The sequence below is a fragment of the Miniopterus natalensis genome, chromosome 12 (genome assembly GCF_054644295.1).
Source record: "Miniopterus natalensis isolate mMinNat1 chromosome 12, mMinNat1.hap1, whole genome shotgun sequence".
In the NCBI taxonomy this organism is placed as follows: domain Eukaryota; kingdom Metazoa; phylum Chordata; class Mammalia; order Chiroptera; family Miniopteridae; genus Miniopterus; species Miniopterus natalensis.
This window is the reverse complement of record NC_142092.1, coordinates 37,318,214-37,462,392: the sequence shown is the minus strand read 5'-3', so window position 1 is coordinate 37,462,392 and position 144,179 is coordinate 37,318,214. Positions and strand designations below refer to the sequence as shown.

The following is a 144,179-nucleotide window of genomic DNA, read 5'->3' as shown; positions in this document are numbered from 1 at the left end:
GAAACATAGATATTTACATATAAATATGTAAAAAATAAAATTAAAATAATGAAAAAACAAAGTCCCATTTTATTCCCACCTTAAACCCAAATCTCCTTCCCTCTTTTCAAAGAATTCTTATTATGTAATTTAAACCCTTCCAATCCATTTTAAGTGTTATATACATATATACTTTACATGTATGTTATATATGTGTAATCATAAATCATTTTAATGTTGCTTTATATATTTACATGTTCTTATTACCTAAATAGCTTAAATCATCTATCATGTCATATTTTATTTAACTCAATATTACATTTTGAGATCTCTTATTTACATAGATTGAATTACTTGTATTTGCTGCATACTATTTCATTTTACATGTACTAAATTTTATTTATCTAATGATGAGAATTTCACTTGTTATTACTAAAGATTATTATATTCCAGGTAACATACAATTCAAGTCTTTGTTCACATGTGAGAGAGTTTTTCAATGATATAAAGCCAGAAATAAAATTGGTAGGTCATTCAAAAATCTATGAAATCTATGTAATTATTTCATTGTCCTTGAAAGTTTATTGCAAATAAATTTAAATTATACTTTTTTATAATATGTAAAAGTTAAACTTCTACTTTACTGAATTTAATAAAATGTCCCCTAAAGAATTCTGTGTATACTAGCATGTACTTCAAACATAACGGAAATCATCTTGAATCTTCACTAAGTTTTCTAGTTCCATTCACAGGTCAAATAAAATTTCTTGACTTTTTTTTCTAACAATGATAGTGTATCTTTCTACCTTGACTTTCTAAAGTAATACACATAACTATGTTTCAAGTTCAAGTGTATGAGACTTTTCAGTCTATTTCAAACTAGAGATGGAAATATATCAGATTAATGCTTCTGAACATGCACATAAACCTAGAACATTCAAGGAAATTTGGTTTCTATTGTTTTTAAAAAATATGTTTTTACTGACTTCAGAGAGAGGAAGGGAGAGGGAGGGAGATAGAAACATCAATGATGAGAGAGTCATTGATCGGCTGCCTCCTGCACGCCCCCTGCTGGGGACTGAACCCGAAACTCAGCCACGTTCCCTGACCAGGAATCAAACAGTGACCTCTTGGTTCCTCAACCACTGAGCCATGGCAGGCAAGCTTCTATCTTAATTCATTTTAGAAATTATTAGCTTTACATCTCAGTTATAATATTAAAATAAAAATATTCTGAGCCCCAGTTTGCTCGTGGTTCTTAATATTTGATATTTTATAGTGCCTTTATTCCATTTGGACTTCAAGCCACTGGAGACATACTGCATTCAACTCCCATGCCCAGGCCTAAGTAAGCAATACAAATATTCCTAGGACTTGGTCACAGGTCATAATAATGTTTATTTTTAAAAGTAAAAGAAGATGTACTTATAAATAAAGCCAGGAAGCAAATAAGAATAAGTGAAGAAGAAGAAGAAGAAGAAGAAGAAGAAGAAGAAGAAGAAGAAGAAGAAGAAGAAGGAGGAGGAGGAGGAGGAGGAGGAGGAGGAGGAGGAGGAGGAGGAGGAGGAGGAGGAGGAGGAGGAGGAAGAGAGGAGGAGGAGGAGGAGGAGGAGGAGGAGGAGGAGTGAGAGAAGAAGAAAGAAAAAGCACTTATTGTGGGAGGAAGGTGAAAGTATCCTGAACAATCAGAGGCCATGGAGACCCTGCAATGATTAATCCCATACTCTCATTTTTCCAGGCGAGGCCCTTAATTTCTTGCAGATGCAAACACAGCTATACAAGTCTCCTATCATGTGGTGGCCATCAATTTGTTCTCTGCATCTATGAGTTTGTATCTGTTTGCTTTGTTCATTAATTTGGTTTTTAGATTCCAGATAGAAATGAGATCTATGGTTTTGACATTCTCCATCTGACTTATTTCACATAGCATAATACTGTCTAGGTCTATCCATGTCACAAATGGCAAGATTTCATTTTTTTATGGTTGAGTAATTTTTCATTTTATGTGTATATATGTGTGTGTATATATATATATATCTTTTTTGTTTCATATATATATATCATATCTCCTTTTGTTTCCATATCTAGGCTATTGTAAATAATGCTGCAATGAACATAGGAGTGCACATATCTTTTCGCATTAGTATTTTGGATTTCTTCAGATAAATACCCAAAGGTGGAATTGCTGTGTCATATGGTAGTTTTATTTTTAATTTTTTGAGCAAACTTTATACTGTTTTCCATAGTAGCTGCATCAATTTGCAATTCCATCAGCAGTGAATGAAGGTTCCCTTTTCTCCATGTCCTTGCCAACACTTGTTGTTTGTTGATTTATTGATGATAGCCATTCTGACAGATGCGAGGTGATAACACAATGTGGCTTTAATTTGAATTTCCCTGATGATTAGTGATGTTGAGCATCTTTTTTTTATGTCTATTGACCATCTGTATGTCCTCTTTGGAGAAATTTTTATTCAGGTGCTCTGCCAATTTTTTGATAACCTGGGTTATTGTGCTGTAATTAAATTACTTTGGGGGAACTACTGAATTTCTTTGGGCATTGGTGACTTCATATGAAATATTAACATGTTATTCTGAAAAGGATGAATAACTACCAACCAACTTGATCATGTCCATTCATATATTCATTTTTGCTTATTTTTTAGAACTCACGTTTAACTTTTTATTAATTGCCAATTTTTAAAATGTAAATTATTTCACACAGAATAAAAATTCCTTGTTTCTATCAAAAAATTGGATAAGCTGACTACACTGAACAGGCACTTGTTTAAGGCAACAATTAATTAGAAGTTGCCCCTTAAAAAGGAGCATGAACTCTCCTGTGTGCTCCAGTCCTTAGCTTACCATTAGCAGGGCCTATTGTCTGCACTTGTCTGCTATTTACATCTGAGCTCTGTCCTGCTTAATTGTGCTTCTTTTGGTCTAACGATGTCTGAAGTTTCTATGAAGCTATAAGTCTATGCCTAATAACCATGCATTCAAATGCTACTTCAAATATTGATTATTGAGGTCCATGAAAAATATTAAATGCTCTATTTTTTAACAGCTTTATTTTTGCTGTTAAAGCAAAATTTTTTAAAATTACTATAGTAAAGTTGGTAATAGATGCCATGACAAATAATTAACTGAAACATTTAAACTACCTTGAGTCTGAAATTTACTAGAATATTAAGAGAATGATTATTGTCAAGTTATTTTCCTATTTGCATCATAGGCAATGACATAATATTGTTTAATACTACCAGAGTATCTACAATTGGTAAAATGGACTTTCTACCTAGATCTTAAAAGCCAAAAACAGTTCTGCCCAAGCAAGTAATTCAAAAACAAATTTATCATTTGCAGACATTAGCAGCATCCAGCGACCACGAAGACATAAGATTTGCCAAAGAGTTCAGAGAATATAAAAATATATGCTAAATTTGTTTGGCTAGTGTGCTATTTGCAAGGAAAAACACTTAGATAACGAAGTTTCATCTTTGTAAATCTCACTCTAAGACAATCTCATTATAATGTTACCTCTAAGGATTCTTTGTCATGGCATATAAATAAGAAAATTGCCATCAAGTATTAGGTTTTGGTAATAGAAGGAAAAAGACAAATGATTAAATTATTAAATACACAAACAAAAACATTTATTTAACACTAAAATATCAGGTCATAGAATTTTGGTGTCTTGATTTGGATAAAACAGTGTATTTTACAATAATGACTTTTGAGTTTATGTACTTTTTACCAAAAAATAATTATACACATACACGGTAAAATGTATACACACTTTAACAGCTGATAGCTCAATTGATGTTTCTGTCTTTTCAGATTTAACCCATTGGTATTAATAATTATTCAAAGTGTATACATTTTTGGGTACACCCTGTATATATATATATATGTGTGTGTGTGTGTGTGTGCGTGTGTGTGTATATATAATTTTATGTAGAATGGAGGTAAACAACCTCTGAGGAGTTATAATCATATTTGTTTATATCAGTACATGAAATTAGAACACTAAAAGAGACTAATATATACACAAGAGGTATTGCTCCGCATATATCCATGAGGATATTGTTGATTTTGTTTTAAAATAGTGTTTTATGGTCTTTATTCAACCAGGTAAAAGACAGTTGAATCAACTATCCTGCTGAGTCAGGGACACAGTGAAAATCAAGGTCATTTTTCAGCCTGTGTTTACTAGCATGTCAATTACTCTTTTGCTTTGACACAAAGCAGCCAGGGAGTTAGTGCACAGCCTGGCATCATGACACCCACTCAGAAATAGCCTCCGGGCTGCTGTCTGGGAAGCACTCTTTCTTTTACTTGCTTGCAGTTGATATAACCCATGAGTGATTTTTAATTAAAAAATAAAATAGTTAAATTTAAATCACTCTTAACTCTTTTTATTATACCAAGAATGCTATCTTTAAAAGTCTGGACATAGAAAAGACACATTTTCATTCTCTCCAAAAGTTAAAATTCATTGATAAATAAATAACTTCCTGGGTTCTTATTTGTAGATACTAATCCACAATCTATTACTTTAAGGTCAGATGATAATAGTAATTGTGAACATCTCTTGAACATTTATTATGTGTGAGCCTCTCTTTAGAGATTGAGATGCAGGTATACAAAATATTGATTTAAATATAATCTAATATATCCTAATTTAGATAGATATTAACAAATTAAATGTATATGATTTAATTTTCAAAACAATCCTTGGATGTTACAGTTACAATTAAAATCTCCCTTTTGCACATGACACTAGCAAAGAATAAAGTTACCATAACTGCTCAAGTCATCCAGCTGCTAAGCGGTGGAACTGAGCTGCCGCCTTGTCTTAGGCTAGAAGCAAGGCCGCCCCCCCTTCTACCACATCGCATCCCCATTTCCCCAGGAACAACAAAAAATACTGAAATGCTAATTAATGAGCTCAGGTGAGCAGTGTACAGAACAGCCCAAAGCCACCTTTGGGAATTATGTTACATTTAGGATTCCACATGAATTTGCATTTTTTTTTCTTTTTTTTCCCCAGGAGAAAAGTCATTTGTAAATTCTTCCTCGCAGCATGCTTTTGCGATTCAGGCCACAGTGCATAGTGTACCACAAAGATAAAAAGTCAAACTCTAAATTTTCAATTATTGCATTTATGTACGTCTGTTCTGAATTCCACTAGAATCCCTGCCTAGTAATGAATTTATAGAGGAGCTTTTAACTAGAGGGCGGAAAATCCACTTCAAGCTAGCATTGATAGTAGTTTTCTGTTTTTTGGTGTGTTTTCTCCAGTTTTCACAGTGGGATACATCTGGGAAAGGAATGTTTTTGTCCCTCTTCTCATTTCCATTAAAACTTGTAACACACAGAAACACCGGAGGAGGTTAGTGATTCTGAAATAAAGTTATCATCAAGAGGGATTATAGTGGGTCAAATCACAGACTGAAGTTAAATTACTTACGTTTAAGGCCATGCTTACCTACACTAGCTGTCTCACCACAGCAAACTGCTTAATGGCTCTGTGCCTCAGTTTCCTCATCTGTAAAATGGGAATAATAGTAACTGCTTCTAAGGGTACTTAGGGAGATTAATAAGCTAATCCATGTGCAGCATTCTGGAATTCAGTAAGGTCCCTATAAATGTTTATTATTATCAACATCAATATCATCATTATCATCACCCAGTTCTTTCCCCTCATTTTTATTCATATTATCCATTCTTCTTCCAAAATCAGGAAATCGTCTCAAATAATTATTAAACTCAGGCTCTTTAACTTAAGAGAGAGTTGATATCAAAATTTCAATTGTTTTTCAAAAAATTTTTAAAAAATATGATATCCACTTACAAAAGCTTTAACATTGATTATATATAGGGTGCCCCCAAAAATGTATACACACTTTGAATAATTTATTAATTCCAATGGGTTAAATCTGAAAAGAAAGAAACATCAATTGAGCTATCAGCTGTTAAAGTGTGTATACATTTTAGGGGGACACCCTGTATATGATCATAGAGTTTCAAAAATGGCAGAGTAGGAACTCATTTGTTAAAATTCATTTCATGCTTAACACAAATACAGGTTTCCTAGAAGCAAAACATATCTTCTGAAACCACCATAATTTGAGAGGTTTGAACTGCTTTAATAAGAGTTGACATGTTAATTAATTCAACCTTCAGTTCTTTCTTTTATTGACTGGCTTAAAAAGCTCAAGATATAATTTCTCTTTAAATTGTCAGTCCTATTTAAGAAGCCTGTGCCTAACAGTCAAAGCCCTGACATCCTTTTCTGGACATTTTACATTTGGATCCTATCTATGAAACCAGTGAACTGCTGATGGGATTGTGGGCTTGCCCAACACCAACCCATGATAGGCTTCTTACCTGTTATCCTTTCATGAAATTGTGTTGTGGTAAGGGCTTCCTGATGCTTTAAAGTTGATGAAATTAATTTCTTACAAGAAAAATTAGAGGAATAAAATTAGATTAATATTGAGATTAATCTTAGCAAATTCAGATTTGACCCTATATGGCATATGACATAAAAAACAACAATAACAAAAACAAAACAAGACGAGTCTTGCAGACAGATAATTAAGTAGGTTTTATTACATGTTCTGTTCCCTGTCTCAGGGAATGGTAATGCCACTTGTCCATGTTACCAAATCAGAAAACAACACATCAACTTTTTCCTCAGTATCTGTAACTAATCCACCAATTCTAACAATTTTACATCCTAATTATCTTCATTACACCTTTTCATTTGCACTAGTACCATGTTATTATCATCTCAAACCTGAACCCTTGTGGTTTTTGTGTGGTTTTTTTTTTACTCTGCATTCTTTCTTTCTTTAAGCCAAGTTTGTTGGGATGACATTTGTTAATAAGACCATATAGGTTTCAAGTGTACAATTCTATGATACAGCATCTACATATTGCATTGTATGCCTACCGTCCAAAGTCAAATCTTTCATCACCATAAGTACCTGGACCTTTGTAAATCTTCCTAAAGCCTTCCCATTGTGACTATTGTCCCTTCCAATCAGCTCTCCACATGGTAGCCACTTATCTTTACAAAACACATCTGTTTGTAGTACTTCCACCTCTGTTCTGTTCTGTTGAGACCCCCTCCCCATGCTGCTCCTATGCCTGTTAAACCCTTCAGCGGTTCCTCAAAACCTGCTCCACCCCTACGTTTCCCTTGTCTTCTCTACTCTGACTAGATTACCCTCTCAGGGCCTTACACCTCTTGACTTGTCTCCTTCCATGGGGCTCTTGTGTAAGCTGTTCCCTCTGCCAGGAGCACATCCTTCCCTTTCTCTGTCTGGTAAACCCCTAACCACTCTTTGGATCTAAACTTTATCATTACTTCCATAAGGATGCCTTCCCTGGTCAATCCTGATGAGGTAAAATCCCATTGTTAAATGTTCCGACAGTATTATGAGTTTCCTCATTAAAATGTTTAAGGTAGTTACACCTTTTCACAGAATTGACTGTTTCAATGACATCATCATCATCCATTAAACTGCTAGTTCTTTGAAAGCAAGAACCAGGGTATTATTTTTGCTTTTTGCTCACCTCTTTTCCCATAGTTCATCTGTAGTACCTGGAACAAAGTACAAATTCAATGAATTTTTAAATTAAATGAAAAAATAAATTTTTTCTTTTCACCTACTGTATATCTCAGCTTATAAATGTTAGCATAAGAAATAATTTATCCACATTATTGGAAAACAATAAGCAGTAGTTATTTTTGCATTTCTTCCACTTCCCATTTAGGGTGGGCTTATGGTTTATTTACTTTGAATCTCACCTCTCAGAGTAATGCCTCTCATGTGGTAGGAATTAAAGATGTATAAGATCAATGAATAAATGGACATTGTATGAACTTCACAGTTTTTTAAGAGTAACATTAAAGTAAAACTTCATAATTGTTTGTAACATATTATTAATTATTCTGCTATGAGGGCTATTTCTAAGAGGAGCCCTGAGCACTCTCTGCAAATATCTGTCCTCCAGGAGCTGATAGCCTGTTTCCAGGGAAGGGAGCCATGTGAAACAAAGGCTCAAGTCCAAGTTGATGATAGCTCTAAATGGACCACATTATCAGTTGATTACATAACTATGGAGGCATGCCATGCTTCTAAATCAGCAATTGCAGTGTAGCCACTGCAATAGGATCCAGAGGAAATTGAAAGTGTACTGTTATTTTTTAAGAGGCAGAAATTATGAGAAAAACTACTTGGAACATTCTTTAAAGAACATGCTTACTATATGAATGTTCCAAAGTTTAATTCTCAATAAGACTATAATTAATCACAACAGAGAAAAGGTACAGGTATAAGCATGATCAGGAATGAGGTATATCTTCATCCTGCAAGCACTGGGGAGTCGTGGGCAGATAAATTGGGAGTGAGGCATGCCCAGAGTTACCTTTTAGAGAGGCAATCCTGGTGCCACAGTGAAAGATGTATCAGAAGCTAAGATGCACGGTTTGTTGGACACAGTAGGCATTCAGTAAATATTTTTTGACAGATTAAAAGAATGCCACTCTTTGACAAGTGATATGGCATGCAGAAATGAAATTATGAAGCTTAAAGAGAGAGATTAGAACTGGAAATAGCTTGTTGTGTTTGTTTTTCTAAATCATTAGCAGACAAATGTTTCATTAGAGGCAATTATGAAAGTTCAGAGAATTTTTCAGAAATGGTAATGAATGTAGTTGAGTTGGAGAAACAAACCAAAAAATAATAAATGGGGAACCTTGGGTTGAGAATGTTAATTGGAAAAGTCAGCCGAAAGGGAAAATCATAAATAAGTACATAGCCATTCGAAACTATGTATCCTAATTTAAAAAAATTTGTATATTATTTGCCAACCTTTTGAATGGGAGTAAGGCCTTTTTTACCCAATCATTCTTTTTTTCACTTATAAAGGCAATGTTTATCATTGCCAAATTTGATTTCTTTAAAATAAAGTAAAATTTTTAAATGTCTGGAGCAATCTAAGTGGAAAATCCAAAATTTTTTATATTATCCCTCAAAGTTTCATTCCTTTCCTCACTTAATTTGACGTATTGCTCTTTTTTGTTCTCATTTCTACCTTATTTTTCGAAGTAGGTACATTGATACACACACACACACACACACACACACACACACACACACGTGCACACCATGTGTTTTTTGAAGTAATATTTAATTAAATTACATAATTACTAGGACAAATGCCACTCACTTAAACAAGTTGGGTACAAACAATACTGAAGTTTCATAAGCATACAACCCAACTCCTAGGAGCAGAAATGTGCAGGTGCATCTGGAACTTGCTTACTTGCCTGCTAACACTCTATTTCGGCTTTTGTTTCACAAAAGTATGCCCTGGCACCTTATGAGAAAATACTGCTCTAACAATCACTACCCATCTTTGACCCTGATTTATTTATTTTTATTATATCTGACGTTATATTGTTATGTGTTTGTTTCCCTTCTAAAATGTTAACTTCTTGAGTCAGAGACCTCTTCTATCTTGATCCCTGCTGGTTCCTCAATGCCTAAAAATATGTCTGGTATATGAAGGAATCTCAGTAAATATGTTTTACCAAGTGATCAAATCTAAAGGGTATGAGAGTGCTTGTTTACCACATTAGATATCATTAAACATCATCACCTTTTGACAATTTCATAACAAGGGGATCTTGTTTAAATTAGCTTGTCTTTAGTCATGAGCAAGTTGTACAATTTAGTATATTAGCAATTTTTAATTTTTTAAAAATATATCTTTATTGATTTCAGAGAGAGGAAAGGAGAGGGAGAAAGAGAGGTAGAAACATCAATGATGAGAGAATTATGGATCAGGCCCACAACCCGGGCATGTGCCCTGACAGGGAATTGAACCCCGATCGCCTGGATCCTAGGTCTACGCTCAACCGCTGAGCCACGCCAGGCCAGGCTAATTTATTTTGTTCTGTGAATTTTCTCTGCATGTCTTTTGTTAGCCACCTACTTGAGTTACTGACCAAAATTTAAAGCAAGACCAGTAAGCAAGGCTGTGTGTTTTCTTCACTGTGTTCAGTTGTCTGGGTGCAGACATGCAGTAGACAAGAGCTGATTTAACCTGGTAGACAAATACAATGCAAGGATACTGGGAAGTGCATGCAATGCAGTTGGCTATAATGCTGTATATAAAGTATTTGCTAAGAAAGAAAGAAACTGAGGGATTTGGAGGAAAGGAGTTTAGACACAGAAAAGGTTGTAAGATCAATCAATTTTACACCCCAATAAGAATCAAATAATTGTTTTCCTAATTTTTTTCAGAGGTTCTGCTGAGAGATCAAATAAAACCTTCAAAATACATCCATAAAAAGGATGCTAATATGAATATTCAACTTTATGAATGGGTAATGTGATTTTTAGAGTGGTTTGTACAATTTGAAGATTAATCTGGAACTACTCAATAAAATAAATATTCACGACCCCTATGATCTAGTAGTTAGCTCTATATTAGTGTAGCATTTTCAACAAAGTTGTGATGGCAGGTAGGTGGGTGCAATCTATGAGAGTGGGTGGATAGGTAAACTCATAGGTAAAAAAATATATGGTAAGAGCACATGGGAATGTATATTATGAACTAGTTAACAGTAGCGGTTTACAAGTATTGTGCTGTTCTGTAGCTCTTACTCCTCAGCTCCATGCCCAATTTTTCAATAATCTTCTCTGTGATGCTGCAGTTGGGAAGCTACAAATTACTTTAGAGTCTGCCAGGGACGAAAAGAAGATGAGAAATTATCCCCAATCCTGCTTTCTTGATTTTCCTGTATTTGTCAGAGTCGCTACAACAGCAGCAGTTGGATCAGCCTCCAGCTTCGTGTAGCACCCTCAGTATCTGAGCCCTTCCAGAAGTCTCAGCAGTGACTACATGGCACCCCCTCCTGAGAGGTCTGAGCACCAGCCCCATGAGATCATTTCCTCTAAGATCCTCGTTTCCTCTCACCTTCTGTTGCCCCAGCCCTAAATTTCATAGTTTATTGCTATAGTTCTTATTTTATGGGTTACCTCCATTTTTTTCCTCTGTGTTTTTAGCTCTCCAGAAGTGTAACTAATTCCATTTATTATATCCTCACTTCATGAAATGACTCCTCTAGTATTGCCTGAAATAAATGGATATTCAAAACACTGCTGACTCTGAACTTGACTTCTCAGGGAACCTCGTGTAAATAGAATCATACAATAGCAACGTGAATGTACATAATGCCTCTGAACTCTACACTTAATGGCAAAAGTGGTAAGTTTTATGTTATACATATTTTGCCACAATAAAGAAAACAACAACGCTGAGTGGGATAAAATAAACAAATTGAAATCTCAACATAATACCTTTGTATAAGTTAAAAATAGAATTGTGCAAATTAACTCTACATAATTTTCCCTAAACATTTTTTTTAGGGCAAAGTTTTTCAGTCATGGCACAACTGACACTTTGAACAAGATATCATATTTTTGGTTGTGGGGAGGCGACTATTCTCTGCTTTATTGGATGTTTAGTAGCTTCCCTGGCCTCCACCAACCAGTAGCGCCTCTACCTGTCTGTGAACCAAAAATGTTTCCAAACATTGTGATGTATTCTGGTGGTCAAAATCACCCCTAGTGGTTTGCAACCACTTCACTGGAGAGTGACAAAAAATTTTCAGATTTATGAGTTTTGGGAGAACTTGGCTGCCCTGCCTGTTCTTTGGGATCTGTTTGCGTTCAGAGAGTAAATGCACTGGCCTGATCTTAATCTTGCAGTGAGTTTAATGGTGAAGACTTTGCTTCCAAATCCTGTGGATTTTTGGTGCTATGGATTGGTATTACGTAGTCCATCACTTGTATATGCTTGAGCAATATTCCCAACTCTCTCAGATATTTTTATTTCAGTATGTCAAGTTCCTTTGTCTTCCAGTGTGATTTGTTAGCTCTATCAAGCCTCAGCTGGTTCTTTGGGCTGGAAAACATGAACTATGAACCAGGCGTGGAACTGAGGTACTCCTTCTCAGTGTTCATTGCTGGATTCTCCTTTTCAATTTACCCTTTTAAACATAGTGTCCCATGGCTCTTTGTGGTCCTATTATTCCTCCGTTTTTATTTATTGCTTATATGACCTCATCTAGGCTCATACCTTTTATTGTCACCTTTTTGGTGAGTCCACTATATCTCCACTGAGCTCCAGTCTTATATATCTAATTACTACCTACTCAAAATATTTACTTGGCTATCTAATAAGGATATCAAATACTATATATCTGAAAATGATTTTCTGATTTGCACTTTACTGGCTCCCTTACCCAATCTTTTTTTCTTAAGGTACACCCCATCAGAGTAAATGGAAGCTCCATTTCCATCATTGCTTAGGCCAAAACTTTTAATTCTTCTTTTTCTTTCACTCCCTATTGAAATTCATTAGAATGTATGTATGTATTACTTATTTTGAAAATATATCCAGAGATTTCACCACTTCTCATGACCTTTTCTATGACTACTTTGATCTAAACAACTAAACCTAATAGCTCTGACTGTTCCTATACTTGCCTCATCCTATTCTGTTTTCCACACCAAATCTGGGATGGTTTATTTGAAATGTCTTACTATGCCATTTATATGCTCAAATATTTCAACTGCTTCTTACTGCACCTTCACTTCAAGTAACAGCCGAAGTCCTCATGGTGGCCCACAAGGCTCTGTGTGATCTGCCATCTCTCCACCTTTACAGTCTCATCTCCATTTTGTTATGCATCCAGCATTCACTGTGGTCCTTTGTATTTTCTGTTTCCTGTACTTTGAATGAACTTGTCCCAGACACCCACGAGGTGCTCTCCCTTCCCTCCTTTAAGTCTCTACTCAAATGTTGCTTCCTCAAAGAAATCTTTCCTGACCACCTTAAGTAACTTTTTCACCTTCACCCTCTCGCTTCCCTTTTGTTCCACTAATCATAACCTGACATATTATATATTTATGTCTTCATAGGTATATTTTATTTTTCTCCTACAACATATACATTTCATGAAAGCAGGGATGGTGTTTTATTTATTCTCTGATGCTTTGTGCCTTAACAGTGCCTGCCATGGGCTCCCAGCTCATATTTGGTGAAATAGTCAATAAATAAGCCCCTCAAAATGTGTTGAGCAGCATAGATAGATTTAATTTGAGATGGGAAATAGATTAGGGAATGAAAGTTCAGCCTAGGGTACAGGGACCTTGTAGTTAATTTAATAAAAATGTTCTTTTGACCTATTTCCAAGCTTTCTAGCAGCAACATCAAACGTCTTCAATAGTGGGCCCACTAGAGTATACACACAGAAACAGTGGTTGGTATTATAAGCAAGGTCTGATGAAATTGTCACAGGACTGTGGTAATAAACTGCTGATTTCCTCCCCAAGTAGTAATGGTAGACCTTTGGGTTAACCATAAGCTTAAAACCTAAAGGAATATAAAGCGGAAGAATTGGGGATGGGGAGCCCACTTTCCTCTTGCTTCTCATTTGTTTTGGAGGAATTAACTCTCTGTGTTGCTCTCTGCTTCCTTGCTTGTACCTCTCCAGGGGAGAATGATCTCATTGGTGTGGCTTAGCCTATTTCCTGCTGCTTTCTCTTCGGGAGCTCAGAAAACCTGAGCTTTGACCTGCTCTAGACCTTTTGGTAAGCTTAGCGGTTAAAGCTCCATGCTTACAAGAAAAAGATTGTGTTTTTCGAGGGCATATATGTTTATTTCAGGCTTGTTCTATTAGCAAATCCATATAGATAACAATCCTTATGCCATGTGTTCAGCTTAGCCATAATAAGTAATAAAAGTGCTCCTTAGATCTCTATTTGCCCGCCTTAACATTTGTCTTTCTTAGTAGATGCAGAAATTAAGCAAGAGGGAAAGCTTTATAATTCATTAGCTCCTTCATTCCAGCTACTTTATGTTTTTGCCTATTTAAAAATGGATTAGCTATATCTTGCAGGTTTGTTAAGAAAATTTAAGATGACATATGTAGAAGTACTCAAAAATGGGTGAGCAGTTGAAAACATTTTTTTTTCCAAAGGAGGTTAGGGATATTCCCTTTCAGTCCAGGTGCGCCACATCAGCCTGGGCATACTGTAGCAAAGTTGCAATGCCCGGTCCTAACCTTTGAGAACCTTCCTGAATCCCACAAGTTTTTGATTCCTACAAACTTATATAATGCCTTAGTCCTATCATACATTTAAAAAAAATTGAATGAATGTAAACGAATCACTAAAAACAAACACATAGCTTTGTATGCTAAGGTAACTTAACCCCAATAATAAATCCTAAACAGCTAAAACACTTCATCAGAATAAATGTGGTATTACAATCACAGCAGTAAGAAGCTACTCTACTGTGTCAGTAAGTTAAGTAATTCTTATCCTTCAAAAAGCTTGAAAAATATAAACATACAAAATATTTCCTCAAGACAAGTAAGGGGGTAATTTTGTGTAATTATTTGTTTATGTTTCCAGAAGTAGATGATTTCTACAAGGCAGTAAAAACAGTAGTATAAGAGTTCATTAAACATGATATAACAGTTCATTATAAACACAAAAATAAGAATATACACTAACAACCTGATCCAGCAATCCCACGTGACCACTCAGACCAGCTTTATTTTTAGTAATCCAATCATGGAAAGAACCCAAGTGTCCATTAATTGGGGAATGGATAAACAAATTGTAATATATTTATACTCAATAAAAAATTGAAAGATACTGATACATGCAACAACATAAATGAATCTGAAAAATAGTTTGCTAAATGAAAGAAGTCAAATGTAAAACACTACATACTTTATAATTCCACATATATGGCCTCCTAGAAAAGACAACAGGAAGCAGATGATATTATGTGGAGATGGGGTCAGGTGAGACCCTAAACTGCAAAGAAGCACAAGGAAAATGTTTAGGGTGTTGGAAATATCCTACAGCTTGTTTATGGTGATGGTTGCATGATTGTATACAATTGCCAAAATTCATCCGAAATGAGAAATTTCTTATGTGTAAATTTTACCTCAATAGACAATGACAAATACATAAATTGGGAGTTATGAAGAAGAAAGGAAGTGAAGTATTTGAAAGAACAAGAGTATCTATTTTTGTGGTGTGGACATAAAAGGAATATTGAAGGCATGGAATACAGTGGGGAGTAAATAAGAACTGTATTTTTTTTCAAGGACCGCCTTCAAATATGCTTTCTAAGTTATCCCTCACTCTCTCTTTAATTAACTTCATGAGCGTATTCCATTGTTTCAGGCTTCTTTCAGTACAAGAACACTTTCATTGTAATAATTTGGATGCAGTTTAAATATCAAAGACCCTTTATTTTTAAATTTAAGTTCAAATTTTACATTCAGTTCAACTCCTTCACCATCACCACCACCCCAGCTTAGGTCTGACATGTGGCTAAGAGACCCACAATGGGGATGGGGTTAAGGTTTATATTGAACTCTACTTCTCTTCATCACTCTGCTTCTCCTTCTGCCTCTCTGCATTTCCTTTCTTTCATTGATATAGTGAGGCCAAGGAGAAGAATGGGAAGAAAAGGGCAAAATGATGTATCATTTGACCACTGGTCCTCTGTTGGGGAGCAGTCTTAAATGATCACCTGAGATTTCCTCATGGGTCACATACCCTTGATGTGTGCAATGCATTCTCTGCCCGACATATCTGAACTCAGTGTCTATTCCCAGGGGTCTATCCATTGCTTTGTACTACGGCATCCCCTTACCTACAGGCTAATCTCCAATGCAAAGTCCTGTCATGATGGCTCACAGCCTGGCTACGTTCTACAATCCCCACTGAAACCCATGGGAAATGTGCTCAACTCTGTCGCATCACAGTGGGTGTACAGCTTTTCTCATTACAGTTCTTCTCAGACTCTCTTCTGTTGGTCACTGTTCCAACCAAAATTCTGCTTTCAAAATTCTTGTGGGAAGCAGGCACATGTCTCTCAAAGTCCAGGGTTACAGAGGAAGGCCAAACATATTTTAAAAAATAACTTTCCAACTTCACTTTCTTCAGCTCAAATGACAGAACCAGCATAAGCTGACTGATTCGGCTGCTTGGCAAGCATTGAAGGAGGGTGTGAGGTGTTTATGCAGTTACGTCCACCTCTGCAAGCACCTCTTCAGGTGAACATGGTGGGGTGGGGGATTGGGGAGCAATCGAGGAAGAAGCACTTACCTTTCTCCTCTACTAGAGAGGAAAGAGAATAGTCATTTTCCCTCTAAACATATAATTAGCTTTTCTAAAGGCTCAAGACCACTGATGAGGAGATCTCAGGAACATCTTATCTACCCTGAGAAGCCCTGTAAGACTCATTAAGCTCTGAAGTCTGGAAGTTCCTTAGCTGCTGTGTAGGATTGTTTGTTGTTAATTCAATAACTTTCTATCTCCTTTTACATTCTCCCTCAGGTTTTAAGGAAGAAATCTGGGAACCATATATCCCAGAATCCTTTGCTAGCACAATGTAGGTTCTACTCTAACCAAAACAGGTATTCATAGGGCATCAGGAAAACTGTTCTATGGTGAAAACTTGGGGCAGACATGTGGGTCTTGGCAGGTGGCAGATACAGAGGTTTCCCAGCACCTCTGGATGTCTTCTTCCTTTTGGTGCTGTAGGCAGATGAAGTCTTTAGTGGCATTTTCCCAGCAGTCCGTGCCCTTCCAAATTTACTGAAAATCAATAGTAACCTTTTTCAATATTATTCTTCCAGTCATTCTGATTGTTGTGAAGTCTGTGAAAACTCTTAAAATTCTTTCTGCTCCAAATTCCTAGAGCTCTGGCTGATGCAGCAACCCTCTTTAAATGTAGAGACACTTCTACTCTTCTTTTTTCTTTTTAATTTACCTTTAGTGTTGAAAGTATTACAGATTTTTCCCCGCCCCCATTGATCCCCTCCCCCAGGCATCCATCCCCCGTCCCTCCCCCAGGCCTTCTCCACACTCTTTTCTATGTCTATGGGTTATGCATATTATTCTTCTTTGTTTAGTAACTCAACCTGAGATTCTCAGACAATGGCATCTAGTTACATAGAATGGGAGTGCGGTAGGATCAAAACTTTATTATCATCAGTTACAGGCAACAAAGAAATAGGTAAAATTAGTTGATGGAGTCAGGCCAGTGTCCTGTTGTGAGCAAGAATAAAATATGAGAATATGTCACGAGAACGAACCCTTTGTTTAGGGGTTCGGCGATTAAACAAAAACTCTTGGGCACACATTGGTATTTCCCACCTTAGCACAATTGAATTATGTATGTTAATAATACTATTTACTCAACCTTTTCTTCTTCTAGAGTCATAACTAGAGAGTTCAGGTAATAGGACCTTAGCTTAGGGATAAATAATAAGTGAAGGAAGATTTGTTTTTTGAGGGCTTCATAAGAGACAAGAACATCATTCAGAATATTTGCAAAATCACCTAGTTAGGAATCACAGAGAAATGGAATGTCATTCAGGACACATGTCACTCTGGTCTTCCAACAGCAGACTAATGACCCAGCATTCACATCAGCAGCACCTCCTCTGAAGCAGGCTTCTGTTGTTCTAACTGGCAGGCTCAGGTTGTTTCTGGCTCTGTTTTAACTTCTCTGTCTCATTTCTCTCTCCACTCTCTTCTTTACATCATGTGGGTTTTTTTGCTTGTTGTATTTTCTTTCCATGCATGCTCAGTGTTTCCACAGAGTTCTCCCTTCAACTGGGAGGTGGCTGTGGCCTTAGGATTGGGCCTCTGGGTTCTGCCCCAGAAATGTGTATCATGGCCCCAGGCCCTTAGGCCTTTCTGGAAGGCTATACATTTGCGGCATCAGGATGCATGGCTCGCTTTCCTGTTCTGGCCTAAGCGGCCTCTCCCCTGCCCAGCTTTTGGGCCAGAGCCCCATTCCCACGCACGGGACAGGCCTCTGGAGGGAGGTGCCTCTGCGCTGTGACTGTGAAGGGAGCGAGACAAGGCATCCAGGAGAAATGGGGTTTGTGTGGTAGGTACAGTGAGACGGACTCCTATGGGCCAGTATGGGATGAAGGGACTCCAGCAGGAGAGGCACTCTCATTCCAGGCCTCCCCTGCGGGCCCCCGTGGAACTCCTGAGACTCCACAAGATTAGGCTTCTTCTGGAAAAAGGTGGTTGCAGCTGCAGAGCCTCCAACCTGAATCTGCCAGTCTCTGAGCCGCCCCTGGTGCTCCACACATCCCTGCCCATCAGGACCTACAGGCCTTACAGATAGGTAAGGAGTGGGGGGAGGCAGGGACATTGTGAGGTCTCACCATTAGGTCTCACTCTTTTAGTGAGTCTGAGTCTCTGGATTATTAACCTCACAAGTGCTTTCATTTTTCTTCCCTTAGGTGGGACAAGATGAGTGGAGATGAGTATTTATTTCCCTTCTCCCAGGTAGAATGCCAGAGGGGCCTGGGCTGGGTATTGCACTTCCCCCAGGTCAATTAGGTTCTGCTAAATAAAACCCCAGCAGGCCAGGCTCCGGTTAAGTAGTTTCTCCAGAGGGCTGTCCTTGTTACGAAGAACAGAATGCTGAGGTGCATTTCAAAATGGCCTTTTCCTTCCCCCTGCTGGAAGCAAGAGTTGTTTTTTTCTTTCTGATATTCCCTGTAAGAAACAGGTCGAGCTCCGGGAGTAAACCTGCTAAAGTATGGGGCCCCCTTACGACCGGGTTCCTCTGAAGTTTTTACTCTCAGACTTAATTCATCAATTACAGGCATGCGTCGCTTTATTGTGCCTCAGTTTATTGTGCTTCACAGATGTGGCTTTTTTTTTCTTTTCTTCTTTTTGACAAACTGGAGGCAAGACTCTCCACTAGAAAAAAAATTAAATTAGAACTTGCTTTATTGTGGTGGTCTGGAACCAAACCTGCAATACCCCTGCGGTATTACTGTAAAGTTAATTTTCCCTATCTGTGTAATTCTCCTGTTGTTATTTCCAATTTTGCGGGACACTGGTTTGCCCAGTAATCTCAGTTCTCAGATAGATCCAAGAAGAAGTGTTGATGTTTTACTTTGCTCAGATTTTTATTTGTTGTTAGGATGGAATGGCAACTCCAAGCTTCTTATATCCCAGACTAGAGATCAGAAGTCTGGAGACTGCATTTTAATAGAAGCAGGGAAATAACAAACAGGGAAACAAACTAAACTTATTTATAATAGGTCTGATGATAAGTGCTATGGAGAAAATAAATCAAGGTAAGGAAAACAGGTGGTTTTACTGATAGGGACAAATTGCTATTTTATATTGGATAGTCAGGGAAGGCCTTAATGAAAAGGTGGCATTTGAGCAGTGAGAGAGAGCCTGGTGGCTTTCTGGAGGAGAGAGCAAGCGCAAAGACCCTCAGGTGTAGAATGTTCTTGGTGGTTTTGAGCAACAGCAAGGAGGGCTGTGGCCACACAGGGTGAACAAGAGAAAAGTAGGAGGTAAGCCACAGAGGAAGTCCTCAGAGGCCCCTGTAAGTTCCTTTGTTTCAGTCTCTGTGAGATGGGATGCTAACAGAAAGTTTTGCATTGAAGGCTGAGGGGATCTGATTTAAGTTTTAAAAGTATTATTCTAGTAATTGTGCTGAACATAGATTGTAAAGGACACTTGAAAACAGAAAAGATTAGTGAGCTAGTCCAATAGCTCATGCTTCTCTATGTCATTTATAGGGTGGTAGTTGTTAGCAATTAAAAATAATGTCATAGTAGATAATTGTGCATATGTTGGTTCATATTTGGAGAGATGTATCTTCAGGATAAATTTATAAAGTGGAATTGCAAAATAAAATGACAAATACATATGTAAATTTGTTATATAATGTTAAATTTCTCTCTGTAGAAGTTGAAGCATTTTGAACTCTCACCAGCATATATGAAAAGTTCATTTTCCCACAACTTCAAACTTTAGATTTTTGCCAAACTGGGATGAGAGGCTTATATTTGCAATTCTTTCAGTATTCATTCATCTTTTTTTTTTTTTTCAGGTCTATGCAAGTAAGTTTTTGATTTCTTAAGGTCCTTTATTTTTTCTTTAAAAAATAGATTAAATATTTTTGTGAGAACAGTATAGTACTATTTGCACAAAAGTTTTTAGAAGGCTCTTTACAAGATTCTAACACAAAAGGAAACATCTTTCCTAACATGTTGTGAATTGACTAATAGCATTAAAAAATGATAAATCTATAAATGATAACTGAAATCAAATACTATCATTATTCACTTGGACTTGAAATGCTTAGCATTTCTTGCCAATAACAAATAATTTCACATACAATATTAAATGTGCCCTTCCATTAAGCAGTAGTCTTTAAAAGCAAATTTATACTTACCACATCGCCTCTCACTCTCTGCTCTAATTTAATTCAGATTACTTATGATTATTGTGAGCAATTATTTTTAACAATTTCTTATTAAATCCCATATGGTAATGATTAAAACTTGAAAGCTTTATAAAATGCAAAAAGAAATATTCTAAATAAGTTTAATAAGTCTGCTTCGGGCTCTGGCTGTCTCTTTACCCACCATCAAGCCCCCATCAAAGTTCCCCAATGGACTCATTTCCTTCTCAAAAGACTGAAAAATTCTGTTTATTTCCTTCCATCTCTTTCTAAAAGAAAGGCTTTATTTAAAATAATTTATTTATTTTGAGACTACAAAATGCTGACGTTTAAACACTCATTCAATAGAAGTAATGTATTGTCCCAAACTTATTTTTCATTTGCTTATAAACTAAGTTTTGAATAATTCCAATGGTCATTTCATGTTTACTCTGTTACCTCATATTCTAATATAACATTTTTAAGATGTGAAGCCTGAAGCTGCAAGGAACATTGATCATAAAATTTTAGTAATCACAACATACATCTTATTGATTCAGTTGAATTTCAGAAATTATGCCCTTTATGAAACTGCCTCAGGGTACAAGCTTAGAGTTAAAATATCAGTTATAAAATCCCCAACCCCAGTAAAACAAAACCAGCCTAGTTGAAAATATGGAAACAAATAATTTCTCCCACAAAAGCATCGAAAGTGAAAAAAAATAAGTAAAAATAACTTTATTTTTAAAAATAATTTTTCAGCATGAAAGCAACTAGTTACCTTTTTAATGCATGTATCTCTCACCAAACAGAAAGGCAGGAAATTGGTGAAAGACAAAATGGATGGAAACCTTGCTATAGAAACTGATGGTTGCCAGAGTAGCTGCAATCTTCCCACAAGAATTTGGATTTTCTCACTTCACTGTTGAAAAGAATGACCATGATCTTAAAAAACCATCTCCAGCTTTTCCATTTTAAAGCTTACCTGGAAAAGTAGGCAAAGTCCTAGCTGTGCTAAATGAGCACATATTACTATGCCCTGTCTTACGTGTTGGGTGTAAATATTTCAGGATCCAGTGATTGGTAATCACTTTGATTGGATTCTATATTTGTAAATGGGAAGTTCTGATGTGTCTAAAATGTAGGAATTATTTTAATTAAAATGTTTAAAAGTGGTGTTTGTTTAAAAATTAAAATAACAGTGACATAATTTTGCTAGCCATCTATTACTCTAATGAATATTGAACAAGCTCTTTCATGTCATATTAATTGTGAGCAGGAAAATAATAAGTATAGCAAGTCAAGTTAAAGGGAAAATCCAAAGGAAAATAAGAGAAATCAAAAGGAATTTTGTTGTCTAATAGATAAGGGTATCCTGAGAAAATAAGAGGTAATTAGACCTAGCTTTGACACAAGAAAAAGAGGAGAACTGGTTAACATTCTTTATCACTTTAATATAAACAACACAGTGACAGTCTGCTGTAAAACTTATCAGCACAGTATTTTGGGCCAGTGATTATCTTCTCATCATTTAAGACTTAAAATATATCATCATATGAAAAAAGAGCAGGCCATGGACAGATTCAACAGGAATTTCCTCTTCTCTCCATCTTTAACTACCTCTCTAAAGCCGTTTAGAGGAAAAGCTCCATACAATCAGCCTCAGGATATGTGTGTATATAACATATGCAGTATACAACACATACATTTCCACAGTGTGATATACCTATCATCCCAGACATAGATTTTGTTAGTGTGTACATGAAACTCTTTATGTAGAAATTGAAGAAATAGTGGGGAAAGGAGAAAAAAGTTTAGTGTTTTCATGTCCACCATCCCTGCAATCATTAACCATAATGGAGAATCACGCTTCCAATTATTTTGATAAATCTACTTTACCTTTATAACCATAGCAACATTATCTCCCATAACCGAAGAATTTCCATTTTCATGCCTGTAAGGGTAAGGATGATGAAGTGGTGAGAAAGGAGAGTGTTTCCTCAGCTTTGATCTTGACAGTGCTGAGCAGAATCTGTTGGAAAGTGGATGTAAATAAAGCTATGCTATCATTACTGCTGATCTGGGAATAAAAGTGCAATTGTTGCTCCCCAAGTCTCCCTTTAGAATAATAGATTTGGCCTTTTCAAAGCCAAAGGAAATCTTGCTGTAAATACTATAGGACATTTTCCTGTAGAAATCTGCTAAGGTTAAGGCACAGTATTCTATTTCTATATGAGCCATTGGCTATCTTCAATTTTTTTAAAAAATTTAAATTACCTTATGGAATGTTAATAGGAAATCTATGTTATTTTTCATCAATTGTTTTGTTGGTTCGACTGTAGTCAGGTAATTGCACTGTAAAAGTTATGAGAGCATGATGCTGTGGAATGTAGAGAAATAGAAACACTGTAATGCTTGCACCCTGATATGCATACTCATACCCCCGCTCAGTATGAGGTAACAACACATGGAATTCTTAATACAGAAAATTGTACTTACAAAGAGATTCATTGCAAAGGGTGGGTAAAAGGGAAACTACAAGTTCTGATCATTGTGCTGTGACCGGAGTCTTTTGCCCTAAGCCTGTGGAAAGAATAGCCTTGAACAGAGTCAGCAGCCTCTTTCTCTTAAATTACCTGTTAGTGGCACTGAGCTCTGGTGTAGTAAGAATGTGAATTTGGATGTCACCAAATTTCTCTCTCTAGTTTCCACAGCCATACATTGAAATAATCACATCCAATTCACAGAAATGTTGATACCTTAGTGACAAATATCTATATATGAGATGTACCTAGAATATAAATTGTAGCAGAGTTCCCATTTAAACATTTCTAACGAATGAGAAGTAACTGTGGAAGAAATATCCCAGTGAGGTATTTCATATTCCACTGTGCTCCCTAGATCAACTGATGCGGTGTGTAGCCATAGTAGTCCCTTCATAGCTGCTGAATGAGTTCATTCTTCATTACATTTTAAACTTAGAACACCTGCACTGCTTTTCTCTTCTACTCCCCAATATTTTTGATGGCTAGTTCTAAACTGACTCTGATTTCCTGCATTTGGCAAGTTATTTTCATTATATTGTGGCTGTGTGTTGAACAATCTGAGAATGCAGAGATCCAAGCAATGCATTGAGAACTTGGAGATAAAGACTGTGACACTGACTTCAAGGAATTCAGAGACTATTGAAGGAGACAAACAAGTAATACACTTTTACAACTCAGTAACTAGACTTCTGGGGTAGGGGTGCTGAATAGGTTTATTGAAGAATAGAACACTGGAGTTCTGAAATTTGACTGCTTGGTTTTGATTCCTGACCCAAACTGAAGCTATAATATTTTGGGGTAAATTACTGGACCATTTGATGCTTTAGATTTTTGTATCTTTAAAATGGGAATATTAAGTGTCCAGTGTATGGTTCCTATTATTATTACTATTACTACTACTACTATTACTACTACTACTTTTACTATTACATGATGGTGATGGTAATGATAATAATGAAATTGGCGAAATATGGTATGGGGAACAGGATGTTTTGGCAAGACTCTAAGGAAGACAGAGGCATGATTAGTGCTGTATTTTAGAGAGACCCCTTAAACAAATGTGATGTGGTTGAAGAAATCTAACAATAAAGGAGTAGAAAGCACAGGGCACAGTTGATAAGTCAAATCATGAGAAGAGAGAGAAATTCAGGACCTCCGGTTTATGTTTTGCACAACAGTGTGACTGGTGGTTTTAACAGGAAGGAGATCGTTGGACGGGTGTTTAAAGTCCAATTAGCATCAGTTTAATAGAGTTTGAGGTGCCTGATATAATGAGATATTGAGTAGTTCCTTGGTTTCACACAGGTGGAGCTCTATAAAAGGACCAGGGTAAAGTTGAACTATGCTGAAACTTTGAACTTTGCTGAACACCTACATTTAAAAGGTAAGGTGTGATCCTGAGAAGGAATTTTTAGATGTATAAGAGAGATATAACAAGGGAAGGCTTTAAGACTTTCCAAAAGAAGTGGATGGATAGGAATACCAAAAGAGTTAGGTAAGATACAGAGAGAAATGCATTCCTGAGTAAAGAGTATGTCAACTCTGAGCCAGATATTGAGTTTTCCCATTGCCATGGAGAAAGATATCAGTGAGGACTATCCCATTCTTGCGAAGATGTCTCCTAGACCTCCAAATGCACTGCAGAGTGTTTCAGGATTGGTAATCACACATTGCTTTTATTTTATGATATTCTATCTCAAGAAAACCAATTTTTGATCTCACCCTTGAAGTAGTAACAATGTAATGTTATAACAACTTGTGTCATTTTACTGATATGATTAAAGAAAAAAACAAAACAAAAACCATTCATTTATAATACACTCTCTTGACATGGTTATTATGTCATTACCAATAAGGAAGCCTAAGCACAGAAAACTTAAATTACACATCAAACATCACAAGTAAGGGATGAGACCAGCATATATACCCACATGTATCTAACTACAGTTATCTAAGTTATGTTATGTTAAAAAATTAGATAAGCTATTATTGCTATTATTTATATTATTATTGTTTTTAACAATATGATGCCTGATATAGGTATAACAATATCTAAATAGTCGACTGTTAATTTAAAAATTACAGTTACACAAAGTGAAATAAGTTAAAGAAAGACAAATACCAAATGATTTCACTTATATATAAAATCTAAAAACAAAATAAACCAACAAACAAAACACAAAGTCATGGTTGATCAAATGTACAAATTGTCAGATATAAAACAGTCACAGGGATGTAAAGTACAGTATAGGGATATGGTAAAATATATTATAACATTGTAAATATTGAATATAGTCAACAACATTGAATGTATGGTGTCAGATGGGTAATAAAATCCTGAAATAATCACTTTATAAGTTATATAAATGTCTAATCATTATGTTGTACACCTGAAACTAATATGATGTATGTCAATTGTAATTGAAAAAATAGTTAAAAATGCATTGTATTAATGTTGTTTTATACACTTTAGAGAAATGGTTTTCATGTAATTTGTGAAAAGATTACCAAGAAGATTCAACTAGAATTATTCATAAATATAGGATTTTATAATTATATAGTGATATCAGGTAATGATCCCCATATTGCATATTTATGAAGAAATGCTTATTGCTGTGAGTGTGAAGGGAAGTTGTATATAACACATGTTCTGCCCTGGGGTCTCAGCCTAGCAGAGGGTGAAGGTTTGAGTCTACTGGGATAGACATGCACTCAGACATTGTTAATTCAGTCTAGTTTAAGTTTAAATTTCAGATCTCATCAAGTTCTAAAATTTTAATTTCATGATTTTCTAAGGAGAAAATGTCTAATTAAGACTATTTGATACATAAGAAAACAGATATTTTGGTAAAGGGGTGGCAAATTTAACAAGCAATTGAGAATATGCTATTATGTCTTTTGCCAGAGTCTTTATGTTTACTGAAGTATATGAAAGCCATTTGCTGATGTAGCCTACTAGGACCCTCTTTCCTTATCTGTCCATCCTATTTGCATCCTAATATATGCTTATTCCATACATATATTCTAAAACACAAAATCCAGTATTTTTATTAATTCATTTATTTGTTCATTTGTTGACTGCTCACTTCATGCCAGATAATAGGAGTTACTACATACAGATAACAGCAGTTACTAGACCCACAAATGAGTTTTGTAACACTAGAGATAAACCCCTGTTAATTATTTTTAGCAGGGAATGCAAGAATGACTGATACCTTTCACTTAGTAACTCAGTGTTCTGTACCATGCCCTTGGATGCTGTAAAGAACTTTTTGTCCTGTTGAGTCCAGACATAGCCTTAGAACTATTCACAAAACAATGCCCTAAGCAGTCATTATCAATTGATTAGAGTTGTCACATGAGAGATGAAATCTATTTGTCATTATTAGGCAGATGAATGGTACAACCCTGTTGGAGAGAAAAAAATAGGCAGAATGCGGCAATAGCTCATCCTGAAAGCAATATTAAACAGATATGACAGTAAACAGAATATAGTACAGCACTTGAGGTGTAAGTTTTATTTGATCTTTAACTTTCAAGTGATTGATTAGATTTCCAATAACCTTGTTAAATACTCTGTGAAATGCTTAACTGCTTTAGGTACAGTTACCCCCCCCCCCCCCATGCTTAACTCAGAGGTGTTGTTGCTATTTTTTTTTTAAGGATTCTATTGCTGTTTGTTTGGGGTATTTTTGTTTGTTTGCTTTTTTTGTTTCATTGTTATTGTTCTCGTTCACATTTCAGGAATTAACGACCAAGTTTTCAATAGATTTAAATAAATTTAAATCTGTAAGGGAAGACTGTATGATCAACATACACTTTTTAATGGTTGCAAAAGTAAGATAAACATGTCCAGTGTTGTTTCCTGCAAATAGAGAGTTTTAAGTAAATTCAGATTATATTCAGGGTGTAAAATCCTATGAATGCTCATCTTCCAAAGTGTGTATCCATAACTAGATAACACAAAAAGGGGTTTATATGTGTCTGACCATCACTGTGGTTGTGGATATTCCATTACTTTACTCTAAAGCTCCAATATAATAAGACCTTCAATATGAATTGAATTAATTAGCATATTTTAATTCTTGAACATATTAGATGTACACATGTGACTTTCTTTGTTTTCCTGAGAGACATATGAGCTACTTTAATCCATATGGTGTTAAGTAAAACAGGGTGAAACAGACACAATGTTTATAGAATAAATTGACCATGAGAATGTTAGTCTTTGAGAGTTTAAACTGATCATTTGAATTGTTTTAGACTACCTTAGCCCATGGAAATTGGGGAAATGAGTCAAGGAAATTTTATTTGGAATGCAAAAGCTAAGAAACAGATTAAAAATCATCTGAGTTTCATAGGAGACACACTGGGAAGTAAGTTCCTGTGGGTTGTAAGCCATTTTAAGAGTAGGGGGATATGAGGGTAATACTAACACACACAATGCTATTTATGGACAAACTTTCTTGAATCGCATTGACCCAGATTGACTTGATCTGTGACAGGGGTAAATTGCCATGAATCATTTAGATTAACTATGAGACAGAGTCAGCCGCAATGTCCACCGCCTTGCAAAATGAAACACTCAGACTCTATGCTATTGAGAGGGTTGAATCTAGGTCATAATTTTTATGAAGACACAATATTTTATTAGAGGGAGACCATGGCTAGGTAATATTTTGAGGTATTGTACTAATTTTTAAACATTCTTTTTCTACTGGTGAGATTCTACTATACTGTGCTTAATTGATTACCACTCTGCAAATTGTAAACTAGAGTTCTTTTTTAAATTTAACATCTTAGTGATATTCACAAACCATTTTGGCAGTTTAATTAAATGAGACTCATCAAATATGTTAATAATGAAAGTGTGGCAGATTAAAGATGGCCACAGATTTTTGATTGTTGCACTCATGCAGGAGGGAGGACTATGCCCTGCTCTCTTGTCTTGATGCTGAGCGGTCTCTGTGGCTGTTCTGAGCAATCCCACTCAGCAGAAATGGTGCAGTGCCAGTTCTCAGGTCCAGGCCCTCAGAGACTGGCAGCTTCCTCTCTCTTGGAAGGCTCATGTTTAGGAAACTCCCTGTCAGAACACAGCTGCTCTGCTGGAAGACGCCTTGGCCACATGGAAAGACCACATACTGATGCTCCAGTAATCAGCCCCAGATAAGAACCTAGCCAAAGCCAGTGTCAACTGCCAATCATATAACAGAGATCTTTTGCACCTCTAGCTCAGTCTTAAATTGCCTTCAAATGACTGCAGGACCAGCCTACCTCCTTCTTCAACTGCATGACAGAGCCTAAGTAAGAACTGCCCAGTTGAGCTGAGTCAACTCACAGAATCATGTGAGATAATTATTATTATAAGCCGCTATGTTCTGTGTTCCTTTTTTACTACACAGCAATAGAAGGGTAGAACTTCAGCTAAAAATTAAACATTAGAGTGATCAAAGTTTCATTAAATCAATTTTTTTTCTTTCCTTGACTTTAGATAAGCAGAATGATAGCTTTCTTCAATAATATTGTGGTAACTGTCACAATTTTGATATTCCAATAGTTAGAACTGCAAAATGATGGTGAAATGGGAGCATATTCTTATTTAGATTCTAAAAAGGACATTGCAGAGATGAAGAGAAATGACTGCCAGATTCTGCCTCCCTCTTGCCTTTTCCCCTCCCCCAAACACACAGATATACTCAGCCAGGAAACTAAAGGCAATGCAATGTAACTGGCACTGGTAATGCTGATATATTCTTTCTTGTGCCAAAACAGTCTCTTGGCTATATCCACAGCACTGTTGCCCAAACAGAGGATCTTCTGTTTTAGGGCTGAGCATGGCAAGGATTCCAGTCTTTTGCCTTCTTTTACCATTTTAATTAGTAGAAAACATTTCCACATTTTGATTTGTAAAGAATTTAGCATGAATGGAAATGATACCTGTATTTACAACTTTTAAGAGAGGATTGATCCTTGAAATGCTTGCTGCAATTGGCAAAGTTATATATCATTCTGGGACACTGGATTTAAATGCTCCGGGCTTCTTACTAAAATGCTCATTGTTTTCATGAATGCCTTCACCCTTTGGGGCCTTGTTTTCTTCTCAATGGTGTTTAGAACTCTAATGTACCATGTGCTAAAATCATAGCCCTTGGTGCTCAGAAGCATAAAGCAGAAATAACAGGCTGAATCAGGACTGGTTTTTGGAAAACACAGTCTGCTTAGACAGAAGTCTAGGAGAGAAAACTGGCGAGGATGAAGAAATCAGAGCTTCATGGAAAGTGTCTCAGTGGGAAAACCACCGAGGAAACACGTAAGAGTTGAAAGCAGATGACGGCAGGGTCTATTTTTCCATGGAGATATTTGAGAGGAAGTTTGATGCCCGCCCGTGTGGGATAAGCAAAATGAAGGCTACCTAGATATGGAAGGATACGCTTCATCTTTGGAGATCCCTTGCAGCTCTATTATTCTTTGAATTAGGAACCAAATAATTTCTTTTTTCCCTTTATCACTTCCAGCAGGAATCACAAATACATTCTATTCACACAGGCTAATGAAAAATAGACTCGTATCTGGTTCATATTTGTTGAAGCTTCATCTATATTTACTAATAGAAGTTATTCAATGCATGTCACATCTAATTTTAATTTTACTTCAATTCAAATCCTCTGAACAGGGATTTCAGTCAACTTTAAATAAATTGACATAAGCACAAAGGAGGAAAAAGGAAATCCAATAGCATTTATAATATTAACATGTTCTATTACTAGCTTCAAATTTGGCTAAGTATGTCCAGATAGGATAGGCAACAGGGAAATTTAGTAGATAGCATAACTCAGATCTTATGGAACACACATACTTTTGACAGTGCAGATACACTTTTATTTGGTGTAAAATGTTCAATGTTGTCAATTACATGGGACTTTGAGTGACATAATAGGTAATATATTTACATAAGTTTATATTAAATGAAGAAACAATCTTTATACTTTTGTAGAACTGGATAAAAGAAATTCTGGTGTGAGAGAAATGCATGAATTAGGCTTCAGATAAAATGATATTCAAATTTTAGCCGTCTCTCTACTTGTCTGAACTTGGTCGGGTGACATCCCTTAGTGTGTGGAAATTATTATTTTTACTATCATCTTGTTCCTCTTCATTATCAATACTATAACTTGTATTTTGCACTTAGTGCAAAGCCTATTACTATGAATAAAGATTTAGGGATTTTTCAAAAATAAGTATTGTGAATTTTTGATGGGCAGAGATTAAAAATATCTCTGAATTTTGAACAGAATCGAGTTGTTATATTCATTACTCTTAATTATTCACAGTAACTCCTTTAGGGTCATTGATTAGTGTAACATAATCAATTTTATGTCACTTGTGTTTTAGTTCATCCCAATACAGATTTATCAGCCTAAAATTCCAGTAAGTATCTTAAGTGATAAGTACATATTTGTCACTAATTTTCTAGTCTGGATTAAAATTTAATCTATCATTTTGACAGATAACCCCTCTGTAGATGGTTTAAATTACTAAAGGTCTTTACCAAAACTTTATCTTTTCAATTGAATTATCTCCTTATAACAGGAACCATGTCTGATATTGTCTCATTACTTTTCAGGCTGCCTAAGAAAGGATTAAGCACAAGATTACTGATGAATAAATACTTGATGATTTATTGTAACAAGGATATAAGACTAATAATTTTTACTCTTCACTGAAACTCAGACTTTATTACTCTAGAAAAGATTGATCTTTGATCCTTGAATTGATTGTAATGTTAGCACTGTTTAGAAATAGATATAAAATATAATAGTCATGACAGTTAAAGGTAGGAAAAAGCAAAGTTTTCACTCTGGGGAAATATATATATATAATTTAATGCTTTATGAAACAATAAGTTTAATTTGAAGAGGCAACATTCTTGGGCCAGATCATTTCAGTTGGAGTAAATTTGACACTGAGAAAATATCTTCGTTTAATTTTGTTAGACTAAAACTAGCTATAAGGAAAAACTGGCTCAATAAGAATTCTCTCACCTAAATATGAATCAGAATTCCTGACATTACTCTATGAGTGAATTATATTTGTTTTTAATCACACAAATGAAAATTATACAAATATAAATATGTTATATTGTTTAATATTTTGTTGAGATGAGTTGGTTATATGAATGAGTTTATACTACAGATATTGTTTTGCAATTTACTTTTTTACTTTATAATATCTTGTAAATATTGCTATGTAGATATATGTGTGTGTATATATCATATATACACACACAGATATGTATCTTTGTTCTCTTTTCCTAATTATAAAGTTTATATTGTAAGATTTAACAATCTTACAAGTATGATAATGTAACTTTACAAACGAAAATGCATGTGAAACCAACCCAACAAGTGGATCAATATTAAAATATTACCAACACCTCAGATAACCCTATCATACCCCTCTATTAATGTACTTCACAAGTAACTCCTGTTCTGACTTTGATCGTTACCGTTTATTTTGCCTGCTTTGAAAATGGATTCGTAACTTATGTACAATTTGTGTCTGAATGTTTTTTTCAGCATTATTTTGAGATTTATCCATATTATTTTTTTTGTTCAGCATTATTTTGTGAGATTTATCAGTATTATTGTGAGTAGCAGTTTTTTCATTTTACTATAATATTTCTCCATATGAACATGTAACCACATATTATACATTTTATTGTTGATGGGTATTTATGTTGCTTACACTTTTTAGCTATTATACGAAAGGCTACTCTGAATATTCCTGTACAGTTGTCCTGCTGTATCCACAGGAGATTGGATCCAGGGGATGCTCAGGTCCAGCATATAAAATGGTATAGTATTTGCATTTAACTTTTGTTTGCATATAGACCACAGCAGGGTATACCTACACATCACTTCATTCAAGTGGATTCAGCGTAGTGCTCAGTGCATGGCAAATTCCAGTTTTGCTTTTTTGAACTTTCTGGGACTTCTTTTTCAAATATTTTGGTCTGCAGTTAGTTGAATGTGTGGATGCAAAACCTGCAGATAGAAGGGGCTGACTATATGTGTTTTCAGTGGAAAGGAGTACTCATTTCATTTGATGTTTACTTAGCAGTAGAATTAGTAGGTCATTGGGTAGGCATATTTTTAGCTTTTGGAGAGACTGATAAAATGTTTTCCAAGGCATTTGTACTAATTTATACTCTGTCAGTAGTGGAAGCAAGTTCCAGTGGCTCATTAAACTCAGTGTTTTTCATTTTTTTTGTTTTTTTTCAAAATATGGTCATTCTAGTGAGAATGTAGTAATATTTTACATGGTTTTGATTTTACTTTCCCTGAAATTTTATGATATTGGTTACTTTTCTTTTTTATATTACCTACTTAGAAATCCTCTTTTGTAAAGTTCTTTTTCCCAATCTTTTGTACTTTTGTTAAATAGTTGTCTGATATTTTCTTAATGATTCCTGGGAGATCAACAAACATTCTATATGAGTCCTTTTTAGGTATATATGCAAATATATTCTTCCATTTTTCAATTTGCTTTATAATCATTTATTGTGCTTTAATGATTAGAAAATTTCTTTTTACTATTTTAATAATAATGATACTGTTTGTTAAAGATATCTTTGCCTATTTCAAGGTCACAAAGATATTTTCTGATGTTATCTTCTAGAAACGTCACTGTTTAAACTTTTACCATGAAGCCTCTGCCCCATCTGGGATAGATATCTGAGTATTTGAGTATGGCTCATTTTTCCCCATATGGACATCCAAACAATCACCCCATTTTTTGTAAACTTCTGCATGGTATTCCATAGTCAGAATTTACTCCATTTTATATATTTCCTCCTTACTTAATTACAACCCAGCTTCTGAAAAACCAAAGAAACTTCAATGAGCAAACAAAATAATCAATAATAAAAAACTACAGACTATCTAGGAAAACAGAGAATATAATACATTTTGATGTACATTTAAAGGTGAAAGAAACTATCATCATTCACAACACTGAAGCTTATCTTATAGGTGGATAGTCATGAAAAGACTATGTGGAAAAGAGGAGAGGGCAGTCAAGGCCAGCAATGGTGGAAAACAAATAAAATCATCTCCAGAAACTGTCCTCTCTGAAATGGGGACATACCTGAAGAAACAGAGCATTGGTTTCGAGGGAATCTAAAAGGAAGAGGCTTGAAAGTGCAAAAAAGGTAGCTTTTTAAAAATGTTTTGGATTTTAATTTATTGATGATAGCATTACAGATATCCCCATTCCCCTCCCCCTTCCCCTTCCTCCCCTGAGCCCCCACCCCAGGCCTTCCCCATACTATGGTCTGTGTCCAAAGGTAGCTTTTGGAAAACACTACCACTAAGGTTAGAAAACACTACCCATGAAGGCTAGATGGTAAAGGAAACAATAAAAATAAACAAGGGAGATAAAGGGTCTGACAAAACTGAAACAAGATTAAGGGGGCACTGCCACACTCTAAAAAAGTGGCACCTGTCCTAAGAGTACACTTTGCTGCTCCAACAAAATGGCACAGTTGAAGCTAGAAACCCTGTAAGTCACTCAAACCTTCCCCTGCTTTCAAGGAATCACTTGTTCTCACTAGTGCAGGAGAATTCAAACAATGTTTAATGGAAAGAAAATATAGGGCAATATTCATAAAAAGCAAGTATAAAATGAAAATAAATCATGTGAATTTAAAAAATTGATGAAGAAAATTTCCCCAAAATAATCACAAAGACAGTAAAACTGTAACACAACACTGCACCTTGCATTAAATATCTACAAGAATTTGCAGATACAAAAGAGTAATTAAAATCAGAAATTTATAAACTCTCAATAGAAATGGGAAAGTAGGAAACAAGTTGACTCAGCTAAGGAAAAAAATTTAAAAAAATGTCAAAACCACCTAATAAATGATGGTTAAAATAACAGGTGTCAACAGAGAAAAGTTCTGACTGAAGAACAGTGGGAGAGGTAGAAGTGAATGTGTAGATAGGTAAGAGAACATCGGCCATGAGGTGGCAATTGTTGAAATTGGATGACGGGTATGGGGATTTTTTACAATATTCTATTTTTTTAAAAATGAAACACTTCATTTTGTAAAAAGAAAATTACATAGTGATGTTCATACTTTTCATTATATTGGTTTCTCCTATTGTGGGTGATGTTAAATTTGGTTACTTGTAAGATATTCCCTGATGTTTGGCCATTGTGGAAGTGGGCGCTGGGTAGAGCACAGAGAGGGCTCAAGGAAAAATCCTCAATGAGAAGGAGCACCCATAACACTCAGAGTGACGAGTCTCTTCTCCTTTCTCTCCTCTTTTCCCTCCACTGCCTCATGTCCCAGGCAGTCCTTTTATAGCTTTGGCAGCAGCAGGAACCTGGAGGAGCTGAAATGCTAAGAGAAGAGTATCTTCTCCAATTGCTGGATCTGTGGTCTAAGCATAAAAATATGTGACATATACCATATGTTTCTATGTATACAAAGTTCAAAAGAGGCAAGTGTTGAGGGAAGCATTTTGGGGTTATAAAACTATAAAGAAAGTCAAGGAACTAATTACCATACAAGTTATGATAGAGCTTAGAGGGAAGGGAAAGGGTCATCATGGGTCATCATGAGCTCCATCAAAGGTGGAAATGAGTGAGTAGCTCGAGGGGCATGGAGCAACTCCCTAACCATGTATCTAATAAAATACTCAAAAGCTGGAAATACACATGGCACTACAACACATTGTATAGCAGAAACCTGATATTGGATATATAATATTATGTATATGGTGAGAATAAAACTCCTTCCTCCACATTGTACATATTCATATTAAAGATTTTTATTCCCATCAGGTAATTTATCTTCATCCTATGATCTTGGAATTTAAAATGTCATCCTTGTTCTAGTTTCCGTGTAAAACTGTTAGCTTTGTAAATACTGAAATCACCATCCTGTATATTGACTTTCAGGTTATAATACATTCTCAACAAGGCATTTCAAATTGAATTATGCTTTAACTTTCCAGCACATATGTTACATTCTTCTCAGCACCAACTTTTCAGCACCGCCTTCCTCAGTTTCACCTCTGGGTGAGACACTGAGCATTCTTTGAGAGCCCTTAAGTGTTCTCACTGTCCCTCTTTACCTTCTCCTAATTCTTTAGTGTCCCTTGGAGATGTCAAAATTTTAATAGAAATCTAAGGACAGCTATCACTTATCAAGTGCTTACTATAATATCTCATGTAATGCTTAAAAATAATACTAATGAGGTCAATATTTCACAGATTAAGAAAATGAGATTCAAAGAAGTCGAATAATTCAGCAGAGGTTGGACAGACAATGCAGCATAACTTGTATGTTGTCCCTTTGGATCCTTCACTCATTACTTATCATTGGCTGGCGCTCATGCCAGATGATTGTGACACACTGGCAAGGGGAGACAGCAGAGTCCCTTCCCTCATGGGGCTGGCAACTGTATAAAGACTAATGAATAAACAAACAGAACCCAAATAAATGCATAATCGCAGCTTCATCTGTATGCTACAGAAATGCGCAGTGAATGAAATACCTGTGGTGGAGGCTGCTAAGTGACTTGTGCTGAGACTAACGCCTCTAGAATAACCCTTTGCATTGTACAGTGCAGCCCTTCAGATGGGCAATGATGTGGCATCTGTTGACGTGGGACAGACCTTTCTGTAAAATTAGCTTCCGAACGATAATCTTACCAGAGCTCTACTTCTCAGGATGAGGTATTAATTAGTACTCAGCAACATCAGTCAGAACTTCAGTCATCACAGACATAACCCTGGTCCTCAGTGTACTGAGTAGGCTCCAAGGGGACTTTGGAAGCTGAGTTCTGAAAGGCTGTTCATGAAAAATTGATTTAATTGATTTTTCATGTTTATGATCTAAGAGAGTGTTCCAGCCTTTTCCAATATGAGCACCCCTTTCAGTTTTACAGACATGCAGATAATAAAAAATATATTTCTGACAATTTTGGATTGAGATAACTCAAGTCTAAAAGCTTTCATGGCATCAAAAACAATAAAATTAGCTTTCATTTTATGAATTAGTAAAGAATTTTGATATACTTGAAAACTGATAGTATATGCATTTGGCATCCAAGCACTATTGTAATAACTTTCCTAGAGGACTATGTCCCCAAACTGTGGGTTCAAAATGCCTTGGCTGCATTACTTGCTAGTTGTGTGACCTGAGGGAGATTACTTAATCTCCGTGTGCCTCAGTACCCTCATCGGTAAAAACAGTTGTTATACAGCATGTCTCAGGAAGACTAAGGAGGCGGCATTGGTAATTCCTAAATCATCTAGCCTTGCCCATCAAAAGATGATTTTGCCTCATGTTAACAATCATGTAGGAAATAGGTAAGAAAGGGTTAGGAAGTAACTTTTAGTTAAAATGTCTCATCCTTACAAACCAGTTTACTACATACGAAATATAATACACATGATCATCAATTTTTCTTATCTCATAATTTTTTTGAGAAATACATTTTTTAAAAAGTCATCAGATCTCTCATAACTATATTCAAAAAATTATTTGAAAGATAAATTTAAATTAAAACAAAAAAAAAACCTTTTAGTCAGTAGTGCAAATTCCTGGGTGCTCTCTAGAGAAATCACACCTAGGTCATCACATATGCAGCAACTATTCTTTCTGAGTTTTTGCCACTAATTACATGTTTAACTCTGTATTCCTGTTTCCTGCTTAAAAGAGAGAAATTAATCATGCCTACAAAAATTTAAGGTACATGCAAGTGTCAAGTTTATAGTTTAAGTAAAATGTTTTATATTCTCCTTTTTATAAAGAAAGTAAAAGCTATGGTTTTAAACTAGCTTGGAGGAAAAAGAAGAGATTCAAGAAAAAAAACAGAATAATAACAAAAAGGTCAACTAAGTAAGAATATAAGTAAAGCAAAAACAATGTAGCTTTGTCAACTAAGTTGTATAGGGATGAGATCTATACATTCAGAATAAAGAAAGTATAAGGCTTGGGTAATTATGGAAAGCTTCAAAAAATTTACGTAAAATGGCCCTTGATATTGTAGATGACCAAAGTGAATGAAATGAATTGAAATGAAATAAAAGAAGTAAAATACACAAAGAGAGAGGACTGGGGAAAGTTCACGTAGGTCTGTCTGGGAGAGGGTTGTCCGGCTGGCTGGCTGGATGTGGTTAAGTGGAGACTAAGGCTGGCTCACAGGGAAGACGCTCCTGTGAATTTCTTCAAGTGGCTTAAGGAGTTCTGACTTATCCTATAGTATGTTCCATGTAAGAGAACCTAGTAAAGGTTAAAAAAACCCTAGCATTTGCCTCCTATTAGTAGGCAATTTATTTAACTTTGTTTTCTGGTAATGTATCTCTAATATTGGAAAAGGGAGGTGGGCAATAGTGTATATATGGGAAAAGTGAAGAACAACCGTCTGACCTTCACAAAGCTCTACAAAACAAATGAAATGTGTGTAAATTTATTTAGCAAACTCTAAAGAGGAAGCTCATATAAATTGACACTAATACATGCATGGTAAGTTAAACATTATCAGGTGGAACAACCTGTCTGGCTAGGTTTTTGAATGGAGAAAAAGTGCGAATGCTTTTGAATATGATTTTGGAGCATTCTTTTGCAAACCAGCATTTATTAAAATGCAAAATATTCTTATGTAGATTTTAGCCCACAAAGAAGGGAAATATGTTTATAGTTTGCATTGCCACACCCTCCAAATTATTGTAGAAAAACAAGAAAACACATTTGGCTGAGCAGTATCAGAAATATAAAGATTGTTTACAGTTTTCAGAAGTAATCACTACTTACATTATGAAATGTCCTTATGAAAACTTTAAGTGCATAAAGTATTGGGAAACAAACAAATTATTAGATTATGGTCCTTAAAAACTCCCCGAAACTATTTGAGCAAGCTCATTTTTGGAAATTGAGTAAGATGGTATGGAAAACACAGTAGTATTGATTTGTTTGAGAATTATAATATAAGCAGAACTGAATTAAAAAAAAAAAAAAGATTTCAGTGGCAGTTTAGTTTCGTAAAAAATGAGGATTCCTTGCTGTGTAAGTTAGATCAGTGATTGTCAACCTTTTTCATCTCATGGCACACATAAACTAATTACTAAAATTCTGTGACACAACAAAAAATATATATTTTTTGCCCATCTGACCCCCCAAAATAGGTATATTTTTATTCATTTACACCAGACAGCTATTGTTGTATTGACTGTGGTCATTTTTAAAAATTTGACAGTCTAAGGCAAAAGAGGCCGAGTATTGCATGTTTTAAAATTCTTGTGGCACATCAGGATGCTGCAGCACACAAGTTGAAAATTGCTGAGTTAAATTAATAAATGTGGCTCCAAGAAGTGAAAAAAATTAACTACAAATGGAAACAGTAGAAATATTAAACACTTTCTAGTTCCTACTCAATGAATAAACTAAAAAGCCAATATAGGGTGTTTTATTGGTTATTATTTAAGACCAAAATGAGCATGTGACAAAGAAGGAAACCTGCTGTCCCCACAGTATGAACTATTTTTAGACAATGATACACAGAAAAGATGCGGGGAGACAGGTTTTGGCATCTTGACGCATGTCTTAGGTATGAACAGTCTACTTAAGAAATTTACTTAAAGACCATTAATTCAGAGAGAAATCAGTTGCTCACCATAGGGCAGGGCACTTGAAACAAAAAGAGCAAGAAAGCTGTTAGAGATGAATCTTTTGGAAGCTCTCTGACTGAAATACAAGAAGAGAAAGTATTAGTTACACGTTTTATAAATACTAAGTTGATGTCTGGATATTATTTTAAATGAATTACGTAGATTATGGATATCAGTTGAACTAGAAATTAATTGATTTTAGTTAAATTTTCATCAACTTTAATAAAAATATAGAAAAATATACAAATCAAAAAATAGAATATGCTATGATATTCTCTTTAATTCTTGATATATATAATTTATGTCTTTTTTTATTTTTTATCATCTTATGGGGGGCTTATAGATTTTATTTATTTTATTTAGAAAGTAACTTTCTGCTTTTAAATCTTCCCTATTTATTTGTTGATTGTGTCTATTGCATATTTTCTGTATATCATATCATCTCACAATTTGATATATTGTTTATATCAAATGTTTAGACATGGGAGTTCTAGATTCTTTTCAGTATTTGCTCCGAATAGCATTTTTTTCTTTCTTTGTATTATAAATAATTATATAATTGAATGGTTACATTTTTGACAAAATGTATTTTTTAATAAAAGTCTGCTTTCCTTCATGGTTCTACGTTTAGACCACGAGGAAGTGGAAGTTTTTAGAAGGTTAATAATATTTGAGGAGAAAGACAAACCTAGCAACCCTAAATTTTTAAAAATATATATATCTTTATTGATTTCAGAGAGGGGAAGGGAGAGGGAGAGAGAGAAACACCAATGAAGAGAGTCATTGATCAACTGCCTCCTGCACACCCCCAACCAGAGATCGAACCCACAACCCAGGCATGTGCCCTGACCTGGAATCGAACCTTGATCTCCTGGATCCAAGGGCTGTAACCCTAAATTTTTATCAATATTTACACCAATGTGAAATTTTAATTTAAAAGAATAGACATGTTTATAGAATCATTATATATTCCTTCCATTCTCAGTCTTAAAATATGTAAAAATAATATACCTAAAACATTTATTTACACAAACCCATACTTGACTTGAAAATGATGAATCTCTGAGGGAAGGTGGGGGTGGGTGGGGAGAGATTAACCAAAGAATTTATATGCATATGTGCATAACCCCTGGACACAGGCAATAGTGTGGGGAAGGCCTGGGGCAAGGAGTATGTAAGGGTAGAAGGGGCCCATGGGGAAAAAGGGGACATTTGTAATACTTTCAACAATAAAGATAAGTTTTTAAAAAATTAAGAACTGAAATGGTTAAGAATTATTGAAGATGTACTAGAAAATAATTTGTGGCCCATATTTAAAACATGAGTAAATGCATTGAAATATTTTTAAACTACTTAACATTTCCAAGTAAGTCTTGCTTTTGAAAGAAATTCCATGGTTTAATCAAATCAATTTTTTTTCTGTCACTCTTTCATCTGTATCTTACTGAGGTAAGAATATATTATAAGGAGCAAAAGCATTTGTATATTATTTTGAGGAAATGATTATATAAAGAGAAAAAAAGTCCAAAGAAACTTCTCTATACATAAATGATATGGAAATTTCCAATATTTTGTTTCATTTTTTAAAACCCACTCTGTAGATGATACTGAAAATTACCTTTGTATACATTCATTATAAAATTAAATGTCATACTGTACCTTAGTGATTTTTAAGTCAATACTCAATTTAGCATCACATCTAACATTTTTCATTTGTATCACCATACATTATGATTAGTTGGGTAAAATTAAGTAGCAATTTTAGTTCTGTATATTTCAAGTTTGGCATTGCAGCAAATAGTTCTTTCTGAGATCTGAGTTTTGTAATATATTCAGCTTTCTCTTAGCTTTTCATGTTATCAGGCTCCTCATATTGTGAGATATTTCTCATTTGTGATCTAACTTTTGACAAAGATATACAGCTATGTAAAAACAAAATATAGCCAAGTTTTTCTCGCTCCTATTTCATTTGGCTCCTGGCTTTCTGTGTATAAAACAATAACCTCTATGCTTGGACTCAGTGATTTCTCCTCTTCTGGCTTCCTCAGCCAAATGCCTGGGATAAACCTTCCTTCCTACCTTCTTGGCTTCTTCACGTGGTTATGAAAAGGGAAGAATCAGATTGTCACACGAAATATTTTTTAAGAGGAAACCTCATACTTTCAAAAGTGTGAACATGGTGCACTTTTTGGAAGAGACAAAGCCAATGAAGAAAACCAGCAAAGGTAACAAAAGATGAGCTAATGCCACTTGACAGAGAAAATCAATCTGCATCTTTTAAAAAGACTCTAAAATACACAGCTATTTTTGTCCAATGTGCTATTTTGCTAGCTTGTTTTATTTAAATTTTGTAAAGACTTGCAAAATGCCCAAGCAAACATGTCAGTTGTTCCCATTTTGTTTGGTTCATTGCAGTCAAGGAACTCCCTACTTTCACCTTGCTGTATTTCTGAAAACACCTTTGTTAAAAAGATCCTACCTATCCCTTGTGGTTTGATGGGTCAGGCTTGTCTGAAACTGCTGGACACTTCTCACAAATTATGCTCAATCCAGAATACTTTCTGAAAATGTGAAAAACAGTACTTCTCTTTTCTTTTTTTCACCCACAAATTTTGGGATTTTATGCAGATTTGCTTTACTCTTTGACCAATGGTATTTAAATCAGGCCATTTAGGAGAAAAGTTAAAAAAAAAACACAAAAAACTCCAAAACCTCCCCCACCTATTTGAAGTTTTCTATTTGTTCAGATGCTGAATGCTTAGAATATTATTTTTTTTATATTAGAGTACTATGTTATTCAAAGCATACTGTTTATAAAACCAAAACTGCAACTTCAAGTGACGTATATTTTTGTTGGTTTATAAAACACTAATATTACCACACTGTCTTTACTACTGTAATTTTATAGTAAGTCTTGAGTGCAATAGCGTCAGTCCTCCAGTCTTGGTTGTCTTCCACTGTGGCTGTACCATTCATGTTGGTTATTCTGGGCCTTTTCCCTCTTCATATAAACTTTTCCCTCTTCTGTCAATATCCTCAATATAACTTACGAGGATTTTGACTGAAGCTGCATTAAATCTACCAGTCAGGTTATTCAGCTTGGAAAATTGCCATGAGCTTTTAATAACATCATGTTATCAGGGAAATACAAATTAAAACAGCACAGACGATAGTGCAGTGAAAGCCTGGGGAGGGGTGGGAGTAGGGTGGAGGGGATTAATGGGGGGAAAAAGGGGACATCTGTAATATTTTCAACAATAAAGATAAATTGAAAAAACATAAATAAATAAAATAATTTCTTATTTAAAGCTACCATTAGAAAGTTTGAAGGATACATTTCTGGGTAGAACAATAACAATTTCAAATAGTACAAAGTAAGGATATATTTTGTCCAGCTGTTCCTTACATTTAATTAGTGACTTAATGATTTTCTACTACTTTTGAATGAGCCAGATGTAATTTTGAAGTCAAATGCGAATAACTCTTCTGTGATAATATGGTTTTGTTAGTAAGTTTTAGGAGCAATATCAACAAATCATTAGTTCTATGTAATTATTACCAGAAAAAGATGATTTAAGAATTGCTGACCAAAAAAAAGATTTTTAGCAAGTACTAAACAAAATTCCATATAAAGAACATATATCACTTGTGTTTTGGGAAGAGGTAAAATCATTCAGTTTTCTCTAAGTAGTAAAATTGAGAGCTAATTCATCTTCATCTTTGAATATTTGACTGTGTGATATATGGCTATAGTAGATAACTGGTTTGGAAGTATTCTACACTAAAATTTGTATGCTAGCTCCCATGGAACTTCAATTGTATGACCATGTTGAAATGGACCCAGAACTGATATCTTAAGATTTTGGCCCAGCTAATTTTTTTCTTGGCTCATATAAATTTGGGCTTATGATGACCCAATGCATGTGCCCTAGTAAAGCCCATTATTTTGATTACTGATCATCACCAAGTCCCATGCTTAGGATGCTAGTTAGCAACACAAAATATCTGCATTCTGAGTTTATTTTCAAAAACTATGACCTTGAAATATTTGCCATCTAATTCTTCTTCAAAACGGAGCTTTAAGAAATAGCATTATGGAGATTTGCCTAGGGCCATGCACAGAGAATGATCGAGAGCACTGTTTTCTAAATTCTATACAACTGAACACTAATAACTTTAAACATGAATACATGGTTCTACTAAATGATAAAACAAGCAAGAACAAAACACAATTAAATAGGTTGCTCAAAGAATGGTATTTCAGACCTTCATATATGCTGATGTGCACTTTGCAGCCTGAAAAAAAGGCTATAAAGGGCTGAGTTTCACACAGCAATATGTGTGAACCATTTTATGACACTAGTGTTCTGTAAATTATGCTCCGGAAAGAGTTCTAGATGTTCTAAATTATTCCCTTCAACTAAACCAGAGTGACATTCCTGGACCCCATTAATTTGAAGGTCATAAAATATACAATTACACATCAGCATTTTTATTACCTACCCCAAAGGATGTTGGAGTTGTTAAACGTTAATATTCATTAGTCAAAATGTGTCAGGCATTAAGTTAAGTACTTCACTAAACTTGACCCATTTTTTCCTCCCAATAGCCTTGTAAAATTGGAGCTCCTTTCCCTTACTTTACTGGTGAAGCAATGAACACTTAGATGGTTCAGAAGCTCAGTACTTCCTAAACCAGGATTCAGTCCTAAACTATATGACATCATGCATTCTCCCTGACCTTGCAAGGCAAGTGTTAAGGAAAAAAACTGGGGTATCAAAGATATTCTTTTTCTAAAAACCCATGAGAGAAAATTGACAGGCCACATTTTGAGGAAAAGTTGTGTTGCTCTTAAACAACTTGCTTGTTGAATGCTGTGAATCTTACAACTCTTCACTTTTCCTTGGTGTTTTGCCCTCTATGCACCTCAGAATCAAATTTGGTGTCTAGATCTTAGCTATTGCAAATTGTGCTGCCCAAGTGCCCATGGTAGATGAGTGGGTAAAAAAGCTGTGGTACATCCACACCATGGAATACTATGTAGCTATAAAAAAGAAGGATCTCTTACTCTTTGGGACAGCATGGATGGAACTGGAGAAGAGTATTATGCTGAGTGAAATAAGCCAGTCAGAGAAAGACAAGTGTCACATGTTCACTCACATGTGGAATCTAATGAACGAAATAAACTGATGAAAAAAATAGATTCAGAGACATAGAAGCATGGAACAGACTGACAAATCTCGGAGAGAAAGTACGCGTAGAGGAGTGGGGGAGAGGAGATTAATCAAAGAACTTAATATGCATATATGCATAACTCGTAGACACAGACAACCGTGTGGAGAAGGCCTGGGGTTGGGGGCAGGGGTGGATGCTGGGTGGAGGGGATCAATGTGGGGGGGGGAAGGGAATAGCTGTAAGACTTTCAACAATAAAAGATAAATTTTTTAAAAAGGCAACGAATTTGGTGTTCACCCTTATTAACTACATATTGTCACATAAGATTCCTTTCCATGAGATAACCTTGTCTTTGCCCTTATTAATTTTTTCATATATTTTAATCCCAATTCTCTCATTATTTGTTCTCCTTTTTATGTATTTTGGCAACAATCTCAGATCTTAGCTTTAAAAGAACCTTTAAACAAATGCATACATGCCATTAAAATTTAGGTTTGCATTCTTCATGTTACATTAAAACAAATTGGAAAGTATAAATGAATTAACCTATAAAAATGTATCTTAGCAAAACTCAGAGAATAGGGATATTTAACTCAATTTTTATTTGAAAAATATTTAGGTTGTCAAGAGAATGTGGTATGCTACACACATTTTTAGCATTTATAGATGCAAGGTAATCAAATCAGATAAGCTGGTGGGTCACTTACAAAGACAAATGCAAAATCTGAGTGTTCTGAGATATATTCTGGAACATTTTGTGTTAAAAAAATATTTTCATGTTTCTTATACCTGCAAGTGATTTGTGTGCCACGTAATTGCAAACAATTGCTGCTAACCCCTATGATTTCAATGACAGAGACAAAAATGTCAGAGAACACAACAATCGTTTCAAATGAAAATGTCAAGATATCCATTAGAGAGGCATCGGAGGCACATAATAATATGAAAAGGTCAATGTTCTACAATGCTGTCATCGCATGTAATGCTGCTTTCTTTAACTTTTGATGGGGTACATATTATTTACACAACTTAAAGCATGCTCCAAAACCGGCATTAGAAAATATGGCTCATGAGTCATGGCAGGTTGGAAAACCCATCATATAACAGAGTTTCACCATTTACTCATAACTATGCCTCCACTATGCAAGCTCACAAGCTAAATCACCACAGCTAAGCATTCGGCGTAAGGACTTAATGTTTTTCTTTGGGGTATTGTGTGATTGGTGTGTTTTCAATGTATATCTAGCTAAATCCCCGGGTCCTGCGTTGCCATAACTTTCATCACTTGCAGTAATGGGAAGTTTGTCTCACTTTACTTATGATGTTTGTGCCAGAGAAATATCAGGCTCCAACACCCCAATTTCAATATTACTGCTTCCAGTATGATATCACAGTCATCCTGTTTTCCATAGTCATTGAATGTTTTGCACACTGTGAAAAATGTCTTTAAAGAATGAAGATGTTGAAAAGAGCTACCCTTACCAACTGGTTTCAAATGTAAGAAACTCATTCTCTGAGCTGATAATCATTGAAGGGAAGAAGAGAATAAAGTGAGAGCTTTTTATTATTACATTGTTTTTACAGAAATCAAGTCTTTAGTACAAAGTCTTTCCCATACTAACACATTTTACAAATGTGTACTAACACATTTTAGTAAAAATATGTTATAAATGACCACTATTAAAATATCAACACAGAACATCTTTTTTGTATTAATAACAAAAAAGACATGCCAGTCTTTTTTTAAAAAAACATTTAAAGAGAGAAAAGTTTATAGCTGCCAAGTGTTTTTCTTTTCTGTTCTTTTTATTTGTGGATAGATGAAAATTAAAATTATTTTTGAACTTAAATCCAGTTGGTCTCAATAAAAAAATAAAAGTATAAAAGAAAGTTGGGAGGCTTTTCATTTAGTCTCAAATGGTAGTTATCATTAACTTGGTTATTATACTCTGCATTTTCATACTCAGCTGTAATACACAGATGTAGACACATCTCTACTATCAACACTAGTCATAGTGGAATTATATAAATTATACTTATGTTATCTAATCTTTGACATTAAAACATAAAATATTTGGGGTATTTTCATACATGAAAATTTCTTCTCAATGGCATGATTTACTTTTCATTATTTTAATACACTTAATATTAAGTTCTGTAAACAGTGAGGATTTTTAGACTCTCAGATTTTTCATGTGTAAAATCAGGCTATTACAAGTATCTATATCAAAGGATTGCAATGAGGGATAATTAACCCATCAACAGCATTTATTACTGTGATGGGACTTAAGCATTCAATACATATCAGCTGTTATTATTGTTTCCATGTTTGGTATTAAATAAGAGACACTAAAGCTGAATAAAGAGAAAATATTTAAAGACCAGATTTGCTCCCTGGTAGAGTTCTGCTGTTCATCTGTAAATGTATTGGGTAACCATGGCCCAGAATTTGTTTCTCAGTTACAGTTCTCAAAGCTGGTCTTACTTTAGGTTTTATTTAGTTTTTGTTTCCAAAATAAGATTTAAATTCTAGAAGCTAGAATCAATTAACTAAATTCAAAAGGGACTGATTTAAATAGAAGAAGGTCTTAATTACTTAAAATGACAGGTAAGTAGGAAAATCACTAACATTGGTTATTTGCTCTGGTCATTCACATCTTATGAATAAAATGGCCTGTGAGATCGGTACATATATCAGAAAGCACCCTAGTTAACACAGAAGTAATTCATTTAGAGTTTGTGCTTTTTAACATTTTAGTTTTATTAAGCTGGAGCAACTAGATAAATTCTCTTCATTCTCTGCATTGAAGAGGTTTCTTATAACACAAATGTGAATATAACATGTTCAGATACAGAAAACTCTTTTACTGGCATAGTATTAAATGCTGGATAATATTGTCACTTTTTTTTTTCTTTTCTATTCAGTGTTCCCTGCTGCCCTTTAGTGGCATCAAAAGCACTATTGCCTCTTGACAGACCATGGTACCTGAAAATGTCCACATCGTAATCTCCAGGATCTGTAACTATATTATTTTACTTGACTAAAGGGACTTTGTAGATGTGATTAATTTAAGAATCTTGAGATGGGGATTATTCTGGATTATATATGTGATGTCTATGTAATCAAAAGGATCTTTTTAACAGGGAGGCAGTAAGGTCTGAGACAGATTTGAAGACGCTACACTGCTGACTTTGAATATGAAGGAAGGGGCCATGAGCAAAGGAATGCAGGCAGTCTCTAGAAGCAAGAAAAGGCAAGTTAAATTCTCCTTTGAGCCTCAAAAGGAATGTAGCCCTGCTGACACCTGGATTTTAAGCAGTGGGATCCATTTCAGAATTCTGACCTCCAGAACTGTTTAAAAAAATGGTGTTATTTTTAAGTGACTAAGTTGTGACAACTTGTTATAGAAGCAATAGGAAAATAATACACAGAAAGAAATGTTAGTCCTCTGCTCAAAACACTACAGCAGTGTTCCATCTAATTCAGGGTAAAAGCAAAACCCCTCCTTATAGTGGCTTAAAGGACCTACGGGATCATGCCTACTCCTTCCCTTATATCTCTAATCTAATTTACAGTCTTCTCCTGGCCTTCTTTCCTATAGATCAATTGTCTTCTTCACTTTTCTTTGCACATGCCAGACACACCGAAGTCCTGTTCATTCTTTTATCTAAACAACTCTTGCTTCAACTTCATATATGGCTCATATCCTTAATTATTTTTAATTATATCTCAAAGAGGCATTTTCTGACCTCCCTGAGTGGGCCATAACCTACCAAGGGAAAAAAAAATTAAAATCTACCACCTGTTTCTAACACTCCAAATTCTCCCTCTCTGTTTTTATTTTCTCAATAGCATTGATTATTTTCTAGTGTAGTAATTTGATTATTTAGCTTCTGTATTAACTTGTTGAAAGCTCTAAGAGACCAAGGGATTTTGTCTATTTTATTTAATGCTGTGTCTCTAGTGATTGGCACATTATAGGTACTTAGTAAAACTGTGTTGAATGAATGAAATAAATGACACTCTAGGTTAGAGTTTTTACATGAATAAATATATTAAATTGTAATTTTTCAAGACTAAAATGACCCATATATCTTGATGGATATATAAAAAAAAAGTTATTAACATCATATTTATAAACTAGCTTATGTTTAATAACAAAAATAAGTGCTATGCATTTTAAAGGCCCTTTCTTACATTAAGTCCTTTGATTCTCAGAGTAGACCTATAAAGTGAAGAGTCATTTTATTGTTTAGGAAAGTGAGTTTCAGAAAGTGTAAAAATCCCCAGAATTAAGTAGCAGAGTATTATCGTAAATCAGACCAATGGCCTCTGCTCTTTCTTCATCAGACATCTCTCAGTTTATGTTAAGCCAGTATCTGGCTAATCTCATCCATACTATTGTGCTTTTACTAGTTTTGATTTTCCTGCTAACCAGGGAAATTTTCATGAATCTTTAACAAATTGTGGGGTGTTTATGTATTACTGTCATCAAATGTAATGACCCAGCAAACAAAATTGGAGCTAATTACCCAGAAGAAATAAAAACGTTTGTCCATACAAAAGCATGTACATGACAACCCAAACGCCCATCAACTGATGAGTGGGTAAACACACTGTGAGATATCCCATATCAAAGAATACTACTCAGTCGAAGGAATGGACTACTGATACATCTTACAGCAGGCATTAATCTCGAAAGACTATGCTGTATTATATAGACCATTTTTAAACGGCTATGTAGTGTATGTTTCCATTTAAATGTCACTTTGGAAGAGGCCAAACTATGAAGACAAAACACAGATCGGTAATAGCTATAGGCTGTGGGGGGAGAGGATATTGACTACAAACGTATGTGAAAGAAAGCTCGAAGGTGATGCGAATGTTGTTTTATATTTATTGTGATGGAAATCACGACTGAACAAGTTTGCCAAAAATCATAAAATTGTACTCCTAAAAGGATCATTTTGCTGTATGCATATTATATCTTAAAAAAACAAAAACAAATAGCCCAGCCCAGGTGGCTCAGTTGGTTGGAGAGTTGTCCCCTACACCAAAAATGTTGCGGTTCGATTCCCAGTCAGGGCACGTACCTAGGTTGCATGTTTCCATCCCTGGTCAGGGTGTATGCAGGAGGCAACTGATGGATGTTTCTCTCTCGCATCAAAGTTTCTCTCTCTCTCTTTTCCTTCCTCTCTCTCTGAAAAATATCCTTAATGAAAACATATCCTCAGGTAAGGATAAAAGAAGAAATAAAAGTAAAATTAATATTTAGAGTTGGAATTTGAACCAGAACTATTTGGCACTAGATATTTTATGCAATAACTCTCCTGTGCCACCCAATTATGCATTAAAACACTTCTTTATAAATAACCCCTTTCTATTTCAAGGTTTTGTTTCACTTAGTTTTCACTCTTAAGAAATTTTTCTGTGATTGTGTTCGGTGTGAATTCTAAAAGATGCTGTTAGAGTCTATAGATTATCTTAAGTTATAGACTTAGTTAAAAAAATTTATATTTTAACTTTTGCTAGTCTTTATCACCATAGTAAAGTCAACAACCTGTCTTCAGACTCGGGCTCAGAATGGAATTTTCACCATCAGCTCTCCTGGTTCTCAGGTCTTCAGATTTGGTCTGGGACCTATGCCATGGGCTCTCTTTAGTTTCCAGCTTGCCAACTGCACAATTTTGTGAACCAAACTATTACAGTAAATCAAGCATTCTCTCTCTCTTCCAGCCTCATAGGTAAACAGATAAATAAATAGATATGAATAAGTGTATCTATATCTGCATTACATTGCTTCTATTTCTCTGGAGAACCCAGACTAATATAGTATTGGTACCCATTGCTTGGATTATATACATACTGTTATCTAATATACTTGAAACTACATTTCATATCCCACTGGACCGAGCACAATCAACATTTTGAAGTATGTTTTTTCTTTCAATAACTTTTATCCCCACTCTTTTATGTACTATTTTTCCTGCCTCCAAATCCCAAGAGCTGTACTGACTTCTTCAGTCTGATAAACTTATCTGTATCAACTTCATGGAAAACTATGCACAAGAAAATGATTCTGAATATAATGAACAAAATAAACTGATGAACAAAATAGATCCAGAGACATAGAAGCATGGACAGACTGAAAAATCTCAGAGGGAAGGTGGGGGTGGGAGGAGTGGGTGGGGAGAGATCAATCAAAGAACTTATATTCATTTCTGCATAACCCATGGACACAGACAATAGTGTGGGGAAGACCTGGGGGGAGGGTGGATGAGGGGTGGAGGGAATCGGTAGGGGGCAAAAAGGGGGATATCTGTAATACTTTCAACAATAAAGATAATTTTTTAAAAAAAGACAATGATTCTGTAAATGAATAAATATGTTTAGATAAATAAGCACCTAATGTTCATGTGTCAGACAATGTTGGAGATTATTTTGGAAAAATGGAACATTTTTTTGTTTGTGTCTTTAAAAGTCACACCACATTAGTGACCAATTTTTACTTGAACCATATCAAGTAGTCAATGCTGGGGTATTAGCAGTAATTATATGAGTTAATAATAGGCATGTGAAAGGTGTTCTGTAATAGACTTTTATTGCAAAAAAAATAGAGATTCAAGGTCTATGAGATTACTCATTGAAGATGTGATATCCCAGGTGTAAGCTTACTTTTCTACCTTTAAGACATGATCTTCAAGAGGAATATTATTCCCACAAGGCACTGAAAATTCAGTCAGCTTCTTGTCATGGTTAGTGATTGTCTGCTTCCATCAGTAGTGTTAGAAGTGTTTTCCATCTTCCTTTCACTCTAAAGTATCTCTTTGCCAAGAAGTGGCTGTTTTTATTCCTCAAAAACATTAAGAATGACTTGTTTATTTAGCAGAGAATTCACTTTTCTGCAACTGAAGTGGATTTTCCTTTTCAGGGGTTCTTAGAGGTGATTGCATGGCAAAGACAGAAGAGGTCTTCGGTTCTTTTAGAAATTCTCCTGGTTTACCAACTGAATCTTGTAGTACAATCCCAAGGAATGTACAGTTAGAATTTCAGATATGTAAGCATAACTTAAAATTGTTTTCTAGTATGTTACATTAATTGTAGCACCTACCTAAGAAATTCCCCACTGTCTAGAATAATTGTGTATCACTAAGATTTTTATCTTAGGGTTTGATAATTTAGTTATTAGAAACTTCTGTGAAAAATGCTTTTCCTTTAAAAATTTATGTTTTAAAGTTCAAAGCTTTTTATAATTCTTTTTAATCACATCTGTTATAACAAAAAAAAATATGTTGGTATTTCCTTTCTCCAAATATGTTTCACTACAATTAGTGCCTGATCATTGGTCATTTCCAAACAAGTACTTGAATAAAATTTGATTAGAGCATATCATGAATAGCTTGGCACTGGGTCTGCATTTTTTTTAATGCTTGACTTCTTGACTTAGATGTGTTTAACAAGTTAACAACTTGTTCAAATTTATTTTCATTACATACCACAACTAAGATCATTAGAAAATTTTCTGAAATCAGAAAGAAGTGGAGTAGAATAGCTGGAATAGGTCTTCTCACTATTCTTTCATACAACCATGACCTTCAAGAGCTCCTGATCTCACTTCTTGCATGAAAACAATGAAACCTGCCATTCTTAGGACACTCCCTATTCTATTTGACTGCTATTTTGATCTGTTCTTGCATCAGTAATACAATAAGAAATATGGCTTTTAGCCTGGCCGGGGTGTCTCAGAGGTTGAGCATTGATCTAGGACCCAAGAGATTGCGGTTTGATTCCCGATCAGGGCACATGTCCAGGTTGCGGGCTGGATTTCCAGTCAGGGGAGTGATCAATGACTCTCTCATCATTGATGTTTCTATCTCTCTCTCCCTCTCCCTTCCTCTCTCTGAAATCAATAAAGATATATTTTTAAAAATCATCTAGTATTAAAGTTTAAAAAAAAAGAAATATGGCTTTTAAATACATTTTTTCTACCAAGTAAAGTGTCACACCTTTTCTATTCTTATTTCAAAATTCTTAGGCCTCCATGTACCATTATCCATGTAATTTTCTCAAAAATATCTTGAACTTTTTAATCAAGTTATTTCTAGATACATTAAGGTTTTGTAGCTGGGCATTTTGATGGCTTTTAGGGGTTTTTTTTATTACTCTAGTATTGTTTCTATAGACATTCACATACATATTTTTTAATGAATTTAAGTTGTCATTTCTTTTGAATTAATACCTAAAAGTGGAATTTCTGGGTAATACAGTAAATGTACATTTAAATATATATGATATCACAATACTCTTTCCCAAAATGGTTGTATCATTTGCATTTCTATCAGCATTGTATGAAATTTCTAACCTACATCCTCACCAACACTTGGTACTGTAAGTCTTTTAAACTTAACTCTTCTGTTTTTCACAGTGGGAACTGTGATTTTAATTTGTATTTCTCTGATTTTTATGATATTAAACATCTCTCCATGTGCTTATTGGCTATTTTTACATCTGCCTTTTGAAGGGTCTGTTCAAATGTTTTTGGTTTTGAGTTGTTATAGTTCTTTATATATTCTGGATACAAGTCCTTAGTTAGATAAAAGCATTTTACAAAAATCTTCACCTTGGCTATAACTTGCCTGTTTTGAATTATATCTTTTGAAAGCAGACATTTGTAACCTCAAACTTTTTCCTTTATATTTTTTATATTTTGTACCATGTTTAAACAAAATATTTTACTTAACTCAGTATCACAAAGATTTCTTTTATGCCTCTTCTGTAAAGTTGATAATTTTGGCTCTAACATTTAGGTCCATGATTCATTTTAAGTTAGTGTGTATCTATGAGATAGAGTTCAAGGTTCTTTTTTTCCTATACCCATATTCAACTGTTCTGTAACCATTTCTTGAGAAGCCTAGCTGTTCATAATTGAAAATCAATTGAATATATAAATGTGGGTCAATTTTGACTCCCCATTCTGTTGCATTAATGAATATGTCCATATGTAGAGTGGTGCCTTTTATCTCTATAATGAGTCTTGAGATCAGATATTTAAAATCCTACAACACTGTTCTCTCTTCAAAATTTTTTTCACTGTTCTACATGCTTCATCTTTCACACTCATCTTAAGAATGTCTTGTCAATTTTGTCCAAAATGCCTATTTTTGTTTTGATTGTGAAGCATTAGATATTAGATCACTTCATAGTATTGTTATCTTAAAAATATTAAATCTTTTAAGCCATGAGCTTGCTCTGACTCTCAATTTATTTAGGTATTTTTAAAATTTTCTTTTGTAATGTTTTGTATTTTAGGCATATAGAACTTGGAAAATTTTGTCACATTTATTCCAAGGTAGTTTACTTTATGTTATTACAAATATTGTATAGTTTTTTAAAATTTTATTTGGGAAATGTTTGTTGCTTATATATAGAAATCCAATTGATTTTGTATAAAGGCTTTGTATCCTGCAATATTGCTAAATTCTAATATTAGTTCTAATAGATTTTTGGTAAATTGTTTAGGGTTTTCTACATACACAATCATTTTGTCTGCAAATACTGTGAGTTTTACTTCTGCATTTCCAATCTGTAAAACTTATTTTTTCCTCTTGACTCATAGTACTTGGTGGGATCTCTAGAACAAGGTTAAATGGAAGTAATAAGAGCAGCTATTTTAACATTTTTCCTAATCTTTAGATAGAAAGTATTGGGTTTTTCATGCTGAGAATGATGGACCTGTAATTTTTTGTAGATGATGTTAGTTATGATATTGATGTACACTTCTTTGCCTAGTTTGCTCAGGGAGATTTTTTTATTGTTTTGTTTTTTGAGGTAAAATGTATATGCAGTAAAGTTACCCATTTTAATATACACCTATGTGAGTATTGGCAAATATATACAGTAGAGCTGTTTAACCACTGCCATATAAAGATATAAAGCAATTCCACTTGCAACCACCCTTGCCTTCCCCTACAATTACTCCATAGCCTCATGCCCCTTTCACATGCATTTTTAAAATGTCTTGCTAATTTTGTCCAAAATACCTATTTTTATTTTGATTGTGAAGCATTGGATGTTAGATCAATGCTTCCCTGGAAACCACTCGTCTGTTTTCTAGCCCAATCATTTTGCTTTCTGTAAGGTCACATAAAGAAAGTTTTTAGTGCCTTTCATTTATATATTTTGCTTAAATGTATTCATGATGTTGCAGGTATCAATGCTGTACTTAATTCCATATTATTACTTTGAGTATAATTTCACTCCTGTTAAACGAGAGGAAATGAAAGGTCAAAATGTCTAAGTAACATTCTCAAGGACACACAGTTAACAAGTGGCCAAGCTGGTATTTATACTTAATTTTGCTTCATTCTAAAGCCTATGTTATTTTCCACACAACCATTGGGAATTAATGCATTCATGTGTATGCTTTTGTGTACATGGAAAAATACTTGGAAGTAACATATCATATTAATAATGGCTATCTATAGTGGTAGAATATTAAATATTTTTATTTTATTATTCTTTCTCTTCTATATTTTTTACTTTTAATAATAAGTTCATTACCTTACAAGTTCATTTTCACACACATGTACCCACACATTAAATATTAAAAGGCAATTTACTTTCTCATCATTACAAATTACATATAGACAATAAATACATTATATTATTAAAAGCTAAGCAAGTCTTTCTATACCAAGCCCTATATATTTACTCATAAAAAAGATATTTGAAATTGCATCACCGAAGGAAATGTATGAGTTCTGAAACATTTTTGAAATATCAAAAACAAAAATTACTGGTTGGATCCCCAATATGATTCCAGACTGGACACCTCTATTTTAGACCCTTGAATAAAATGTGGTTTCTTTAGCTCTTAACAAAATTTACTTTTTAGTCTGATTCATAATTTTTTTTTTTTATGAAATGTTTTTTGTGAATACAACTTTTTTTTATTATGTCATGTCAATTACTTAGCATAGTCCATATAATCCATCACCAGTTCTTGACTTTATTTTTCAAATATTACTTGAAAATGTATGGAACTGGAAAGTGAAATTCTCTTTCCACTGCCATTATCACAGTGAAACAACTGTCTTCCCTTACCTCAACAGATTATGTAGTTTTTTAACAATTATTCTAACCTTTACTCTGTGCTTACCCCGCTTCAGTCTGTCATCACACAGTATCCAGTCAGTTATTATGCTACTATTCTTATACTTAAAAGCTGATAGTGACTCCGTGTTGCATTAAGGATAAAATCCAAACTATTAAATACACCTTACAAGGACGTGTATTCTCCAGGCAACAGACATGTCACCAGTCTCCTTTTGAGGTCTTTTCCCCCTTTTCTCTTTGCCAGCTCTATTGGTCTCTGATAATTTCAATGTTGTTAAATTCTGTCCTGCTTCAGTGTTCTCTGAACACAATTTTTTTTTCTGCCTTTAATCTCCAGTCTCCTGGCTCTTCATTTCATTGATTCTTTCTCAAATTTTTGGTCTCACTGCCTTAATAAGGCTTTCCCTTGCTACTTTGATAATTGAGTTTCCCTTGACCATTGTTTCTTGTACTACCATCTTCATGGTATATCACACCCAGTAATTTTATATTATTTATATTTTTCATTTCTATCACTCTATAACACAGACTATTGAGAATTGACACTGTATTGGCTTGATGTACTAATGTATATGAAGCACCTGGCACAGGGCTGCCGTTTTATACAGCTCTATAAAATACAATGTAACTAATGCTCCTATATGAAAGCTCTGGCACTTAGGTTCTGCATAAGTGTGTGAGTGTGTGAGTGTATGTGTGTGTGTACATGTGCGCACACAACCATATATATTTGTACATATATATACACACACATATATACACATATTCATACATATGTGCATATGTACATACATAAGATTTTAATACATCTATGTTGAAGTCCATTTAATGATTAATTCAACAGTAATATACACAATTAATTTCTACATTTATTAATTTATAAGTAGCTCTGTAGCCTCATCTTCAGCCGATGTAAATAGAAATATGGTTTGTAAACTGCAGGGTTATAATAATGACAGCTGCTGTTTTTTAATTACAAGAGGACTATCACTCTCCACTCCCTGCTGATTATAAATATCATTTTGTCCATAGAAAATTAAGGCTCAGAAATCCAAGGTTCATTGATTTCCAGAAACATTTCATCAAAGTGCCTGAAGAATCATCTGCCCTGTCATCTGGTTTGAAACCATGACATCAAAACAGGGAGTCCTCTCATATGTATATCCACTCTGTTTCAGCATCAGCATCTTCCCATTAAGCGAACATAAAGAGTTCACACTGAAAGATTTGTAGGCCAGTTGTACACATTTTAGAATATATCATCTATTTTCAGAACTATTGGACATTGTCACATTATGACCTTATTGAAATGTATTGAATGTATTGGATATAACCCAAGTGAAACATCATTCAGTTATAAAAAATACTGTTGCTGATTCTACTTATGTTTTATAAACTTACTCATTATCAATTCATGATAAAACATGACAAATTTAGAGGATATTAATTTCTCTGGTTATATTAAACTTATTAAAATTGACATGAGCACAGATACAGACACCTCTGAAAGCTAAAGATGACAAGGAAGCATGTATTTAAAGAATCCAGGAATTACAACTGTTCATTTACATCACAAGATAATCAATAACCATTGTCATAAGGTCAAAAAAGATCCTTTTATCTCCACTGCCTGACCACAGGATACATTCAGTATTATATTCCTTTGAATCACCTATTTCTTCTGAAATTTCTACTACTTCAAGCAATTTTCAAGCTTCTCTATGAAATGCTGTCTCTACAGAGATTTTTTCTAATAGAAGATATTCAATCAGCAGTTACATCTTCATTGCTAAGGGTTCTATTGTCTGAGAGACAGGAACAATGGTGGACCCAAGTCTGAGACACTTTCTCTCAGTTAGGCCACTCAGAATACATGACACCTTGAAATGGGCTCTGAGTTACATCGTCAAATCTTATAAATTCTGGGTATAATGTTTTATTATTGTCTAAAGGGGGAGGGGAGGATTATTGCTGTGGTGGATCCTAGTAAGTTCTCAGATAGTTCTAGGAAAGGAAGATTCAATAAAGGTTGTTTTGTTTGCTTATTTAAAATTTTTAAAAAGTACTGTTTTATGTGTGCCTTTCTCTGTTCTAAGCATCTGTATAACGCTGTATGTCTTGTTTTATATAATATCTGTTAATTCTCATCTCAGATCTCTTTTACAGGTAAGAAAACAGGTTCAGTTTTTTAATCTGTTCAATACACTAACAGTTAACAAGTGCTAGTAAGGTATTCAAATTTGGAAAACATAGACCTACATGTGCTCATCTTAGTCTAGCAAAAAAATTTACATGTTTCAAAACCTGGGTAAAAGAAAATGTAAAGAGTATCTCCTCCAATATACTTCAAATGTGGAAGAATGGGTAGAAATAAAACCCATAGATACAGAAAGTGAACATAATTGTAACCGTCTCTCTATAGTCATTATTCTTGCCCAGCTCCTCAACGGTGAAGAGCTACTGTGTCACACAGCACGAGGAGGGGCAGGAGGTGAGGACACAAGGTAGAACTGCTGGTGGCGTCTATGCTTTTCCGGCTCCGTCCTGCTTACCGTTACTCACGCTGACCCATGGCCTCTGCTGGGCTTTTCAGAACTGCATACTGGCAGCATGGCTTTGCCAAATCACGGCCGTTATCCTCTGCCGAAAATCTTCTAGTCTCATATTGTACTCCTAAAATGGAGTGAGATGTGTGAGGAAAGTGTAGGGAGAAGTAAGAGAGCAAGCGAAATTTTTAAAATGGGAAGAAAGGATTAACAAACATGCTCCACAATTAAACAATCTTCAAGGTATATAGCAAATCCAATCAAATCCGTATATATTGAACTTATTACAGTGGGTTGAACTGTATTGTCCAGTCAGCAAACTCTACCTTGTAAAGGGCCACAGAGTAAATATTTTAAGCCTCACACATCATACAGTCTGTTGCAACTATGCCTCTACTGTTATAGGGCATCACAAAAACACATGAGCATGGCTGTTTCTCAATGAAACTTTACCCAAAACACATGGCAAAGAAAAAGAAAGGATATAGAGGTGGTTATAGTATTAGAAAGCCCAGAAAATTTGAAAAGCAAAACAAAGCAGGCAGCAGTCTAGATTTTGATCATCAGATATACTCTGTTGATTCTTAGTCAAAAAATTACCTCCACTGAAAGACAAATGGATTTATAATCAAAGAAGAAGCCTACACTGATCTACCTCTCATCCAAGTTTATATTATACTTGGAGAATGCAATTGAAATGCAAATATATATGTATAACTAGTTTTAAATTAACACATATATTAAAATTATTTCCTTTCAACCATAAAAAGTTTATGTTTTTGCAAATATAGTATAATTAAGTGGGAAATATTAAAATAGGAAACTTCTTATGTAAATAAAAATCACATATTTTATAAATATTTTATTTATATTGTATTTATTAGAAACCCAATTCTTAACATAAGAACTATTACATTCAAAATAAATGCCTATTGTTTCCAATGATTGTTCCTTTTTACAATATTTTATTGGTTTAACATGTCTAACAAAAATGATAATATGATTTAGTGTCAGTAAATGGGATCACTGTTTTCTTTATACCTATATATTTATATATTTAATTGCATTTATGCCATATAGACAGTTTACACAGGCATTTTCTCCCACTATTAGATCATCACGGTTTTTTAGTTTTTATAAATATTCCTTTAAAATATATTTTTAGTGATTTCATAATTATCCATCCTATTGGTATTATAACTTAACTAAAAACTCCCATATCTTTGATATTTAAAGTGTTTCCTATTTGTGATAACAAGTCATCTAATGAATGTTTATGTATATACATGTGTTCAGGCTTCTCTAATTATTTCCTTAGGAAAAATTCCTAGGAAATAATTTATTGATTCAAAGGATATGAACTCTTAAGATTTTTTATACACAATATAAAATTGATTTTTGAAAAGGTTATGCTAATTCATTACACCTAGAGCTCATATAACTATAATTTTTAACATCTCATAATGTAATTATAAAGGAAAGAACATACATATAATTACCAATTTAATAGAGACAAGGTATTATTTGAATGCTTTTATATTTATTTGATTATTAGAGAGAGAGAGATTGTGTACTTTTTCCTGTGTTGAGTGTCTAATTCTATTTCTTCTGTTATGAATTGTCTTTCCATATCTTATCTAGTATGGTAAGTTAACAATTCTGCATTTTGAGAAGTATCAGAGATGTGCTTTGATTTATATTTAATCAGCATATGTGTTTAATTTTTATTTCCAAATATTATTAAAATAGGGCCTGAAATGTTTATTTTATCAGAAGAAGTCATAGTTGGAAAAAGTTTGTGGCATAATGTTTAAGCATTTAGCATGATGGAGAAGAAGCCCAGGAAAAATTACATTATTGCATTTTGGTAATAAACACTTTTTCTCCCTGAATGCCTACAGTGTGCTTTGGTTTTCCCCTGAATTTAATAAATTTGTATAAGACATATCTATGTGTGGGTCTCTGTTTTGTAATTTAATCTGGAAAAAGGTGAATCCTTTCAATGGACATATTCAGTAGTACTTTTTGGCAGATGTACTTTTTTAAACATATATTTCATTATTGTTTGTTCCATTTATTCATTTTCTCTCTTTCTGTCTCTCTCTCAGTTACATATGCCTATAATTCTTAGGCACAGTTTTATTCTCTTCAGTGAGTTTTCATTTTACCATTGTTTTACTCTCTTTGCCATTTTCCTCTTCATTTGGTAATCTTTATGTGTTATTCCTCCACTTCCTTTGCTTTACTACCAGTTATTTGTATTTTCTTATTAAGGATGATTTTTTTGTTCCCTGTAACTATTTTTAGAGTTGTGACTTATAGAACAATGACCTCCCTAATGTGTTCACATCCTAATCCCCTGATTATAGTACTTTACACAGATAAAGAGGCTGCTTTGTAGAAGTGAATAGTTAGGGAATTTAGATGGGGAGACTATCCTTAATAATCCAGCTGAGGTCCAAAAGAGATGAAATGGTAGAAGAAGGTTCAGAGAGAAATTTGACTTTGCTGGCTTTGAAAATGGAGGAAGGTCGTTGCCACAAACCAAGGAGTGTGGGCAACCTCTAGATGTTCGCAAAGGAAATGAAATAAATTACCCCCTAGAGTTTCCAGAAAGAAATGCAACCCTGGTGACACCTTCATTTTAGCCCCATGAGACCTGTACTGCACTTCTGACCTACAGAACTGTAAGATAAATGTATCTTGTTTAAACCACTAAGTTGGGAGTAATTTGTTACAGCAGCAATAAAAAAACTCATGCAAGATAGTTCTTTCTGGATATATTCAGAATTATGCTCCTTCCTCACCTTAGAAAATCTGCATAATAATTCTTAAGGGGTGAAAGAATTCATGTATGGATTGACCTTGGCCTCATTCATTCTGTTGTTTTTATACCTTTCTGAAATCTATAATAGGGCATGTTTGATCAGATCAAAGTCAAGCATATAAATATATTTATCTATGGGTTTGATGGTGGTATCTATATTTAAATACCTCTTTCACATTCTGAGCTGATGGATTATATTAGAAACTACAGTTTTTTGTGTATTTATAACCCTAAACTTACATTAGTACTTTTGTGTTTCTTTTTGTTTTCACACCAGCTACAGTATTTTACTTTAGGGACTATATAATCTGGTATGTCATTTACCATCATCAGGTGTCATCCACTTTCTAGTTAGTTTTCTACAACATTTAATTTATGAAGCAATATAGAAAAGAAGTAGTGATGGGTAGGTAGAATGACAAGAAAAAAGACAAGCATTTAATCTGAAAATTTTAAAAAGTATTCCTGTATAAAGAACAATGGCTATCACATTTTCCAAATGGTAAGAGACGTGCATTACTTAAACTAGAACATGTTTATTATAGAATAATTTAAAAATTCAGAAAATCAAAAGGACAAATGAATATTATCTGTTATCCCATTACTCAAACATATCTGCTTCTTAATATAATATTGTATAACTTTCCAAGCATTTTAAAAATAGTAAAATCATATGGTTTTATAAAATCATTTGTCTACTTAATATATTAAATGTTTTTCTCCAAGTCATTGTAATGATTTTAATATTCTACTGTATGTATTATATTTGGATTGTAATGATTTTAATATTCTATTGTATGTATTATATTTATGGTGGGTTTTTGTCTGTGTGTGTGTATTACAAGGCCCAGGAAATTTAGATCAACTATGCATTACTAAATGAACTGAAAAAAACTTTTCGTTTCAATTAGGTGATCAATTCTCTTTCATTGGTAGGGGTTGTCTGTGCTGATGAGTATTCTGAGGTCAAGTCAAGCTCACTATGTAAATGCAGTGATGTATTAGCAATGTTACAGTGAGATGGGAAAGAATGCTTTGCAGTATAAATGTTACATATTTACCATCCTTATTGTACTCATTTTTTACCCAGGGAGGTAAAATATGAATGCAGCCAAATCTAACATATTTATTTTTGCCTTGTCTTCCTAAAATGATAATTAGACTACAGATGTCTATTAATCAAGAGCAATCTAACTGAATATCAATCAAGGCTGAATATGTAAGCACACCATGGGCAAAGATGCTATAGTAAAATAAAAGGAATTAATTATCTGTCAATTGCAGAAAACACATGAATGTCTTGATAGTCTTCAACAAGGAATAGTCCTCTAGAGCTATTATTAATGTGACTACTACAATATCTACCTTAACTTAAACAGTTTAACTTTGCTGTACTGTCTTAATTAGAATCAACCACTAATTTTACACACTAAATTTTTAATTTTTAAGACTACTATTCAAAAGCAATAGTAATGTAACTATTTTACATACAAGGAAATTGAGACAGAAATATTGACTAATTCCAAATGTTTAAAACAGGTAAATTGCTTAACTTAACCTGGTTACAGTATTTACCAGAAGTCACAAAACAATTAAATGTTGCAGTCATAATTTGAACCCACTCAAGATGCTGCCATAGTCAATTCTCTTTCTACTATAATGTAGTCTCATGACATAGTCTTCTAGAGAAAAAAATCCCCATGCTTTCTTTGTTAACATTCTAATATGCAAAGACATAGTAAGAATTTTATTCACATATTTGTTATAAAGATGATAAATTTACATATGTTTAAAGACCATTAACATAACTAAAAAACTATTCTCTTAGCATGGAGTTTTCATGGAGAAAAATTATATCACATCATATCTCATATATAATGTTTATTTAATTATTCATTTGGGATCATTTAAAATGAGAAAGTAAAAGATTAGGAGGAAATCTAATCCCTCCTACTTCTCTTCAGATCATTTGTAAATCAAAAACTACTCAAGAATAGGTACTAATTTATCATTTTTCCAGTACCTAGAAGGCAATATGTACTCAAAAAATATTTTTGATGAATAAGTGAAGAACACTGAAGAGTTTGCTATAAATTAGAGTTAATGGAGCTTACTTTGCAAGAATATTGAGAATATAAAATGAGTGACTATTTGTGTAACACCTACATAGTGCCTGGAATGTGCATTCATTTTCAGTACCAGTTCTTAGCCGAATAAATGATACTGGAAGCTTAAACTCTAGAACAAGAGTTTTTATACTTTTATGTGCTTAAGGACTTTGTGAGATTGCCTTCAATGAATATTTTCAAATATCTCAATTTAAGTGACTAACCCAAGAATTTATCTTTTAAACAAGCATAACAGGTGATCTAGACTCATAAAGAACATGGTCAGTACTTTAGAAAATTCAGATCTAGAAACATGATTAACTAGAGTGTTTATTTACAGTTCAAGCAGTTGACACTTGACACAATAATTTTAAAAGCAGTAATATTTAGAAATTTAAAAGGCATAATATTTTTTAAAAAAGAGTATCACAATATGTATTCATAAGTAGATAAGAACCCCATGGAGCTAGACAAAGAGTTATTGAATTATTCCTGCTGATCTGTGACCATCTGGTAATGGCGATTAAGAACTAGTCCTCTGTCCATTAAATAATAAAGCATTATCATTACATTCACCGTCTTTTCCTTCCATACCACCTACACATGATGGCATAATCACTCTTCTCCCAGCTAGAGTACACAGAATGTTTTTCAGTACATGATTTAGAAAATTTATAAAAGGGACTTGTCCTCTTCTCAGATTTACCATTTACACTTAAAATACTAGTTTGTAAAGTTGTAGAATATGTGAGCTTCATGCAGAGTACAATCTGAAGCTCAGTGTTCTCTTTCTGAAGTGCAATAATGCTTTTCCTTCAAAGAGCTCCAGGCACTGAACAATTTCCTTTTAAAGTGTACAAATCGCTTTTCCAATGAAGATTTCTAAATGCTCTTTCAGTATGTGAGAGTGAGAGCACAGGGAAGTAAAGAGTGAGAAAAGGGGGTGTGTAGAAAGAAAGTATATAGAGAAAGAAAGCAATTACAATTGCAAATAACTGAAAGCTTTATGAATTGCCTAATGACTATTTTTAGGACCAAGGGAGCTTCTGATAGTGGTGCTGAAAGCAGATACTGTGAGAATATTCAGAACCGTTGCTTATACTCAGCTGGGCTGCTTTCCTTAACACCACTCTGGTGGTCTTTGGCTTCTCCCAAATTATTACAATATCAAATTTCTCACATCTGGACACAAACTAGGAATCTTTAAGCCCTCCTTTCAGGTAGAACTTTTCATTCCAATGAAATAGAAAATAAATAGGTGTATCTGTTCTGCATATGGTATAACTCTGAAAATGGAACAGTGAAATTTCTGTGTAGTAGTTCACAAGTGAGCTTTTCAATCAAACTCAAGTTGCTTCCTTAATTTTTGAGGTCATTTCAATCTTATAAGCTACGCTTTACTTTAGGAATCACAGGTGAGGTTTATAGCAGTTAACACTGATGAGATTGGGAAAATACTATTAGTTTTTCAATAACCATTCTTTACTATAACTTTCACCCTCTGACTTAAAACATATGCTCCTTTTGAAAATATTCATTAACCTTTCACATGATGTATGACTAGCTTTATCACAGTGGATAAAAAATAATCCCACTTAGAGTTTTGAAAGAGAGACCCAGTGGGAAATACACAAATGGTAAACTCTACCGAAGGACACAAAAAGGCCCATAAAACATCAGAAGAGTTACAGAGGTCTATGGATTTTAATTGCTGTGTGCCATTGGGCCTTTACAAAGCAATCAAGCAGGCAATCTCCAAAGACAGTCCTGCCGTAATACATTTAACAATAGAGTTCTCACCCCATCGGCAGACTAGGGTTTATGAAGGTCCCAATAGCAATTAATGACCTTGTATGCTGAGAGAGAGAAAGGGGCGGGGGACTTAAATTGACTCTCTTTTTGATGTATAATATAAATATAGAAATGATCATTTCAAGAGAAGGGGAGTAAAAGAGTAAGGGATGCAATGACATTCATAAGTGTTCTTTATATTTTCTTTCTTTTACTTTCCCCCAAAGGTAAAGAGATTTAGTGAAAAGAAGGGATGTCATCTAAATTAATTATTACTTAAAAGACAGTTTTATTTTATTTTCCAGGATGAAGAAAGGGAAATTGATAGGTTTATTTAAGATTTCCTGAATATCCAATTATTAATGACCCTGACTCAATAAAACTCACTAATATTAATATTTACACTGCTTCTCATCTTACCATTATTAATCATGCAATGCACATTATTTTATTTAATCTTATGTTGTAAGTGCTATCCTCTTTACTTGATAGATTAGAGCAAGTAGAGAGATAGCTCAAGGCCAGACTTCTAAGTGACTGTACTGGGATTCAAACCTAGATATTTTAGCACCACAAACTCAGTGTCTTCCTACTACTCATACACCCCTGGAGTAAAGCACAGTTGCGTTTTGAGAATCTCCTGCTTTGCAATGACATTCTTCTAACTCTGGCCTAGGCTTCTGGAAGAACTAGAGAGTGCTTGGATATTATAAATATTCCCTTCCTATCTGCCTTGAGGTGTCACTAAGCCGACTTGGAGACTATATTTGGAGAATCTTTCCTACAAGTCATTAGAGACTGTAAATAGTATGAAAGCATTCTGCCTAATCTCAGTGCCTTATATAGAGTAGACCTCTTGGTCTCCAGAGAACGTTATTTAGTAGCCTCCTCATTTAATTCCCATTATCTCCAACCACTTTAACACACTGGTACTTTGACTCAGTTCCCCAGCTTGAGTTTCTGTCTGTTTCCTCATATATGGACACTGGGAGAGGGCAGGTTTGAATCAAAGTTTAAAGCAAAAAAACACATAAATAAACATAACTTTCCTGTGACTTGAAATTGTGGCTCTTCAGCCTGTTAAAATTAAGAACTTCCCCCATCTTTTGTTTTTGTGGTTTGAATGTAGATTATCCCTATACATATCTAACACTGAATTTAAAAAAACAGTCTTTTTGCCTTCACCATGAATCCTAGCTTAATAGAAAGTAAAGTTTATCTTAGTTTGTCCCAGACAATACTTTTAATAATTACCATTAAACTCTTGCTTTTGCCCTCCAACACACTTTATGTCAACTGAAGAACAATTTGTGATAGAGGGGAGATAATATGACAGTACAAGCAGTCCCCTTAAAACTTACCAAGAAAATAAAGTTTCATAAAGGAAATTATCATATAAAACATTATTCACCCGATATTTTTGTGTAATTGATGTCTTAGTACCCCAGGAGGCTTTTCCATCAAAAGCAAGAAACTCTGATGATAGCAATAATAATAGATTTCTTTTATTTTGAACTGGATAGGAATAAAGCTCTTTACAAGTGTTTTACATATTTATTTGTATTTAACCAATGTTTAATTAGAACTTTACAGTTTCCAAAGATAATTTCACAAAAACAATCTCATAACTGTATTTTTCATATAAATAACTCTAGCTACCAAATTCAAATTTATGCCTGAAATTGAAAACAAATATTTTGAATCCTAACCTTTAATTTTGTGACCCTGCACAAAACAATGTACAATACCTTGATGCAAATAAAACAATGCTTCTTTGATTCTTTCGTATGCAAACCTCCAAATTTTCCAAGGGCTTATTTTTATTTTGAGTAAAAACTAGTATTCGAAATGGCTCCAGACAGCGTACAAGACCTACTCCCGTTGCCTCTCTGATTTCTCCTAACTCCTTTCAGCTCCCCCAACTCCAGCCACACAGCCTCTGGTCATCCTGAAACAGAAAAGGACTCCATTAAGTCAAGGCCTTTGCCCTTGCTCTGCTCTCTTCCTGACAGTCCTTATAGATGCCTTCCACCTGGTTCTCTCATCAGTGTCAAGTGTTACCTTCTCAGGAAGGCCTTTTCACATTCTAGTTTTGAATGTCTACCCCAATCCCATACTTTTTATTTTCTTTACCGATTTGTCTTTTCTTTCAGTCAATTTATCACTCTCTGCCATGTATTTACTAATTTATTCAAATTTATCCCAGCTTTATTGAAATGTGATTAACATATAAGATTGTGTATGTTTAACATGTACAATGTGAGGATTTGGTATACATAAATATTGTGAGATGATTACCACAATAATGTTAGTTAACACATTCGTCACCTCCCATAATTATCTCTTTTTTCCCTTTTTTCTTTTTGTAGTAAGAAAATTTAATATCTACCCTCTTCGCAACTTTTAAGTATACAGCACATTACTGTTACTATAGTCACCATGCTGTACATTATCCCCAGAATTTATTCACTCATCTTCTAAGCTGGCACTCTTAGACCAGCATCTCCCCATTTCACCCATCTCTTAGCCCCTGTCACCCACCAATCTACTCTTTATTTCTATGAATTTGGCTTTTTAAAATTCCGTATATGAGATCATATAGTATTTGTCTTTCTCTATCTGATATATTTTACTTAGCATAATACCAAGTTTTAACCATTTTATCACAGATGGAAGGATTTCTTTGTTTGCAGCTGAGTAATGTCCCACTATATATATATTATATATATGTTATATGTGATATATTATACTTAATTATAATTATAAATTATATATTGTATATTATATATTATGTTATATGTTATATTTTGTTTATAACATATATATTTATTATATATTATATATTTATTATATAATGGAAATTGCCTTTAATCTATAGGTGGTTTAGGGTAATATGAACATTTTAACAGTATTAATTCTTCCAATTCATGAGCATGGACTATCTTTCCAGTTACTTGTGTCTTCTTCACTTTGTTCATCAATGTTTTAATAGTTTTTCTTGGTTAAATTTATTTTTAAGTGTTTTATTTTATTGATGTTTTTCTAACTGGTATTGTTTTCTTTATTTCTTTTCCAGATAGTTGCATTTCTATGCAGCTGATTTTGTGCATTGATTTTTGTATCTGGTAACTGTACTGATTTCACTTTATGAGTTTTAATAGTTTTTTTGGTTCAATCTTTAGGGTTTTTTATATATATGATCATATAATATGCAAACAAAGATATTTTTCCTTTTTTCCAATTTTAATGCTATCTACTTATTTTCTTGCATAATTGTTCCTGATAGGGTTTCCAGGACTAAGTTGAATAATATTGGTGAGAGTGAGTGCCCTTCTCTTGTTTGTAATATTAGCAGGAAAATGTCAAACTTTCACAGTTGAGTATAATGTTTGCTATGTGTTTATCATATGTGGCTTTTATTATGTTTATATACATTTCTCCTGTGCCCAATTTGTTGAGAATTTTTATCACCAAAAGATTTTGAATTGATCACATGTTTTTTCTACACCATATGAAATGATTACAAGGTTTTTATCTCCTATTTTATAAATGTGATGTGTAACTTTTATTGATTTCCTGATGTTGAACCATCCTTGCATCACAGGGATAAACCCCATTTGCACGTGTTGTATAATTCTTTTCAATCTCCTTAGTCATTATTGATCTATTTTATTTATTTAATCTCTCCCCACACTTAAGCCCCTTGAAGACCACAGTTTGGGTCTGTTTATTTTACTACTGTATTCCCTGAACCTAGAAAAATGTATGGCATGAAGTAGGAGCCCAACAAATAATTGTCAGGTAAATGAATGAATGAATGAATAAATGAATGAATAGCCTAGTTCAGCCCAGGATTTGTCTTTAGAGAAGCAGAGTTCAGTCCTGGCTGGTAGCTCAGTTGGTTATAGTGTCGTCCCAATACACCAAGGTTGCAGGTTCTATCCCAGGTTAGGGCACACACAAGAATTAACTAATAAATATATAAATGAATGGAACAACAAATCCATCTCCCCCCCCAAAAAAAATTAATAAATAAAATTTTAAAAATAAAATATAAAATAATAAGCAGAGTTCAAATAAGTCAAAATTAACCCTACTTCTCGATGTCGGAAATTGAATATCTAGAAGCCTATAAAGGAGATTCAGTATCTGACATTTTCCAGTACTTTACCCCTTTCCTCTCACTCCCAGTTCTCACTCATCACTGTTGATTTTTTTGTTATCAATTCCCCCCCATTCACAGCATTCTTGTCCCTTGTCTTTGTGCTCCTTGTCCTTCCATCCTTTCCATTTGCTCTCTTACCCTTCCCTCTTTGAGATTTAGCATCATAAGAAAATCCAAAATTAATCTAGCAATAGCTGGACTACTTCATATAGATGGGGTCAGGGAAATGGATACTGAAATCTTTTTTGCAATGAAAGATGAGAAAACATTGGACAATATTCAAATAAGAATTTATATCATTTCAAAATTTGTCAATGTTTCTGAAATTGTGGCTTGTTATAAAATTAATGTCAAAAGAAAACTCTCACCTTGCCAGGGAGAGGAGAATGTTGTGACACAATTGTCAGCGCCTGCCTGTATATGCTTTCGTGTTAAATGTATTTGTTTATGCAGCGATCATCTCAGTGGTGCTATTTCCATTAGTATTATCACAAGCAGTTAATTTTTTAACAGGAATTTGGATTCATAAGGATAGATTAAATTGCCTTCTAATATATTAAATTATGACAGCCTTAAAATGAACTTTCTATATGGAATAAGAGCAGTAGAATAAAGTTTCAAAATTAACATTTATAAATGAAACTATTATCTGTCACTGATGGAAACAGGTCACTTTCACATTTATTGTAAAGCTTTTTTAAACTAACAAGGGAAGGTCACCACGGAAGCAGCTTTGTTTCATTTTGTCATCAAGACACATGAAGCCAACTTTTGCCTATTATGTATTGAGCAATAAAATTACGACAGCAAAGTTTATACATTGCTCAGTGTATAGTATATTATAGAGGTCAAATAGTTAGATTTTGTGTGTGTGTATGGTATGTGCGTGTGTGCACTCCTGTGCACATTCACATGCCTGGCCTATTTATTACGCAGGAGCCAAATACCTGTCACTCCGAATGATCCAATATTCATGGAAAACTGGAGTTCAGGAATATATAATACAATTAAGGAAAACAAAATGACTCTGCAATTAACAAAATAAGAAATGCAGTCAAAACCTTGGTATATGTTGTTAAAAGATAAAAATTATCTTTTAGCATATTAAAAATTTTGAGTTTGTTTGAACAGGTATTGTTTGGACCAAGGCAGCACCAAACTGGGAGTGGTTAGAAGGACTCCACAAATGGAAGCCAGGGGAAAGGCTTAAACAGAGAAAGCGAAGAAGCAAAAAAAGGGAATTATTTGATTGGTTGCAGCTTAAAGCCTAGTTGGCCCTCTGGGATTGGTTGTCCTCAGAGTTTTGGTTCTGTGACCTTGAAGCATTTATAGGCTTATATTTTGGTGTTCTTACATGAGTAAGTCAACACAGCGTCAAAGGCACCTAAGTCTAATGACCTACTTGTCAAATACATTTAACAATGCTATTAAATTTTACTGGACTATGATAAACTAGACTATGCCACACATTAAAATATGCTACAGAGTTTTACCACAATCCTAAAGCTATTGAAGGAATGAAGTTAACACAGACTATGAGCACTGGGGTTATCATGTGACTATGCTAGACTCAGTAGTCAAAATTGTCTCAGAAAAATCTGTTTAGACTGCATATGCATGTTATAATTGGTTGTAATTGGTATTTAAAGAAGTGTTCTCCTCCCCCCAGGCCTTCTGCCCAAAGGGGGAAATGCTTTTATTAAATTTCTGGCAATATTAAAGCAACTATATTAATAGTAATAATGGTATTTTTAAAAATAAACAAGTAATGTACAACGGTTTCCCTGCCTGGAATGCTGCATGGCTCAAACCTTGGACCTATTCTGTCTCCTTTCTACACTTACTCCTTAAGTGATCTCATTCAGTTCTACGGCTTTAATTATTTCTGCATTACCCTGAGTGAGCTAGGGTATGCTACAGTAACAACTCCCGTATTTCAGGAGACGAAAAGAGCAAGGTTGATTTCTCACTTGTACTATGTCGCTGTGAGTCAGCTGGAAGTTGTGCTATGTGTCCTCATTTGGGACCCAGACAGATGGAGCAGCCATCATCTGGAAAACTGTCATAGATAATGGCAGAAAAATAGAGTTCTTGAGGCCCTCATACTGAAGTTTAATGGTTCCACCTAAAATAGCTTCCTTTCAAAGCTATTTTCAAGGCCCTAACTAACCATGAGGGAGCTAAGAAATGCCATTTTGCCATATACTAGGAAAGCAGAGGACTGGAAATGTCTGATACCACACCACCTATTTCTTCCTAGTGACTCTATAATTTCATTCTTCAGAGTAAACCTTTAATTAAAACCACATTTGTATATACAACTGCTAAATCCACATTCAGATTTGAAAGCTTAAGAGCAACTTGAATTTAACATATCCGAAGAAGAATGCTTAATTCCCCATGCTTCCTCCAAACTCCCTATCTTAGCAATCATTTACCTTCAATTACCTATTTGCTCAGTCGCCAAAGCTTGAAGTTCTTATTTGACTGTTCTCTTTCTTATAAATCACACATTTGATGTGGAGGCCAGGAAAACCTTCCCCTTGCCCCTTTAGTTCTGGTTGGGTAAGTAATTCAAAAGACATAGAGCAGATTAACAGGGGAAAATCAAATTTTAATACGTGCACACGGAATTCCCCCAAGCATGAAAATTCCAAAGACAATGAGGCAACGTTGGGTATATGTGTCATTCTGGACAAAGGAGAAAGTGGGGAGCGGGTTTTGGAGTTCAAAAGGGCAAGTAGGCAATTCCCAGGGAGCTGAGAAAGTGGCAAACAAATCCGTGCTGGGCAACCCAGGAACAGTGGGACACAGGAAGACCCAGCTAACAGGCTCCTGCTTGGATTCTGTCTGTTTAATGCTAAGGTGAATGTGCCTAAGGTGATTATGATAAAGTTCCCTTCCTGAAGCAGGTTTTTCTGTCTGAAACTCTTTAAGGAGAAAAGGGAAAGGAAAACAAACCAACAAACAAACTCTTCCTGCGTTTGCTGGGCTTTAATTGATTTTAACTTGAAATAATCTGCAGGCCAGTGTGATATATTCAGGGAGACTCGCTCAGACTCCCCAAACCATCCTATCAAATTCCTGTATTTCACAGGATATTCAAAACCATCTACTTCTTACTATACCCTCTTTCAACTACCTTGTGCAAACCACTAAATTCTGTTACTTGGGCCACTAAAATGTTCTCCTAATTGGTCTGCCTGCTTTTCCTAAAAATCATAATCCATACAGCAAATCATGTGATCCTTTTAAATTACAAAGATTATTTCATGCCCTATTTATATGACTCTCTTGGCTTCTAATCACATTTATTTTAAATTTCATGTGCTTTACCATGGTCTGTCGGGCCCTACATAATCCGATGCATATTAAAGATCTGTTAACCTCTCAGTGGCCAGAGTGATTCATTTAAGGTGTATTTCTTATCCTGACACATTCCCTCTCAGAGTACTTGGATTATTTCCCACTGGACACTCAGGTAAAGTCCGAAGTTCTTCCTGTCATCGGTTTCCTGGCTCCCTTTACAACATCATCTTACCACTGTCTTCCTCTCTAAGTTTTTTGTTATATTCAAACTTTCCATGAACACGGTGAGCTAACACCTTTGTCTTTGCTATTCTGCTGGCCTGGAGCTCTCTTACCTGATCGTCTGCTTGTTGTGATCCTTCATTTCACTATGGTTACTACTAAACCATCACCCATCACAGAAACCTCCCTTCCCTGGCTGCTGTCTAAAACAGCTCCTTTCTTCCCCCACTCACTCCATCCCTTCATCCTGCTCCATTTTCCAAATGCAAAACAAAACAAAACATGGTTTTTAAGGAAGATTTAGGCAAAACAAGAGATCATGAGAAAAACAAAAGCTTTCTGACAATATTAAATTATATATTAAATGCCATTTTGATTCCTTGCTTTTATGCTTCTTTAAGGGCCTGGCTGAGGTTGTCATGGGCTCTTAGGCCTATGATTTGGGTCTTTCTTTCTTTATATTTTTTAAAATGCATTTTGGTTGATTGCAGAATGAGGAAAGGAGAAGGAGAGATAGAAACATCAATGATGAGAGAGTAATTGATTGGCTGCCTCCTGCACATCTCCCCGGGGATCGAGCCCACGACCCGGGCATGTGCCCTGACCTGGAATCGCATGGTGATCATAGGTCAATGTTCAACCACTGAGCCATGCCGATCGGGCAGGGTCCTTCTTTAATATGATCCATTCCCTCTCTTTTCTTTACTAGAATCTTGTAAAAAGAGCAGTCTTCCCTTCTTGTCTCTATTATCTCCTCTCATTCTGTCCACTGACTATGCATTTGTTCCACTCCCAGTTTGGCTCACAGTGGCCTGATGAAAGTCAATGCCTGTTGAATGGATAATTAAACTGGATTAGAAATGATGTAAAGTTCCTTTTTAACAAACACTTTTGCAAAAGAACAGGAACTTTTTTCTCCTAATCAAATATAAGAGAACAAATTTTAATCACAGCTACAGTGGTTTTCTCATAGACTTAAAGAGATATTTCCAGAAAAATCCAATTTGATTTGCATTCAAATTTCTTTTCCCTCCAGCTTATACTGCATAAACTTCAGTTTGGATTAATGTGATCTCCTTTACATAAAAGGCTTCTTCTTTTACATAACACTTCAAAATTATCATGCTATTAATAACCTCAAAATATGTTGATGAGAGTATGATGAGCGCAAGAAACATTATATACAATTTGCAATAGATCTACATAGAGATGTTTGTAAATGAGACAGTGTGAACTTTGAAGACAACCATAAAAGTAGTGAGGCATCAAGAAGAGTACTTCAAAGTCTTAAAATTAAAGTTATCATCAGGTTCAGTAATTTCCAAGATCATTTAACCATTTCAAATAATCACGGTATCACAGAACCAAAGAGAAAAGATTTGAGCAACGAAGGAGTAATGGATGAAGTTACATCCTAAAGGAACATCATTTTTTTTCCTTTAAACTAAGCCGTTAACCATTAGGATTATTATATGGTTGGGTGATTTGTGAAAGTAGCATTTATTGATTACTCAAAACACACTAATTATTAGTTTATCTGGTGGTATTAGGTAGATATTGAAAACATAGAAATTGAAAGCATAGTCTCCAATCTCATTGTTTTGAGTAATATATGTTATAAATATAGTCATACACTATATACTATACTGTAATCTTACAGATACCATATACTTACTATATGTTTTCTCAGAAAACCCAGACTTTTGTAGTATATCTATGTTCATGAAGCACAATTACAAAAATCTGGGCTTCCCTAGAAAATATATAGTATATGGTATCTGTAAGCTTAGTGGTTACCTTGTTTTAACTGAGAAACCTAACAAAAGTTAATAATAGTAAGGAATGATGATGATGATAGGAATAGCTAATATGCATACCTCATCAGTAGCTGTGTAGAATATCTTGACATTAAAAAAGTTAATATGCTTGTGAAAACAATTCTATAAGCTGATCTAGTCCCAAATCCTTCAAATACAGAACCTAGCATTAATGCAAAATCTGCTATGGTTTTAGTTTCCTTTTTTATTGCATTGTACTGACAGTGAACCTCTATTAGGCTTCTCTGCATAGTGGTTAATAATGAGAATATTGGAGCCAACTGCTTGAGTTTTTGGCCCCACCTCTACTACTTACTAGGTGTTTGACTTTGGGTAAATTACTTAGGCACCCTGTGGTTTATTTTTTCCCTTTATAAATATAGAGGAGATAATAAAATAACTTATCTCAAGGGGTTGTTAAAAGGAGTAAATAAATCAACAGTCTATAAAGCACTTAGAAAGAACAATATCTGGCATTTAAGAAATATCTGTAAATATTATCTTCTATTATTACTTTCATTATTAATAATTGACAAGAAGTTAAATACCACAAAACATTACTTGCTATTTTATTAATTCTTGTACTATCTGAAATGTTATGTTACTTTTTCATTTATTCATGTCTGTTTTTACTTCCAGAGGTGAGTTTTTCACACCATTATAAATCCATTACATAAATTCATATTCTGCTACTGGCTGATATATACATTCAGTACTTTGGTTCTAGATCATAAGAATATAATTTATATAATATTTATTTACAAAGGTAAGCTACCCCCTATTTTGGCTCTTTAGATCAAATTAAAATGAAGAAAAATACTAAGTTATTTATGTAGATAAAAGCTAATTCCTCTATTCTCTCTTTATCTTCTGTTTTCTATAAAGTCAGATGGATAACTATGAATTTTGGAAACCATGATTTTTTTAGGGTGTACCAAAGAATATTTTACTATTTCCTTTATCATATTAATGGAATTTTAATATATATGCTGTTCCCTTACAATTTTTAAAATTTATCTCCATTGACAAAGTCATGTCTTGTGCTACAAAATGTGTATATATTTTAAATAGAATGTGACCTAAAACTTCAAAATTCAGAAGCACATTTAACTGACTTAAATATAAACATGAACATATTAAGAACATTTTACATTTGAGGCCATGTTTTAGTCATCATATATCATTGTACTTCTCTGGTGTTATTAAAAAATAAGATAGGAAAATATCTACATTTCACAGGTAAAAAAAAAAAAAGAACCAAAAAAACAGGTCCACAGAGGTAGAGTGAGTCATTAGCGCACTTAGAAAATTGGTCTAAAAGCCAGAATTGAAAGGCAAGGCTCCAAACTCTCAGTTCTCTGGTCTTTCCTACAGAGAGTAGTCAAATAATACAATTGGAGTCTGGTTCTAATGTAAGCATATTTGGTGAAAATCAAGTAGAGATGAAATTACCTCTGAAATTTCTCCAAATTATCTGTAAAGTACAGCATGGCTCTATGTGCACAATCCTGTAGATATATCTTTCAGTTTGTTAGAAGTTTAAACTGGAGCAGACAGAGTAGATGAGATAGCAAAGTGAATTATGAGCCTGGCCAGCCTATAGGACTGACCAAAAAAAAAAAAAAAAAAAGGACAAATAAAAACATAGTGAAGCAGCATATTGAATTTATAATAGACTGTAGGGTGCAAATCAGGAGAAAGTTTCAGAGAAGACTTCATTAGTGGAGGCTGTGCTATGCATCTTCAACACTTGGAATGGGGTGCCTGCATAGTAAAGGGTCCTCAAAGGGAGATTACTCAAAGAATCTAATGCATGTCCTCTGCAGTATGAGGGACACAGGGTAACAATGTCTGTCTCATGCTGATACATCTCAAGGGTCAGAAACAGGTTAGCCAAAGGCAAAGGCAAAGGCAAAGCAGCTCCACCTGAACTTCGAAATTCTGTTTAGTGAAAGTTTGTATTAGTGTTTCTTTGGGGCCAGGAGTGGACTATATGCAATAGAAGATTAGAAAGGGGTGTGTGCTGGGCTGTATCTACCCCATAGATATGCCTGTTCTCAAGAAGATATCAGAGCCTTAGATTCCAAATGACTTTGGAGTAACTAAAATGAGAAAGTGGAATTGTAGATGATAGATCCTCAGCAATAGGTAAAGGAAATCTAGACTCCTGGTGAGTTTGGTCCATGACATGTTTTTCAGACCACAAAATTCATTAGATGTTAATAGAAAGTTCATGTAAAAAATTTTTTTTCCTTTGGAAAAAAAATAGTTACTAGATCTCCTCTCCATATTTACAATGCAAATTAGTATATTAGAGATTCTGTAAAGTCTTGCAGTAAGTACAATATTATTTTGGTTAACCCATCATTCTCAAATGATTTATTTGAATATAGACTTTTCTGTATATCTTTTAGATTGTTCATGTATATAATGAATGGGAGCGGAATTTGCTACCCCAAAATATGCTCCATTGGTATATTGGTTGTTTGGGGTTGATTATTTTGAAGAAACAGCAGGCAGAGTAAAATCTCTGAAAACTAAGTAGAAGTTAACCTTTTATAAGAGATTTACATTTATAATGGAAATCTCCACATGTAAGGGTATCTCTCCTTCTGTACCAGAAAGAGGAAGATGACTAAATCTCTAGAAATTCTTATCAATGGAGAAGGCACCCACTTAAATCTGCGTAACAACCCTACCCTTGTTTACTGTGCTTTGCCTCATAAACTCCCACAATTGGAGCCCTTCCCCTACAAGATCTTTCGTCCTTAGCTGAAGATAGCATTTGAGTTGTTGTTGGCTTGGACCATTTTAAGGAGTTATTGGCTTGGGCCATTTTAAGGAGTTATTGGCTTGGGCCATTTTAAGGAGTAATCAGTTTTCTTGGGTGTCTCCCAGGAGGTATACATGTTATTAAACTTCTGTTGTTTTTTCTCTTGTTAATTTGTCTTTTTTATTATAAGGTAGGGGATCCTCAGGCAAGAACCTGGAAGAATAGAGGGAAAATTATTTTTCCTACCCACAATTTATATTATATGGAAGTATTTCTATACATATGCTATTAAATATTAATTATAATGTATATTTTACATATGTACTATATATTTATACATAATAGTTACATATTATATACATATAGTCTCTTTATACATTATATATGTACATAAACACACACATATATTTATATTCCTTGGAAGACAGATTGAGAAATGTTGTTCAATATTCTCTCCCACATCTCCAAATATCAACATGTTTGTAAAAGAAAAATGCTTTTCAAAAGTCATTTCATAATGTATTTGTCACAAGCAGATTCACTCCACTATAGTAACAAATAAATCCTGAAACCTCAATAGATTAACCCATAAAGGTTTATTTATCTGTCATGTCATGGTCTGATGCTGATCAGGTGGCTCTCATTGGTGGCTCTCTTCTCTCTTAGAATTCTGAGTTGCTTCTATTTTTCCATCTTCCATCATTTCACACTTTTTTCTGTCCAACCTCAAAGAAAGGAGAGAGGAAATGGAGACACCATACCCGTTCTTATTTGCCTCTAAGGAGGAATGGCACATCACTTCACTACCTCCCACATTCCCATTGACAAGGACTTAGTTATAAGTTGCTAACCCAACAATAAAGGAGGCTGGAAAAATTAAATCTTTCTTCATGACCTAGAAAAAGAAATGCTGTGATGGACAAATAACTTTTCTCTGGCAAACATCACATGTATTTTCATGACAAGAAATAAAAGAGGTTGCACAAAGGGGTTCTCATATTTGCCTACTGGTTCTCTGTAGCCACTTCCAACATTTTCATTCATACTCAAGATGCATTCATTCATTCAATTGATAAATATTTACTGCATGTCTACTGTGTGATAGACAAGATGCAGGGATACATTGGTAAACATGAAAGGCAAACTCTGCTTTATTGAATTTTAGAAACAGATCATAAATAAGAAATTTTCTGTTTCTAAACATTTGTTATTTTTGTCTACAAAGCAGTTTTAAAGATAGCTATTACTTATCTGTCAGGTGGTCCAAAATAGCATTTTGACTATTAGAATTTAAATGAATATGTAATAAATGACTAACTTTATCTTTAAAATCCCTCATTACATGTTAGAGCACGGTTTCTTTTTTTTAATTCCAAACAAAACAAACAAAAACCCACAGTGATATGATAAACACATATATACTAGAATAACTGAAATTTCTAATCACTTTACAATATATTTTTAAATTTTTTATATTTATTTTTTAAAAATATGTCTTTATTGATTTTAGAGAGAGGAAGGGAAAGGGAGAGAGAGAAATATCAATGATGGGAGAGTCATTGATCGGCTGCCTCCTGCACGCCCCCTGCTGGGGATGGAGCCCACAACAGGGGCATGTGCCCTGACCAGGAATCGAACCGTGATCTCCTGTATCATAGATCGATGCTCAACCACTGGGCCACACAGGCTGGGCTACAATATTTTTTTTCTAACAGAATATTCTCTGGACATAATAAAAAAAAGAAATTGGTTTATATACCTCTTGTCATTTTTTTTTATGTTTCCATTTACATTTATTTGTATTCACAAATAATAGGTACTTATTTTGTGAATTTAAAAAATATGCCTAAATTATATATTTCACAAGGATAAGGATTATTACCCTGGCCAGTGTGGCTCAGTTGGTTGGGCATTGTTCCGAGCAAAGGTTGCCGGTTCAATTCCTGGTCAGGGCCCATGTCTGGGTTGTGGGTTTGATCCCTGATAGTGGGTGTGCAGGAGGCAGCCGATCTTAGTTCTGTTTTCACATTCATGTTTCTCTCTCTCCCTCTCTCTTCCTCTCTCTCTAAAAATCAATAAATTATTTAAAAAAAAAATACTAATCTAGGTACTGCTGTGAAGGGACTTTGCAAAGCTAATTAACATTATGAACTTTAAAATAGGGAGATTCTTTTGGATTAGCTGGGTGTGCTCAATCTAATCACATGAGCCCTTAAAAGCAGAGAAATTTCTTTAGGTGGAGTAACAGAGATGCAGAGAAGAAGCTGAGGGAGGAGAGATGAGGTAGAAGAGGTGAGAGAGATTCGAAATAGGAGGACTCAGTCTGCCAATGCTGGCTTCGAAGATGGAAGGGGCCAAAGGCCAGGGAAAGGGGGTAGTCCTTGGAAACTGAGAACAAACTCCAGCCAACAACCGGTAAATAAATTGAGACCTCAATCCTACTGTACTAGCGGGGGCTGAATTTTTAACAACGTGAGTGATCCTGGAAACAGAGTTTCCCCTAGAGTCTCAGAAAGGAATGCTGCCTGACCTTCACCTTGATCTTAGTCTTTTGAGACTCTAAGCAGGGAAACAGCTAATTCATATTATATCCTGACTTCTGATCCTTGGAAACAGTGAGATATAAAGTGGATGTTGTTTAAAAGCCACTAAGTGTGTTGTAATTTGTTATTATAGCAAACAGAAAAGTAATGCAAGCTCAATGAGCTATCACACTATGAATACACTGATATAGCCACCATCTAGGTCAAGAAATAAAACCTGTCCAATCACTAACCACTCTCCACTCTCTAAATATGACCTTGATCTTCACTTCTAACTATATAGATTAGTTTTGCCTATTTTGGAATTTTATATTAATGGAATCAGATGCATGTATTATGCCATACCTGGCTTCTTTCACCAATATTATATGTATATAATACACCCATGGTTGTATGTGTAACACTACTTTGTCATTTTCATTGTATTATAACATTTCACAGCATGAATATACCTTATTATTTATACCTCAGATAAATAGTCTCAAATTTCACCCTGATCTGCTTTATTTTTATTTCCATATCTTAAAATACATTTAAATCACATAGCTCATTTTAGATAATAAGAGTTCTCAGTGCAAACATCAATGATCTCAGGACAAATAGAAATAAAACTAGGGTAGCATCTTCACATGAAACCTATTATCAATTTTTGTTTCTTTGAAAAAAACCCAGGACTCATAGCCTACCTGTTTCTTTGAGACAAACATTATTCCCTGAACACATTTTGCACCCAGGTTCCATCTAGTCTGTGTGTAAAGAAGGGGGGCAAGGTAGTGGCTGAGAAGCCACATCAGATTTGGGTAACAAAGAAAGAAAGGAATGTTTAAAGGAAATAGACCTGAAGAATATCGATTGCTACTTTGTGAAAAATGAAAAAACATTCATAAAGGTTATTAGATTTACTTAAATATCCTTAACAAAATATGTAAAATAATAGGAGAAAAAAACAAATACTTAAATGTTAAAAGCATACAGAATGAAATAATAAACCATTAGTAAAAAAAAACAAGAAAACTTTTCTGCAGATTTTGAAGGACTGAAGATTGGAAAGGATTTCAGACACAGAAATTGACTAACATGTCAATTGACTGAGTTTTTGAGATTTTTTTCATTAAGAAATATAAAGAGAGATGGGGGGAAATGATGTAAAACTAAGAAAGGGAGAGGTGGGGAGAAAGAGAGAGAGAGAGAGAGAGAGAGAGAGAGAGAGAGAGAGAGAGAGAGAGAGAGAGAGAGAGAGAGAAAGAAAGAAAGAAAGAAAGAAAGAAAGAAAGAAAGAAAGAAAGAAAGAAAGAAAGAAAGAAAGAAGAAAGAAAGAAAGAAAGAAAGAAAGAAAGAAAGAAAGAAAGAAAGAAAGAAAGAAAGAAAGAAAGAAAGAAAGAAAGAAAGAAAGAAAGAAAGAAAGGCAAGGTAAAGGTGAATAGAGAAGAATCTGTAAAAGGAATAACTTCATTTATTATATATTTCATTATTATGTACAGGGTGGGGCAAAAGTAGATTTATAGTTGTGAGTAGAGGAAACACAGAGTTTATTTTTGTATTATTATTTAATTATTGTATTATTGTCCATATGAACAGCTGTAAACTTACTTCTGCCCCACCTTGTATGTTAGTGTCATATATAATAATATAATTCATTCACAACTAAGACAACCAGGGTTGATGCTGCACATCTCTTCCTTAGTTATAGTACCTACAATGGAAATCGTTGTTTGAGTTGTAAACCACCCTTTCCTCTACTTATACGAAGATTTTTAATTGTTTTTAGAGGTGCCAAATGGTTTCATTGACATAGACTTAAGTTTCTAAGTCTCAGCACTGTTATCATTTTGGGCCAGATGATTCTTTGTGTTGACCTCTACCTTTGGAAGTTGGAATTTTTAGCAGCATTCCTGGCTTCTACTCACTAGATTTCAGTAGCATCCCCCTACCCTGAGTTGTATGTACTCTGGGGGGACAAAATTGTCCTTGTCTGAGAACTACTAGCAGTAAAAAAATGTGGAGCTCAGTAGAATCTATTTTTTAATTCCCTATCACTACAGTGAATCTGTGAGCCTATAAAATCTTAGAATTATGAAGAAATGTGGTAATTGAATAGAGTGTTGTACTGAAAAAAAATATTAGAATGCATAGTCCTTGCTCTCCCGGATGCTGAAATCCTGAAGAGTGTGTGTATAAAACGATTGTTTGACTTGAAAAATTATACTCATCAAAGGATTCAGTTACCATCTTCTAGAAATTAGAAAAGACTGCACTGGAGGGTGGTGGGATCTAGACACTCGGAAATCTTGTGTGGAACTACAGAATATATTTTACCAGTTGTGGTGGGAGTACTGATTTTGATTGAGAATATCTATTTTAGAATTTGAAAGGAAACTAAGCAATTGAGTGCTCAATCCAAGGGGCCAGATCACTGTCTACTGTTTCCTCTTGGAGTGATTCCATGTAATATTTGTACATTTTAAAAATTTATATTTGACTAACTTAAATAATTCAAGACTAAGGCCAACAATGCAATAGTATTTTCTCAAAATGAACAATGCAAGCCTATCATCTAGTTAAGAAAGAACACTTATCTTTAAGGCACATGTCTTCTTTTGTTGTTACATCATCAGTTTATTCTTCGAATTATGCTAAAGATTTAATGCCACAGTTTTACATGAATAATGTCATACACCAGGACTTCCTTGTTACTTCTGAACATAAAAAGTTACGAAATAAGATGTCTTTATTGTGCTATTTTCCCATTTGCCATTCTTCACTGACAAGGGTAAACAGAGCACTAAATGAATTGCAGCTATTAATTCCTTTCTAAAGGAAAAGCGCTGTGATAAGATTTGCACAGCTTCAACGCCTGGGATTCCTGGTTTTCTTCTGTGTTCACGTGCAGGCTCTCAGAACCCCTCATTTGGGAACGCTCACAAAAGAAGTCTGAAAGCTATCACTACATTAAGAATGAAAGGTGCAAAATCAGCCTGGTTTCTTCTCTTTCTTTCATGCTCTGACTTACCCGTGATTTCCCAGGTGTCTCCCTGTGCCTCTGAACTCTTGTCCAACTGTCCACATGTTGAAACTGAATGAAATAATCATTCTCGTTTTTATAAAGAAGCACAACAATCTTTAGACAAAACGTGGTGCATCATATTGACATAATAGATGTGGACATTAATTAAAGAGCAGCGGAATCCAGCAGAGAAGTCTGCCCTCCAGCTGCCTGACTTGAGGTAATAACGACATTCCTTTAACACAAACTGACAGTGTCCAGGGTGTGACTTCATCGCCACCGTGGCCGCTTCTGGTGTGAACACCGTGGGCGTGACGTCACCCACAGCATGCCACGTGGAGTACAATTAACTGCTTACATTTCGTTTGTGTTTCGTTCTGCCTTCCTCTGGAGCTCTGTCCCCTGTCACCCTTCCCAGTCCCAGCCTGCCGCCTGTGCCCCCTCCAGCCCCACGCGCCCTGGCCCAGGGGGAGCCCCAATTCCACGCGCCCACAGCTGCTGCAGGAAAGGAGACAGGGCCCCAGCACGGCCACGCTGAGAAAAACACTAAAGCAGCAAAAGTGGAATCCCGCAGAGCAACCGCTGGCCTCACTGCCCAGGTTAAATACGAAAGCAGAAGCATGTTAATTCTGTACAAAACAGGAAAAAACTTACAGAATTTTCTAAATAATCAATGACTGGGATGAGGGATCCTGCCCCAGGCCTGGAGCTTAAATCTTTGAATCTGTTCATAGCCAGGATGTATTAGTTAACCAAGGGAACTGCTCTCCTCTCCCGTCTCCTCGCAGGTCAGACATCAGAGGCTTTCCACCGGGAGCAGGCGCCCGGGAGGCCTTTTGCTTTGTCACAATACAGTATTCACAGCGCCCCTGACAGGAGCCCTAAAGAACAGCACCGTTATTTGTGGTGCGGCTTCCTCTCCACCCTGGAATTGTTGCTTCACTGTAATGAGTAACATTCCTTCCAATTAGCCAAGTTCCTCAAGTCCGCAGAGCTGACCCCCATGACTTTAGAACAGACTCACTGTTTAGAGTCATTAATCCGAGATTATAAACATGGGGGAGACTCATGAGAAAGAGATGAACTCATGGTTCCTGAAGCAAGACAATGGCATGCAGTGTTTTCTCAGGGGCTTTGTGCTGTGAGCGTGTGTGTGTGTGTGTGTGTGTGTGTGTGTGTGTTAAATCCTTCCTCTTTCCTGAGAGGATTTCCACATCTTTTAAACTGCCATTATCCCCTGGCTTGTTCTTAGTTGGAGTGGTCAGCGCCACCTATTGCAGCTGAATGGCTTAGTTTTTCTCCGCACCTTGGCCTGGACAGCAGATTCCAGAAGGCAACAAACATCCTGATGGAGCAGCGGAAAAACTGGACAGATCAGAGTTGCAAGCTTTTATCCACTAGCCAATGCCAGAATTTAATTGCAGATTGCCTACCATTCTTATAAACTTGTCCACTGTTTTTTAAAATTGGAAATGACAATGAGGCACCATCGGTGACACTGTATTCAATTGGAACCACTGAGGTATATTCATGTAAATTTAGGGCATCAGACTTTGATTCTAGAGATCACCTTGAAGGTTTTGATGTCTTCTTGTCTTTCTCTTCTTGAGTTCTATGAAGCTTTTTTTTTCTTTCTCATTCTCTGGAGGAAAGAAAAAACTGAATAAAAATAGACACCTATATTCCATACTGCTTTATTTTAAAGCTAATGTAGTAATTAGGAATCTTGAACATTTTTTGTGTGTGTGAACTTAATTTGTAACCAAGTCTTTCATCTTCCCCAGAGATCTGATTAAATCTGAGATCTTTTTGGAAGCTGAAGAGAAAGTATCTTGGAGCTGCATGATTTTGACACTACATTACATAGGAAATTAAAACATTCTTTTTGTTGCTGGAATTGGCTTTAGAACAGAGAGCATGTTTCCCCCTTGGTCTGGAGCTCTGATGTCAGTGGGAGCTAAAATGTTCTCCCATCCAGTCCCAACCTCTGCTGCTTCTGTTGTTTCCTCATAGAGGTTATACATACACTTAGCAAATGAAGAAAAGGAATTAGTGATGCTCTCTCATTTCCCGTCTTCCCACAGATGGTGATAAATTCAAATTCAGACTCCATTAAACCTGAGTAGAGCAACCCAGCAGGCGGCTGGACTAATGGAAAATCCTGGCTTTGGAATAATGGGAATTACAACCGACAGCTCTTCTACACCACAAAAAAGATGATGAATCCTTATTGACAGTGTCGCATTTGAGTCCAGAAGGCTGATCTGATAGCTCATTCCTGGCACAACGGAAGCTAAAAGCCCCCTGGGTGTTTTCTTGGCCACACCACTGTAATTTTTGTCATATGAACTTTCTATTACAATTCATTTTACAAATCTCATTTAAGTTGAAGAGAGCAAGAGGAGTGCAAGGGAGGGGAAAGAAGGGGACTTTATTTTGCCTACAGGCATACTTTTATTCTTTCTTCTTGGTTTAAAGGACAAATAAAGGTTGACACACAACAGTATTCCCAGCCAGTTCAGTATTTTTAATGCTGACATACTTGGCCCAAGTTCTTTTAGTGATCCTAGGTGAATTTATCTGACGGAGTTTCTGTTCAAAAGATGCATAGATTGCCCTGGAGGTGTAAAGCTTGATGTTCCGCTAGAATTCTCACAGGAATTCTTCATTTGTATGTATCGTTTTCCTACATTTCTCTTAGTCCCACCTTCCTTTTTAAACTCTAATATGTTATTTGCAAAAAAAGATTTGGTCACAATGATCTAAAAAAGCATCTGCATGTTCAAATATTTAAAACCTCATATTTTCAATAAGCCTCCAAGTCTCTGAAAATATAACATGAAGTTATTCAAATATCTCATTGTATTCACCATCTGTCAGCAGTCTAAAAATATTATATTAAGACTAACAATCATACTTTGCACTTACCCAGTATAGCATGTTTCCTCTTGAGAACTGTTTGTACTTTACAAAACTGAACTGAGTCATCGACACTTTTTCTCACAAACACTCTGCTGGATAAAAAAAAAAATGTGGGGAAAAATTAAAAAGACAGGTAAAGGTGAAAGATGAGCTGGAGGAATTAACTCTTAATTCAGTGCAGAATTTTGTTTTTTCAGCCAACTAATCTCACTGACTTTTCATTTTGAAACTTGTTGAGCGAGAGCTTTGTTCTAACCAGTGAAAGAGCTTAGTCAACCTCTTTTTCGTTGCCCACAAATTCAAAACTTAGAAATTGGCTTGTAACTGAAAAATAGAGCTACGAGCCTAGAAATGTGTGGCTCAAGACAAGAGAAGGACCTTGGAGAAGAGGAACACAGACCTGATGAGGCTATAACAGAGAGAACTTGTACGATTATCATTTTATTAACAAGAATGAACTGGAAATACTTCCCTGTAACAAATGTGTGTGTGTGTGAGAGAGAGAGAGAGAGAGAGAGAGAGAGAGAGAGAGAGAGATCTTTTAACACATGTATATTTATAGAGTTCTCATTACAGAGGGGTTTCATCATTTCTAATTAGCCTGTCTTTGTTATGATGTTCTGAATTAAAGAACTGCCCCAGTTATTTGTCTTATGTGGATAACCCCAGCTGAAAGGCAATTGCTATCACATTTAAGAAGGGGCAAGTCACTGTCAGAGAGGAACTCACAGTGGATATTCCAGCAGGAAACAATCATTTGTATCTGAGCATGCTAGAAAAATAAAGTGCAAAATCAGAGGAGCTATAACATGTTGTTGTCTTCAAATGTATTTTTTTCCCCATGTGAAAGCACTAACCACAATGCACAGTATCAGAAAAATCAAGGAAAATTCCCAGGAAGTCATGATGTGAATGTAAGAAACTGCTAATTCAGTTCCCTATACATGTTTTAGAGTCTACCACTGTTTCCTACGGGCATAAATTATTAGGGGGAAAATGGAAAACCTAAAATGCCTGATGACATAAAAATATTATCACTTTGCATTAAAAATTATAGTAACTTTTACTGACTGCTTAGCATGTGCTGAGCTCTGTCCATTATATTAAGATTTACAGCAACCTTTTAATATCCCCATTTTCCAGAAGAATAAATAGAGACTCTTAAATGTAGGTCATCTTACAAAGATCACTTTGCTTGAATGGGGTATGCTGAACTTTAAATTCAGGACTGACTGGCTCCAAAAACATTGTGATCTTAATTGTGTAAGGCAGTGGTTCTCAAAATATGGTCCTTCAATAAGCAACATCAGCATTACCTGAAAAGTTGGTAGAAATGCAAGTTCTCAGATCCCAATCTAGACTTATTGAATAAAAAGCTATGGGGCTTGGACCCAGAAATCTGCTTTGAAAAGTCTTCCAGGGTATTCTGATGTGCACTAATGTTTAAAAACCAGTTGTGTGTGGGCAAGGATGTGCACACTGATGGTGAGAATGTAAATTGATACAGCCATTTTGGAAAATAGTATGGAAGATCCTTAAAAAAAATTAAAAATATAATCACCTGAGGATGCAGCAATCCCATTCTGAGTATATATCCAAAGGAAATGAAATGAATACCTTGAGGAGATATCTGCACTCCCATGTATACTGCAGTATTATTCACAAGAGTAAACATATAGAAACAATCTTAGGCATATCCTTCAATGAAAGAATGGATAAAGAAGATATGAATATTATTCAGCCATGAGATAGAAGGAAATCCTACTATTTTCAAAAACATAGATGAAGCTAGAAGACATTATGCCAAGTGAAATGAGCCAGAGAAAGAAAGACAAATACGGTATGATCTCATTTATATATGGATTATTAAAAAAAAAAAAAAAAAAAAACTCATAGAAACAAAGTTGAACGATGGTTATCAGAGGTTGGGGTACTGGGGAAATGAGGAGATGCTGGTCAAATGGTACAAGCCTTTAGTTATAAGATGAATAAATTCTCATAATCTAATGTACAGATTGATGACTGTAGCTTTGCCTAAGCTTGAGAGTATCTCTTTTTTTCTTTCAGCCAAAATCAATACCAAATACAGAACAAAGAGGGTTTGATTCTGAGGTGCCAATATTTAGACTAAAAATCTATGACTTGTTCAAACAAGTTGTTAAATACTTTCATAGAAGAGTGATTTGTATAAATTTTTTCACATTGTTTTAATTTTTTTGTTTCTTTCCAGCATTTATTTGTTACATTTGGCCTAGGGATTAATAGCAAAAATACTTCTCTGCAGACAGGGGTTAGGAAGGGATTGGTGCTAATTAAGACACTCGAATCTTGAATCAATCCCTTCTCTTTCCTTTTTCACTTATTCTGGGTCTTCATTGTACCTGCTAACTCTTGAGACCAGTAGCTCACTCGGGTGCTAACTGGCGACTGATCCCCAGACCCCTGCAGTCCCTTGAAGTTTCCTGGGCAGAAGCTTTTCAGCACATTTAATTCATCATGTGTCCCTGGCTTCTTTCTGTCATGTAGAAATTTATTGAAAAATTTAATTTTTTGACCCTTGTCTAACTACACCCCCTGGCTCTCTTCACTGTTATGAATTTATTCATTTATGGACTTTTATACTTTTATTTCAGTTGTACTTTGGGAAAATAAAACAGAAAATAGTGAGTTATTTGAAACAAGAAGTGGAAAAATCTGTGAATTCATTAATAATAAAAGAGAGATAGCCATAGTCTACTGAATATACAAATTGGCTTCAGTTCAGAAGAGGTAAGATTTATTTCAATTATTTTGCAACTTATTATGTATACTTGGTCACCTAAAATAAAATTATAATAATGGGTGTTAGAAACCTTAATTTGGGAGTATCAATAAAATATCTTTTTCCTGTATTCTCAATATAAATCAATCTCTCTATCCTTTTTTTAAAATGTTTTTATTGACTTTAGAGAGAGAGGAAGAGAGAGGGAGAGAGAGAAACATCTATGTTAGAGAGAAACATCCACTGGTTGCCTCCAGGTCAAACTCTCCAACCTGGGCATGTGCCCTGACTGGAAGTTGAACCAGAGATCTGTTGGTGCACAGGACAACACTCAACCAGCTGATCCATACCAGCCAGGGCTCTATCCTCACTTAAGCTTAAACTATATAGATGAGAAATCTCATAACTTTCTCCAGAAAGTCAAAAGAAAGATAAAATATTTTAAAGTGCAGCTACTCAAAATATGAGTCCAGACCAATTAGTGGGTCATAAAATTATTTAAGTAGTGGCAATCAGCATTAATTAATAAAAATTATTAATTATAATTAATAAAATTAACTAGACTGAAACATAAAATAAAACATCAACATTTAATATAAAATATTGCTTTGTCAAATTTTTGTTTCTATTTTTTATGTCAGACATGCACATGCCTGTATGACGACATATGTTTGTGTGTGTGTTTAAAACATTTTGAATTGTGCTACAACATATTGTGCAACAAAAATAAAAAATGTATTTCTTACTGTAAATTCTGATTCATGGAAAAATGTTTGAACAAAATACCGTCTTGCTCTCTACAGTACCAAAGGAAGAGAAAAAAAAATACATATTTATTGGTTGGTTATTGCAGGTCCAACGGGGTGCTCAATATATATTATCTGAAAACTCCCAATCCCCATAAAAACTTAATCCTAATTATGAAGTAGAGTAATCTTTAGTAGCTAAAGAATATGAAAGGAAATCATATATATTGATAGGTTCCTGTTTTAACTTCCAAAAATTTTTTACAATATTTTAAGTACGCTTTGCTTTAAAATAAAATTTAAAAAGTGTAGTCATATTTTTCATTAACTCTCCTGTACCTTACATGGCTATATTCATGCATTTTTACCTTAAAAACCTTTGATTTTCTAAAAATACATGGGAAACCACTGAAATATTTAAGGATAAAGGTGGCAACATTGGATATATATTTTATAAAATTTATTTTGTAGCATTGTGGATAATGTAGTGAAGGAAGGCAGGAAAGGGTAAAGTCGACTAGTGAGAAAGTTATATGAATTCAGGAGAGAGATGGCGATGGCTAGACTTGGTTATGGGCAGTGGTGATGTAAAATAAAAAAATGAATTGTAGAGATTTTTATTGGAGAAATAAGTATGGAAATCCCAAGTCTTTAGCCATTGGGATAAGAATAATGAAAGAAAAGACTGATGAGAATTTCCAGCAGGAAATTAGGAAGGGTTGAAATCTCATTAGCCAGGGTTCTCTAGAGAAACAGAATCAAAAAGGTGTATAGATGAGATTTATTTATTTATTTTTAAAATATGTTTTTATTGATTTCAGAGAGAGGAAGGAAGAGGGAGAGAGAGATAGAAACATCAAGGATAAGAGAAAGTCACTGATCAGCTGCCTCCTGCATTCCCCCTACTGGCACATGCCTAGGGATCAAGCTTCCAACCCAGGCGTATGCCCTGACCCAGAATCGAGCCATGATCTCCTGGTTCATGGGTCGACGTTCAACCACTGAGCCATGCCAACTGGACAATAGATTTATTTTTAGGATTTGGTTCACATAATTTTGGAGGCTGGCAAGCCCAAAACATTCAGGTAGGCAAGCAGGCTGGAACAGGTGATGTTGCAGTTCAAGTTTGAAGATAGTCTGGAGACAGAATTTCCTTTTTCTCAGGGGAACTCTGTTTTCTTATATGACTTCAACTTATTGAGTTGATGACCACCTGTATTATGGAGGGTAATCTGCTTTACTCAAAGTCTACTATTTAAATGCTAATCTCATCTTAAAAAAAAAAAAGAAAAGAAAAGAAAAACCTTTACAGAGCCACCCAATCTGGTGTTTGACCAAATACCTGAGTACTGTGGCCTAGCCACATTGACACATAAAATTAATCATCACAAGTTAGAAATATTGTTTATTATCAGGCAAGTAGTACTATGCTTTGCATAGAGAAAGCACTGAATAAATTATAACTGTGATTATCAGTAGGTAAAGAAGTGATGCAGGTTCCCTCTTGAAGGGAAGTGATAAAATATGGCGGTTATTATTGAGAGGGGAGTGCCAAGCACAGATTGACTTTCTCTATATCCATTTTTCCTGAGCTTTTGTTTCTGCTGCTAACACTTTCCATGTTTATTTCAATCCTCAGTAAACCCAAATAAGCAAGAGGCATGTGACCATTTTTTCCATGCTTTCCCTTCTCTCCCTTTTCGGTAGGATTTAGAATAAAGTCATCTTCTATGATAATGAGCAGCACGTAATCCGAATCACAAGACCTGAATTCCCTACAATCGTACTCTCACTTGGACTGACTCCCTATATTGAGATGTTGAATTGAGACCAACATTCTCTTCAGGCTCAACACCTACATTAGCCAAATTTTGTGCCCGGTTATGTACATAAGTCTAGAGTGAGAAGTTCTTAAATTGGAGTCTTCCTACTCTTGAGCCAAGGTTACTCAGGGACAAAAAAAGAAATAGGTGTGTATCAAATATTGTCAAAAAATATATAAATATCAAAGAGTAAAAGGAACTCACTCTGCTTCCACATAGAATCAGCTATATAAAAGAAGCCAGAAATGTGTTTTTTTAAATTTTCATGAAAAGAAAAGCCTCATACTCAATAGGAAAAATTCACCTAGCCTTCATAACAATTCCAGGAAAAGTCTGAATGGTATAGAAAAACATTCTTTGTATAGTAATTCACACAGGCTCCAGGACTGAAACCCCAGAATCCTACCTCTTTCAGTAACTAACTCTATATTTTTCTTCATTACTCAATCTTTTGTACCTCACTTTCTTTGTCTGTAAAATTGGGATAAAACAGAACTGAGAAAGAGAAAAACATCCTCTACTAGTTTTGTAGCTAGCTTGTTGCTAGGTCTGCACTCACAGGTAGGCCTACTGAACAAAACAGTATCAGAGGAAGGCTCTTACTACCTATGCCAAATTCTTCAAGAGGGCTTGTACCAATTATAGGCCCTCCAGCAGTGGCTGTGACTTCCGTCTTGCTCATATTTAATTGCTACATATATTTAATTATATGATTATAATGAAAAAATTTAATATTTGCCAATGATATAAAAACGCTGTTTGTATTTTGTCATTATTGGAAATTTGAACATTGTTTGACATGTTTACTTGTTATATATTTCTTCTTTATGATTTGCCTTGTCTTATTATTTGCACACTTTTTCTTTGATGGGGTTGTCTTTATATTTACTCCTTATAAAGAGAGACATTAACTCTTTGTCTTAAAGAGGGAGAGCAAACATTTGCCAATTTTTTAAAATAATTCAACTTAAAGTTTTGTGAAAACAGTGACTAGATGGAGCACAGAGGATTTTTAGGTCAGTGAAAATATTCGATATGAAACTACAGTGATGGATACATGTCATTATACATTTGTACAAACCCATAGAATGTGTAGCTATGGACTTTGAGGGAAACAGATGTAGCTCTGGTGAGGAATATTGAAAACAGAGAAGGCTCTGCATGGGTGATGCAGAGGGTATATGGGAAACCTCTCCACTTTTCTCTTAATCTTGCTGTTAAACTAAAAATATTCTAAAACATAATTGTTAAAAAGCATAGACAGGAATATATTTGATGTAATACTTGGATCCAGAATATATTTTTAAAAACACAATAATAAGAAAACAACCCAATTTTTAAAAGAGCCAAAAGACTTGATATTGCATCAAAGACAAGAGCCAAATGGCCAAACAAGCATTTGAAAAGATGCTCAATGTCATCATTCATTAGGGAAATACAAAAACAACAATGGGATTCCACCACACATCTGTCAAAGCGGCTGATGAGGAGGCAGAGCAACTGGAACGCTCAGACATTGCCTGTGGGGCAAAATAACAGCCACTTTGGACAACGGTCTGGCAGTTTTGATAAAAATAAAACATACACAACAAACATATTTATGACTCACCAATGTTACTCCTAGGTGTTTATGCAAAAGAAATGAAAATACGTGTCACACTAATACCTGTACATGAGTGGTTATAGTGATTTTAATCATAATCATTAAAAACTGGACACAATCCAAGTGTCCATTACCAGTGAATGAATTGACAAACTGAAGTGCCTCCAGCCAGTGGAATGCTGCTCATGAATTTATCAATAAATAAAAAGGAATTAACATGAAAAATGCTATGTGAAAGAAGTCCACACAAAAAGCCACGTACTGTATGATCCCATTTTTATGACATTTTAGCAAACACAAACTTAGAGGGACAGAAATCAGATCAGTAGATCCCATGGTCTTAAGAGAGAGGAAGAGGGTTGATTAGGAACAATAACAAAGGAATATTTTAAGGTGGTGAAAATATTTTACATGTTGATTGTGGTCATGGTTATACACTTAGTATGTTTGTCAAAACTCATAGAACTGTGACTTTTAATGCATGTAAATTATGCATCAAGAGATCTGGCCTTTAGGAAAGCACAGATTTTTATTCAGAAAGAGCTAGATTGGTATCTTGGCACAGAAGAAACTTACTTCGTAACCTTAGATGAATTTCTTAAAGTTGTAATATTGCTGTACCTCTCCTTATATTGGAAATGACAGTAGAGCCTGCAGTGTTTGGCACAGAGCCTCCTTCTGAGTGTTAGTTATTATGTAAAGGATGTGAATGATCATTAGCCCAGAAGAGTGGGAAGTGGTGATAGGATAGAGGTAATGGGTACAAATGTAACTCTTTTCTAGGACGAACAGGAAAAGCCCATGCACCCCACCACTTCCGAGGCCAAGCTTATCAGACAGATTCAAATGGAAGATTCTCACAGTTTGCAGAAAGTAATTTTGAGTTTCATTGCCAACACAGGAAAAATATAAACTATAAATATATGTGTGTGTATCATTTACGGTTTGTTAATTGGAGTGTGAATGTAGTAGAAAGAGGGCATGAGTAATAGGTGGCTGAAGCCAAATTTAGTTTAGTCAGATCCTTGTTCTGCCAATTTACCTCTAGCTTAAATGGTATCACTGAAGCCGCTGCAGACGTGAATTACTCCATAGCATTTTCCTTGTGCCAACCGGGCTGAAGTCGGGTGGTAGTTCACTGTTGCAGCCTGATAGGCAGTATCTTTTATGTTTTAGTTATTTACAGCATCACTTAAGCCATGCCTAACTTCATATGCACTTAGAAAGCTAAACTCACAATTTGTGAAGCAAGCTTATGCTGGAAAATAAAAAGTTTACAATATGAGATACATTTTTATGTAGGGAAAGTTGTTGGAGATGGTGTGGTTAATTAAACCGTCAGCCCCACATAAGCTATTTGATTGCCACATAGAACGACTAATAGTAGAGTATTAACCACTTTTTGTGACTCTTTATGGGAAAATTTGTTTCAAATTTGACTCTCAGATTTGATAAATCTACCTCCCACTGCACCTATATAATGGTAAGCAGATCCTTGTCCTTTCCCAGATTCTAATAACAGAAAATAAATTCTATTTTTTGACCACCTATTCAAGAAACAGATTTGAGGTCCAGATCTAGATTGTCTATGTTTCTCACATTCATGTTTTTGTTACCAACTTTCTTTAATACACTTCTGTTTGTGAGAGAGACAGAACGTGTTTGAGGGGTGGTTATAATTGTTTTTTAAAATCCAAGGATTTAAATGTTTAAACACTTAATGTGTCTACTATATGTACATATGCAAATGTGTATTTATAAATTAGCATTTAATGCCAGTGAACTGAGAGCCTGAGTGCTTGTGGTGTGCCTACTCTTGTCCATAAATCATAAATAACTTGACCTAAGGGCTAAGCAGTCATTGATTTGAAATTTCATGCTAAGAACTGCTCATTGTAAATCAATCAAAAGTAAACTCACACAGTTCTGGGATTCTGATGCAATCCAATATAAAGATGTTATTCAAGGTATAAAAATAAGCTATCAGTTCGTATTTTAAGCAGTTTTAATTATAAAATAAACAAAACCATGTCATAGAGGAAATAGTTACCCATAATTTCATTCTGCTAAGAAAACTATTATTGTTTTATAGTCTTCTTAATATCAATGTGACTTTTTCAGAGTAGTGTCTCTTGTAAAACAGAACATATCTGAATTTCTAAAGGAGGAATTGGCAAACTCTGGCCTAAGGGTCAGATTCCATAAGCTGCCTATTTTTGTACAATCAGCAACTTAAGAATTGTTTTTATGATTTTGAAAATGGATGAAAATCAAAAACAGAAGTAATATTTCATGACATGTGAAATTCAAACTTCAGAGCTGACAAAATTTTATGGGAAAACCACCATGCTGATTTATTTATGTGTTCGTTGTCTATGGCTGCTTTTGAGTTGCACGGGGTCGAAACTAGGTTAAGACAAGTGAGGCACCTTGAGCACAGAATTGAAGGGGTGCCCAGATACTCAGTTATAAAGATAGATAATATCTTAATGCAATATTTTAAAACTCAAAGTTAATCCAAAAAACTCATAATAAACAAAAAAATCAAAATTTTATAAAAGAGCATCAGTACTGTAACAGTAGAGCTGAGCAATTACAGCCAAGCCTATATGGGCTGCAAAACCTAAAATATTAACTGTCTGGCCTTTATCAAAAGTGTTTGCCAACTCCTGCTGTACGGCATTTAGACTCTAGTACGGCTTTCGTATTTCCACCAAGATTTTCCTCTTTAGTATAAGACAAAATTTTGTGATAAAGATACTCCTTGCCAAGGTTCTTTGTCAGTCAAAAAGAGGAAATAAACTGCATGAAGTATATTTGATTAATAACATGGCAGGCATGAGCTCTTATTCTTACTGTTGTTTTCTTACAGGAGGAGGAAATAGAGGAGGAGAGGAATTATGCTGTGGGACCCAGACAAAATTCTGTGTGAAAGGCTGACTCTATCTAATATGACGCCAAATAAAATGCAGGGGAGGGGTGGTGGGGGGAGCATGGACTTATAAAGACAACCATTCATCCAGATGTTACCAAATGGTAGTTGCTTTAAAAGAAATTACTTGTCATTTCATGTTTGGTACTGGGCATTCTGCGCCATAATTTCACTCCGAGGAAGTTTAGAATGTCAAGCACCGAGCCTTAGATATTATCTAAATTCTTAACAAGAGAGGAAGACTGCCAAGGGTCAGCCTACATTTTTTCAATCATTTTCAGAAACTAGTTGCCTAATAATGGTTGCTAAGATGTTAACCCAAAGGCTAAGTATTGGAGATGAAATGCCATATAATGAGATAAAATAGCAGATGGGATTTTTAAGACCTGATTTCTACAGGTTGTTTTTGAAATTCTTACTTGTTTTTCTGAACTCTACTTTTTTCACATTGTTGGTATTTATAAGCATTTTGTTTCTTAACAGCATTCTGAAGCGGTGAACTGATAGTTTTTCATATTTACCCAAAGAAATATTTAATGCTAATTTGTCAGATGTCTTTTATTACTGTTGAGAATCTTAAAACAAAAAACAAAAAACGCTTCTAGGGGCACAGGGAATTTCCGGCACCTTAGGAATCATTTTGCTTTTCAAAGATTTTGTCCTGCAACAAGGGTACGTTTGTTTATAACCTGTACAGAATTACATTTTACCTGCTTTTTTAAATGTTGTAATGAGGATATCTGCAGTTTTAATTTTTGTTATCAATTAATAAAAAAGGCTTAAAAGTTAAACTCCCAAATATTCACTTATTAAATATAAGAAGAGACATTCAATTTGTTATGTAAAATCATTTCTGAAATAGAAATATAATCTATTAAATATATAGGAAGCTTGTATGATGTTTTTAAAATATTCAACTTTTTAACAAAGATATTTGATTACACAGGTTTGCAATATATCAAGGAAGAGAAAATTTACGACTATCGTGTAGTAATTATATTATTAGAGGATAATGATACTTTATTTCTGCAACTATGGTTAACATTGGGAATTTGAAATTTATTTGTGATTTAAAAGAATTTTTTTAACTATCAGGTATTCAATATGGCGAGATTCATAAACACTCTCAATTACATTCTGATCAATCAACTCAATTACCTAGCATCGTTAAGTTTTCTAGCATCCGATAAGACTTCTACCTTGGGTCTACCACTAAGAGTTCAACCTTTATGAAAACAAAATACTTAATGGATTCCAGAACTGCAAAACTACAAAAATTTGAATTTTGTGTCATTTAATATTGTAAAACTATTCAAAAATATAATATATACAATAAGAAAAATAGGACATCTTTGTTGGGTACAGTGATTACTAAGTGGTCAGTAGCTGGCGCACCATTTTCTTGTGTATTCAGTGAATTATATAAAGTACTCACTTAATGAATATTTGTTGAATGAACTCAGCACATTGTACGGACACTGATAAAACCATGTTAACACAGGCTATCATTGTGGACCTTGTCAGTGTCTCATTAAACATTTTAAAGCACTCTTTATTAAAACTAGAGTATGGCCCTGCCAGGCGTGGCTCAGTGGTTGAGCATCGACCCAGGATCCAGGTGATCAGGGTTCGATTCCCAGTCAGGGCACATGCCTGGGTTGCTGGCTCGATCCCCAGTCAGGGGCGTGCAGGAGGCAGCCGATCAGTGACTCTCATCATTGATGTTTCTATCTCCCTCTCCCTCTCCTTTCCTCTCTCTGAAGTCAGTAAAGATATATTTAAAAAAATAAAAATTAGAGTATGTTACAAATGTGAATATGGATTGATAAATATATGCATATGTATATGTATATAGAAAGTGTATAATAACTGTAAATAAACTTAGGTCTGTGGCTAAAAAAAAAATCAAAAGAAGTTTTGAAAAAGAAGCTTTTGTCTAAGGGGGACTGTACCAATCTCTGTCTTTTGTATTTAGATAATAATATGGATTCAGAGGAAAATTTAAAGTGAAATTTCTTACAGACTAAATAAATGTCCACTGTATTGAGAAGCATCACTCTGCTTGGTTGTTAGTGAAACACAGGCTTTGTTCTGTGATCACATTAAAGACTTGAATGTCTTTCAGGAGTAATGTCTACTTTATGAAAGTTGAAGCCTAAAAGTGTTCCCATTAATAATTCCCAAAAACCAAAGGATCAGCCAACAAATAGCAGTTATTAAGTGAGTACTAAAGGAAGAATAATATATGAGACTCTTGAGAATCTTAAGTAAAATAGGTTTAATTCTACCTACACTAGAAAAATATTAGGGATATTTTCTCTTAGGTGAGGGAAATGACAAACACCTGGAAATGTGAAGAGTTTATTTTGAAGAATTTAAAGGATCTATTGTAATGCAACACTCAGTGCTAAAAAACACTAAAACAAAACAATCATCTGGGAGTCAGAAAATGTGAATTTTGGCAGAGCTATGCTGATACCTGGCTGTGTAACTGTGGACATGTCATTTAATCTTGTTGGCTCTTTATTTTTTCAACTTTTTAAAAAATATATATATACATATATATTTTTATTGATTTCAGAAAGAGGAAGGGAGAGGGAGAGAGAGAAAGAAACATCAATGATGAGAGTCATTGATAAGCTGCCTCCTGCACGCCCCCTGATGGGGATCAAGCCCGAAACCTGGACATGCGCTCTGACCGGGAATCAAACGGTGACCTCTTAATTGATGGGTCGACACTCAACCACTGAGCCACGCCTGCTGGGCATCAACTCTTATATGAAAGAGGTTACAGAGGGATTTGATGATCTTCAACCCTGAGTCTGAATTTTAGTGGGTTTCTACAGAAAGTAATCAAGTCAGGGGAGTATGGAGGAATCTGAGCTGAGCTCTGTTGGCAATGAAAGAAGTTGGCCATCAAAAGTTGAGATGCAAGAAACGCTGAGGCTCCAAGTGCCACACACTGTTTCCTGCTCCAAGGAAATCTACCTTCTATCACACAACTTGCCAGCACAGTACTTTCGGTTTTTCTGATTCTTGTCCACAGGACACTGCATTCACTTGCTAGTTTGGGTGTATTTGCTCAGAATAATCATTTTATACCCAGAGACCTGCACTGTGGACCTAGGAAATGACAGCATTCCAGCCTCAGGCAGGGAGAGGACCAGGCTGAGCATTCTTGAAGAAGCCTGCAAAACTGCTTTGAGTTCACATAGTGCATTTCTAGCCTGAGATCTTTTAATGGGGAAAAAGTGATTTTTAAAAGGAAAAACTTGGATGTTTCCTAAAGCAACATTCAAAGCAATTAAATGGACCTTTTTAAGCAACATGATCTTTTTCACTCTCTCAATCTCCTCTTTAGCCTTAAGTAAAAACCAAAAGAGACCTTTGAAAAATGATGATTTTTTTTATATTTAATATGTGATCTTTTCATGTTTCTGCTGTTGTATGCTTTTGAGCTGTCTAACAACTATAGCTATGTAGCCAGAAGAAGGGCAGATTTGTCTTATATCCTGTGAAGAGGTGACTACCTGAAGTGTGAGAATGAAAGAAAACATAAGAATTCTATGAAAGGTTTTACTACAGAGAATATGGGGCCAAGACCTTCATCTAACCCTGGATACACATTATTCTTAATAATGCATACAGGTATCTTTTTTTTTTTTTTTTTTTTTTTTAGCTGACTTTAAGTAGCGAGCTTACGAAAATTGACAATATTTTACAGAAACAGATTTTTTAAAAAAAGCATAGTTCTGTTTCCTGTATCTTTCACAGTTCTTTAATTTGAGACATATCACTTTTATCTTGTCTTGCTTTAACACCAGATTTGGTTTAATTAAATTTATGTCAAATGAACACATGAAACGAAAGGAAAATCAGAAAGCCTGCAGTTGCCCATTAGTGAGTCAGTGACTGCAGTGAAAGGCTTTTGAAGCCTGGCTTACTGCCAGGACAAGCTTGCGACGATGCTCGGAGACACCATGATGCTTTGAAGGGGAGGGCTCAGCTGACCTGAGCCTGCTCAATGGGATCAGTCACAATCCTCCCGGGCTGGATGTAAAATCTATAATAAGTCTTCTGTCTTCAACCATTTACCTGTCAAAGGCAAAGAGTAGGGGGTGTGGACCACAATCTGTAGAGAAAACTAATTGTACTAGACCCATTTGCTACTGTTATTATTATCATTATTATTTTTATTGATTATGTGGGTGATTTCGTCTGTCTGTTTTGAAAACAACATGCCACGCTTTTTGAAAGGTAGTGCCAAACTGACAATTTCTGGAGCTCCTCTATCAAAACAATCTTTGACTTAAGGCTCTCCTAATTAAAATATCTGTCAACTAGTCAAATAATACAAGTTGTTGGAGAATACAAAAAGCATAACCTTTAAGAGCTAATACTTAGAGCTTTGCAAATGTCGCTGTTCAAACACCTAAATTGTTTTAAATTTATTTTTAAATTTACTTTTGATAAATGAAGCCCAAAATGTTTGACACTCCTGTTAGAATGCAAAGTAAAATACCACGTCTTATATTGTTTCTGATACCATGTAGTTTTGATTTTTTAATACTGGAGCACATTTAATACATCCAGACTTAGCACCTCTATATAAAAATAAGTTAAATGAATCTACCAATCAAATGTAATGTTTTTTATTCTGCTTTTGTGTTTAGACATTTTTATACATACATACAGATAGATAGATGATAGATCAATAGATATAGATAGATGATAGATGATAGATAGATGATAGATAGATGATAGATAGATAGATGATAGATAGATAGATAGATAGATAGATAGATAGATAGATAGATAGATAGATAGATAGATGATAGATAGATAGATAGATAGATAGATAGATAGATGATAGATGATAGATAGATAGATGATAGATAGATAGATAGATAGATAGATAGATAGATAGATAGATAGATAGATAGATAGATAGATAGATAGATAGATGATAGATAGATAGACTATGATTATTCCTTTTACTTATTGGAATCTGATCCAGAGGTTTATTTGCATTTTATATTTTCATATTTTAGACATTAAAGCCTTTACATGACTTTCAACAATAAAATAAATAAATCATTATGTAGCAGCAGGGTGCACTGAATGTTAGTAAAACAGGACATATAACAGCAAGCTTGGTGAACATCTAGAAATGTCAAAGGGACTCAGGAAGGCAAGAGAGCCTTTTAGTGTTTATATTTTTTTCCTGTTTGAGAATATTCAAACAAAGAAAGCTCTAAATGTGTCCAAAGTCAAACCATTATTATCTGAGGTGCTTCAACAATCCAGCAATACCCAGAGTCATCAATGTACTTGCTTAATTTCTAATTTACTCAGTTGTGTTGCTCTTCCAAAGTTGCACTACTTCAAATTTTCTACTCATATATGCTTAGCTTTATTTTTTTTCTATTTCAGTTGTAACTAAAAATAAAAGTGAAGCAAACAAGAAGTATTAAATTGGAAGGCTTACATTGGTTCCACTTGAACAAGTTTCCATCCTTGGATCCCATGTGTGCTGGAATGTTCTAAAGTGTGTTCTAAAGCACTGGAGCACCACACTAGAGTTGCCTTTCATAGACTATCATTTTGAGAAGAAAAAGGATTTCTGCCTAGAGCTCAATATGAGACATCATTTCTTGGCCAACAGCAAAGTCTTTAATTTTGTGGAATTTGTGAAACATGTTCAGCTGGATTCTGCCACTTGTCTTTTCATTTTCACTAGATCAAATAAGATGTGAAAATACTTAGTGTTCTCAAATTCCGTAAGATATAGTACAGCCCTAGTAATATAAGAAAAAAGGTAGGTTTAATTTCATTCACATTATCTTTGATGAGGTTAAAAATGTAAGTTTATATTCAAATAATTCGCTTCTTAAAAATCATGCCTTGCCCTGCCAGGCGTGGCTCAGCGGTTGAGCGTCAACCTAGGATCCAGGAGATTAGGTTCGATTCCCGGTCAGGGCACAGGCCCGGGTTGGGGGCTCGGTCCTCAGTCGGGGGCGTGCAGGAGGCAGCCGATCAATGACTCTGTTATCACTGATGTTTCTGTCTCTCTCTCTCCCTCTCCCTTCCTCTCTCTGAAATCAATAAAGATATATTTTTTAAAAATATGCCTTTCTTATGCTCAATATACATTTAACATTTAAAACATTGCCCTAGCTGGTTTGGCTCACGGTTAGAGCGTCGGCCCACGGACTGAAGGGTCCCAGGTTTGATTCCAGCCAAGGGCACGTATCTCAGCTGCAGGCTCCATCCCCAGCCCCAGTCGGGGTGCGTGCGGGAGGCAACCAATCGATGTGTCTCTCTCACATGGATGCCTCTCTCTCTCCTTCTCTCCCTCTCCCTTCCACTCTCTGAAAAGCCATGGAAAAACTATCCTCGGGTAAGGATTTAAAAAACTAATAATAAAATAAATAAATAAATAAAAATATTATATATAACACCACTGCTTATGTCTCCAAATAACTTTAATTATAATTAAAAAGGAAAAATTTCATGTTTATGAAAGAATTTTCAAGTCTTCAATATTAATTCAAAATTCTTACTGCCATATGTATTTTTCATTTTGAAAAACTTGTCAGTTTCTTTAAATATTTTTTTTAGTGAAGGAGAAATTAGATTATCTGCTACTAATTACACATGATCATGGTAATTGCGAAGAATCTGAAAATGCTCTATCCAAGAGGTATTTAGTAATAAAAGCTTTAGGAAATTGAACATACTTATGAGCATGGTAAGCGATGGTCTTATTTGCTTGTTTCTGGTTGTGTTAAGATATTATTGGCTGTCTGCTTTGTTTGTTCATGAAGACTTTTTCAAAGGATTACAAGAGACCAGTAAGAAAGCATTAAAAACGGTCCTAGAGACTGTTCAAAAATATTTATTCACTCCTGCAAAATATTTTCCCAATAAGCTCTTTTAAACCAGAATACAAAATTACCGTGGTGTGAGGGCAAATTTCTTTTTTTTTCTATTTTGAATTATGCCAGTAATTGTGTAGTGCAGCTTTCCCCCCGGCACTGCCGACCCAGCCTCTTTATTCCACTTTAGAACCAAATTGCCAGGAGTGTCTGAGAGGCTGTTCTTTGGGAGGGGGAAAAAAAAGGCACTTCAGGGCAAGCTTTTGCTAACACGCGGAGCACAGGGGAGATGAATTGGGGGCGTAGCAGAATGCTGAGAGTACCCGTCACACTGCCATCAAAGGCATGCCACAAGGAGTCAACATTTTGCCTGAAGTTGCTCTCTCTGGCTCTCCCATTGCCTGTTATGAAGTAGCTAAAAGGGCATTTGGGACAATTCTGGGCCAAGCAGAGCTGTGTGAGATCCACCTAAAGAATCATAGCCGAAGAAAAGATGATCCTGAGACATATCTCAATCCAATTCTCTGGTTTTGTCCTCGGGGAAGTTTGCTAAGACATGGCCCACTTTATTGGAAGCAGAATTTGGGGTTCAATCAGTTGTTCCTGAATAGTCTCCAATCAATTGGCACCTGCTTAATTCTGCCTTCATTTTGATCTGGTGGATGCTAATTTAGGGCTGCGTGTTTCCTGAGGATAAAAATTCCCCAAGGTTGTGTGTTTTTTGGATATCCTCAACTACTCAAAACGGAAGTTTCAGGATGAAATTATGAGAGCAACAAAGAGGAACAAACATTTAAAAAATGATCCACAAAGACATTTACCCACATGCTGCTACAACAGTAAGGCTCTCTGGCAGGAAGGTATTCTGTCAGAAACTTCTCTAGCTCAGAGCACAGATTAATACAAAAGCCCTGATACTCCGATTACATCAATGCCTAGCGAAGTGCCTTCACATCACCTCCAAAAGAAAACTGTTCACACGTCCTATCTATGCATTTATATTCATGCAATGAGGCAATTAGATCAATAAATGGATGTGAAGCTTTGGGGCACTGGGGAAGCTAGACTTTACTAATTTTGTCACATAACCAATCACATTCTTAGTTTTAGACAGACACTAAATTGTAAAGACAATTGGTAATTCCAGGAATCTTTTAAGCAAAATAAATAAATGAATAAATAAATTTATATTTTCTCCCATAGGTGCCATTGAGAACAGATGGTGAATGGTAACAAAATCTATTTAAAATATAACTTTTAAGAGATGTGATTATCTCTCATATAAAATACAAAATATACAAATTGAAAAAGATTGATTATTCATGCTCAAACTTAAAACTTAACTTGAAGATAATATATTTTTTCCTTACTGTAACTGCTCATAGGAGAGCCCGTATCACCTTTACTTTTTGGAACAATAACTTGGTTTATCTGTTGTCAACATTGGAACACAAAGTGCTCGGGGTCATACTTGAGAGAACACAAAGAGATCTGTCTTTGAATTCTGTCTTTCTGGATCTTTAACCATATCATCACAGAATATTAAAATGTTCACAGCAAAGGGACACCGAAGTTTGAAGGTTCCAGTCAAACTGATTACACAAAGCGACAACACTAGGGTTGCCCCTACATAAAAGCTCCCAAGTCAAAAGGGGGGATGAAATGCATTTTTCCCTGGCAAATTATACAGATTCGGTGCAGCAGGACAGCTGCATTCGGGCGATCAGGGCCATTACCCGAAGAAAGGGTCTTGATTAAGACCGTTAACTTTGCACAGAAGCCAATTTGAAAGAAACAATAAGGGAGAATATGCCCAATGCACATCTAAAATATTAATGAATACACCTCCGGAAAGATGAGCACTTGCATTTCAGTTACAAAGGCGGGGTGATTTCGCACACTTAGTTCAACATTCCCCCCTTGCGTGGTTTTGGGGTGCAAAAAGGAAGGCGGCGATGAAGTCACTTACAGTTTGCAATCCGGCTGCCATGTGGAAGTCTGCAGCAGGTATGAGTAAAATATACTGCGAAGAATATGGGGCTCAGTATCACACAGCCAAATCGAACTTTGCAACTGCTTATGCATAATTAACTATCTGGGACCAGCCTGCTTCTGGTGCACCACTTTATAGAGTAATAAAAAATTAAACTAAAAATACAGACTCCTAGGTAACTGTGGTCACAGTAAAACTCTATCTTCCTTTGCAGGCTTATTATCTCCTGAAATTCCGGCTGACAGCGTCTATGAACACACCGTTTTGCATACATTTTGTTTATGTGCAAGCCTTGGCATTTCAGTCGCCTCCTGCTGAGACCCCTTCCTACCATATGCTTCTGTTTTTCTTCATTAGGTGATGTGATCCCTTCTGACTGCCGCACGCACGTGCGAGGCCGGTGGGCTGGGGGGGGCGGCTGCGGGGGGCGGGCCCGGCTTGGCCTCCAGCCCTGCGGAGCTGATCGCCTCCGACAGGCGCTGCGGCGCCCTTCCTCCGGCGCCTCTGCTCCGGGGGAGGGGGCGGCAAGAACGCGATGCCCGGCGAAGGAGAGCAGCCCCAACTATTATTTAATTACTGCCTAATCCAGCACTCCCTGGGGGTCCCTGTTGATGTCTCATTCTGGCTTCCTCCTTTCTTTATTAATGAACAGTCTAGCCTTTGAATGCAATGCCGTTAAGTCACACCTGTTATTGACAGGGACTCTCCCAAGTGAGTCAGGTAAGGGACGCCTTTCCATATTCTAAGCGCGCACGCTTCTGAAGCCTTTACAGCCTTAAATATAGAAACTGCTATCATCCTGTGAAAAACAAAGCAAAACAAACAAACAAAAAACGTGCACCAGTCTTCCCCAGGTTCCTTTCTTCCACTAGTTTAGGATTTGGTGTGCGGATGTTTGATTACTCTGCATACTGACCTTTTCAACTCTCTGGAGTCTAAGAATCAATTAAAAACCTTTGCTCCCCCCCCCCCCCCCACTTCAGTTCTCACGCCAATAGGGTGCTGAGTGAAGGAGACACCGTTTTTGATTTGTTTTTTTTAACTGCGTGCAATTTCTGGATGTGCTGAAGTTTATATTTGTCCCCAATCCATCTTCTAAACAGAATTAATTGTCCTGCTAGGGAACTGCAACTTCAAAATCTAGATTGCAAAACTGTTAGTCAGTGTCAAATTACTGGGTATTTTGCAATCAAATTGTTTCCATTCATTTCTTTCCCTTGGACTATGATAGAAGCAAAAAAAATGGTCATGCGATGCTTTGAATTCTACTCATAGAGTACGTTAAAGTGCCGTCATTGAAAAGATATTAAACTAATTTAAGTAGCAAGAAGCTTCTGCTCACATATTAAGTACAAAATAATGAAATTATATAATTTTCCCTTCAATATATAGCTTCTATGAACTATATTAAAGTTTCTTATGTGTTTCTATTTTTTTGCTACTACTTACATTTGCCTTATCCAATTTTGCTGAAGTCTGTTCTTGTAGTATCTATCAAACGTAGTAGCAAATATTATTTAAGCAAATTCTACAGCCAACATGTCACAAAAGGCCACATGTTAAGTTTGAGAAACACATGTGTTTGCACCAAAATCTCAAGTATTATACAGTCCATTTACTAAATTCAATCACTTTTAATTCATATTAATTTGTAAGCACTTTTTCATTTTGTTACATTCATATGTAGCCAGATAAAATTTTGAAAATAGTGGTTTCCTTTGAAAGGTAGCCAATTTGCTTATTTGCATGTTGTTAGGAAACAGTTAATACAATGATGCTAAACTCTGATGTCTTTATATTCAAAATGTTTGTTTTCCTGAGAAATAATCACAGCTGCCTAATTTATGTAAGCATATATAAAATGGAGACAGATACTTTACTAATGACAACAATATGATTTTGCTTAAAAGCTTGCATTCAGAATTTTCCAAAGCTAAATCCTTGACCTTTTATGGAGATTCTGATGTTGGTCTTTACAGTCGTGTAAAGAAATATATTTTTATTCAGTGACTGTCGCTAATGTAGACCTCTGATTTGTATGGAAACAACGTTAATTTTCCAGTCCTGGTTGTGGATGCTATTGCCTGTTTGCTTTGGAATATTACATTACTTTGGAGCAGAGTGAGAGTGTATAATTTTATAAATGATCCATTTTTGTATTTACTCATGTAAAAAATAGATCAAATATTGATAATCTTAGAGACAAAAGGCTATTTATGTGGCACTTTCCAAAATGAAATAGTAGCTATGTGAAATTGAACAATTTGAGCTCTTGATGCCAATTAAACATTTTGATTCTTGATTTTTAAGAAATGTATAGATCTAAGCAAATATCACAATAAGGAATAAAATTCACCAAATATTGTGATGGTAAAATTTTATTTTCAAGTGTGTTGTACAATAAAAAAATGCTTTCTCTCTCTGGTGTAAATAATATTACCGTGTGGAAATTTACTCAAATAGCAGCACACAAATGTCCTCTTGTGTGGTTTCTCAAGGAAAGATGAAAAAATTAAAAAGTTAATTATGTTTTTAATGTAAAATCAATTAAACTTCAAATAGTTCCTGATGATAATGGATTAGTATTTCCTACTTTTTTCTTTCCAAGTCTTTATTTTTAAAGGGAAAAGCAAAAACCCTATTAAAAGAAAAGTAACTGTTTTCATTTCTAATTTGAAAAAAATCTTGATACATAATGACTAACCGGGAGATTTCATGCTTCTCACGCAGCATAGAGCCAACTGCTGATTAAATTCAAGACGTAAACTCCATCAATGATAGAGCTTTAACTAAACATTTTTAAAGGACGGGTCTTTTCCTAAGATAAGTATCACACTGTTAATTAATGTGGTTAGGGATACTGCGTGTGCTATATAACTGATCATCTCCTACTTTAAGGAAGATTTTTGCATGACTTATGGGATTTTAAATGTTTAAAGGAGAAGTAAATGATAAATATTTTCTGAGGAGGAATATAAAACTACCTACGTCTTACACCTTTGCTTATGCACGAGAAAGTCCTGTGCTTAGCCCTGGAAGTTTGAAGTTTCCCTTAGATGATGGGAAATGTTACTATTCCTTTTGCCTCTACTTTTTTAAAAAAATGAAATAAATACACAGATGCACACCAAAAAATAGGGTTACTGCAATTACATTTAACAATCTGCCATTGGATCTGAGGACAAACTCCTTAATTTTAATAACTAAGACAATTCTAATAAGGAAATCAAAATCTTTTATAAGGTAAAATATTAAAAATATGGTTTCTTCTCTAATCTTTATAAATGGCAACAAAATAAACAACACATAAAATTTTAGGAAAGCTGGTCACTTAAACTGGATTTTGAGTGTAGGGGAAACACTTCATCCACAGAGCTCAGGGCAAATGTTATAGTCACCTTTACTCAACTCAGTGTAATACCTGACATTATTCTAATTTCTTCAAAGCACATTCAAACTTCTTGATAACCATGCTTTCGATGACTCAAAGACCCAGAATGCAAACATTTAACACTTGTCTAATTATCAAAATATCTTTATGAAACACAGAATCTATCATCTATGCAAAGAGATTTGCAGACAAAGAGACCTTTGTACCCCATGAATATTAAATAAACGTTTTATAAAGTAAAAATGTATTTTCTACAGTTGCGTCAAATGGGTTTTGAGTAGCAGCTAAAATAAAAGCTTAGGTCTCCAAATTTCTGTTTCAACCTCATCTAATAACCAGGAGGAATACTGATGGCAGCGATTCTCCTGGCGCTGTTTCCTCCAGTTGCACAAGATGACGGGGTGCCCCGGGGGGGCGGGTTGGCGGTCATCCTGAGAGGAGCGGCCTCATCCCAACCTGCAGGCACTTTGCACAGCGGCACCGGCGCTCAGAGCAGCTCGCGGTGCATGGCTCTTAAACCTACGCGCTAAAGACTCAATCCCAAATCCAGAGGAAAACCGCTCAGGTTTACAAACAGCTTCTCCTAATCATCGGAAGTACGGGGGTGGTATTCTTGCTTCATTTGTGGGTCCACTCTAACTCCAAACAGATCTGAAACCATTACAGCGCATGGCAGTTGGTCGATAGTGTGGAAAAACCTCATTTACTGACTGGCCAGACAGTTTTAAAACCTTCAGATTTTTCTAAGTCTACGTTATTAACTGTCTGACTGTAATCACATCTTCGCCATAGGGAGCTTCAAAAGCTTTTCATTTGCATTGAATCAGTTGCCTTCCTCCCTGTCTTTTTTTCCCCCTGGAAATAAGCTTAAATAATTCAGCAAACTACACACATGGCTAGTGATTATTGAACCATTCTGGAACACTTGAGGCAAATGGACCGTTATGTGGTGGGAATTAAAACTTTCCTCCCAGTCACTGGGAGCGTATGTATTAATATATAGCAAATATTTGTGTCTGCAGCACTGTTTCTGCACGCCCCCATTCTTCTAAAATATGTGAAAAACACCTACAATTGGCCCATAACTTGTATTCGCCTGTGAGGGTATTGCAGATTATTAGGTCAGATAAAGAGCTTTTTGGTGTGCATATATATTCCACATTTCTTTGCCCAAAGGTGGAGACTAAGTTCCTTTAAAAAGAAAATACAGCACTTTTAACAGTCACATTACAGATAAATAAGAATGAACGAATTATATTATGTAAGCCATTTAAAATTTTCACTATACTTACATCACAATGTGATTAAGTGTTTGGCTACTTGACTTACCCTTAATTATAAGCATTTATATTTGGTTAGGTTTGTGTATATAAGTATTTATGGATATTTTACATTTGAAACCACACAAACTTTTGAATTATCCCAAATCTTGACTAATGTTTTATAATTTATCTTGCCGTTTCTTTCTGTAGATGTTTGGTGAATAAAAATAAAAACCTCAGGCACTGTCAGCCTAAGGTAGAAGCTAGGATTTTATGCTAGATTTTAACCAAAAATAATTAATTTCAAAAGACATAGTTTTTTATTGATATAGTGCTTTTATTTATCTAAGCAAATAGCAATAAAAACAAAGAATAAAAGGCATAGAAATCACATGTTTTCATAACAACAATAAATGTTCAAGGTACAATATCATAGAACATTGAATAGAAAATTTATTGGGAATAGAGGGGTTTTTTTCTTTAAACATTAACTTTGAAGTCTTAAGGAATGAGTCATACTTCACTGCATACGACGAATTCAAACAATTTTTTATTAAAGCACTAGCTATTAGATATTGTATGTGTCCTGACATTCCCCAATAGTAAGGGTGTGCTAAGGTTAGTAATTTTATAGAAATATCTTTTGTGATTATATATCTATATACATTGATATATATTTACAGTATATATAATAACTTTTATGATTTTTTTTTTTAGTGTTTATATGGCTTTGTGCCTGCTTTCCAATAGTGCATGGCCTTTGTCAAATTTATGATATGTTTGTCTAAATTATGATTTATATAAAAATATATGGGTACAACAAAAAGAACTAATGTTTGTGTAGTAAGTGATCAGTGGCACTGTTTGTTGCTCTAGTTCTTTGGTTCTCTGGATGGTTTTTCCCTAATTCTATACCACAGAAAGGAGCCTGATTCATAACTAGCTCTTAATAGATATTTGCTATTGAATGAATCCATCTACTTTATTCCTTCTAGGCTGGTATAACATCAAAGCAGTTCACAGCAATCCAGAATTTTATTTCATTATGTGTTTTAGTGATTACATCTATCTGCCTATAGGTTTTTAATGTATTTTATTCTATGTATATTTTTGCTACATTTTCCCTGTATTTGCTAATTTTTTCTAACAATTATCCCAATGGCTTGAGCATCCTAACTACTTTGGCATTACTCTATCTGTCCAAGGCGGAGATCTATGTACTTCTTTGAGGTGGTGGTGCTGAAAAGTGGACTGTAGACTGCTTTGAGAATCTGATTTTATTTATTTATTTATTCTTTTTTACAAAAAGTATACATGGCCGAAACATTTTAGGTAGAGTTTTTAGAGTTCATAGATCCACTGAAATTTACTTGTAGTTCATGGAACCCAAATTAAGAGCACTTAATCTAAGAGGTGTTTGCACCTTAGAACACTTGGTTAAGACAACTAGCGTAACACTATCAACTCTGATGGACACAATCAGGAATGGGCAAACTATGACCCTTGGATCAAATCTGGTTGCTGTCTGTTTTTATAAATAAAGTTTTATTAAGACACAACCTTACCATTCATTTACATATTACCTCTGGAAATTTTCACAGTATAGCATCATTGTTGTGTAGTTGCAACAAAGAACATATGGCTAAAGTCTACAATAATTATTATGTGCCCTCTTACAGAAAAATGTTTGCCAAATGCTGGACTAAATGTGTGGCCTAAATACAATGAATTTTTCATAATAGTCAAGAAATGAAAACTCTAAATTTAATTTGAGTTCATATAAACAGTTGTCTATAAAACTCAAGTGATTTTAATTTTATAAAAGTAAAATAAATAAATAAATAAAGAGAATAGTATGATGGTGCCAGTCTACCAGGAACTTCTTTAAAAAAATCACACAGTTTCAGAAATCACGTTTTGGTAGGGTTAAACTAATTGATGTTTTGTTTTGTTTTTCTCTGGGAGTGAGACCAACACAATGAGAATATACAAAATGAATTTAAAAGAAACAATTAAGAAAACAATAATGTTTAGCTAAAAAAGAAGAGATAGGAGAGTAATGGGGGAGGGTTAGAGACAGACGATAGCTGTTCTTGAATATTTTAGTAATCTTTGCGGAAGATGAAATTTAATTTGTTATGTTACCTCAGAGGCAGTGGTATGCTGGTAAACCAGTTCTTTGAAGAAAAAACAGCCTGTGTTTGCAGGGTTTGCAGATTTTTGTGACAAAAATATTTCCACCATGGCTGATGTCAAGTTACCAATATAAAATCATTGAATGCAGAGCTGAGAAGAGATGCACACAATTGGCTTTCCCAAGCACATCCAGACCAGCTCTAGCACACCACTGCAGAGAGCGAAAGGGAGGCACATGGCTTGAAACTATAGAGAGTAAGCATGGCTCACCATAGGAAACATGATTTGAACAGTCTTTGCTGGGAGTCTCCACATTTTCCTGCTGCAACAGTGCTTAGACAACAGAGTGCTTGACCCTCATCCAAGCCACCTACCCAGATCCAGCCTTCCGCCACCTACTCACAGTGCCCTAGAACTGCCCCAAGGTCCCCTCCACCACATTCACTTTGTAGGTGCACCAGAACTACCACCAGGACTCAGCCATCTGCCAGATCAACCTGGAGGTCTGTGCTTCCTACATCTACTATGAATGTCATACTACTTTGACAATGATGATGTGGCTTTGAAGAACTTTGTCAAATATTTTCTTCACCAATTTCATGAGGAGATAGAACATGCTGAGAAACTGATGAAGCTGCAGAACCAATGATGTGGACAAATCTTCCTTCAATATATCAAAACCATGACGACTGGGAAAATAGGCTGAATACAATGGAGTGCGCATTACTCTTGGAAAAAAGTGTGAATCAGTCACTACTGGAATTGCACAAACCGGCCACTAACAAAGATGCTCCTCATTCATTTGACTTCATTGAGACTCAGTACCTGAATGAGCATATGAAATCCATCAAAGAATTGGGTAGCCACATAACCAACTTTCTGCAGGTTGAGGGCCCCTGAAACTGGCATGGCAGAGTATTTCTTTGACAAGTACATCTGGGAGACAATAAAGGGAGCTAAGTCTTAGGTTGGCTTCCCTTAACAATGGGGGTGACTTCCCCTGGTCACCAAACCAAGTACATGCATGCTGGAGTTATCTTTTTTTTTTGTAACTTGTACCAAATCATCCACTTATGTTCTTTCCCTTGTATCATTCTTTCAAATGAAGTAATTTGGTACACCCCCTCCAAAAAGAAATTTATGATCTGAATGGGTCTTCCTATAGAGATTTTAAATTCCTTTTCTGAGAAAGTGTTAAGAGAGGCTGTGCAAGTATTTGATGACTGCACCAAATAACTAAAAAGCACATCAGAAGAATGGGTTTTTTTGATCCCATACAACTGTTTATGAATCTGTGATATTTAAAGATGTTATTAAGCACTTCTGCCATTTTCTTTCTGAGATAAAATTTCAGATATTATAATCTCAGGGGGAAAAGGCATATATTTGTTAATTTCAAAATTTATAAAATAGTCAGCAAAATGCTAATTTTTTTACCCTTATCCAGGGATATGTTTATTGATTTAGCAAGAGAGGAAGGAGAGAGAGAGAGGGAGAAAGAAACATCCATGTGAGAGAGTAAAATCAATTCGTTGCCTCCTGTATGCACCCTGACTGGGAATTGAACCCACAAACTTTTGGTGTATGGGCAACTCTCCAGCCAACTAAAGCCACCTGGCCAGAGCAGCAAAATACTAAGTTGATAATAGACTTCTAAGCATTGATATATTAGAATTTTTCAAAAATGACATGTTTTACACATATCTTTGCACTAACTTCTCATTTTATCTCAAGTTGACTCTTTCAAGAGGTTGAAATTGTATGCATTTTCTTTTTTTGCAAGTAACTTTTTGATATGAAAAGGTGTTGATTGTAAAAACGAAGGAGATACTTGGAGGTGACATTTTATATTTGTTTGCCTGTGGCTTCCTGAGGGAAGGCACATCAGAAAAACCCCCCAAACATCCCCAAAATGTGGGACGACCTTAATATGCCATTGATCTATAGGAGAATTTACTTTCATATGTGACTGAAGAAAAAAATGTCTTAAGATCAGTTTCCTTTTAGAAATCCCATTCTACAAGATGAAAAATAAGCCAACAAAACCTATTTTTATGATGTTGAAGTATTAAAAGTTGAGGATAGATCTTGGCTGACTCTAATGGTTGACTACCCAACAGCTAACTTCAACACTTTCATAGTTGTACTTTTATCATTGTAGCTTTGTATGTTAGGTTAGCCTTGCCCGTTAATCCAAGCCAGTGGGTAATAGGAAAAAATCTTCTCTTAGTGTTCTAGGAAAGGAACAAAAGACATTCTCTTTCAGATATTCTGATTGATAAGTATGAGATTCTTTGGGCTGATCCAGTTATGCTATGATTACGAGAGGGCAAGATAAGAACAAATATTTCCAGAATAGAAAAGACTAAAGATAGAAAGAAACTGGACGCTGGATGATGCTATTGAATTACTGGTTTAATCATCCCCAGAACCATAATGCTTTTGTACTTCTTTGTGTAAAATAAAAATAAAGTTACATAAAGACTTTAACAGACAAACAAAACCTGAGAAAATTCATTGCTAGCAGACTAGCACTACAAGAAATATCAGAAAAGTTCTTCAGGCAGGAACATGATACCAGCTGGAAATGTTTATATAAACAAGAAGTGAAATTATCAGAACTTGTAAAATAAGAATAAATATGACTTTGTTTATTGTTTTTAATTTATATAAAAGATAACTTTCTAAAGCAAAACAAGAGTATAAATGTATTGCTTGTTTCATAACATGATTAGAAATAATAACAAAGGATGGGAGGAAAGAAATTAAAGCCTACTATTGTAATGTTCTTATACTACATATGAAGTGGTAGAGCTTGATCTTAATAAGTTAAACATGTATGTTGTAAACCTTTAAGGAACCACTAAAAAATTAAAAAGAGATAATAATAAAGAATAAGTCAATCATGGAATCATTTTTAAATGTTCAAGTAACCCAAAAGTAAAAGATGAAGAAAAAGGGACCAAAAAGATCAGACAAGCAAAATACTACTAGCAAAATGATAACTTTAAATCAAACCATATCAATAATTATATTAAATATACATGATCTAAATACCCCAATTAAAAGGCAAAGATTGATAGATTTGATAAAACATCAAGATTCATTTATGTATGTCTATAATAAACCTACTTTAAATATAAAAAATCATGGATAGGTTAAAAATAAAGGATATAAAGAGATATATCTTGAAAATTCTAATCAAAAGAAAGTTGGAGTGGGTATATTAATATTACAGAATGTTTACATCAAAACAAATATTATCAGGGATAAAAAACACATTACATAATGATAAAGGATCAATACATCTAGAAGATATAACAATTCTAAATGTGTAATCTAATAATAGGATTTTAATTTTTCATACAATGAATTTTAAGAACAATTTTGTTTGCAAAGTAGTTTTTTGCTTCAAAAATATTACTTAATCCCCAAGAAATCCTATCACTCAACACATCTACTAACATAAGAAAATAGCTTATAATTGGTGAAATATTTCTTAAATAGAAATAATATGAGTGACGATGAAAATTCTTCCTCCTTCAGTGCTTTGGCAGTTTGACAACTTTGAGAGCAGTGCCATAGCATTCAGAACACTTGGGTGCAGAGGTGAGTCTTGAATTTGTTTCTTAGAACATGAAATCTGAAAACTTAGAATTAAGAAAATTTAATCTGCAAAATATGGTGACAAGCAATTAGTCACATTCAACAACAAAAAAATCTCTTGTTTGGTAGGCATTAGATTTGGCAGAATTACTTTCCCTTACATATTTCTTCTCTTATTCAAATAAATATTGTAATTTTAGCTTGGGATATTGTGTGTGCAATTTCAAAAAGAAGAACTAATCAGATTAAAAATAAAATCAACCTGGTTAATTACTTTTTAAAACTAAAACAGATTCGAGTTGGTCTATGTCAGTTTCTGCAGCTTTACTTTTTGCTATTATCTTTTCTACTAGAATTTTTACATCTCCACCTTTTAATACTAAGATGCCTCTCAGATCTTCACAACACATCAGAGTATAGTTCTTTTTTTAGAAAACTTACAATTAAAACAACTTCTCTACAAGTATTTTCATGTGCCTTTGAATGATTTGCCCTTCATGACTGTAAAAGATTAAACAATTTGTTCTAAATTGTTCAAAATCTGAACCATGGAAATTTCTAAATACCGTCACTTTTACAGAATTCCCATATATACCCTATGAAAGGGTAAACATCATTAATTATGCTTTAAAATATAAATTATAAATAAACATATATAAATAAAAAATATATTTCTCTTCAAAACCAAGTGTAAAAGATGTCATGCGAGACATTTGTTGAGTTGGTAAGTTAACATATAATTAGTGAATTTGTACAGACTACTATTTCAAACACAGGGGATACACAAGGCTGTAAAAACTCACATTGGTTGCTGCCCTAGGAAGCTTAGTAGAGGAAACAGAAATGTGCACTTTATAACACAGGGAAATTTCAGCTTTGAAAAGTGCTATGGAAAAGGTACATAGTACAGAGTGCCTATAAAAGAAGGGTAATAGTTTATGTGTGATCTGGAGACTGAGTCAGAATAATTGGATGAACAAGGACAGAAAAAAGGTCCAGGCAGGGTATGCAAAATGCCCTGTGGTGAGAAGGAATATGATAAATAAAGGAACCAGAAAAAAAACATTTTGATTTAAATGCAGAAAGTAAAAGAATCTGGTAGAAGATACAACAGAGAGGTGGATTCGGCCAGAGACCATGTTAGTTACTATAGTCCCTGTAAAAATGTATTTACTTTTTTAATATTAACAACAATGGGAAGCAAAAATAGTTTAATCTAGGGAACAAAATGATCCAAGTTATGTTTGAGATGATTCTCTCAGCATTAAAGAGTGGAATGGCGATGGCTCAGAATTCATTTGGCTTCTACTTGGCAACTGTGGCACACAGAATTCGAAGATGGCCCCCAAAGTCCTCACTCCCATATGTATACACCTTGTGTAATCCCCTCCCCTTGAAAATAGGTAAAATTTCTGAATATAATGAGATTTAACTCCCAGGACTGAGTTATGTTCTAGGGCAAAGGTGAAAGGAGAGGTTATCCCTGGCTTGGCCTAATCACACGAGTCCTTTTAAAAAGCCCTTTAAAAAGAGGTCAATCTTTTCCTGAGAGAAGAGATTCAAAGCAGAAAACATTATCTTGCTGGCTTTGAAGACACACCCATCCATACTGTGAAGTGCTCATGGAGATAACCACATGACAAGGGCCTAGGGACTGAGAGCATTCCCCGGCCAACAGCTAGGGAGATAACAGAGTCCTCCTTCCTGTAGTCACAAGGAGCTGACTTCTGCCAGCAACCTAAATAAGGTTAGAATGAGACCTTGGGCTCCAGATGACAATACAACCTGACCAACACCTTGATTTGAACCTTGTGAGATACTGAACAGAGGACTCTGTCTGAACTTCTGATCCACAGAAACGATAATAAACACACATGGTTTTAAGGTGCAGATTTTATGGTAATTTGTTACACAGCATAGAGAGCTAAAACAATTCTTCAATAGACGTAGAGAAAGATGATGAAGCATGGCCTCAGGTGATAGTGTGAGAGTTAGAGAGAATTAGACAATTTTAAGAGATTAAGAAAATAGAAACATGGCTATTGCAAATAATACTGCAATGAACACAGAGGTGCATATATTATTTTGAATTAGTGTTTTGAGTTTCTTGGATATATTCCCAGAAGTGGAATTGCTGGATCACAAGGCAATTCCATTTTTAATTTTTTGAGGTAACCCCATACTGTTTTCCACAGTGGCTGCACCAGTCTGCATTCCCACCAACAGTGCACAAGGGTTCCCCTTTCTCCACACCCTCGCCAGCACTTGTTTGTTGATTTATTGATGGAGCCATTCTGACAGGTGTGAGGTGATATCTCATTGTGGTTTTAATTTGCATCTCTCTGATGATTAGTGATGTTGAGCATCCGATTTTCATGTCTATTGGCCTCCTGTATGTTCTATTTGGAGAAGTGTCTATTCAGGTTCCTTTGCCCATTTCTTAGTTGGATTGTTTGTTTTTATGGTGTTGAGTTTTATAAGTTCCTTATAAATTTTAGATATTAAGCCCTTATCAGGTGTATCAACAAATATGTTCTTTCCATTCAGTAGATTGTCTTTTCATTTTGTTGATGGTTTCCTTTGCTGTGCAAAAGCTTTTTAGTTCGATGTAATCCCATTTGTTTTTCTTTTGTTTCCATTGCTCAAGGTGATATATCAGAAAAAATATTGCTACAAGAAATGTACGAGATTCTACTGCCTATGTTCTAAGATTTTTATGGTTTCGAGTCAAACATTTAAGTCAAGACACGGAAGCAGCCCAAGTGCCCATCAGTGGATGAGCGGATAAAAAAGGTCGTGGTACATTTACACAATGAGATACTATTTGGCCAAAAAAGAAGAGGAAATTTTACTTTTTGCTGCAGCATGGATGGACCTGAAGAATATTATGCTAAGTGAATATTATGTTAAATGAATATTATGCTAAGTCAGTCAGAAAAAGACAAGCACCATATGATTTCATTTATATGTGGAACCTAACGAGCACAATAAACTAACAATGTAGAGGCAGACTCATGGATACACAGAACAGACTGACAGCTGTCAGAGGGGAGTGGGCTGGGGGCTGGGTGAGAAGAGTGCAGGGATTAAGCAAAGAAAAAAAAAAAGACTGGGGACACAGACAATAGTATATTGATTGCCAGAGGGTAGGGGGGTTGGGGGAAGTTACAACATAAGGGAGGAAAAAATGGTGATGGAAGGAGACTTGATTTGGGATGGTAATCACACAATACAATATACAGATAAACTTGCATACCTGAAACCTATATAATTTTATTAACCAATGTCATCCCAATAAATTCAAGAGAAAAAGGAAATAATAAAATAGAATCATAAGTACTTGATATATATTGGATATAAAGCTTAAAGGAGAAGTAGGATACCTCTGAACTTTCTAGTTTGATCAGCTGAATCCATGATGATACTAATCACTGAGATAAGGAACATCAAAAGCATGGCTGATGGTGAATTTGGATTTTTGGCATTTTAAGGGTTAGGTGCTATTGAAACATTTGGGAGTAAATATTTCAAAGTGGTTATGAAAATTAAATGACATGTCATAGTGTTTGGCCCAGAGAAAGCATGAATATGGAAAGAGAGCAGCCAGACATTTTAGGAAAACAGAGGGTAGCCCCAGTATAAACTGGCACATAGCAGGTAGGGATACACATAATAGATGTTCAATAAATCTTTAGTAAATGAATAGAGTGGAGGCTACTACGTAGATTATTCTGTCAAAATAACCAGTTAATACTTCAGCAATTGCCATATTACATTGAATTATGTGGCAAAATTTAAAAATACAACATAACTCAAGTGTTCTTTAAGCATTAATATGTCCTCCAGTGTAGCGGGAAACTGAAGCAAAGTGAAAAAACACAGGAAAAACAGAATCACTTCGTTCCTTTAATAACTGGCAAGTTAGAAGTTACTCTCTTCTCATGCTGCATACAGAATAATTAGAGTGTTAAGCAATTTGAGTTTGTTAGACAGTGTGAGTGGGTAAATCAGAACAATAATTCATAGGGCACAAGGGCTACCAAATTAGTTATTCAGCAAATGCTCCTTTTATAGCACCCAGGGGGTCTGATTTCTCATTTTTTATTTATTTTCTGTGTGCACCTGTTTAGCTGTTAGATTTCTTCCCTCCCCTGTTACAGCCTCTTGCTCCATTTCCTGTTTCTTGAGGACCGCACACACAGCAATATCGCAAATTAAAGAAGTGCAAAGGGGAGAGGAAAAGAAGAATTCTCAAAGGAGAGAAGGCTGAAGGGACACCGGAGATGAAGCACGTAAAGGGATCTCATCCCCCACTACTGCAAAAAACAATTCCCTTCAGAAAATATGTTTTGGCCAATTTTATAAATATGTTCTGGCAAATTTAAGGGTGTTTTTTAAAAAAAAACACAAAAAACTAGAGTTAAACATGTGCTTACTATTGAGCAAATGTATAGCAATAATCTATTTTACTGTCTTTTAAATCCTTCGCAATAACTTTTCTTGTGCCGTAAACAATTAGTCACATCACCTGTACTCTAACATGTGACATTTGCGTTGTAAAAGGTTATAGTTTGCAACTGACTCAATTTTTCCATTGTGACATCAGCATAGTACTTAATGGGAAGTTACCTTGACCTGTTTCATCAAGGGAGTTGCTGTGGCACCGCCCTGTGACCTGGGATAATCCCAGCCCAAGGGGCCCTTCAGACAACAGGAAGTGAAATAGACTACTGGTCGACCAGAGCCTCATGAAGCTCTTATATTTTCTTCTGCATGCAAAATACAAGGTCTAGAAATACTGACCTGGGCGAACATCCTGGAGTGCCTTCAAATTATTTTTATTTCTCTGAAGCCACATTCCATTCTTAATAATTTATTACTTAGAAGTTATATTTTTTCCCATTCTATTTTCTTTTCTCTGAACATAATGGAAAATTGACTTTAACATTTTATTTAGAGGTCTGAGAGTCTTGCCCAGGTCAAAAAAACAAATAACCAAGCAAACATCATATCGAAAAGTTCCCATTCTCTATATAAGGTATTAAGACAATTAAGAATGAATAAACAATAACTGGTAATTAACCATTTAGATAATTATCTACAGTTATATTAATTTTTAAGTATTATTTCTTGGTTTTGAGTTGATTTGAAAGCAGGTTTATCAAGAATCAAATTTGTGTTTAAACTTAGATAGAATTTTTTAATGTCATCGAATTCTATACTCATTACAAGCAAGTTGTCTTAATAAAGCAGTTTTGTTTCTTTAATTCATTAGTTGATTTTTTGTTTTAAATTCTGTATTATATTCTACCAACATTCTTAATGTTATCTTTATTTGAGCAAACAAAGAATATGGCATCCTAAAAATGAAGTATATACTTCATTTGATCCCACATTGCAATTTACTTTTAGTGAATTTTGGTTATTTTTAAGAATAAATTTCTTATTATACTTCATTGAGAACTAGTCTTTATTTCATGAAATAAAATTTATACTTTATTTTTTAAACACCTGATCAAATAAGCACTTCTATTTAGGTCACTAGAGTAATTGTCAGGGTAAAATTATAGAGCTATGAAAATTTGATAACCCTCTGGAAAGCCAAGAAGCCAAAAAGGTGATGGTTGTGTTTGGTTCATCTAAAGATGACAAAGTCCCTCTGACTTAAAGATTTTAAAGGATTGCCTCAACACAATTCTTGGCATATAGTAAGTACTAAATGAACGTTTTAAGTATTTAGTAGATTTTAAATGGGAAGGACTCGTAAATTCGTAAGGAGCATAACTTTCAGTTTGTTTGTTTTTCTTTTGTTTTTCTTTTTACAGAGCTGTGCAGATTAGATGGAGCATATTGCTTAATCTTTTTATGCATCAGTTTTCTCATCTACAAAATAGTGTTAAAATAATAGTAGTAAATAACTCATTAAATACACATACACATGTACATACTGGTACAATAAAAGATACTCATATGCCTTTCTATGAGGAGAGTATGGTGATTAATCAAATAAGCTCTCAAACCTATTGACTAATTCGAATTCCATCTCGGTAACTTACTAGGTAATAGATATTGGGAGAGCTACCTGTCTTAGTTTGTTCAGGTTGCTATAACAAAATCCTACAGACTGGGAAGCTTAGCAACCTACTTCTCACAATCCTGGAGGCTGGGATGTCCAAGATCAAGGCACCACTATGGTCACATTTGGCGAGGGCCCTCTTCCTGGTTCAGCACGGTCTTTCTACGTCCTCACAGGGTGAAAGGGGCTAGGAAGCTCTCTGGGTCTCTTTTAAAAGAGCACTAATTCCATTAATGAGGGCTCCACCCTCATGACTGAATCACTTCCCAAAGGCTCCACATGCAATACCATCACATTGGGCATTAGGATATCAACATATGAATTTTGAGGGGACACAAACATTCAGACCATAGCATTACTTACATTTCAGACCACAATTTCTTTATATTTTAAGTGCATATTAATGTACTAACCTCATAGAATTGTAAAAAGTCAACATGGACAAATGATAAAAACACTTAACAAAGTGCCTGGCACATTGCAAGCGCTCAAATATTGGTTGCCATTATTAGAGTATTTTTAATATCATATTGCTAAGTAATGCTCTTTATTCTTAATATTTGCTCATTAATTGGTTTTTGGAAGCTTTGTCTTATTTCTCTTCTTTTTTTTTTTTTTTTTTGCCAACTGAAAAATGAAATGTTATTTCTCAATCTGACCCCCGAAATGCATTAAAGTAGTTTAGGCCCGGGCTAGGCAGATCAGCTGGTTAGAGCATCATCCCCATATGCCAAGGTTGTGGGTTCGATTTCTGGTCAGGACACATATAAAAAGCCACCAGTGAATGAATAAATAAGTGGAACAACAAATCAATGTTTCTCTCAAATCAATAAAATTTTAAAAAAGAATGTCGTGTCTAATCATAATCAACCTAACCTCCTAAAACAATTCAGTCGTGTTTTGTTTTTGACATATAAATCTTTAAAATGAATAGTATTTTCAAGATACGTAGTTTTTGTTTGTGATGAAAAGTCATATCCAAAGTATACTTGTTGCCACATGAGTAAGCCAAAGGGAGTGGGAATAATAGTCAGCCAGTTTACCAAGCAATCATCTTGAATAAGCAGCATGGACAGTGGGGATTAAAATCTTAGCTCCATTTCTAATAGTTTCCATGACTATTTTTAGGGAAATAAAGCTCTGTAGTTTAAACAATAATACTTTTGGGGGAAAAACCAACAATTATGTCAATAAAGTTTTGTCTTATAATTATGACAATAAAAACCAAACTGTAACATAAGTGTTAATGAACTGAAATTGAAACTCATTGAAAAGGTTTTTTGAATATACAATTTATCTGGAATATCACTTACTTAAAACCAATAGGCCTTAACAAGAATAACTATACTGAGCCTTTTGATTGTCACGGAGGTTTTTGTATGTTTTGTAAATGATAGCATATTTGGCTGATGACTTCAAATTTGAAGCCCTGGAACAGACTTTTAAAAATATGATGCTGCCCGGCAGGCGTGGCTCAGCGGTTGAGCCGCGGCCTAGGATCCAGGAGATCGGGGTTGGATTCCCAGTCAAGGCACATGTCTGAGTTGCAGGCTCGATCAATGACTCTTTCATCATTGATGTTTCTATCTCTCTCTCTCCTTTCTTCTCTCTGAAATCAATAAAGATATATTTTTAAAAAAATAAAAAAAAATATGATGCTTTAAATTAAAAGCAACACAAGCAAATTAATTCGGTTTGCCATCCTTCCCCAAATTTTAAGTATTAGCATTGCAAGATGATAAGATTAGCTGCTATTCTTTTGCTCAAATGCCAGTCACAGTGTTGCTTTTCTATTTGTAGTGGTAGCCATCCATAATAATATACAGTCTTATTACACTATCAGTTTATTGGAAAATTGCTCTGAAGTTATGTTTTCCAACTTTTTACGTTAGTGAAGAAATATGGAAAATCAGTTTAATCTTAAATCTACATTTCTCTCCTGCAGCATTCTCGCACCAGCATCATAGCCACCTAAACCAGACAACAAGACTATGCATCACACCATTTATGGATTTTGACCCTGGAATAAATATCAAAGAGACAGGGATTCATGCAAGCATGATATCAGGCTTTTAAATATTGGCAGACAGAAGTTTATTGCTGCAACCTGAAATTTCCATTTGTTATGCAGCCAAAATGAAAGTGTTCCATAATGACAAAATGTCAGAGCATTTGAGAACAAATAGAAGCCACTGTTGAGAACAAATCCTCACCATTCTGTAAAGGTAAGAGAGAATTTGTTGATGAACATTACTTTCCTAATTCGAGTGTTTAACACAGAGTTGCTTCTGATCATTTTCTTAAGCCACATGATATTGAAACAGTAATGTCTTTACTGTTAATGTCTTTGAAGTCTGAAAGGCTAGGAAACTTGAATTTATATGAAAGGATAGTTTCTAATCTACACGAACTTCAGCACTATGTAAATTGATTTTTTTAATATGTCTTTATTGATTTCAGAGAGAGGCAAGGAGAAGGAGAGAGAGAGATAGAAGCATCAATGATGAGAGAGTCATTGATCGGCCGCCTCCTGCACGCCCCCCACTGGGGATTGAGCCCGCAACCCGGGCACATGCCCTGACCAAGAATCAAACCCCGATCACCTGGATCATAGGTTGGTGCTCAACTGCTGAGCCACGCCAGCCAGGCTGTAAATTTATTTTTTTTTTAAAGTAATTTCTACTATGAGAAATAAGTAAAATAGAACAATCAAACTTTTGCAATAACCAAAGCAAAGTCAACAGAAATACAAAACAAAAAGGCCTAGGTAGGCTGAGCACTTGCCTCAGACTGTCAAAAGTTGGGTTCTGATCTCAGCCCTGATAAGAGTGAGCTCTTATCTTATCCCCCAAAGCAAAGTTTGGATTGGGCCATTGCCATAGGTTTTCTGGCAACAGGAAGGGAAGAAGAAAGGAAGGAGGAAAGGAAAATACTGAACATCAAAGTATCAGAATATTTGGTTATAGGACAGAGCATAAAGAATCATTGGGCTACCAACAGTGAACAAAGAAACAAAAGCAACAAAGAAATAAAATCAACCAAACAAAATAACTGGTTTCTAATTTAAAAAAATAGCAACATATATAAAAAGAAAAAGTGAAAGCGCATGATTTTTTAAGTGTGATAAAACTGAAAAATTATTGCTCTGAAGTTGTTGTTTTCATTAGAAACTGTTATGTGATTCAGAATAGATCTATGGCTTGACCATCGTAGGAAAGGCATTTTAATAATGTGTTATATTTAAACAACATGAACAACACGGTGTAAATTACTTACATGAAGTTGTTTAGTCCCAGGTTAAAACACTGTCTGTGTAATTTCAGTGGGTCTCGATGTGTCAGGGAGAAAATGTGAATCACACTACCCACCACCAGAAATAGTGGTTAAACCTGGGAAATGGATGAGAAAATGCTCAACATAATGCATGACTCAATTCAGGCAACTCAGTAAATGTTAAAGCTCTGTTAGTGCCATTGCCAATTTTAAAAGCTGGCAATAAAACAATCTGGAAGGTAAATAATCTAAACTATGTTCTCTACTCAGATCAATTTCATATAAATGATGTGATTCTGTAACATTATTTAATGGGATAAACGACCAATGAAAATATTCATAGTTTTAAAGGGAGTGAATAAAGGAAAGAAAGCATGGGAGTACAGAAATGCGCAATTTCCAGGTCTACAGAGTATGAGCAAAGAGAGAAGATACCTTGTACAACTAGGGGGGAAAATCTGCATTACTTAATAGAGCAGGGAACCAATTAAGAACAGTCCCCTCTCCAGTTTAATTAGGCTAACTACAGGTAAGGGAATCCTCTGGTACAGAGAGGAGCACTAGGTGGTGAATTCTCACTGCATCTCTTTCGTCTATGACCCCTCCACTGTGACAATGTTAAAGATATGTAGTGCTTGACTTTCACCCAGGATTGCCCTTTTAATGTGGAACTTAAATAAATGAACACTTTCATGTTGCTAGAAAGTGCACTCCAGGTGTACCCCAATGCTGTAATTTGAAGAATATATTACTTGTACTCTTAATTCTTTTGTCCAGATTACCACCAGACTATGGTATATCGACATCTGATTTCAGCTTTAGTAAACTGTTATCTTGCAAAAGTCTGTGTGGTATCTGTGTTGATGAAAAAGTATATTCTGCACATTAATCACGCAGTGCCAAGAACCAAGCTTTAAAATACTGCTGAAATACGAAATCAGGTGAGAAGGATAACTTTAGTGTTTTTCTTGTGGTTGTTTAGCTGCAACTTTCACTTACTCTTAATTTTCTTGATTGTTGGTGTTTCAAAAAGACACTCTAGATAAAAACTGGATCTTGTCCTTCCCCTCCTCCCCAATACTGATTATAGTAATGAAGCAATAATAAAAATCCACAAGGGGGCAGGAAAAACAAAACAAAAGAAAATGAGAAAAGTCTTCTAGTCTGGTCAAAAACATGAATGCAAAATATAAAGAACTAATTCTGCAAATTCAACTCAACCTGTTTAAATGAAAGCAGCGCTGGTTAGGTTAGAGATGGATTACTTACCAGAAATAAGTAGAGATGCTAGTGTCAAGCAAATAAAGCCTTAATATTTGGGAAGAATGCCCCATTTCTCTTTAGTAGTTTCAATGTCCATTAACGTTTTTAATTCACATAGACTTTTTAAAAAGTTGATTTGTAAATCTGTAATGCAATATATTTTAATAAGAGGAAATTCTTCTCTAGATCTCTGAGTGGAATGCTGAAGCTACTGAGATTTCAGGGGCAGTAAAACAGGACATTGCAGGAATTGAGATTTTGCTGTGGAAAACACCAGCACGAAAGGTAAGAACCTCTCAGGTCATGTTCTTGCTAATATTCTGTTCTTTAAGCAACACTTAGTCTCTTTCCTCAGAGAATACAGCTGAAACCCAGGAATAATAAACCGCATATCAAGACCGTTAGGGAAAATAATTACTACAAATAAATATGGAGCAATATTCCATGTCATAACATATATATGCACACACATATATATATCTTCTTAAAATACTCTATATCTATAACTTTACCTACAGCTATCTATTTATCTCCTTAAAACATCTCACTGGTTTTTGTGAATGTGCAGTAAGGAAAAGATTATGATAATGCTAGCAAAGATTTTAAAAAGTGTCTTACAATTTAGGTTTTTGTAAGTTAAATCAGAAGACGGGAAAAAGTATCGAACCTGCTCATTGGCTTCCAAAGGCTTATATTTTCATCTGGCCATTTAAATTGACATTCTCTTGGGCAGTTTTTGTCTTTTATCCACACTGCTGTAGTGAGCCATACTTTCCAAAGCAGTTAACATTTCCTTGGTTAAATAATTTTTTTCCACTGATTTCAGGAGGAAAAACATATTTAGAATTAAATTTTGTGCTTCCTACCTAAATATGAATGCTCAATTCCAACATCAAGGTAATAAGGGATTATGATTTGAAAATCTCTCGAGTATTCTCTGATCTGAATCTGAAATGGCTTTGTATCTAATAGTACAATGAATGAATAATGTCCATGGTTTGACATTAGACATAATGTAATAATATAAGTATTACTTCATGTAAGTATATTTTAAAGGCATTCATTTAAAGCAATTTAGCTTTTCACATTACTTTGCATGTAGAAAGCAATATTGCTGACATCCATTCATAAATTTATTCAAAAAACATTTATCGAGCACCCACTCTGTGTACTTAAAATATGCTAGACATTTTGGAAGGGTGCAGAAATTCTTAGATGTATTTGTCTCCCAAGAAGAAACAAAAATTTAGCATAATTTTATACATTATTACTGAGCGATCCGGCACAAACTCAAGACCAAGATTTCTGCGGTTTGTCTAGTAATGTACAGTGAGTTCTCTGGGTTTTTCTGCAGTGAACCCCGAATGGAAAGTCAGAGAGATATTCTCAATCAGATGCAATTGTCCAATTAACTCATCTAGTGCAAATGTCAGAAGATCTCCAGTTGTGAGCTCTATTTAAACCATTTAAACGCCCATACATGCCTATTACTAGCAACAGGGGTTGACAACTTCGATTGCAAGAGACCAGTGTCTTGGAACACAACATCCACTCAATTTTGTTAGAAAAACGGATTTTCTTATAATATTGTAATTATGGATAGCAACATTGTTTCAACGGTGTAATGAGAAATTTAGAAGGGTAGTCATGCATCCAAAACACACAAAACGAGCGATGAAAGTTCATTTACAAGCTAGAAAGAGGGGGGAATGTCTCCCTAGGAAAGTCCACCGCCTGCTGCCCGGCGCGTTGCGAACCGATCATCGTCCGCATTGAGTCATCATAAGAAGCCTGTTACATTTTAATAAAAAAGACTTGAAGCCACATAAACAACACTCAGCGTTTAGGGAGCGTGGTAAATCAGACTGTATCCCTTTCGCAAAGGCTTTATGATGCAATTGTTTATTCAGCAAAACCAAACTGCTGCGGGCCGTTGCGGAGCCGGCTTTGTGCTGCGCGTCCCGGCGCCCGGCTCCAGCCGCTTCACGCTGATTAGGAAGAACAGACGCGCCGCAGCTCCGGGCCTCTTTGAACGGCCCTCGCCCAAAATTAACTCGGCGGTAACCCTGCGTGAATAATAGCTTTGCGGCAACAGTTTAGAGAAATATATTGTTCATAATTGCCATCTTGCTGAGCAAAATGCTAGGGCAAGTTTTACATAACAGCACAAGACGAAATGAATAGGTGAGTTGGTGAAGCTTTGAAAGACACAGTTTGCAGCTCAGTTTTGTTTCTAAGGCTCCCTTCGTGATGATTTTGAAGAACATCACACACAGGTAAGAAAAAAACAAATCAGGAGGAATAGAAAAATGGTCATTTAAAAATTATATTTAAGAATTAATTATTGATACCAATCCTATAGTTAACTACAAATAGGCAGTTGTTTTTTTAAGATGATACGTATGAAGCAAAAGCATTTCATTTTAGTTTGGTACGAGCAAATCACTAAAGAAAAAAATTAGGGGGTATCCATGTTAACAAGCAGCAGAAATTTTACAAAGTTTCTGAAGTAAAATATGCCTTAGAAATCATGTAAGTTTGCGCATAGCCCAGAGATAGAAAGGAACACTTGAGAAAGAGAAATATAAAATCCAATCTAGGGCTTGAATTAGCACCAACAAAATATCTGATAAAAGCAACAAACAAACAAAAACAAAACAACTACAAAGAAACAAGACGGATGTCACTCTTTGAAACAAATAATTTATCCCATCTGCATATTGGTTTCCCTTATGAGCCAGGTTTCTAATGATAACTGATTGGACTATTCATGGGACTGTATACATTTTTCCATCCCCAAAAAAGGTCTTTCAAAAACAAAACAAAAACAGAGATCTATAAAAGGAATGAAAATGGACAATATCATTAGAAACCTTGCACATCAGATTCAAATTAAAAGTCTTTGCTGCTGTGCCAGCACCTAATCCAAGGCAGGTAAAGAGAGAAGTGAGGTTCCACTTGCTAACACAGCTATGAAATTGCACAAGATCAACAGTATAGACAGGATGTTTGCCACAGAATCTTTCATCCTTTTAATAAAATAACCTTTTTTCCATGACAACCGGGTTTAAGGTTCTTGATATACTAATATGAATAAGCATAGCCTTGCCCTCAAGCAGCAGACATTCTTTGTTTAAAAAAAAAAAAAGGGCAATGACTCACTTATACAGTGTACTGCGGGATCACAAGGGAGGTGAATTCTGGAAATGGAGGGAAGGTAGAATGAGTGAGGAAAAGCTTCACAGAGAAGGTGAAACTTGAGATGAGTCTGGAGATACAGGAAGAGAGGAATTTGATATACACATACAAAAGTTATTTTAAAAGCAGACATTCCCTAGGAAGTTTCAGCAAAAGGATGATCTGAGTAGGATGTGAGTAAGAAACATTAAAATGCCCTGCCCCTGAAGAGTATTGCATTTTTCTCCACATTTACCTCCTACTGTATATAGTATCAAATTTCCAAATTTAATTCAGCTCAGCAGATAGTTGTTGATAATCTACTTGGTGCTTTAAACTATTAGAAAAGTATGTACAAATATATTGGAAATGGGACCTAAAATGCTTATCATTAAATCTCTAAGGTAGACAAATGCGTGCTAAACATAGAATGATTTAAAAGACTGGGAAAGTGCAAAGGAAGAAAAATTTTATTTTAACTAAGAATCAATGTGTTATTAAGAAAATGTCACAATTCAGTTTATCAAATAATTGAAATATAAATGTATTTAAATGTGCAAAGATAAAAATTTTAAAAAGAAGAAGGAATCTGTAAATATTCTCACAGGAACCGAAGAATCACAGTTGGAGGTCAGTAAATAAGAAATGAAACTATGTAAGAGTCATTAAAATTACCTGGGGCAGGGGTGGGGGGGGGAAGGTGCATTAAATATTAGCACTAACAGACTTTCATCCTGGAGATTCTAATTAATTATTCCTAAAATGAGATCACAGCATTAATATTTTTTTCCTCTAAATTCTTCACGTGATTCTAATGTTTAGCCAGGATTGAGAAGAAATTGACTATAATTGTTATGTGCTCAATCCTAAAAATGTTGAGAAAATCTATTTTCCTAAAACAATACAATTTTATTAACATTTAGATACATTTAAAGTGAATTTACTAAAAGCACTGAAAAATTGCAAACGTCATTACTCCCTTTGTACCACGCTATTAAGATTTTTTAAAGTTGTATATAAGATATTAATACAATGAAAGGGTTTCTTAGAAGTTAGTCTCTTGTTTCTTTTTCTATGCAATTAATTCTTCAAATAATGAGTTTACTATAAACACTGCTTAGAACTTAACATTATTCAGAGCAATTTAAACAACTTTTTAAAAGAAACAATGTTTTCTATTAGCATATTTTACCCTAATATTCATCTGAAATTAAAATTATGCTGGCAAGTTATTTGGATTGATGGATTTTAACCCAATTAAATGTTCCTGTAATGACAGGGATTTGAACCAAATGACATAAGACTCCTGGAACTCTAAATTTTGGGGGACTAAGTCTCCTTCAAGTTCTGGTATAGAGAAGCAACTACGTAAAGGCCACAATTGAGGTTCATTAATACAGATTTGCAAATTTAAGGCAAGGAAACCCTTATTGTGACCTTAAACCTTAATAGCACATTGCACACTTCTAAAACTAGGTCATAGCTCTTTAAAAGAATCCTACAGGTTTTTCTGCCATTTTAACAAGTCCACGATAATCCCATTCTTACACTAACGAAAAAGACAATGATTTGAAAATGCTGGAAGGCAGGTCAGTACATTTTAACACATTAAAACTGTCAAAAAAGTGTCTTCCAAACTTAGTACCAAGTAAGTGAAGGAAAGGTCTACATTTGTTAGTATCCAAAAATTAAGGCCATTCTTAGATGTTTGATTAAGAAGGCAGAGTTGCCTGGTGGCAGGTCTGCAAACTCTAGGACAGGTTGACTGGGTTCAGATTTGGCCCTCTCTGACTGACATCTTGAGCAGGAAGTTAGCAATTAAGTCTCAGTTTCTTCACCTATAAATTGGGTCTTATAAAAATCACCTTCCTCACATTGCACAATTGTGTAAGAAACAATATGTAGTGTCCAAACACCAAAGCAATGAATATGTATCAGTTGTGACCTTAAAACTCAGCAGAAAAAAAAAATAATAGATCATATAAATCTCATTTTAAGCAAATGTTCCTAAGATATGGCTAATCATATTTATTTTAAATTCTCAAAATAACATAAAAAATCTTATCTCATCCCCAAGGAGAAAATTGCAATTTTGACCTTAAAAATACTGTGAAAGTCTTGGCCAGTGTGCTCAGTGATTAGAGCAAGGTCCCCTGCACCAGAGTGTCTTGGGTTTGATTTCCAGTCAGGGCCCAAACCCTGGTTGTGGGTTGCATCCCCCATCTAGGGGTGTATGGGATGCAACTAATCAATGTTTCTCTCTCTCTCCCTCTCCCTTCTTCTCTCTCTAGAATCACTGAGAAAAAAGTATATCTTCAGGTGAGGATTAAAAAATATATATAGTGAAATCATAAAGTAGTAGGACAAATTTTGATAAGCACATTTTCTTTTAAAATATGGTTTCAGGAACGAATTATAACAAGTCTGATGGTCTTTTTATTATTTTTGTACTACATAGAAAATTTTATTTAATGGTAAATGTTAACACTGGTCTTTTCCAAATGATTAATCACATTATAATTTAGATGTTTCTTTAAAGTAGATATAAAAATCAATCATGGATAATAAATCTGCTTATATATACATATAATAAAATGTTTGCAAAATAGGATTTCCATTTAAGAAATTATTGATTCATAAGAATATATAATTTTTGAAATGTTTCACTGCTAGTTAATGAGAAGGCTAAGAATAAAACCCAAATTTCTTGACTTAGATAGCTTTATACTTCTGTATTTATAGTTTTTTTTTTTGCAGTTTTCAACCATGTGTTTTAAATTATATTTTGACTGCTTTATTCCTCCATTAAATTATAAGCTTCATTGGATCTGTTTTGTCACCACTGTGTTTTAGTACAATACCAGAACATAGTCGGAACTCTAAAATAAATGAGTCAAAGCTTTAGTGTTATCACAACACTTTAAAATATGACATAAATTAGAAAATATCATTATTTTATAAATGTATCATTTCTAAGTTACATAGTACAGGTACTAACTGTATTAATGATTTAACAATCAGTTGAATTTCTATTATTTTAAAATATTTTTATTGGACATGGGCAGTTCTGGCTAAAATCTAAGAGATTCTAACATAAAAATTAATATTATGAGCAGTGTTTGATTCAAAAAAAAGTTTCCAAATGATGACAAGAATGATGATGATGATGATATAGAAGAAAATGAAGAAATGCTTTTTAGCCCCATAGTTTTGTTCCAAAGGAAACTTACATTGTATTTTAAACTTTTAAAATTATTCTTTCTTTTTGTTAAAAATATATCTTTATTGATTTCAGAGAGAGGAAAGGAGAGGGAGAGAGAGAGACAGAAACATCAATGATGAGAGAGTCATTGATCAGCTGCAGCCTGCAACCCGGACATGTGCCCTGACAGGGAATCGAGCCCTGATTTCCTGGATCCTAGGTCGACGCTCAACCACTAAGCCACGGCTGGCCAGGTTGTATTTTAAACTTTTAAAAAATGTTTTTATATAAATGTCCATAAATGTTTGTTGGACAGGGAAAATGAATTTAATGATTTATTCAAAGTTTAGACAATCAAACATATACTTTTAAATATTTTCATGGTTCTTCATAATCCTCTCCAACAATTAGATATCCTCTTGTGTTTGCTTTCATTTTTAAATATCTCTCCTGTATACACTGTATACACCGTTGTGTTAATTGTCGTAGCCACTAAAGTCTCCACACTGCTGGAATTAGCTCCTGTATAGGTAAATGTGACCACCTTACAGAATTAATTGTATAGTGTTTAATGAATAATATTTCTATTACTGAAGACCTAGAGAAAACCATCTGCCTGATTCTTTTTGAAAAATGAATTAAAACAATGAGTAAAATTATTTTCATATTTTTATAACTTAATATTGTTTAATAGTTTAAGACTCAGTTGGGATACAAAAATCATACAGAATTCCCTTGTGCATTTTATCCATCTTCCCCAATGATAATATCTTTTTTAAAAATATGTTCTTATTGATTTCAGAGAGAGGAAGGGAGAGGGAGACAGAGATAGAAACATCAACGATGGGAAAGTCATTGATGGGCTGCCTCTTGAACGCCTCATACTGAGGAATCAACCCGCAACCCTGGCATGTGCGCTGACCAGGATTCCAACAGCGACCTCCTGGGTCATAGGTCATTGCTTAACCACTGGTGCACACCAGCGGGGCCCCAATGATAATCTCTTATGTAGCCATAGTACACTGCAAATGTTTATTTAATATGGCTTTTAAAGTTTTTTTTGGTAATTTGGATTTAGCATATTGATCTTCAAAATAATTTTTTAAAGTGGAATCAGTTTATTGTTAACAAATTAAGTATGCCCCCTAAAAGAATATTTGCAAAGCTCCAAAATATGTTTTGATGCTATGTTTCTCATCTCTATGAATAGCCAGTAAATGAAAGTGTCAAGTACAGTCATAGAATGTGCCCTTTACCATTTATGGAAGGCAAAGGAAGAACATCTGAGAAGAACCAGTGTAATCTATTGCTGATTAGCTAGTACTATGGCTGCTATGTGGAGTGCACTACATAGCTCCAGGGGTTATACAACATGACTCAGTCCCTACTACAACAGTCCTTGCTCATAGTTATGCTTTAAAAATTGAAGCAATAATAGTGATAACTGTTATTTTTAAAGACAATAATGTGGATAATAATAATTATGTATCTTAATGTACAGTATGCATCACTGAGTACCTTTCAATAACTATGTGAGCATTTTATACTATCAGTACTTAGGGGAATAACTTAGTTGAAGAATTGAAAACAATACACTTAGACCAATTTGAGGACAGCAAAGTATAAATTCCTGTAGAGAAAATGAACTTTAATGAATGGTTATTCTTTCCAACTCTGCAATTCAGGGTAGCAGATAGTCATATTAAGGACAAGGACCTACATCAGAACAAGAGTCGGCCACTAAGATTAGATGAAGTCTGAAAATGATAGGTCATGAAGTCCCAAAAAGACAACATTTAGGGCATTAGAGTAAATGGGTACCAAAACAGGGGCAAAGGCCCAGCCAGGCATGGCTCAGCAGTTGAGCATCGACCTAGGATCCAGGAGATTGTGGTTTGATTCCTGGTCAGGGCACACATTCGGGTTGTGGGCTCGATTCTCAGTCAGGAGCATGCAGGAGGCAGGCAATCAATGACTCTTCTTCTCATCATTGATGTTTCTCTTTCTCTCTCTCCCTCTCCCTTCCCCTCTCTGCAATCAAAAAGACATATATAAAAAAAATTGGGGCAAAGATTCAGGCAGTATACAATTTAAAACTGCCAGTGTATAGAGTAGTGAAACCAATCATTTAATAGCTGTGAAGTCATTGGGTTAAAAATTACACTCTGTTTGAAGCAGTAGTAGTCCAAAGCTATTGGCCATGCCACTAAGACATGAAGGACCCTCAGGAAAAAGCCTGAAATGGGACAGTAATGGTGAACTATGTGGTTTCTGAGGCAATTGACTTCTATCCTCTGAAAGTGATTCACCTTAATGCTAAGGAAATAAAAATGTCCTAAACATTAACTTCATTCCTAATTCAGAGTATGGATAGAGTAACACAATTCCATACCACAGCTTATTAAAGACCTGAAATGTGTAAACTGAGTGTCCAAAGAATAGCTCCAACTTTTTGACAATGTAGGTAAACATGTTTTCCAGTTTTGGTCTAATTTAGTTCTTGTTCCAATGTTTGTGCATGTTACCATTTTATTGGGTTTATATTCAGTAACTTTTGTCAACATCTCTGTGAAATTATAAAAGTTATAAATAACTGATGGATAAATAAAATGTATGTACTAAAATTGCACATCTAAATGGAAAATGGGAATTTCTCTTATGAAAAAGAGCACAGTCTTGGGCTCATACAAGAACAAATATCTGAATTCTAATCAAATATATATGATGTATCACAAGATTGTATGCCAATATTTATTATGTATCTATATTTTTAGGTATTGCTATCAAAGGCTTTATTAATTTATCCATATAGTCCTTTTTAAAAATGAATTACATAAAATATAGATCAATTATTTTTCTGCTAACTCTATCAAATGCCTTGTCTGAGCTAATTATTTCCATCCCTTTACTGCACATTAGTTCATTATATCATTTGAAATCCAGTTTCTGCTGCAGAAATTATTTTAAGACCACTATTTCCCATTCTTTCTTGGCTGAATACATTTTGCTCAGAATAAAAGTCATAGAAAAAAGTCCTTGGCTGCATAAAAGTCCTTTGTTGGTGCTTTTGAACTCCCTGGTCGTGGACTACAAAGAGTCCAGCGCTCTGCTTCTCACCCCTGTAGAACAGAAACGTTGCCTTTTGTGGATCTTGATATACAGGATACATTACTGAGTGCCTTTAAAAGCTTTGTGAACCTTGATGGAAATCAGAGGTGAAAATGACAGTTCAAATGTCTGGTCTGGGTTTAAGAGATCCATGGTAATATATTTTTCTTCATAACAGATGCAGATAAAATAGTGAGAGTTGTTCTACCAGTAAAAACAGGCTCAGACTTACGGTCACCACTCTTTGTACTCCCCAAAGCTATAAGCCAATGGACTTAGAAAGCAGACTCAGTGTTAAGGGTGTTGCTAGGAGCAAAGAAACATTATTATGCTTATCAGTATTGGATAAGGTTTGGATGTTTGGGTCATCATGTCTTTAAATTCTGAAATGAATTTTTGATTGAAGTCACTTATTTAAAAGTGTAGTTAATATGTAATCATGATTTAAATTATTTCTAGTAATCTTGAAGATATTTTAACTATCAGTGCGTAAGCCAGCCTCTAAGTCAAGATAGATGCCCAACAAATGTCTGTTACATTGAAAATGGGATTAGTTTGGAGTTGTATGAGTCAGCATTCATTCAAGGAAACAGATATACATGGTATATTATGTGAATTGGGAATTAATTGTATGGATTAGCCTTTCTACAACATGTGAGAGAAGTTTAGGAAATGAAGAGTTGGAAAGAAGAAGGCATAAGGTCAGAGAAAAAATCAATAATTATTCCTACTGAAGCCCTGCCATTGGTGAATAAGTCAACTTACAGGAAAATCTGAGGAGCCAAGCACATCCAGCCTTCAAAAGGCTGCAGAGGGATATTCACTGAAAAATACCTGGGAAGCTATTTTCTGTGTGCAGCTGCCTCCTCTGTGGCTCCACAGGCAAGCATCTCTTGCTGAACCTGGGACCTTGGTAATCAGCAGGGCCATTAGTCCTAAAGATAAGCTAAAGGTACAGCAAAGAAGTATGAGGGAAAACTGGGACTATTAGGGACCTCTTTGCCTGCATGCCACTCTAGATGACCCATTACTTCCCTCCACCTCCAAATCTCATATGAGTTCCTCTGTTGGCTAACTCTAATCCTAAACATTACAAGGAGGGTAATTGTGGAAAATATAGCTTCTAATTTAAATTGAAAATAGCAAAATTCAGCTCAAGGGTTTTCTTTCCAATGGATGTAAATATAATCATATGGTTAATACTATACATTAAAGTAAGAAGAAAAGGAAAGCTAAAGAGTCTTCTATTACTTTCTAGATGAACTAATGGTTTTTTCACCTGAAAAACAAACAAAACACAAGATATATAATATTACATATCATTAAATAAAGCTATATATACTGATAGAATATTATTTGTTACCATAATTTTGTCTAGAACACTAAAAAATCTGCTTCACTGGACCCTACAGGACACCTACAACATAAGGACACTCTACCAAGTCAGGAGACAGCAGCTCTACCTAATGCATAGAAACAAACATAAGGAAGCAGCCAAAATGCAGAGACCAAGAAACAGGTCCCAAATGAAAGAATAGGGGAAATGTCAGGAAAAGAACTAAATGAAATGGAGGCACGCAAACTACCAGATACAGAGTTCAAAACAATAGTTATAAGGATCCTCAAGGAACTTAGAACTTCAACAGCATGAAAAGGACATAGAAACAATGATAGAGAACCAATCAGAAATGAAGGCTACACTAACTGAAATGAAGAACAATTTACAGGGTATCAACAGTAGACCAGAAGACACTGAGAATCAAATCAATGATTTGGAATATAAGGAAGCAAAAAACAACCAATCAGTACAGCAAAAAGAAAAAGGAATCCCAAAATATGAAGATAGTATAAGGAGTCTCTGGGACAACTTCAAGCTCACCAACATTCACATCGTGGTGATGCCAGAAGGAGAAGAGAAAGAGCAAGAAATTTAAAACCTATTTGAAAAAATGACAGAAAACTTCCCTAACCTGGTGAAAGAAATAGAAATACAAGTGCAGAGAATCCCAAACAAAATGAACCCAAAGAGGCCTACACCAATACACATCTATTTGATATTTATATATATTTTTAATGTGCTCTTATTTTTAAGAAAAACATGGTGAAGTATTTAAGAGATAAAGTAAATGAGATAAAGTACATATGGTAAAAATTTGACCTGGATTTAAGATAAATAAAAGTACTTTGTATTATTCTTTAAATTCTTCTGTGAACTTCAGATTATTTTAAATTAATTTTTTTAATTGTTTAAACAGACAAGGAAATTATGGGACTTTTTTTTCCTAAAGATTCAGATTTATAACCTACTCTATAACATATGACTTAACTGTGTGCCTTTGGGCAAATTGCTCAATATAGCTAAGTCTTATTTTTTATTTATAAATAAAATGCTAGTAGTACTTAACTTCTAGAGTTGAACAAAGGAGGGTTTGAAGAAATGTTTTTAAATTCTTAGCAAAGTGCCTGGCAGTAAACACATTAAAAAAATATTAGCTATAATTATTGTGTAATAATAATAATAATAATAATAATAATGAGGTGTTTGATCATTATAACTTAAATTCTACTGTATATTTAAGTGTGAGGCTTTAAGCAATTCTTAGAAATACTTAAACATTTGCTCTCATAATTTACCATTGCAATAGCCATGTCAGCCACCATATGCCAGATTTTAAAAGTAGAAATGTCAGGTTTGATTATTGGATCAAATCCACATTCATTTCTGATCATATCTGGTTTTCTTCAATAAATGGGCCTCAGAGTATATGACTTTTAGAATAATGATTTCTCCACATATCTGTGATTAATAAGTTGCCTTGGCTTCATAATCTATGATATAAAATATTAACATTTTACATTTTAATTTATCTATGCATATGAAAATAGCTTAATTGGATACCGACCATTGAATTGAAATAAAAATGTCAATTTTATATACTCACAAATAAATATTATTTCTACACTTGCTACTGTAGTATGCTGAAATAATAACCAAATTGAATCTTATTTAAATCAAAGCAAGCACTGTTCTATTTAAAATGTGGGGGAATAAATTGCATGGACCAATAGCAATTATACTTAAATAATTATAAGCAAATTATTTTAGGGATTATAGTTTACTGAAGGATATTTTGATTTGGTATAACAGTAAATTGATTTTCAATGCATGATGTTAAATAGATTTATAATAAATGTATAATTTATAAGGTAGGAAAACACTATCTGTGGACTGACAGTATATAGTTATTTAAATGTTATGACAGTAGAGAATTATTATATGACTTGAAAATGAAATTATTTCATTAGATAAATATCACAAATTTCAGATAAGTTTAATTATTGCTATGATTTTAAACCTAAAGAACTTGTTTATTTAATTGTTAATTTTCCCTTTAGTCTCTTTAATTTTTGGCTATCTTCCTTAGTGAAGGACTGTGTGTGTACAAATTCCTTCATATATTAATGTCTTGGCCTTTTTCTGATTATAACTAACATGTAAAGTGGTGATGCAAATGGGGTAGAGCTTGGTTATGTTTCTAATACCCATTAATTTATTGTTGAATGGTACATAGTGATCATTTAATTTAGTATATTTGTTTAGAAGAAACTATAGTGTAGATGGTCAGAGTGTCCAGGTGGTTAATAGTATGAGCTTTTCTAGAGTCTTAGCTCACAAGTTCTTGTCCAGGTGACCAAAATCATTGATAACAAGTGATCATTTATTTACCATATTTACTTATCAACATTATAATTGATATAATCACAGCAATTGCTTTACAAATTATTGTGACAGTTAAATGAAACAAAACATCTTAAATAGTAATGACAATTTCTAAAAGATCGTAAATACTTAGCAAACATTAATAAAAATATTGAGGATTGTGATCCTAACTGTGATGATGATGAATATACTATCCCAAGACTTTAAATCTAGTTGATATATGTTTGTCAACTATAGTGAGTTGATTCTATGTACCCTAAGAGGGCATTATATTAAAGCAATTTTGCTGCAAAATAAGAAAATTGTGTTATTAAAAGTCGTATTTAGAATAAGGGTTTAACTCAAAAGAATGTCATGTTGGTCAAAATTGTATAATTTGTTAATGAGCTGGCACTAAAGAAACAAAATATGGTGTTAAATAGGAATGCTAAATTTGTTCAAACTATGGCATTCCTCTCTACATAAAGAACATGAGAAGCATTTGAGGAATAGCAGGCTATGTAAGTCATTTTTTATACATTCCATTACTTGTCTATATAAAACATCCCATTGGAAATACATTCTAGGAAGCGCTGTTTTAAGATATAAACTTTGTATTCCATTGGAATAACTTATCAGACATCAATTCGGAATTCAAGTAATACCTATTTTTGTGTGATCATATATATTTATTATATTGGATGACAGCATTTTTATTTATACTTTAAACTTTTTATTGATAATTATTCATTAAAGGAAGCTAAGAGTAATATTTATATCTGTCCTAACCTGTAGTCACTAGCATGTAAAGCACAATTTTATCAGATATACTCATTTATCATTTGGCTCAATGAGTATGGTTTTACTTTACTTCATTCACTTATGCATCGTTCTAATTTTTTAATTAGAAAAATTAAGTTCAATTTTTCAATGTTAAGTGCTACCACTTTTTAAAAATTGCTTTCCTGAAGTTCTAAACAATTTTGAATAAATAAGTCATTTTAAATTTTTGTTAAAATAAGTTCTAGGATTATATTAATCTTACTTTGTATTTATATGAGTAACATTTTTGAAAATGGAATTAAGATGTTTTAACTGTATCATGAAATAATGCCTGGTTTGTATCAAAACATCAACCACTGCCAGAGTACAAACCAATTTATTATAAAGTGTTAGTACATAAATTGGGTAATCAGAAATATAAAAGAAAAAGACTTTGTAGGCCTAGGTGAATAGTTTCTATGATAACACATCAAAGAAGCTAATAAACAAGTGCTATTTGGTGGCCTTCTGAGAGCCATTAGGGCAAGAGAACATTGGAAGTTTCCTAAAACTATCTGATCACAATATTTGGGGAACTAAACAAGTGCCTTCATGCGATTGCCTGTTAATTGAATAAAATCAGTGGGTGAGTCCTAGATCATGACAGTAAAATGTCAAAAATCTGGAGAAATCTAGAAAAAGAATAAACAGCTTTAGGATAGTTGAAGCCAATTCTGTTACATACAAGTATGTTAAATATGAGAACAAACATCTACTCCATATACCCAATATCTCTTAATATAAAAAATTAATCAAGCCATTTTCTTTATTTTAACTTTTTTTTTAAAGTTAATACAACCCTAACGATATTCCTGTTGTTTAATACAGTATGGATTGCAATGACAGCTCAATATAACTATCTACACAGCAGTTTTTCAAAATGATTACCACATACAGAGTAGCAGTTGTAATATTTCTATTTCCTATGCCATTAGTCTAGAAACAGTAAAGTTCCTGCTGACATTCTTATAAGAGATGTGGACAAACTGGAGGAAAGATCAAGATCCCCTTCGGTAAAACAAGGTGAGCACCCACACTGTTTAGGAGATGAGCAGCACTATTTTGTACAGCTTTATAAAGAAAGGCTCATAGAAGTACAAAGTAGTTTTGATCTCCAGATTCAAATCCTTAATTTTGCTGCCTACAATGTATTCTGCACATTTTAAATACAATGCCTTTGTATGACTCATAGACAATATCTGGCTTTTGAAAGATAAAGTGTATGAAATAGCAAAATAGGTTAGGTGAGCATCCCTTGTATCAACAAAGAAATTGGCTTACGTTTAAAGCCAATGTTTGGGTTGGAATACAGTGGAGGGAGAAAATAAATCTACTTTAAAAAAATTAGTCCAGGTAACTTACAGCATTAAGAAAAATATGTACCAATAAGTTTGGTAATGAAACTCTTCAAGCTCAGAAATACTGATCCATTCTAAGGACTATGCATGGAATCATTGCTAGATATTTAGAAAAAAAAAGAGTTCTATGTGTAGGGAGAAATCTCAGAATTTCTAATAGTATTCCAAAGGAACTTTAGGACAAATAAGTTTGAGCTCTAATTTATCAGTATATATATATATATATATATAAAAGTTGCTGTTGTTAATGCCATCAAAATGGTTTTATAGAATGGCCTCTTAGTGGGTCCATATTTCCATTCTCTTTTCTGAATCTGGTTTAAAAATAACTTTGGGAGGGAGGAGTTTGTCGCCTTGGCTTTCTTTAGTGATTTAATGTATGAGTCTTGCTACTTTCTTTCCCCCCCTTTATTTACATGTCCCTGTTTTATAATTTGCATCCTTGCCTTCTACATTAATATAATATAAAATTTTAATAGCTAAATTACAGTAAGATAGCCTATGAAAATTCAGGTGACTCTGCAAATAAAATAAAGATTTCCAGTAATCACTCACAACTACCCAAAGTTTTTTTTAATACTGGTGAATCTTCCTCAATGTGCTTTCTCAGGTCATATACTACTATAAGATTTAGGAAGATCCTGTTTGTATAAGTTTGCATCCTGATTGTTGTTATCTTTATTTTCATTTGATATTTCATTTCAATGTTGTAACAATGCTTTGAAAGTATTTCCTATGGTTGCAAAACTATCCTTTATGCTATTGTTGTAATGTAATGTTGTCTATTTCTGACACTAAGTTACCTCCAGCATGTTTTGCAATAGCAAGTAATAGCTGACAAATGTCTTTATTCATAAATCTTCCAACATTTTCTTAAAGGGTGGTGCTAGACATAAAATTAGTCAACTGAAAGAAATGGAGTTTGATCAATGAATGAAGCAAAATTCCAGTAGAGATAACATGTTAAGTAAACCACCCTACTGGGGTTTCTCCATTGCTAACCCTTTGTCAGTATTTCTGTTCTTGTGTTCTGGACCACTTTTATTTTTTCTTAACCTTGTCCTGGAAATGAGATACCTAAAAAAATTTCTGTATTCTATGGACAAGTCACACAATAAATATTAAGTCTTGCTTTGAACATAAGAATAATGTAGGTCATGACAGCTAGACTTGCCCAGCCGGCATGGCTCAGCGGTTGAGCATTGACCTGTGATCCAGGAGACCCAGGTTCAATTCCGGTCAGGGCCCATGCCCGGGCTGTGGGCTCGATCTCCAGTTGGGGGTGTGCAGGAGGCAGCTGATCAATGACTGTCTCATCATTGATGTTTCTATCTCTCTCCCTCTCCTTTCCTCTCTCTCTGAAGTCAATAAAAATATATTTTAAAAAGTAGATAAATAAAACAGCTAGACTTTGTAATATCTTGGCTCAGGTGATGAGGCCTGTGAATTTTGGTTGCTTTTTGAATAGCAACTTTGGGAGGCATCTTGCTTGAGTCTCCCATGTGGTCTAGGATTTCCCCCCCAACCCCCCCAAAGAATTTACCAAGCTGGATAAATCAAAATGAATTTTTGACCATATATCAAACTTCCTCAAGGCTCATTATTGCTTTTCCAGTTTTGGGAAAACGTATATTATTTCCCAACTTAGCACTGTCTGTGACTTTAATTAGCATGCTGTTTACCACCTTTTTCCAGCATTAATGAGCCTGTAAGAGAACTACCACTAACCCTTGTAGCAGTTCTCTAGATACCTCTGCCTTCCTAGAAAAACTGCCATTTATTATGAGCCCCTTTATTTGATACTTCAACCAATTTTTACTCTATGTAAAGTGTTCCTATCCAAGCTAATTTAAACTAATTCTTTGAGTAAAATTTTATAAGATACGCTATCCTTTTGCTTTGCTGAAATCAAGATATATCACATCTATTGCTGCTTTCATCTATTAATCTCAGAACTTGATCCACAAGAAAAAAAAAAAAGCAATTAAATTTGCCTGGCATGATTTTTTTCTTTGTAAAATTATACTGCTTGCTTTTCATAATTCATTTATCCTCTAGATGCCTTCCAATATTTATCTTAGGATTTATTTTACTAAGAGTTGAGATGATGGCTGTTCTCCTTTTAAGAAAACATAACCTTGTTTGCTCATAGCTTTTCTCTTTTACAGTCTTCAGCTACCTGTGAAAATAAACAAAGCTGTGCTCATCATTGAGAAGCAAGTTCACTAAAAATGTCGCACAAAAATCAATATATATTTTTTTATTTTTCAATATTCTGGATTGTATGGTGGATTGTGTGGTTGATTTCTAAAATGTCCATGCCTTCCTTTGGTTTCACAGGATATTCATTACATGCTAATTGCTTCCACTTCCTACCTATGCTGTATTTTTTTTCTTTTGTTAAAGGTGATTTTAGAAAGCAGGTCAATATCCTAGTCATTTCAAAGTCTTTGTGGGTTTCATTATCTTTTCCTCATTAATTAGTACATATATATATAATCCTTATTTATTTTTTTGAAAATCCCTTTAGATATTATTAACATACTATTTTCTTTTGTCAAAATACTTTTTTTTGAGATTTACTTTTTACCAAAAAACTTATCTCATTACTTGCATTTTTGAAAATTTAGATTCTATTGATCTTCCACTGCTATAGTTTTTCTTTGTTTCTGGCTTCATCCCTGAGAGAACATTAATGTTCGTCACTGGTATACTTAATTTACAGCATATGGAAATATTATATGTATCTTTGAATCCATTCATTTTTGTTTTCCCTTAGCAATAATTAACACATTCCAAGTCTCTAAAAATTTTCCAAATGAGTCAAATAAACCCCCTTGTACACACTCCCCACTCCTGGACAAGCAGAGCCAAGGTTGGATGCTTTTAAATCCAAAAGTGAGGGAAGGTGAAAAGGTGAACAGTTGAGAACTTATTCCCAGATCCCTAAAGAGAGAGTCCAGGCCAGGTCTTATAAAGTACAATTGGAACAGAGAGGAGCGGGAAGTTGTTAAAGGTTTAAAATCGTCCTTGACAACTGAGACCATTCCGGAAGCTGAGTTTCCTTCTCCTTGCTGCCATTTCTCTTATCCTAATTTCTCCTACCCTAAGGTAGGCTAAATCAGTACTTTTCAAGATTATTGTGCACATTAATTACCTGGAGATGTTGTTAAAATCAGAATCTGAGTTACTAGGTCAGCACCGAGCCTGAGATTCTGCATAACTCACAAGCCCCTCTCTGACGACAATGCTGCTGATACTGACTCTCAGGTCACACATCGAGTAGCCAGTGACGAAATGACTATCTGGAATCCCTGAGGGACACCCAACCTGCACTCACTCTAAAAGATTATACTTTCTAAACCTTTGACAATGAAAACATACCTGTTTTTTATTTCTAAAGAATGTAACAGAATGACATATAGATATGAGCAATGATATTTTAAAGTGTCATCCTTAACAAATAACATATTTGCACTAAAAATACATTTCTACCAGAAAGAATCCTTTTATTTATAGAGGCTTCAGACACTGAAACACTATTTCAAATTATTCCAAGAAGGCTACCACCTGAATATGGGATCTGCAATGTTAGGTGTTCAATTACGTATGTTCAATGGAGAAATTTAATTTCTCACATAGTAATGATAGAAACCTAGTTAGGGTAGGCTCTTTGAATGTGATAACAGAGAATTTTGGTGAATAGAATATTTTTTAACCAATTTATTGAGGTATGATTGACATATAAAAAGCTAAACATATTTAATGTTTACAACTTGATAAGTTAGGGGATATAAGAATATACCCATGGAACAACCACCACCACCACCAGAACCATAAAATATCATCATCTTCCAAAGTTTCCTCCATACCTATATGTCATTATTATTATTATTAACTATTTTGTGTGTATAAGAACACTTAAGATCTACCCTCTTAGCAAAGTTTAAGCATATAATACAGTGTTGTTAACTGTAGGCAGCCCCAGCCCCTGACAAACACCATTCTACTGTTTATGTAAGTTCAACTTTTTTTTAGATTCTACATATAAGTGAGATCACACATTATCTGTATTTCTCTGTCTGACTTGTTTCACTTGCCCTAAATGTTCTTGCATGTTGTCACAAGTGGCAGGATTTTCTTCCTTGTTTATGGCTGAATAGTATTCTTTGTATATATAAACTACATTTTCTTTATCCATTCATCTG

At 34.8% G+C, this 144,179-nt stretch overlaps 1 pseudogene; it reads left to right on the top strand.

The window, feature by feature from the left end:
• The first annotated feature begins 24,431 nt into the window (after nucleotides 1-24,431).
• LOC148091821 (ferritin heavy chain pseudogene) lies at nucleotides 24,432-111,353 on the top strand (annotated as a pseudogene).
• The last annotated feature ends 32,826 nt before the right edge of the window (nucleotides 111,354-144,179 follow it).